The sequence below is a fragment of the Cucumis sativus genome, chromosome 5, assembly GCF_000004075.3.
Source record: "Cucumis sativus cultivar 9930 chromosome 5, Cucumber_9930_V3, whole genome shotgun sequence".
In the NCBI taxonomy this organism is placed as follows: Eukaryota; Viridiplantae; Streptophyta; class Magnoliopsida; order Cucurbitales; family Cucurbitaceae; genus Cucumis; species Cucumis sativus.
This window is the reverse complement of record NC_026659.2, coordinates 21,354,448-21,498,626: the sequence shown is the minus strand read 5'-3', so window position 1 is coordinate 21,498,626 and position 144,179 is coordinate 21,354,448. Positions and strand designations below refer to the sequence as shown.

At 29.7% G+C, this 144,179-nt stretch overlaps 9 protein-coding genes and 1 non-coding gene across 14 annotated transcripts; 6 read left to right on the top strand and 4 right to left on the bottom strand.

Moving 5' to 3' along the window:
* Nucleotides 1–12,870: 12,870 nt before the first annotated feature.
* LOC101222036 (WAT1-related protein At2g39510) lies at nt 12,871–24,405 on the top strand. Of its 2 annotated transcripts, none has more exons than XM_031885296.1 (7): nt 12,871–13,107; nt 13,851–13,916; nt 14,927–15,043; nt 16,033–16,285; nt 19,828–19,989; nt 21,114–21,265; nt 23,843–24,405. In XM_031885296.1, exons 1-7 carry the CDS (start codon nt 12,911–12,913, stop codon nt 23,967–23,969), a joined length of 1,074 nt encoding a protein of 357 aa, XP_031741156.1. In that variant the 5' UTR covers nt 12,871–12,910; the 3' UTR covers nt 23,970–24,405. The 2 variants fall into 2 exon arrangements, with proteins under 2 accessions (XP_031741156.1, XP_031741157.1); XM_031885297.1 differs by lacking the exon at nt 23,843–24,405 and adding an exon at nt 21,410–21,622.
* A 17,953-nt stretch (nt 24,406–42,358) lies between these two features.
* LOC101216519 (WAT1-related protein At2g39510) lies at nt 42,359–48,048 on the top strand. Its single transcript, XM_004150971.2, has 7 exons — nt 42,359–42,698; nt 45,006–45,071; nt 45,787–45,903; nt 46,507–46,759; nt 46,923–47,084; nt 47,460–47,611; nt 47,768–48,048. The coding sequence occupies exons 1-7, from the start codon at nt 42,502–42,504 to the stop codon at nt 47,886–47,888; spliced, it is 1,068 nt and encodes a 355-aa protein (XP_004151019.1). The 5' UTR covers nt 42,359–42,501; the 3' UTR covers nt 47,889–48,048.
* Nucleotides 48,049–87,965: 39,917 nt separating this feature from the next.
* LOC101222430 (WAT1-related protein At2g39510) lies at nt 87,966–90,847 on the top strand. Its single transcript, XM_004149775.3, has 6 exons — nt 87,966–88,276; nt 88,441–88,557; nt 89,088–89,325; nt 89,805–89,966; nt 90,067–90,218; nt 90,342–90,847. Exons 1-6 carry the CDS (start codon nt 88,020–88,022, stop codon nt 90,544–90,546), a joined length of 1,131 nt encoding a protein of 376 aa, XP_004149823.2. The 5' UTR covers nt 87,966–88,019; the 3' UTR covers nt 90,547–90,847.
* Nucleotides 89,239–92,168, bottom strand: LOC101219597. 3 transcript variants are annotated; one of them, XM_031886326.1, is made up of 3 exons: nt 91,889–92,168; nt 91,492–91,600; nt 89,239–89,370 (listed from the first exon to the last, which is right to left on the bottom strand). In XM_031886326.1, the coding sequence occupies exons 1-2, from the start codon at nt 91,964–91,966 to the stop codon at nt 91,517–91,519; spliced, it is 162 nt and encodes a 53-aa protein (XP_031742186.1). In that variant the 5' UTR covers nt 91,967–92,168; the 3' UTR covers nt 89,239–89,370; nt 91,492–91,516. The 3 variants fall into 3 exon arrangements, with proteins under 3 accessions (XP_031742186.1, XP_031742185.1, XP_031742184.1); XM_031886325.1 differs by having other exon boundaries at nt 89,251–89,388; XM_031886324.1 differs by lacking the exon at nt 89,239–89,370 and adding an exon at nt 89,632–89,920 and having other exon boundaries at nt 91,889–92,152.
* Nucleotides 92,169–95,218: 3,050 nt separating this feature from the next.
* Nucleotides 95,219–95,336, top strand: LOC116404190. The gene has a single exon (XR_004217127.1). It is a non-coding gene; the product is annotated as a U5 spliceosomal RNA (small nuclear RNA).
* Nucleotides 95,337–99,433: 4,097 nt separating this feature from the next.
* On the top strand, nt 99,434–101,385 carry LOC101222669 (F-box protein At2g39490). The gene is made up of 3 exons (XM_004149776.3): nt 99,434–100,328; nt 100,426–100,587; nt 100,867–101,385. Exons 1-3 carry the CDS (start codon nt 99,546–99,548, stop codon nt 101,218–101,220), a joined length of 1,299 nt encoding a protein of 432 aa, XP_004149824.1. The 5' UTR covers nt 99,434–99,545; the 3' UTR covers nt 101,221–101,385.
* A 2,132-nt stretch (nt 101,386–103,517) lies between these two features.
* Nucleotides 103,518–106,216, bottom strand: LOC101222909 (aquaporin TIP1-3). The gene is made up of 3 exons (XM_004149777.3): nt 105,800–106,216; nt 105,326–105,579; nt 103,518–104,149 (listed from the first exon to the last, which is right to left on the bottom strand). Exons 1-3 carry the CDS (start codon nt 105,930–105,932, stop codon nt 103,772–103,774), a joined length of 765 nt encoding a protein of 254 aa, XP_004149825.1. The 5' UTR covers nt 105,933–106,216; the 3' UTR covers nt 103,518–103,771.
* Nucleotides 106,217–111,910: 5,694 nt separating this feature from the next.
* On the top strand, nt 111,911–114,575 carry LOC101223141 (photosynthetic NDH subunit of lumenal location 1, chloroplastic). Its single transcript, XM_004149778.3, has 8 exons — nt 111,911–112,103; nt 112,176–112,275; nt 112,772–112,855; nt 112,927–113,000; nt 113,095–113,217; nt 113,295–113,366; nt 113,466–113,562; nt 114,286–114,575. Exons 1-8 carry the CDS (start codon nt 112,047–112,049, stop codon nt 114,387–114,389), a joined length of 711 nt encoding a protein of 236 aa, XP_004149826.1. The 5' UTR covers nt 111,911–112,046; the 3' UTR covers nt 114,390–114,575.
* A 405-nt stretch (nt 114,576–114,980) lies between these two features.
* Nucleotides 114,981–124,265, bottom strand: LOC101219839 (ABC transporter B family member 20). Of its 2 annotated transcripts, XM_004149764.3 has the most exons (11): nt 123,453–124,265; nt 122,596–122,650; nt 122,325–122,500; nt 122,000–122,200; nt 120,536–120,795; nt 120,146–120,456; nt 119,803–120,023; nt 119,357–119,697; nt 117,996–118,789; nt 117,628–117,869; nt 114,981–116,784 (listed from the first exon to the last, which is right to left on the bottom strand). In XM_004149764.3, exons 1-11 carry the CDS (start codon nt 123,825–123,827, stop codon nt 115,555–115,557), a joined length of 4,206 nt encoding a protein of 1,401 aa, XP_004149812.1. In that variant the 5' UTR covers nt 123,828–124,265; the 3' UTR covers nt 114,981–115,554. The 2 variants fall into 2 exon arrangements, with proteins under 2 accessions (XP_004149812.1, XP_031742191.1); XM_031886331.1 differs by lacking the exon at nt 123,453–124,265 and having other exon boundaries at nt 122,325–122,498; nt 122,596–122,652.
* Nucleotides 124,266–131,899: 7,634 nt separating this feature from the next.
* Nucleotides 131,900–143,704, bottom strand: LOC105434390 (actin-histidine N-methyltransferase). Its single transcript, XM_011657043.2, has 16 exons — nt 143,243–143,704; nt 142,993–143,125; nt 142,777–142,889; nt 142,627–142,690; nt 142,427–142,537; nt 142,238–142,297; nt 141,381–141,488; nt 140,818–140,887; nt 140,619–140,659; nt 140,385–140,465; nt 139,666–139,701; nt 138,872–138,955; nt 137,783–137,916; nt 134,727–134,815; nt 134,498–134,646; nt 131,900–132,367 (listed from the first exon to the last, which is right to left on the bottom strand). The coding sequence occupies exons 2-16, from the start codon at nt 143,104–143,106 to the stop codon at nt 132,227–132,229; spliced, it is 1,395 nt and encodes a 464-aa protein (XP_011655345.1). The 5' UTR covers nt 143,107–143,125; nt 143,243–143,704; the 3' UTR covers nt 131,900–132,226.
* Between the last annotated feature and the right edge of the window lie 475 nt (nt 143,705–144,179).

Sequence of the window (144,179 nt, the reverse complement as noted above, 5' to 3'; positions counted from 1 at the left end):
GAATAGGAAATTTGTCATACGCCCATACTTGCAACAATATTAAAGGGCCAGCAATCTCTAAATATCGTGCATTACTCGCTCGACACAATTCCCTATACAGGAAGAGGAAATTTGAAATTGGGAGGAAGAATGGGTTAGAAAGAGGAAAGATGAAGAGAGAAAAAACTAGTAAGAATTATGAGATGAAGAGAGGAAAGATGAAGGAAGAGGAAAGATGAAGAAAGAGGAAAGGAAAGATGAAGGAAGAACGAAAAAGAGGAAGAGGAAAAATTACGGGGTACACGACTTCAGTCACCTATTTTTGAAATACTTTCCCAACTACCCTACTTTTGTAAATATTTTTTAAAAACACATTATTTTTAAAAAAAAATCCTCAATTTTATTGGTATGTAATTAAAATTTCTTTAAAAAACTGAGATTTGTTTTTCAGTTTTTTCATCCAATTTATGTTCATCTTAGTTTGATTCTTCCCTATTTTTTTCCTTCCATTTTCGTGTATGCAGGTTGATTTTGTTCAATTCAATTAATTGATTTTAGTAGTATTTTATAAATAAAATGTATTTATTTTTCTTGTATTGGACTTCATCAAAATTGAACATATTAGGAATTTTTCTATCAATTTTAGGTTTTTAGGTTAAAAGAAATTGTGTTTTTTTTTCCTTTTTTTGAAAACATTGATGAATACAAATACATCACTGATAGACTATTAGTTAGACTAGTTAATATGAGCATAGTGATATTAGTTTATCAATAACATACTTAATTAATACGAGCATAGTGATATTAGTCTATTAGTAATAGAGTTAATACGAGCATAATGATATTAGTCTATGAGTGATAGTCTTAGTTAATAAGGGCATAGTGATATTAATCTATCAGTGATAGACTTAGTTAATACGAGCATATAATGATAGTAGTCTACCAATGTTAGTCTTATTTAATACGAGCATAGTGATATTAATGTATCAGTGATAGTCTTATTTAATACGAGCATAGTGATATTAGTCCATCAGTGATAGTCTTATTTAATACGAGCATAGTGATATTAGTCCATCAGTGATAGTCTTATTTAATACGGGCATAAGAAATTAGTCTATCAGTGATAGACTTAGTTAATACGAGCATATATAGTGATAGACTTGTATTAATCCTAGTTTATCACTGATATTAGTCTATCAATTATAAACTCATATCTAGTCCATCACTGATATTAGTCCATCAGTGATAGACTCTATCTTCCATCAATGTTATGAGTGTAACACTAGGATGATAATTGTTTTTTTTTTTTTTTTGCAGTAAATTCATAATTATGATTAATCAATGTTATAAGGGTAACAATACCTCTAGTTTGCAAGCCTCCAGCAGGACCACAAAAAAAAAAAAAAAAAAAATTGATTGATGAGAAGAAAAGTCACTCAAAATGTAGTCATTGTCGTCATATTGGTCACAACAGTAGAAATTGCACACTTCCACTATTTTTACAATGATGTGACATTATATTGTTGATAAGAATTATTATGCCTGAAGATAGTGACTTTATTAAGTAGTAATATAAAGTAATGTCATAATGAAGTTTAATTTTTAGTTGATAGTTTCTATCCGTTATAGAACTTACTATGAAGTTTATTGTTGATAGCTTCTATCAATGATAGACTTCAACATGTGTACACTACAACAAAACCTATCTACGACGGCGGTTATTTTATGTCGCAAATAAAATCTGTGACAGTTATTTACAATCATAGTATCATCTGTTGTGGAAAGTCCTTCTATGACAATTCTAAAAAACTGTCACAATATGTGCTTTCGTGACAAAAAATAAATGTCATTAATTAGTATTTTATGACAACAAATAACTGTCATCATTTACACATTGACGACAATTACGAAAATGTCACGAATTTATATATTATGACATTTTTTTTCCTATCACGGACATGTCAATCGTGATAGTTTTTGTAAAAGCAAATGTCATTGTTTTGATATTAACGACAGTTAAAAATATGTCACGAATTTGTATATTATGACATTTTTTATCTATCAAGGATAGACCAATCGTGACAGCTTTATAAAATTAAATTGTCATTGTTTCGATATTGACGATAGTTATAAAAATGTCACAAATTAGTATATTATGACATTTTTTCCCTTTCAAGGATAATCCAATCATTACAGTTTTTATAAAATTAAATTGTCCTTGTTTCGATATTGCGACAGTTAAAAAATGTTATGAACTCGTATATTATGACATTTTTTCCCTGTGATATATTCCTGAATGCCTGTTCTTCTTGCCGCTCTGCCATGACACTAACAATTTTCATGACAATACCATTCTAATAAATCACACCCATATAAAACACAAAGAGTCAACACTTTAATATATATACGTAATAATACACTTTGTAATATTCATACACCCATCGACTAATAACCATTTTTTTTTGTTAAAAAGTAGTTTACATAAAAAAAAAAAAAAAAAACATTGACATGTTTAGCTACCAAGAAGCCTAAAATCAGAACATTGGGAACCAAGAGTTTGCTACCAACCATACAAATGTGTTATATCAATCAATTGCTCCAAGTTGGCTTCACTTGCTCCAAGTTGGCTTCACTGCGCAAATGGATTCTTCCAAACCGGTTTTAGAGTATAACTAAAGAAAACAAAATCTTCCAAACTGGATTCTTTCAAACCGGTTTTAGGTACCTAGTAAGAAAACAAAATCTCATTTTAGAGTATAACTAAAGAACATTACCTAAAAGACGGTTCTATTTAAAGCTAATTAAGGAAGATTACTAGTGAAAATGGCACACAACAGAAGACAACAACAACCATAGCTCTAATTATAACATTTTCAATCAAGTTTGAAACAATTTACAACTAAATCAAAAACAAAAAGTATAATTCCAGCCCTTTGAAGTAGATTCAAATTATAAAAAATTGTGGAGGGATATGAATCAACACTTGGATATGAAGTTTTAAAGTATATTCAAATTAGAATCCCAAAAAATTACGCATTGCGAGATCAACAAGCTCGTGGGTGATTGAGAGGTGGGATGAATTGCGCCTAGCAATTCCTGAACAATAATATTTCACCATGTCAGCTAAGAAATGATACAGTCCAAGATGCCTATAACATGCTAATGTTTAGAATGAAATCGCTTAGGGCTCTTTTTTTCCCTTATATTATGTTTTCATACAAATTATTCTAAACAATATCTTGTGCGCACCTATTGAAAGTAAAGAGGCAGCTAGAAAAGGAAGCATACCTGAAGCTTGAATCAGATGGAAAGTAACTTAGATAGGCATCTTTTGGTAACAACAAGCTTAAAATAAGTACATGAAATATGTAGAGATAAACAATCGTCAACTACAATAATGACCTTACCCAAAATCTAGCAATCCTGAGAAATAAAAACAATTAGAACTTTACAAATTCTACCTATCATCATCTATCTATCTTGAAATCAGAGGTGAAATATATAGAAAATACCTGAATCGAAAACGTCGAAAGAGTTGGATTTTTTTAAAACTCCACCATATGTAGCAATTTGTTCTAGTTTAAATAGTGTGCATTATAGACATTAAAATGACCCAAAATAAAACATACAAAAGTAAATAAGACATTATGCATTAACACAATTTGGAGGATCGTGGAAACTTGTATATAATTAATTAGTGACATTATGAGTTAATATTCAGTACATAATTTACAAAATATCAATATCACCTTCAATAAAACTTACATTTGAAGCTCGCATTATAGGAATACAATCACCAACATACGATTTCATACTCAAAATCAAGAAGAAATCCGAAGTAGAAAGAAAATCATGATGTAAGAAGGATTCATTCAATTTCGAAAAAAGAATATGGCGGAATCTTTGCTCCTCTTCATTCCATCCCCATCTCCATTTTATTTGACAAACATACAAAATAATAATGCTTCAAACAAAGCATAAAATTTTGTTAGAAGCAAAAAGGAGGATCACAAAGGGCAGTTGTTATAGCCGCACTTTCTTATGTTCTTACAGTAGAAAAAAAAAAAAAAGCAAGAATATTGGACGGACGAGTTGAATCTCCTTAACAAGCATCTTTTATCAAATTACATCTCGAAAGGCTCCCAACCCATCCACTTGATAATTTCTTCCATATGTCAAATCCAAAAGGTCTATGAACTTTTCTCTCAAAACATGAAAAAAAACAAAAGTGTAAATTTAGTTTTTGTCCTTCAGTACATACCATTCAAAAGCTAATACCTAACAAGATTCATCATGTCCAAGCCCAAAAGATAGAGCATTTTACAAACCAAAACCAAAAGCCATGAAGTTTGGCAAAGAGTTCTTATCACAAATGGGTACCAGAAAGAATATTCAGATTGCTTTGAGGATTAAGATTGAGAAACCACCTGAGTTTTTTTTTAAGATTCAACTCCAAAGTCCCCCATTCCAAGAACTTCACTTGGTAAGTTATCATATCTATTTCATATGCCTATATGCCTATTTAGTCTATATCTATATAGTTGAAACTATGTTAGCTTAGTAGTTGGTTTGGGCAGGAGAACGAACCCACGAATGAAGAAGACGAACCCGCAGAGAACGGAGAATGGTGAATGGCGACGAACGGAGAATGGAGAATGGAGAACGAACCCACGAATGAAGAAGACGAACCCACGTGAACTCGTGTAGGAGGAAGACAAATGAAGGACGGGCGAAGGACAAAGATGAAGGGGTGTGAAAAGCAAAAACTGCAGTTTGAGGATTTAATTTAATTTCATTTTAAGTTTTTAACCTAACTAATTTACATTTGAACCCAACCGAACCGACCCAGTTCAATTCGGTTCGGTTCGATAATAATATTGTTGAAGCCCAATCCAACTCGAACCGAACCGATTCGGTTCTTCGGTTTGGGTTTCTTCACCCCTATGTTTGGGATGTAAATTCACCAGCATTGTTAAGTCAAATGTATTCTTAATTGTATAATCATGAAATTGTGCTCTTTATAACTTAATTATTTGAGCAAGTAATTTTGCAAATGCAAAATTTCGACTTGATAATAAGCACATATGTGACCAATTGCTGGATGCATCTATTAAGAGCATAAAATACTTAAATGGTCCACCTTGTGGGTTAATCGATGCACAAATATCACCATGAATTCGTTTAAAAAAATGTAAGTGCTTCGATTTCCAATTTATTAGCTGGTGATAGTCTAATTATTAATTTTCTTTGAGAGCAAGCATCACGTGATAATTTTTTAGATTGAAGAATCTTCTGGTTCTTCAATAGATGTCTGGTCATGAGAATTTTCAATAATTCTTCTCATCATTATGGATCCTGGATGACCCAATTAATTGTATCAAATTGTAAATATGTTTGGATTCATGAACTTCGAATTCATTATTGCATATGTTTCAATTACTAATATATGAGCTAGTATAATATAATCTAGAAGATAAAGTAGGCAACTTTTCTAATATACGTTTTTCACTTGAGACGGTAGATATAATATAAATATAATTTATCCTATTCTTTCTATCAGTCTCAATATGATAATCATTGCAACGTATATCTTTAAAACATAATAGATTTCTCTTTGATTGACTAGAAAACAATACATTATCAATCGTGCATTTTGTTCATCTAAAAAAATAATATTTGTTTTTTCAAACCCTTTAATTAGGTTTCAATCAGGTTTATAGAACCTGTATCGACTTTTGCTTTCAAGATTATCAGTTTGAAATTTTTTTTTTTTACTTGTTAGTATTGTGTGTATAGTTGCACTATCTGTCAAACATATAACTTTATTGCTCATTTTTAAGTTATCTAGCATAAGAAAATTATGCATATTTCTTCATTAAACGAAATAATTACAATAATAAAAAAAAACTTAGACTATATATACAAATGAGAGATAAAATAACAGTAATTATTAATTTATAAATAAAGCACTTGCTATTTTATCAAATATGATCATCTCTTCAGAACATTCAAAACTTTACCGCATCCAAATTTGTCATACTGGATGGGCCAAAATATATTATCAGTTTGATATGCAAAATCTGCTTCCACATTTTTCTCTTTTTCTTGTGGAGCTTTTCTTTTATGATAATCATTTCATGTGATTATTTGAGATTTGAATTATTATAACAACCAACCATGAAAAATAATTACTTCCTATTTTTCTGTGGTTATAACACAATTGTCAATTTAACAACATTCATTTTTGTTCCAGTTGGTCGAGATTGATTATTTTCATCCACCACTACTAAAATTTAAAACATTCACTTAAGGAAAATGTGTTTTCTTTAGTCGACTGATGATTATGATTTTTTCAATCAATAACTCGTCATCTCATTCAACCACGATAAAAAATTAAGATAAGTACACAATATTCTTCAAAATATTTCTCTTGACAGAAGCATTTCAAAATATTTCTCTTGACAGAAGCATTTCAAAATATAAAATAATTGATTTTTTATGATGTCATATTCTTAATAACATTTCATTGTATCAAACTTTCATGATTAATAACTAATATTATTAGAATCAAATAATAGGAATTTAATATACATCAAACATGCAAAATAATATTTATTTTATTAATTATAACGAGTAGAAAAAAACTGACATATCGTTAGGACGATCAGAGGAGACGACCTACCTTTGGCGGAGGAGATGATCGGAGCTCGTGATGATAATATGTTGTGAAAACGAGGCACAACCGAAATATGAAAGCCGAAAAATAGAATATTTAAATAGTACAATAATAAAATATAATGTATAATATACGTAATATAAATAAATAAGGAAAATAAAGAAAATTATAAATTAAGAAAAAATATTTATTCTCCACTTTCTTTGTGTGACCCGTTTTTAATTTGAGTATAGGAAGTAAAATTTCGGCTAAAAGTACTATATATAAATTGGCATTTGAATATATCTGCGGAAAGGATTAGGTGATAAAATCTTTTAATATTAGAATAAGTTTTGCAATTAAGAAGTTAATTCGCGACCAAATTTTGAGAAAAGAAGGATTTGCAGTAGAATCTATAAGTTTAAACGTTCTTAGAAAAAAATCCGCGTAAGTTTTTTACTAAAATGATTGGGTAGTCTTCGAGATAAGAACCAAGAGTTTCACGATGAAAAAGCTTACAAGGAAGCCTTGAAGTTTAAATTCACGACAAGTGTTCTAAGCAAATAAAAGTTGGTTAGTTCGCGAGGAAAGTTTCTTTTAAAAATCCAACTACACAAGAAGTGTTGTGGTTCAAGTTATTTGCACTATGGGGTTAGGCGAGAAGTAAGGTTTGGCTAAGAAGATGTCATATCTGATTTGATAGGGGTTAACGTGTAAGATTTAGAAAATGTCTCTTCCTCAACATGAGAAGAGAAGAAATAGGAGAATTTTCGTTAAAGTGTGGTGAGTGGTTTTCTTCTTAAATGTTTTGTGGTTCTGCTTTACTATTTTGAAAGATGATTTCAAATGAAAAAATGTTTCAAAAAAAGATTTCTACGCAAAGTTTATATGTATTTTAGCATTATAAAAATCATGTTAAAACTTGATTTGTGATTACGATTTTCATGGTATGAAATGGTTTTCAAACCATTCGTTGATTCCTTGAGATGATGCTAACTTTTATGTGCACATAAAGAGTCAAGGCCACCATGAGGTGTACGGATGACATTGTGATAATAGGCTGGCTTATGTGTTGAAAGGAGCGTATAAAGCTTAGCGATAGTCATTTTAATTAATATTTATAACGATAATAATTATGTCTATTCTAGTAGCTATAGTCATTCAAGTGATTGTGATTCCTATGGTTATATTGATGGGTGTAAGATATCGGTTTACACAAGGAGACCACAACTTCCTCATAAAAGTGATGGAGACTCAAACTCAAAGTCTCTATATATTATGTTCATTAATTCTTTTGAGCATCCTCATTTGGTTGGAATATGGTTTGTTCCTAAGTATCCTCAGGTTGGTGTTGAGACTGATGGATGGCATACTTCCAACTGTGATAGAAACTTTGAGTATAATATATGACTTGGAAATTGTTGTATTTTGTGTCATAAAACTCATAATTAGTGAATGCTAAACTTTTCGCTATTATTCAATACAGTTGTTATTGATGTATTATTCAATAAATTTTTGTGGAAAAAGAGATTTACACATTGTAAATTTATAATCGAATAAACAAGATTCCTTGACTATAATGTGAATACCTGAACTTTATGTAGTGATATAAATGTACATCAAGTTTGATCATTAAATAGTTTAAATGGTCATAGAAATAAGATTGGACGTTTTATTCTAAGAACACTATGAATAATTGTCCGCTTTCAATTTAGTACAAGCGATAAAATAGAGTATCGATAGATGTATGTATGAATCAAATATTTGGTATTTGATGTTTTTGTAATGAAAAAAGAATACTTAGACTCTCGAAAAGGTGAAAAAAACTACTTTAAGAACGAAAATTTATTTTAAATGATAAACTTTTTGAAAATATTTACAAACATAATAAAATATCATAATCTATCTTTTAATAAAACACAGTAGACTAAGATATATACTAATATATGTGTCTATCATGATACATATAAATATAGATATAGATATATTAGTCTATTTTTCATTTTATATATATATATATATATATATATATATATATATATATATATATATATATTATTTTTTGTTTTCTTGTTGGGAGTTCGGTCAATTTTAATTTTTATACCTTCCCTTCCAATTATTTTAGTTCTTGTAATAATAATAATTTTCATTAAACAAAATGCAATATGTAAATATGTTTTCAAAATTTGTGATAAGAATGTGACTTTTTTTTCTTTCATATGCAGTAGAATGTTGAACAAATTTACAAATAACTCAAAATGAAAAAAAAAATCTTAGACTATATCTCAAGTTTTATTATTTAAAATAATTTCTCTCTTTATTTAAATTAGCTGAACTAAAATTAGATAATTAAAATTAAATAGACTAAAATGTTGAGATCTATCCTACAACATTAAAAATATTAAGTTACAGATCTTATTGTTAATGTAGGACATTGTTTATTGTTAAAGATGGAACTTTATGTGGATCTAATATGGTAAAAGGGACCAAAAAAATCTATACAAATATTAATTTAAAAGAAGGACTCGATTGAAATTGATGAACTCGAGAAGACACCCTCTTTATTTGAAGACCTTATGTTAAAAGTGAAAAAAGAAAATAGTGACTTCATAATATAATATTATAAGATACAGGGAAAAAGCTTCCAAGTTCTTTACCATTTACTTTCCAATTAATGTGCTCTATGTAATATTAAGTTTTTCCATATATCCTTTATTGACAATTAAGGTTAGCTTTTAGACAGATGCATCGAATATATATATCTTTAAGTAGTGAAATGATATGAATATATATTATACCATATGTATATCTATCCCATGAACAATTTTAAAATACTGCCATTGGACATCTCTAGAGAAAATTCCAAGCATTTACTTTAATATATAGTTGACATGTTTGGAATCATGGCACATAGCTAATGGTATATATATATTATTCTCAAGTAGATGGCTCTATGACATGTTAAGCTTTGTTTTAATATGAAAGGATAATGGATGTTCATTTTTATATGTATTATCAAAATTTTAACACAAAGATCTAATGTTTTTTTAAAAATAAAATTATGAAATATCTGATGTTAATGAATCTAAAATGTCATTATCCCAAATACAAATAAGTTCATGATTTATTTAATACATATTTGAGGACTTATGTATCGTTTTTGGATGTGTATTTTGGAAAACAATAACCAAGAGAAGAAGAATAAAATTAAAATCCCCATGTGAGCAACAAATATTTTACTCATCATAGGGTTTAATATATAAGATTGATCACCTAGCTAGCCTACCCAAGTATTCAACTTCTCTATTAAATAATGGCTTGATTTGGGCCATGTTTAGTGTGTAACCACATGCATCCCTCCAAATGTATAATTAAATTTCTTCTGGAGAATACCTCGTGTAATAGATTTTGTTTCGTATCCCAACAATGTTTAAATTTTTTCTTAAAGAAGAGCCTCACAAATTTATTATCTCATTACTAGTTGATTTTGAGGGTTAATTCTCTCTTTTTTTTTCTCTCAAGATTATAAATTGAGAAGATGAAAAATTATCGAACAACATTTATAAAATAGATGAGTTTTGTATACTCGTCTGACTATCAATTAATTTATCGAAAAAAAACTTGTTGGAAAAGAAAAACTTCGACTTTACTATTACAATAAGAATAGGTGGAGAATAATAAATAAATCAAAAGAAAGTAATAAGATTGATAAAAAAATTTAAATCAACTTTCAACCTTGAAAAATCCCACGACCTACCATGTAAAAAATTGCTACAATCATACAATATAATATTCTTTCAATCTTAATCACACAAGATAGTAAACTCGCGTAAGCTTCACACCCAACTAGAAGGACAGTTCAACTTTAATGTATTTATATTTTCAAAAGTTACCCGCTCCATTTATAATGTATGAAGTTGTCATTTTTCCTTTTTAATTTTTCGAATTGTTTGAACAATTGCATTTTTAATATTTGTCAAAATCTAACGTGATTATTACTGTTCGCACGAGATTTTCGGAGAAATCTGATTCGTGGAGTTGAATTGAGTTGATGTTGTATTTTTGTTGATTTGATGTGATGTGGTTCGATCTCTAGAATTTGATTATATGATTCTCTCTCGATTGAATGCTTACATTTGATTTGAGGAAGCGGAACACACGATGTTCTTGGACTTGGAGTCTTGGAAGAAAGTTTGTATCTTTAAATAAGCTTAAATATTTGAGGAAAATTGGACTCTTGGAAGAAAGTTTGTATCTTCAAAGGAACTTCAATCTTCAAGGATGGTCAACTTTGGAAGTTAGAAAATCTTCTAGCTCTTGATAGAATTCTCTCTAGATCTTCAGGAGTAAAAAAATTTTAACCCTTAAGTCTGAAGAGAATTCTCTCAAGAGCTAGAAGACTTCTTAACTCCTGAAGTCGACCATCCTTGATCCTTGAAGATACAAGCTTTCTTTTAAGACTCCAATTTCTATAAGCTTTTCAACACTCCAACAAATAAAAAACTTCTTTTAATAAGAACTGAATTGATTAGTTTTCAAATGTTGATTTATTTTCTAAACACAAATAAAAAAAATAGATTAGATAACCAACAAACTTTAGATATAACTAGCCTTTATGGGCTTAATTTTCAAAGAGCAAGAATAAGAAATAAATAGTTACCAATAATTAGTTAGATTATTTTACAACCATTTCAATTTATTTAGTTTTTAATGCAACTTAAGAATGATAATTATGTGTATAGCAACATTTTAAAAAAAATACAAATATAGCAAAATCTATCCATAATAAACTTCTATTTCTGATGGACTCTTATGATTTATCTATCAATAATAAACTTCTATTGTTGATAGACTTTTATGATCTATAAGTGATTAAATCAATATTTTTAATATAGTTTATCAATTATAGATTTCTATTATTGATAAATGTCGACAAATTTCGTTATATTTGATTTTTTTTAAATGTCTGTTATATATTTAATTATTTTAAATCTAATTGTTATATTTGTAACTATTCCAATTTTTAAACCTACTTTTGAAGTTTTCAAATTTTAGTTTATCTTTTTTAAATCATTGATAAAAATAAAAAGACATCGAAAAAAATTTGGTGATGGAAGACGGTAAGTAATGATTATAGATTTTTTTAAAAAAAACAAAATGATTACGAAAAGTACTTCAATTTTTATTTTAGTTTTTAAAAATTAAGCTTATAGATATTATTTCTACTTGTCACTTTTTTCATCTTACATTCAACCTACACTTAGAAATCAATCCACAATTTTAAAAATAATTAGTATTTGTTTTTAGGATTTAGACAGATAATTAGAGCAATTTATCTTTCTAAATTTTTTTGAAAGCAATAATATGAAATTAGAGGGAAAATCATAAATTTAAAGAATAGAAAACTTAAAAATAAAATTGTTAACAAAATTAAGAGCCTTAATTAGTCTTTTTGCGTTTTGAAGTTTTAAAATTAATCTACAATAAACGTTAATTCTAATATTTAATTTGGTTTTTATTTTGTTACCTAAAATTTTAAGATCCCTTTCAAAATCTAAAGCCAAGCTTTTGAAAATTAGCATCTAAGTTGTTTATTTTTTATAACTTCGCCTAAGAATTCAAATACTATTTAGTAAATATATGAGAACCATGGAGAAATTATTATAGAACAAACACAATTTTTAAAAATTACAAAAAATAAAAAAATAAAATTAATAATTTGATAGATTCATTATTTTTCCAAATTAAACCTTGATTAATGTTCGTATTCAATTAACCAAATGATCTACCCCATATATAATAATAAATAAATAAATATATATATATATTTATTTAAATACATAGATCAATAAATACATGACACAATATATTAATTACATCGTCTACGTAACTTCCAATTAATATATTCATGTAGGCCACTTTAATTAAAAAGATTCTAAAACCAAGACATAAACAATGCATATAAAATAGAACGTAACATAGAAACATATGAGACCAAAACTTGCACAAGAAAAGAAAGTATATATTATTCTAAAATTAAACAAACCGACAAAGAAAAAGAAATGATTTGATTAAGCATTCCCTTAATTAAACTAATCTCCACAATTAGGTCTTCCAAATAATTAATAACCATAAATTAAAATGAATTAAAATGCAAAGAGTTAATAGTGATTAAATTAATTACATATATAATAAGAAGAAATCGGGTGGGGTTTACGAAACTTTGATTCCTTTTTCTTCCTTTGTGATTAGATATATATTTCAGTGTCTTTGTATATGAAGAAATTAAGTGAGGTTTTGAAGAAAGAGGGAAAGGCTTATTTAGGAGTTATTGTTGTAAGAATTTTTGCTTCTGGTTTGATTGTAATAGCAAAGATTGCATTGAACCATGGAATGAGTCCACAAGTTTATTCACTCTATCGTTATTTGGTTGCTTCCATTGTTGTTGCTCCATTTTGCTTCCTCTCTTATAGGTACTTCTTAACTCTCTTTCTCTCTTCGTTTTTCTTTCTTTAACTATACTATTTTAGTTCGTACGGACGTTTTGAATTTTCTTTAATTTTAGTTTCTATACTTTTAATATGTTTTTATATTTAATCTACAAGGCTAGTTTATTTTTTTATTTTTAAGAAACTTTTTGATGTTTTTGTTAGTGTTGTCGTTGAAATGTCTTTTGAATATGTGATCTAAAATGCTCCTAACAATTAAGTTTAGGGTTCTACTTGAATTTCTTTCACATATTTATGTTATCTATAATTTTAGTCTTAGGATTTAAAAATGTGTGCGCTATAAAGTTCTATAACTTTGGTATGTTGTTGATCAATCTCTATTTTGAAGAGTTCCTACTCTTTTTATAAATGTAATTAATACACTATCAGTGACCATGTAGATCTCTATATGTTGAATTTCTATTGTTTTACATTTTTTTTGTTTATATTTCTCATTCCATAATATTTATCATAAATTTTGGAAATATATTATATTCACATATAAATATTATTATTATTATTTAATTTCTATATAAAATTAATTTTGATAGGTGAAATTTAAGATTTATTAAAAGTATGAAGGCTAAAATTGGACAATTGAAAGTATAAAATCCAATTAAATAAACTTCAAAGCATGTGAAAACAAAAATATAATATTGTTTTCTTTCGGTACTCTCTTTGGAAAGACTTAACAATTTTATGAAAACACTAACTATTATAATTCACAGGAAAAGACCAAGACCGCACATGACTTGGTGCACCTTTGCAAAAATTATACTGCTCGGCTCTATAGAGTAAGCTTTTTTTAGTTTAGTGATGTTAGTTTGTACCATATTAATTAAAGTTTACATTTCGTTAAAGCACTTGAAAAGTCAATAAGAACATATTTATTTTATTTTATATGGTTAAAGAACGTGTCTACTTGGTACATATAAGTTTAAAGTCCATGTTCAAAGGCCTTCTATCTATATACTTTAAATCGTATTTTTCACACTGAAAATCGCCATTCTTACACCTTTGGAAAGCTATTTCAAAAGTTCATGGTGGGTGTTACATTCTCCTATGATATACTTAATTACGATATTTTTTTATTCCATAAATTGGAGGTTGAGTAATTGAGACGACTGCCTATCTCTAAATTAAAGTTTATATTAATTACTACTAAGTTGGGCTTATTTTGATATGGTTTGACTTTTACGTAATCAAGTTAATCAAAAAAATTATGATGATAGAGCTTATGTTAAAAAAATTTATAAGCTATTTTTATCTTAACTTTTTTTTTTTTTTTGCCATCTAATGTAATTTCTTTTATTTTTATTTATTTTAGCATCACAAAAGAAAAGACACAAAAAAATAAATAGGAAAAAGAAAAAGATGAAAATTAGAATCAAACCAAATGATTGAGAATTGATATTTGCAAGTGTGGAAAATCAAAATGAATTATTACTAAGATCCAAGCTTTAATGGCAGAAATATGTTACACTAACATATGGTTTAAATAGCGATTAAACGAACAAATTGGGGTGTATGTGTAATGTTTCACTCCCTAGTCGTAGCTCTTCGACTACTATTATTTTATTTTCACACATCCACACACAATATATATAAATTGATTGAGATTAGGTTTTTTAATATGAACATTAAATAGATATATATTCGACGTCAAAGTTTAGAAACAAATAAAACCTTATGATGTAACCTTTATTTATTATTATTGTTATATAATTTGACAGAAAATGTTTTTGTTTTTTTCTATTATTGAATTGTGAAGTTGTTTTTGTTGTGATGGGATGGGGGAACTCAGGTCTGTGGTTGTCACCAACACATATTTCACTGGCTTGAAATATGTAACTCCAACTTTTTCCATTGCTATGTCCAATGCTGTTCCTGCCCTTTCCTTCTTCTTTGCTTGGGTTTTTAGGTTTGTATTGATCTCTCTCTCCGGACTTTAAAAAAAATATCTAAATCCTATATATAACTGAGTTCCAATCAACTCTAATTTTATTAGTAGTATGAGAATTGGAGGTAAGAGATCTTTTAAATGGTATTCACGTCAATTATCGTTGAGTTCAATCACTTTGGTTTAGCTTTATCAAATCAATCGGTTTGCATATTTCTTTAGTTAAATGGTTGAATTTTTAGTCACATCTCAAAAGATGAAACTACTTTTCAAAAACTATTTTTAAATGCATGATTTCAAAACAAAGTCAAAATTTTGTTACAACAAAGTATAAACCATAAAACTTCCAAGTTAAAAACATAAAATCGTTCATATAACTCGAAAAATATAAATGTTCTCCTAAAACTTGCTTAAACTATAAATAATCAAATAAAGAAAAGAATAATATATTTTTGTAAGAACGTGTAAGTTCTATGGTTTGCAATTTTCCACTGTGTTTTTACCTTGCTTCTTTTTGTTATGATCTATATACTTAATTGAAGTAGACAACAACTTTTGAAAAGAAGAGATAAACAAAAGGTTGAAATATTTAACAAGAGAAGGAGATAGAAATGAAGAGAAAATAAAGAAGTGATTGATAAGAGGTTGAGGTAGGAAAGAGAGAGAAAATTGAAGAGGTGATGCGAAAAAAGCATAGAACTTTTTGATAGTAAAACAATTATTGTTCATTTTTACTTTTTAAAAGCAAAGGTGTAAATAGAACTTTTAAATTTTTTTTGAATAGTTTGTTAAATGTATTTTTAAAACAAAATGTGAACTATGAGATCAGTATTTTTTTAATTCACTTTAAAAGTTTAAAGATATTTGTGAAGTTTTTGAAAAGTTAAAGATGATTTTGAAATAATATTAGGTATGATTTAGGTAATATTAAAGAAATAGCTACAAAGCAGATTGAATATAGGAATAAAATTGATTGTTTTTGGATGTTTATAATTTATATATACACATAGGATGGAGAAGGTTGATGTAAGGAGGGTTTCAAGTGGAGCAAAGATATTAGGAACAGCAGTGGCAGTAGGAGGAGCAATGATAATGACCTTTGTAGAAGGACCAAAGTTGAGATTTCCTTGGACAAATAGACATTATAATTCCCATAATTACCCTTCAACTTCATCAACCAATGTTAATAATAAAGATTCTTTCAAGGGGGTCCTTTTGGTCACACTTTCTTGTCTTTGTGCTTCTGTTTCCTGCATTCTCCAGGTACACTCTAATCTCAATTCCAAAATTGTAGTAGTGATACTAAAAAATGTGTCTTCAATTTTCTCACGTACATATTATATTAGATTCAATCTCAAAATCAATTTTATAGTAAAAGATCATCGTAAGAAAATTGAGGTTCTGACGTCGATATACGTCGACATAGATTCCCAAAGGCATCAAAAAAAGGTCTCTCAACTTACGTAGTGCCATTGGGACGAAAGTCAGAGGACTCATTCTTGACGCGGAAGCAGGACAACGTCGAGACTTCCTTTCTCCCGATGCTTTTATTGTTGGTAGACAATTGACGTCAGAAAAAAGGCACTACCGATGTCCCATCCATACGTTGGGAGAAGGGCATTGTCGACGTCTCGTTTAAACATCGGGAGAGGGATTCTCACGATGCCGCGTTGGGAGAACCTTTCCCCGACGCATTGTTCAATACATCGGAGACATACATTAGTCCCGACGCTTTGCGTGCGTCGGGAGATATTTTAAAATTTTTTTTCCAATTTATTATTATTTTTTTAAAATTTTGCACAGTACTCTTTTCGGTACTGATTCGATTTAAATTGAATAAAATTGTAAAAAATAAGCAACACAAAATTAATAAATAATTATATGAAATATGAAATCAAAATTTATATTATAAATTAAATGTTCAATTGTCGAACAATTTCTAATGTTGCAAAGAAATTACATAGAAAAGAAAAAAGATACATTGACGTCCTAATGGCCACGGACGCCATATTCCCACAAGTCCACACCTACACCCTAATTAAAACAACTTAAAATGTGAAAAATATTTACCGAAGACAGATTAAACAACTTAAAAGGTGAAAAATATGTATCCTAAGTGCTCACGTTGCTCTCTGTGCTCGACTTATTTCCTCAATCATCTTCTTCATTTCTTCCATCAATCAGACATTTTTTTCTTGCATTTTTTAGATATGCATCTTTGACATTATTATTTATTCTTCAATCAAGAGTTTAGCTTCTTCAAACTCTCTTCTTTGTTGCTCAATCAAGTGTTCAGCTTCTTCAACCTTCCTAGAGTAGTGCATTCATCACATATGCTTTTGCAATAGACCCCTGAGGACGTGCTTTGTTTTGGTCAAATTGTTTCAACGTTCATAGACTTCTCTCATTGAGATAAATCCAACTATAACTAACCAGACCAAATGACTTTTGTTTTATATGGTAGGTGAATCGCAAGGTGTATCATTATGTCGGAAAAATGCAAGTGGGAATATTCTTTCCAATTTACACAGTATGGTTATGATATCTGCTTGTAGTTGGTCCAAATCACTTATTCTTATTGTTCTTGTGCACAAATCATGAAAAAATTCACACAATTTAGATACCTTCAAAACACAACTCGTTCGTTGCTAGTTAACATGTAACTTCCAATAGGCTTTACCAATCTGTTATCGACTTTTATCAGGTGTAAATCCTTTATTTCTTATTTTCAATTATTGTAGGTCCAAATGAGCATTCATGATATCTTTCGTTTTTCCTTTAATATTCAACAATGTATCGACCAAATTGTCACAAACATTCTTTTAATTTCAATATGCATTATATCTAATTTATGATGTATTAGGAGTCTTGCTCAGTAAGAAAGTTAAAAAAAAATACTTCTCTTCATCCAATTTAGAACTCACTTTCTTTTCTTATGTCGGACTGAGTGATACTTACTCATCACTGACAACTCCAACGAGCACTACAACAAGTTGGGGTTTTCCCGACTCAAGAGGGCATTGGTGAAGGTAAAGAATGGTGTCGGCAAAAATCTCCAAATGTAATCCTGCACGTCAAGATGACTGTCAGAAAACCCGTGTCAGGAGACCCATTCTCGTTGAGCAAAGATCACAGTGTCGCGAATTCCTGTCCCCCAACACTGCATGAAAGTCCTACACCTGCACGTCAAATGTTCAAAATAATCTTTCAACGGAATCACATTAGAGAAACCGCACCCTCGACGTCAACATGTGACGTCGGGTGTAGGACTTTGTCGACGTATCTCCAAACGTTGAAAGATGAGTTCTCCTGACGTTACATCATGAAACGTCTCCTCGACGTGCTCAATAATGAGTTGGGGAATGCTAATATTTCTCGACGTGCTAGCTACGTCGGAAGTTATGTTGGGTATATTTTTTTAATTTCTTTTTCCAATCATGCACTATTCTGTTCGGTTCCAATTCGATTTATATTGAACAAAATTTATAAAAACTGAACAACTAAATTACTAATTAATTATATAAAATACCAACTCAAAATTAAATATATTATAATTAAACGTTACATTGTTTGGAAAAAAAAATTACATAGAAAAATTTAACATAATATGGGTGCGATGACATAATACTACAAGTCCGCACCTACAATGACACAAAATAAACAATGGTAAAGTTAAAAAATATGTATCGCAAGTGCATGACTCACGATCCTCTCCGTGCCCGAGTCATGTCTTTAATCATCTTCTTCATTTCTTCCATTTGTTGGACCTGTAACTCGAACATCATTTTTTGCTCTTCAATCATGTGTTTAGCTTCTTCAAGCTAAGCTCGAGTCTTTGCTGCTCAATCAAGACTGCATTAGCTTGTTCGACCTCCGTACAATGCAAACATATGGTCAAAGAACTGCTAGCATAACTCTTGTAGGATTTAGCCTGGGTCCCCAACCAAGACATTTTGAGTAGCCTGATCGTTTACCCAAAACAGTCTAACAAATATCATCATCAAAGAGTGGCTGAGAACCCTTTGAGGTGGGCTAGGACTGAAGTTCCAACACTTGATTCTGCAATCAATTAAAATTTATGTAACTAAGTTATGAAGACATAAGTATAAGTACAAAATAAGACAAAATGAAGTTGAACTTACATGTGCAGTCGCAGCCGCCTGTGAAATGAATTGTCCATTTCGAGTGTGGATTTCTTTGAACAACACTGTCAACATTTGGAAGGATATGTGTAACTACATGGTCTAGTAGACATAAATTGTTTTCAAACTACAAACCAGTTACAAATTCCTTAAATTTTCGAGCCTTCATAAAATAAAGATAATGTACGAAGGGCATCCCTCTATCCCCTTGAGACACTTTTATTATGTTTACTTCTACTTGAATGAATTTTGAGATTATAGTGTTGAACCATCTCTTTTGAGATTCTTATTTGTGCTATAATACTCTATCGTTTTTCGGTAAAAAGAAAAAATTGATGGAGCACTTGTATCTAGCTAGCTAAGACTCTTATTTGTGATATAATCTATATTATTGATAGAATTTGAGAGTTTGATATAAACTTTGTGTTATTTATACATGTTTTTTTTGCATGGTACTATATTTCCTAGTCGGCTTTGAGTCTTTAGTGCTATATTTGCATCCATTTCTTTATTTATATACTGCAAACATCTTCACTAATAACCTATAATGTTTGAGATTGTTTTGCTATATGATCCCAACATCTTCTGCCAAACATTTTTTTCTTCTTTTCTAAATTGAATTTTGGGTGATGGATGATATTATGTGTTTAATCTCGTATGCAGGCAATTGTATTGAAGTCATATCCAATGGGATTGATTGTAACATTTTTGGTATGCATAGTGGGAGTTGTGGAAGGGACTGTGATAGCAGTAGTAATGGAATGGAACAACCCGTCTGTTTGGTCGATTCATTTTGATTTTCAACTCTTGGCTATCCTTTATGCTGTAAGTATAATATACCAAGAAGTTCTTATTCTTATCAAAATAATAATAATAACAATAACTTAGTTAAGATTTTTTTCCCTTGCCATTCTTGATGGTTAGTATTTCATCCCAAGCGTTAACTTGTTTGAGTCACCAACTTAAGGCTGATGGAGTCCAAACTCATTTTTTGGAGCGTGGTATTTACAAACTTATTTTAAAATTCTTTTTTTTGCTACATTATTAACTATATTTTCTACTATATTTAATTTACTATTGTTTAAGTATTATTCTCTATTTCATATTTGTTTCATTGTTTCACATTATTTATATTCTTTTTTTTTTGCTCTGGCTGAGATTAAAATAGATTGAACTCTAAATATAAACTATAACAACAAATAGACTTTATTATCAATGGTAAACTCAACTCTTATATTTTGCTAGTAATTCAAATGTACCGTCTTTCTTAATCAAGACTGTGATAAAATAAGTACCCATTTTCAGAAATCCAAATAGTTATCCAATAAAGCATATAAAAGAGTGAGAGAGAACATATTTTTTAAGATTTATTTTAAAAAAATATTTCCTCCAAACTTATTCAAATGTACGTTTTCTTAAAAATTGGCTCCAAACTATTGTAAGCAACGATCATCATCTTTCTTCTCATATCTTTTACGATAACACCTTGGTAACTTAGTTTGTAAAGGATGTTATAGCTAATAAACTGGCTATTTTGTTTTAGCTTATGTTAAATTTGATATATATATACAAATTTTTTAATTAGAATGTACTCTAGGAGAAAACTGAAGAGAAATTGTAAGAAGTACGTGCAAGACGAATGAAACTATTTAATATTAGTAAGCATCTCATTTGGTGACCTTTTAAGACATTGCATCTTGCAACTTTTGTTCATACATTGCTTTTTATAGAATTCATGCATTGCAACATTTTTGTTTAATATGTCACAAAAGAGATATTCTTCAACTTGGCTTTTAGCGTCACTAAATGGTTCTTTACAACGAAAATGTTTTTACTGTGTCGCTAAATGTTACCTATATATCTTGTAGTGTGCTTTTGAATGGCATGAAATCATTACAAAACGGTACCTTAACTATTTAGTAATTTTTATTTGTATATAATTTTGACAGGGAATAATAATCTCAGGGTTTTCCTACTACATTCAAGGAGTTGTAATGGAAGAAAAAGGACCTGTGTTTTTTACGGCATTTTTCCCTCTAAGTACCATTATGGTTGCAATCATAAGCTCTTTTGCTATCTCTGAGATTTTGTCTTCGGGAAAGTAAGTTTCTCCTTTATCCTCATATTTAACCCTTATTCTCAAACAAAGCCTTGTTTAATGTTTTATAGGATGATTAGGTTATAGTTTCTAATTCACTAATTATATATTAATACTAACACTCCTTCTCACATTTTGAAATCGAAGGAGCTTAAAGGTTATAAAAGAAATCGAAGGAGCTTAAAGGTTATAAAAGGACTGCAAGTCTTTGAGGTTTAATTTCCAAAGTGAGATTCGCTTAACATCTTATCATGTCCCTTCGAGATGGTGTCTATTTGGATTTACCAATCTTGAGCTGAAATACTCGTTTGGACTTAATGAACTCTAACATCATATTTGATAGTATAGAATTTCATCTAAAAACCAAGTGACAAATAAAACCATAGGTTAAAATATCATTTTGGTCTCTATACTTTAAAATTTTTTCAATTCAAATATCGAAATTTTTAATGGTCTAATTTTAGTCCATATACTTTGAATAAAATTTAAATTTAATCTCTCAAAATTGATATTTTACCAAAATTGATTAAATAATAATAATCATTTTCATACAAGAAAAATGCAATATGTGACTATATTTTCCAAATTTGTAGGTGTGGTTTTATTGAATATTTGTTTATTTTATTGATATTTACGAGAGATACAAGCCTAATTATACACAAAGTAATAATAACTTAATGAAATAATATGCAAAATAAATACAAGAATAATATCCCAAAAATATTCTAATTACGACAATACCATCCCTTAAACTCAAGATGGTAGAGTAGATACCATCTTAAGTTTGTAAAGTAACTGAGTGAAGCGAGGAGAATGGAGAGTTTTGGTGAAGATATTTGCTGGTTGGTCAGTGGTGGAGATGGATTGGAGATGTAGTGTGTTGCTCTGAAGATGATGGCGAACAAAAAGACAATCATTCTCAATGTGCTTTATTTGTTCATAAAATACATCATTGTGTGAAATCCTTAATAGCACTACAATTATCACAATGAAAAATGGTGGGTGATCTTTGTGGGGCCCTCATATCAGTATGAAGCCCTCATATCAGTAAGAAGCCAACAAAGTCATAGTAATGCTAAAGTGACATCAGCCAAAGCATAATATTCAGACTCTGTGCTGGAACGGAAAATGACAGATTGTTTCTTGCTACCCCAAGAGAGCATCACCTAAATAAAAGCAATAACCAGTGGTGGATCTTCTATCAGTAGGATCATCCGTCCAATTGAACATCAGAAAATCCAAATAGAATTGTGAAGAAAACTCTAGACCATGACCCAAAGTGTCTTTAAATATAGCGAAGAACATGAAGGACAATAGTGAAGTAAAAAGTATGAGGAGCAGCCATGAATTGACTAACAATGGAAACTGCATATGCAATATATGGGCGGGTCACAGTTAAATAAATCAGGCTACCAACAAGTTGTCAATATAAAGTGGGATCGTCAAGAGGAACACCATCAAAAGGAGTGAGTCACACATTTAAATCTAGAGGCGTTGAGGATGTGGTAGAATCAGTAATACCAGATCGACCGAGGAGGTTAGAGGCATATTTTGCTTGAGATAAGTTGTAGCCATTAGACAATAATGAGATCTCAAGACCAAGAAAATAGCTAAGGGTTCCTAAATCCTTCATCTCAAAGTGCTTACTCAGGTAACATTGTAAATCAGATATGACTTGAGGGTCATGAACACCTGTAATAATCATGTCATCAATATATAAAATAATGAGAACAATACCAATAGACGTCTCGTGAGTAAATAAGGCCAAAACGTGAAAGCTGGAGGTGAATCCAAATTGGATAATAGTGGAACTGAATGTTGCAAACCAAGCTTGAGGAGCCTGTTTATGAGACCGTAGAGAGCACGACGAAGAAGATACACTTTATAAGGTTGCGAAATAGTATTAGGTGGTGGTTTCATATAGACTTCCTCAAATAGGGTTCCATTGAGGAACGCGTTTTTAACATCCATTTGAAGGAGGGGTCATTTTGGAGCTACGATGACTAAAAGACTACAAACATACGTCATTCGAGCTATTAAAGCAAAAGCTTCTTTACAATCAATGTCATATTCTTGAGAATAGCCTTTGATCACAAGTCGTGCTATAGAAATTATAGTAAAATACTACGGATTGCAAAAAAAAAAGATTTATTGACAGTATATGGAGGCTAAAATTGGAGAAATAAAAGTGTGTAGACTAAAATTGAACAAATTTCAAAGTAGAGATAAAAGGTATTTTCACCAAAAACTTTTGTTTGATTTTTCTAAAAAATTGCCTCCGGATAGATTTTTTGTTGGGATATTTGACTTTTCGATAATATCAAGTTACCATTTTACCCTTATTAATTTAAATGGTAATCTATTTTCAAAATTAGTTTTTTTTCTTTCATTGTTTGATTCCAATTTAGATTGAAAACTGTGAATTGATATTACTGAATCAACTTACATCTAAGCCTCTAAAAATTTGATATTTTGCTTGAAATTCATGAATTCCAAACAAATTTAGGTTGAAATTCATCCATTTTTTTCCAATGACAATTGATGTGACTCATCAGCATTATTTGAGGCTTCTCTTTGCAGGGTCGTGGGAGCTGTGGTCATAATTATAGGCCTTTATTTATTTTTATGGGGCAAAACCAAAGATCAAGCCATGGATAAGGCAGCTAGACCCATCGATGATGCCACAACAACAAGAGAAGTTTCTTAATTTTGAATAATGATGTGTCCCATCTGATAATGATTATATATGTTTCCAAATTTTTGTTAAGATATAAGTACCTCGAAGTTCATTAATTGTCAGCTGTCGTTACAATACATTGTAATCAATATGCAAAACTTGGTCATCACGTCGGTAATAATGAAATTGAGAGACTGGGAAGACTCTTACAAAAGATCAGAAGCAAATTAGAGATGCTCGATCGACACCATTCTTTGCAACAAGTCATCAAAGAGAAGAACAAATTAGTTGGAGAACTGTTGTAGAAAAGATAATGTGATTGATTGATTCTTTTTCTCTTCTTAGATCAACAATATCTAGAGTTTTCGAGAAGAAGATTTGATCACTCCAACAATTTTAACTGGTTGAACTATATATGGTTTGGTTGTTGAACATAATCATACATAATTTGAGCTATTTTAAACTACTTGAACTATGTTTTGGTAACTCTAATCTTCCATTTAGATATTAAATGTGTTACATTTTTATAATATAAAATTTTTTAATAAATATAATTCTCGTCCATGCCCATTGCTTCTCAATAGAGAATTTGATGGCAATCATAACTTATTAAACTAGGTTTAGATTAAAGTGACCTCTAATTAGACCCTTCAAAGGTAAGATTTCATTCAAATTTATCAATATATTCAGCTTTAGTTATTTAGGAAAAAAAAAGTCAATAAATTATTTCAAGTTCTACAATTTGATTATAGATTTGTATTGTTTCAATTTTGTTTATATGTTATTTAGGTGTTGTGTGTTGGAATAAAAAAAAACTAAAATAGAAAGTTATGTACTTATGTTGCCTTTCAATTGACCTAATTTATTATTGAAAACTAAAATATATTATCATGCTATCTTAAAACATTTTTAAACAATTTGTCCATTAAAACACTACAAGGAATTGGAGGAATCGGAACGTAGACAACAACGTCGGAAAATATCGCATCAGCAATCACCTTTCACTTTCGACCCAACGTTGTTGGCGCCGACTTAGGGGAGAATTTTCGATGTCTACATTTACATGTTGGCTAACTCCATAATTTTTAATTTTTTATATTTATTAATAGATTTTTTCCGACGTTACAGATTTATACGTCGGAAAAAGTGGAAACAATTATTTAATTGATTCACTTTTTCCGACATATAGAAGAGAAATGTCGAGGAAGGATAAATATTTATTTAATTGTTACGACTTTTCCTGATATTTCTGTAAAATCGTCATAATTCGTTCTCCTCTTACTGACGTCATGTTGACCATGTTCTATCTTTTAAGACATTTATCTAAATTTAAAAAGAAAAACTTATATTCATGGAACTTCGAAATTTATTATTAATTATAATTTTTAAAATTTTATTTATTATTTGTTATTATTTAATTTAATATAAAAACATAAAATTTGGATTACCTTTTTAAATTCTCATGCGGACATATTATCTAAAGGGTCACTAACACAAATGGCATTCAAATAAAAAATACTAAAATATATAACAAAAAGAAATAAAACAATGCAAATATTGCAAAGAAAATATTAGCAAAAGACTTAAAAACAACCTACACCAAATACAGATACTGATAACTGCTATTAATTGCTTCGATGAATATTCAATCAATGGTACCTTTCAATTTGATTAATGTGTTATGATTGTAATATTTGATAATTGATATTAATAGGGTTGCTATTTAAATTATTTTGAGAAAGTTGCAATCAATTAATATCATTATACCAACTATAGATAATAGTTTTCGATTTGAAAAATGATAATATGAACCGGGAGGCCCTTTTGGGATTAATCACAATGTCCAAAGAGCCAATAAGCTACAGTCAATATTAAACTCTAGCTCACGTTCAAATGAAGGTGAACTTAATTAAGGTGATTCAAGCAACAACAATTGATTAAAACTTTATAATTGGTTTTGGTTGATGATAGGAGTTGACACCAAACCAACTTTGTAATTCATTTTATTTTTGCAAAAACATATATTTGCTTTGAGTTATTTCATTATTGGACATATATTTATTTGTGTTTTTAGTTTCTTTGAGTTAGATGTAGAATAAATTTGTTTATGCTCATTTATTGCAATAGGTTTGGGTTTAAAGCACGAAATAAAATACAACATAAAAGTTTTGATGCTTATAAGATTTTAGGATTTTCAGTCAATGAAAATTTTCTCGTAAGTGACAAAGTCTCTTAACCCCTATCTTACGATCCTTTATTCAAGGTGTTGCATGTTAAGAACATTCACGTAAGTTTTATTGAGCATCTTACTTGTAAAGTATTCAAACTTGAAGTAAGAAACTAATTGTATTTATCTCCTTGGTCTTCAATTAAAGGGGTAATCTAAACTTAATCTTTTGGGTTGTTCAAAAGAATAACAAATTATCAGTTTTACTTTGAGAAAATAGCAAAAATAATTTTAGATGGTTAGAATAGCAAAACATAAAAATTAGAAAAATAAATCAAAGAAATTAACAATCCCTCAAATGCCCTTGTCCAATATGAAAAGTACAATTATTCACCTAAACTCTCACTACACTCTAATGGAAATAATATATGCTACATAAAAATATCCCCCAAAAAACATAAAGATTAGAAAAGTTGTCGTTAATGGGTAGCTCCATCTCATGCTTGCAAAATTTATAATCTATTTCAAGGTCCAAAAGATGTTGTTCATTTGAAATGGTAGTTGCAAAATTGAGGCACATTCAATTCAAGGCTCTATACCTCTTGAATAGTCATAACCAAAAGCTTCAAGTTGAAAAGCAGAGCATTGTTGATATTATAATAAAGATGAAATCACGAAATTATATCATAGAATTCAAAACTTATATACATCTTACCAATTTACGCATAGGTGAGTTCGTCCTCCCAAATTGGTGAGTTCTTCATACATTCGAGATTCATTTGAGCTCTTCTCTCTTGGTTGCAAGAAAAAATTTCTCTCTCTCACGGTGTTTGTCTCTCTCTCAATCTCTTTTTTTTTTCTTTAATGAAACCTAAAATAAGAAGATTCAAATGGTTATTAAAAATATACATTAAAATTTAAATTCAAATTGTTATTAAAAATATATATTATGTATTGTTTAAAGTATAACTAATTTAAAAATCTTGTATATATATTTGTCGGAGGTTGTTGCAATATTTTCTAGCAACAAAATAGCAAATTTAGTTAAAATTTACCAAATTGATGTTATTTGCAAAATAGACTGTTTAATAAAAGACACAATAAATTATTTTTTTAATAAAAATCAATCAATATAAGTGTACAATTTAAAATATAAATTAAAATAACTATGTATTATCTAATAATTTTTTTAAAATAATTTAAAATATAAATCATTCGAAAATTCTAAATTAGTTATTCACTCATTCGATTTCAAAATATTATGAAATCTAATGAAATCAAACACACTAGGAAATCTAATTAATGAGGAACAATTTGAAAACCTTTTAGCAATTTTTTAGTGGAAATATTTATTAAATATAAGTTTTATGAATTAAATAAATATATATTAATTAATTTGATTTAAATACTAAAAATCCAAAATTTGTTATGAATTATAGACATATATTTAGAAGATATTGGAGAAATCTTGTCAATCGCGAAAATATTAAAAATTATTTAATATTTTCCAAAACTAATTGTAGTTTGTAAATACATTGTATCCAGAACGGTATGATATTTGGTCTCATTATTTGTATCATGCAAATACACAGTATCTGTAAAACACGTATTATTCTACATAAAGGGGTATAACACGTATTATACTTTTTGATTTAGACATGTATAACAAGGATGATTGGAAATAAAACGTCACATACAAAATAAAACGTCTAGTTAAAATAAATATGAATATTAATGTAATTAAAAAACACAACGTGAAAAAATAATATTCGATACAAGAGGCACAATATTTATGAAAAAATAAAAATAAACCAAAGTAAGTATATAATTATAATTAGCACGATTGTAAGGATGATAAAACTTTGTATTATCTGATAATTTTTTTAATTAACTTGAAATATAAATAATAATAAAATATTTAACTTACGTTTGCCATTATTTTAGGGATACGATGTAAAATTTGAAATCAAAATATTATGAAATATATTGACTTGGGAATAGTTGAAATTCTCGTTACCATTTTTTTTATTAACCACAATTACTATATTATGTAATAATTTTATTTAAAATAATATGAAATGTAAATCATGTGAAAATATTAAATTGGTGATTGACATTATTGTAGGGATTAGATTTCATAATAATTGAATTTAAAATATTATGAAATCTAATAATGAGAAATGGTTGAAAACATTTTAGTAATTTTTTTTAGGGAAAATCTTCATAAAAATAAGTTTTATGAATTAAATAAATAAATGTTAATTATTTTGATTTAAATACTAGAAATTCGAAAATTTGCTCTAATTATAGACATATATTTAGGAGATATTGGAGGAATCTTGTCAATCTCATACATATCATAAATTAGTAATATTTTTCTTGATTGTATGTAAATACAATATTTGTAAAACACGGATTATCCTATCTAAAGGTATAAACGGGTAAAAAAAATCCCAAAAATTATGTAACCAATGGATTTGCCAAAATTCTTTATTTTTTCAGTTTGTTATACTAAATTTTGTCATTCTCACTATTATATCTAACCTTTAAGGGGTTGTTCGGCCTCTTGCTTTGGTATTAGGTGGGCTTGGCATTTGATATCAAGTCCATATTTGGCCCATGGTGTAAAATCATGGACTTAACAAATGGGAGTTAAACGGAAGGATTTTTTTTTTAAAAAAAATTATTTTATAATTTTAGTTCTCAAATATAAACTACTACTTTCACTTCCAATTAAAAATGTTTATTAAAATTATTACTATAAATTTTGGATGACAAGTCAAATAAATTAAATGTTGTAATAATTGAAATTGGTTTGACTAAAAAAGATCACGCTTGTAAAAATGTGTTTATATATACTTTTATATATTAAATAAGATGGTTTTTTAGTCTAAGGTAGTTATTGAAATTTTTTATTGTTTTAAGCAAATAAATATAAATTCCTTTTTTTATATGTGTAAAAGAAAAAGAATTTTTTTAGGAACATTTTTAAAAATAGCAAAATATTTATAAATTATAGCAAAATTTTGGATTCTATCACTAATAGTCTTTTAACATTATAATATATCGATGACTATCCGTGATAAAATTTGTTATAAGTTGTAAATATTTTGGAAAATCTACTATTTTTAAAAGTTCTCCTTTTTTTATTACTCAATTAAAAAACAGAAAATGGTACAATTTGGTTCAAAGAATAAAAATAAATGAACACAGTAGAACTTTCCTTTTCTTCTTTGTTTTATTATTTTTTGTACGGAGAAAATATGAATCTTCTTTCCAGTAAAACTTGAAGAAAATAAATGATAAAAACTTAAAAATTTGAATATATTCTATACATAATTAAATTTTAAAACACACGATTATATATAATTTGAAATTTTAAGAGTATGTTATATCTAACTAACATACAAATTTTAAGATATAAATATACATTTTTCTTTTTTTTTTCTTTTTTCATTTCTCATTTTAACTATAAGACTTAGGACTTATTTGGATTGACTTAAAAAAAAAGTATTTTTTAAAATAAAATTTAAAAAAATCATTTTTATTTAAATTATTTTGATAAAAGCGGTTTAAATATTAAATTTGGATGTTCATCATAGAAAGTCAATCATAACTATAATTAAATGTAACTCTACTTAACTTTCGTTTTTGCATAACCCTTTTGCTATACTTATTTTTAAACCTAGCTATTAGATGCTTTTCAATGTTTTGCTTAACTGAAATTTTTGTAAACTTTATCCGATTACATGACTTGTTATATGTTGTGAATAGTTTGTAATATTTATAACTAGATCATTCATGTTAATGCAATTGTAATAAAAATTGTTGTTATTGAATGTTAATTTTTTTGTTTTTACATTATTATCATGAAATTAATAAACCAAAAAATTGAATTATAGGTACAAAATATTCAAAAAAATCAATGAAAAATTTAGGATATACAATTGACAAAAAAAAAAAAAAAAAAAAAAAAAAAAAAAAAAAAAAAAAAAAAAAACAGACTAGCTAAGTCTAGGAATTCAAAATCAGCGCCCCAAACACAAGCATTAGAAACATAAGCATTAAAAATACATATTACCAATTCTTGCACCCCAAACACAAGCATCTGTAATTCTAGGCATCAGAACCTCATCAAATATGCCCACAGTCATTTAACTTTCAGACATTTAATTTCGAACCTGCACTCTAAACGTCAAGGGTTTTAAGTGATATTTGGAATTCACCAATTGGGTTCTTAATTTTCAAATTCTCTAATTTTTTATTTCAAATGTGCTATTGATTGTTATTATCGATAGTTGCAAAGGAACGCGTGCACCAAAAGGTAAACTTAGAATTCAAAAAGAGCTTATAAGTTAACTAGTCAATATTTGCTATATTTACAAATATTTTAAATTAAAGCTATAGATTTTTTAATCTTTTTAATTGTGCTATTTGCTGTAATTTTCCCTATTTAAAAGATAAAAGACGTTAAAATACTAAAATCTTAGCTGCATTGATTTCTATACTTGGTGAAATTTACACTGTGACCCAAATTTTACAAACAGACACCATGTGAGCAGCACACACAGGCAGTGGCGTATCCTGAAAATTTATTAACGAGAGGTTTCAAGTTGTAACTTAGAGAAAAAATAAAAACTCTGGTTGGAAAGAGGACTAACAAGTATAATAATCACTAAACTACCTACAAAATATTGAACATTAATTAGTTTTGTTTATACATATTATATAAAGGCAATAAAGTTGAGGGGGGCTCGAGCCGCCCCTGGACCTATACTAAATCTGTCGATGTACATAGGTTATAGACTTTTCCAACTCTACATCGAAATGGGTCACTCAAGGCTCTTCACGTGACAGAGAAGACAACAACAACAACAAGATATTGCAGTTGTGTGATCTCCTAATTAATAATAAGCCTAATTCCTCAACCGAGATCCTTTATGGAAGATGTGGATGGGATTTGCATTAACATTTGAAAATTGAAATATGATATGGATACCATTGCAACTCTCTCTCTTCCCTTCATTTGGAAACTAATTGTTAGTCCGATAAAAATGAGAATTCACTTTAAAAGACAATACAATAATATTTTAACTCCAAAAATGGTCTCGTAAGCCTTGAAACAAAGTTGTCTTACTAATCCTTAATACACATTTCATCATCTAAACTTACTTAACTTCTAATCTCTCTTCCTAAATCTGCAACCTCAGAGTAAATCTACTTATCTTCATGCCACGTTTTTCTCACTTACTACCTACCACTATGCCACCAAACTTCCTGCCAATAGATTTGAACACGCCTCAAGTGTCAGCATGCACTTACCTCAAAACTAGCCGCATATGGTCCAAAACCTAATTATTTTTCTTAACTTACTCGGTTGTTTTCAGTCGTCTTGCTGCCTTCCCTTGCTATCTTCCGCCACCATGCACATTTATCCCTTCATCCATAAGGGGCCTTACTCTTTCATTTGATTTTAAACCAATTGTTCAATATTGGATAAAGGGAACTTAAGGAGCAAAACGTTGTCTCGAAGGTAAAACAAACTTTGACTCAATCGAAAGGTTACAAACAATCTGTGAAGGATTAACTTACTGACCATGATTATATTAGATGGACACAAATATATTTATGGTGAATGGAGTGCAACTACGAGACTTTAGTGGAATGACCCGTTAGTTAACGAATGTTGATTAGCTTAGTTTAAAAAAATTTAGCCAATTAATCTTGAATTCGTCGAAGCCTATAATCTATAGGTCCGTTAGATTTCCCTGTAGCTCATAAGGAATTCACTTAGAACATTTTGTTGGAATAATTCAAATTGTTCGAATAAGAAAAGAGAGAGAAACCGATGAATGTATATAAGCGTCAGTTATAAGTTTAACATAGAGCTTTTATGCTAAAATGTGATTTAAATATTAAAAATATGAATACAAATTCATATTCAAAAGCTTGAAATTGATGGAAATTGTCAAAATTGTGAAAAATTAAAATATTGACTTTTGACTTTGAAGAGTCAAACTTTGACCGATTTTATATTCAAATTAAATATGATTTGAATTTTGAAAAAATGAATATGGACTCATGCTTGGGAGGTCAAAATTTAGTCAAGATAGATAAAATAGTAAAAAGTCAAAATGTTGACTTGTTTGACTTGTTTGACTTGAACCCTAAATCCAAAATGTTGATTTTTTTTACTTGAAAAAGTTAAAGTTTGACTTTGATTTAAATGTCAAATTACCATATTACCCTTACACTAAGTTAGTGAAATATGTGACTACATGAGATGTAAACACATAGCCCACTAATAATTAGTAAAACGCTAGGTATTGACCTTAGGCAAGTTCAATTATATGCAATTTTACATGTAATTTGCTTATAAATAGACTTTATTTTAGAGGACATTTTTAAAAATAACAAAATAAATTACAATATTTACAAGTTATAACAAAATTTTGGATTCTATCACTGATAGTCTTCTATCACTACAGCATATCAATGATTATCAGTGATAGAATTTGTTATAGATCGTAAATATTTTGTAAAATTTGTTATTTTTGAAAATTCTCGTTATTTCATATGAGTGAAAAACTTTGGGTAATTAATGTAATTTGGATTGCAAAATAAACCTAATATATACTATTTTTCTCTACATAATCTCAAACCTAAGTTCTTCCTCCAAATTCCATCTCTCTCTCTCTTTTTCCTTCACCTTACGAGTCTCACAACCCATTTCTAAGTCTGGAGAATAGTGGGTCAACACTAGTGGTAGTCTTGACTTCAAGCTCATGAGGAGATTAAGAGAATTGAAAAACTTCAAAGGTGAGTTTTTTTTTTAACCCTTTTACTTTTGATTAGAGTAGTTTTGATGCATGTTAATTTCTAAATTGTTTAGATGCATGTTAATTTCTAAATTGTTTAGATGCATTTAGAGTAAATTTTGATCTTGATTCCACTGTGCATGCCTAACCTTCCATCAAACCCGAGCATTATTGCATTTCGCATTAGAAGCTTCAAGATTGCTTAAGTCGCGTTTTGTTCCACATAGCAAGGTTAAGGATACGTGTGTGGGGCGATGCTTAACATTAAATATACTTAAATGCTTCATTGATAAGTTTGATACACTTGATGCACTGCGAATACTTGTTATGCTTCATTGGTACACTCAACAAATTTGATATGTTTGATACACGTTGATATGTCGTTTGATACACTCAATATACATTTGTAAACTTCATTGATAAGTTTGATATACTTGATGCACTGCAAATACTTGTTATGCTTCATTGGTACACTCAACAAATTTGATATGTTTGATACACGTGATATGTTTGATACACTCGATATACACTTGTAAACTTGATCGATACACTTGATAATGACTCACTTTCCTAATATGTTGATATACATTTAATAATATATTGTTCATATACTTGATAATGCATGATACATTGAGTTATATCATTCATATACTTAATAATATTAAATGCACTGCATAAAATTTGAAAAATAAAAATCACCTAGTAAGTATATCAACCAACCAATACATATAATATAATACCGTCACAACACTGATATACAAACCTGATATAAAGTAAAATCAAAACCAAACCAACATAAAGAAATAAAACAAAATAATTTGAAAGATTTAACACAAAATCCACCATCAAATAAAGTAGAGAAAATTACAAACGAAATTAAATTATTCCGATCAACAACTATTATATTTCATATTACAAAAAACGTACCATTGATATCCTAAAATTAAGATTAAGATAAAATGTTTTTCTTATATAAAAAAAAGATGATTAGAACCTTAGGAAGGGGAGAAGAAGTAGGTACATTGTTAAAGAAACAAATTGATTCTCCTTTTAGAGAAAGAATGGTTAGCGCCATTAAAGGAAAAGAAGAAATAAGAATGATTGAGACATTAAAGATGAGAAACCAGAGGAGTGAATATAGATCAATTTAATAGCGACAAAAATAAAACCAATCATCAGAAATCAAAAGAATAAAATGAAATTTGCAACCACAAAAGAAAAGATAGACAATCAATTCAAGTCTCACAATGCGCCAAAAGTTAGAATCATGACAAGGCATGTAAGAGAAAAGGATAGCAACCAACAAAAACAATAACAATCAAATATATCAGTTGTCTCTCCTAATTCATAAACCAATAATTTCCTCAACCTCTTTTCTTTATGAAAGTTATGATATGGATTGGCATTCAAATTTCAAAATGGAAATATGAGATGTACACCATTTCAACTTTCTCTCCTATCATTTGGAAATTATTTTGAGTCCAATGATAATGGGAACTTACTTTAAAGGAAAAAAACAACAATCATTTTAACTCCGAAGGTCTCATCAGCCTTTTAAAAGAAAGTTGATTGTGTCTTGCATCTCTTAGCTTTAATGATCTCCTTTTCTTTTCTTTCTTGTGGGCTATATCTTGGTAATGTTCATTATGTTCATTATATCTTGGTAATGTTCATTGACATAAAACTTTTGAGGGTGTAAAACTAGAAACATAACAATGAGGGAACATGTCCAAAGTGAAAATATCATATCATTGTGGAAATGTGTGAAGATTTGCTGTTCTTATAACTAGTACTAGAGCTTCGGTCGAAGCATAATTGTGCAAATGAAATCCGTAGATTCTGAATAAAGAAATTTAGTGAGCTAGTCATGTTCGTGTTCTATTTAGGTGATAAGAACAAGTGTGATCTGTGATTGATCATGCTCATCCAATTTGTTCAACAAGGGGTGCACCTTAAGCATTTAGCGTAAACTTTCATATGGTTTTGGGTAAAATGGATTCGTTCAAGGGGAGACTCAAGGTGGTCCTTTGTTTGAGGGAAGAATTGTTAGAAATGCAAACAAAATTTTAGGTTGGTTATACGAGAAAATGATCATATTTGTATTTAAGTGACAAACTAGTAGTGATTTTGGCTTTCACCATCTTTAATTCATTTTAACACTCGTTTTCACGTCCACACACGTTGCTTAAAGGTATGATAAAGCCTAATCAAACATTATTGCTCTTCCTTTTAAATCTATTAAATAACTTTCGCCCCCACCCTTTCCCACTCTCATTTTTCTATTGAATTGTATGGTACAGATATTTTTTAGAAAAATGATATATAAAGATATTTTATAGAAAATTGACATATAAAAATGAAATACACTAGCAATGATTAGACACACTTTATACAATGAATATGTTTCAAATCAAAAGTACTAGCTAGGCTAAATGATATAACTAAGAACCCCAAGAATTAAATAATTGGGGAGATGTCAAAAGGTAGTGGAGGTACGCTTTGAAGTGTCGTCTTCGAAAATATTATATGCTTTACACGAACCCAGCTAGAAACAAAAATTATAATCATCATTTCGATATAACAACTACAAATTTGATGGAATTGCAATCTTAAAGAGTTTGAATTTTACAAAACTCTTTAATATTTGCTCTCAACATAAAATCACATAAATATAAAAAAAAATATATATATATTTGTCAAATTCAAGGAACATAATTCATTCAAATTAAAATTAAGTACATTTTTTAAAATAACAAAATATTTTAGATAATTAAATTTATTAATACAATAATTGAGGGAGGTTGAGAGATTTAAACTATCCACTCTATGATTAAAGGTTATACCCATTGCCACTAAAGTAAATTCAATTTAACTCTTTTATTATAAATAAATTATCAAAATAGCTCATTGTACAAAAATGAGATGTATTATTTTTTATTTTTCATTTGTGCTATTGGTATTAGACTTAAAATTTGAAAATTCGGACCGGAATTATAATTATAAAAAAATCACTTCTAAAATAATAACCTAACCTATTAAAGTGGGTTTTAATCAACGATCAACTCTTGCTTCAAGATCAATAATAATTCATACTCCTGTTCTACTGTTGCTGTACTAGGAAAATAAAAGATTGAGTTGAGAAAAGAGAAGTAATTAGTATGAGTTGAGTGAAGTTGAGAAAACCAAATCTTTCTTTTTACATACATATATGTGTTGTGGAAGGAAATAAAAACTGATCAATTTAATTCAAACCAACTTAGTGCTGCAATCCTAGAAGATTGAAACATATAACTCAAAAAGCTTAGCTATTGTGGGATGACACATGTATCAAATTGTCTTCATTATAGGCCACATCTACATACATACACTATCTAAAAGGGATTATTATTATAGGTGACAAATATTTCATTTTCCCTTTTACCCATTTTAGTTGAGGGTTCCAAATATATCAACTAATTTCATGTTTAAAATCATTTAACAAATTAATTTCTCTTTATTTTTAAGCATTACAAAAAAAAAAAAAAAATGCATCCAACTCCAACCAATAAATACTTTTGAATTTAAAAAAAAAAATTTAAAAAAAGCTCTTATGAATCTAATTTTTTGAGAAATAAATATTTTTCATTAATCCTTGGCTGTTTCAATTATTTTCTTTATTTTTATTAGCCAGTCAATATACCTTATTAAAAATGTGTTTTATTTATTTATTTGTATGGAAGAAGAGTGAGAAGAAAAAGAAAAGAAAAATAGAGAAGTTTTGTTGGGATCAACAGCTTGTGTTATAGATAACAACAATAATTTTCTTAATTTTTTTTAAGTCTAAGAGTATTTTAAAAACTTTTGAATATTTATGGGTATATTTTCAAAAGTTTAGTTAATAGTTAAGTGTAATTTATGTAATATTTTAAATAAAAAACTTATGAAAAATATTTACCAAATATAAGAATATATCACAATTTATGTGTGATAGAACACTCGAGATCAAGATAAACTATTGTCGTCTATGTCTATCTTTACATATATATATAGAAACCTATCTTGGCTTATAACAGTCTATCATTGAGAAGCGGTGGCATTTTGTTATATTTTGTAAATATTTTTATTTTTATTTTACTATATTTGAAAATAGTGTTTTATTATTATTATTGGATTGGTTATTCTTTTAGTATGTGTTAGAAGAGATATTTATTTTAGTTTTTTTTTTTTTTTGTGAGATTTTGATCCATTGGATGTTTTAACTTAAATTTTTAATAAGAGAATTAATGTAAAATTTGAATGAATTGAAGTTTTTTTTCTTTTTTTTAAGTATTTATGAAACTTTCAAAGGAAAAACTTTAACATTTTTTATCAAAGATAACGATCGTAAAAATAGTAAAATTGTGTTTTAGAAAATTCAATATGTGTACATGTTTTCAAAATTTGGGATGAAAATGTGGTTTTTTCAAACAGAGTAATATGATTAATTGATTTACAAATAAAGATAAATAATTATCCACTTGGCTATACTTAAAAATATTTTTAAAATTTTTTTATTTAAAATAATTTTTTTATTAAAAGTATATGAAGTAAAATTGGACTATGAAAATTAAATGGATTAAAATGTTGAGGGTCCTAGGATGAAGTTATTTGTATCATTGTTAATTGAGTTGTTTGAGATGAAACTCTATATCGATCTAATATGGTATTAGATACCGACGGATATTAAGTAAAAAAAAAAGATTCGACTAAAATTGATGAACTCAATAGGACACCCGCCTTACAAATTTATGTTGAAAATCCTAGGTTAAAAAAATAAACTTCATAATTTTATAAAATAATACATGTTTAAGTTATTAAACGGATCCTTAATCCTGCTTTCCCGGGTGCTCTTCATATACTATGCTTTTCATAAAGCCTTTATTGACAATGTAAGGTCAGCTTTTAGACAGATATGTATGGAATATCTTTAACTAGTTGAATGACAAAATAATATATTATATCTATCTATGCCATGAACAATTTTAAAATATATACTGCCATTGGATATCTCTTAAAAAAAGTCCAAGCATTTACTTTAATATATTATAGTTGCCATGTTTGGAATCATGCATATATCTAAAAGTGTATATAATATTATTCTCAAGTAGATGACTTCATGTTTAGGTTATTGTTTGAATATGAAATGATAATGTTAATTGGTTTCATTTTCATATTATTGTATATGAGATAAAACCTTTCCATTTAGACTTAATTTGAACCTAAAAGATCTAATTTAACTTCTATGTGAAACATCTAACACGTTAATGAATCGAGAGTGTTATTCAAAATACATATAAATTCATGATTTTTTAAAATATATATTTGAGGATTTGCATAGTTTTTGGGTGTATTTAAAGAAAGAAAACAAACTTTGTGTTAACCACACATGCATGCCTAAGTATTATTTTGTGTTCATCATAGGGTTTTATGTACACCTTGGGTTTATCACCTTGCCCTCCCCAATTAGTATTCAACTTCTCTATTAATAGTGCCTTTGTTTTGACCATGTTTAATGATAATTAGTGTGTTAAAGACATGCATCACTCGAAATGTATAATAAATTACTTCTAAAAAAAACTTGCATAATAGATTTTGTTTTATATACAAAAGTTGTTGATCGTGATTCTTTTGTTGAAAAGATGAGAAATCAAATCACATACATTTTAAAAAATATACAGATTATTCTTGTTATTCTTAATTGACCTTGAAATGAACCTGTCCTTCTCAATATATTATATATTAAGATCTAATATGCAAATCTAAATGGGGCAAAAATATAATCAAACTCAAAGTTGATGAATCAAAAGAAAACACCACCACTTAATGAAACATCTTTAGGATCCAACATTGAAGGAGATGCAAAAATTTTGATAGTTTAATAAAAATAATGTGAACAAAAACAATCAAAGTGAATATATTGGATGCAAAAAAATTGATATGTTGCAGAAAAAACCTCTCATATATTATTGCACGAATAAGGAAAAAAAAAAAAAACAGCGAGTGAATAGTAAAATAAGGAAATATATAGAATAAACCGGTACTCTAACTTGAAAAAAACCATAACGGCGGAAAAGAAATTCACTATGTCAGAAATAGTTACTTTTAATTAGAATCTAAGCATTTGTACCACTCATGTCGTACTACTCTTTTTCCACACTCAATTAGAATCAATGCTTAAAGTACTTTTTAACTTGGACGGTCTGGAACAAAAGTCATAGACTTCTTTTACAATGTTTGGAGTTCGTCAATTTTTATTTTTTAGGTTTTCTAATATTGGATGAATGCACTATTAATATTTCTTTTCAAAATCCAACGTGATTTGGTATAAAAAACTCCATGTATAATATATTCATATAAAGAAATTGCTACTTTGTATAACTCAAATACTAATAGTACGAGAAAATTAGAGATCATATTGTCCTACTTAATGATTGTGTTGCCACACCTTTTAGTTTGAACATGATTAGTTTCTAAACAAACAAAAAATCGTTAAGTTTTCTTTGTAATAGATATAAAACATAATCGTTTAACGAGCATTGTACTTTTGTATCATGTTCATAAACTTTAATAACTTTAATCATGAAATAGTTACGTTTGATCTCTTTCTCTTAAAATTAAACAAGACTCTTTATACTTGATTGAGGTGTTTAGGAGTTGTCTCTTTCTCTTTTTATCTTGTACTGGAAATCGAGTTGTTGAGATTTCTCTATTAACTTTTTTCCTTTTAATTGGGAAAATTTAAGGGGCTAAAGTAGGGTTTGTAATTTGTTTTTGCTGGATTCTGGATGCATTATTAACAGTGATATCTAAAGAGGAACATTTCTTTTGAGTTTAAAGAAGAAACACTTTAAAAATACATCTTATCATAATATATTTAATTTGATTTCAATCTCATTGAAAAAGATATTTCTACACCATATGTCATACCCCTCGGATAGTTTTATGTCATCCCCTCGTCTCATTGACAATTGTGGTAAGTACTTATTTAATTTTTAATACTTAGATGTATCTCAAAATACACAAATCTTTGTGCATGTTTCTCTTCTCACAATTCACATAAAAATAATTATGATATTGAAATATTTCAAAAAATAAATATAAAAAGTTTGTCATAACAAGTTATGATCGGACAATTTGATTGTCCTTTAACATTTAGAGTCATTTAGGTTTGATTAAGTAACTATTTAAAATTTAAAATTTTGTGCTTTTTTACCCCAATTTCTCACCACTAATTTTATTATTCCTTATCTAATATTAGTCACCCATATTTTTATTATTCCTTATCTAATATTAGTCACCACTATTTTTATTATTCCTTATCTAATATTAGATTGATTTGTAGTCAAATTGCAAAATCAAAAACAAATCTTTTTAAGGGTTCTTATTGGTTTCAAAATCTTGGCTTGATTTTTAAAAAAAAAAAAAGAAGTAGATTAGACAACGAAGGAACTTTTAAGCATAGTTAGTTTATAGCAAAAATTCAAATAGTTGATAAAGGAAGATATTTTCCCCTTTAATATTTACCCATGATTTATATCTATGATTGAATTTTTTAGGAAAATCCAAAAACAAATACACAAATTTTTAAAAGTGATTTTTTTTTTAACTTTTAAAACTTTGTTTGGTCTTTTAAATTCATCGGTAAAATAACATATGACAAAGGAAGATATTTGACAATGAAAGTAGTACCTATAGTCTTAATTTTTTAAAAATAAAATTGTTACCAAACGAGAATTTAGTTTTTATTTTGGTCTTTGAAAGTTACGCGTTATAAACACTATTTTAACCAATAATTTTAAAAGGTAATCCAAAATTTAAAAACTAGAAAAAGAAATAGTATTTGGTTTTAGAAATTGAATAAGAATTCAACCAATTTAAAAAAAAGTGTGAGAACAATACTAAAATATTTAAGAGGAAATGATATACATTTAAACAATATAAGACTTAAAAACAAATTCGTTAAGAAAATTGTGCCTTATTTGATCTTTTTTTTTTTTTTGTTTAGGTTTGAAAGTTTTAAAATTAAGCTTATAAACATCCATCTAATAATTGTTTATTTTATTATTATGTAACATGAATTTCAAAATGTTACTTAATTAGTAAATATGAGAATCATCCTATAGAAATCTAGAAATTATTAAGGCACCAACACATTATTTAAAAGTTAGAAACTATTAAAAAATAAAAATAGTTAGAAAATAGGATAGTTGTAATGGATGATCATTTGAGAAATAATAATTAAGGATATAGCAACATTTAAAAAAATTACGAATATAGCAAAATTATCGCTGATAAACTTGTATTACTGATAGACTCGCATGATCTATCGATGATAGACCAATTTTTACAACATGGGCTATTGGTGATAGACTCTATCATTGATAGAATTTGACAAATTTTACTATATTTGCAATTTTTTTAAAATGTTGCTATATACTTAATTATTTTAAATTTAATTGCTAAATTTATAACTATCTCTATAAGATATTATTGTCAATATTAAAAATAATTACAAAATATAGTAAACACTTAATTTTTATCAACGATAAATTCATAAACTTTTATGAGTGTCTTTCATAAAACATGATAGACTTTTACAAAAGTAAAATTTAAAAATAGTTTATGAATACTTAGTATGCATCCATGGGAGTCTATTGTTCTTTTATATCTACAATTTTGTATTTTTTTTTAATTTTTTAAAGAATCACTTTGATCTAATTTATTAGTTGTATCGTTACTTAACATTCCATTCATATTCACATGGGCCACTTTAGTTAGAAAATATTATATATCCAAGGCATAAAAAAAGTTATATAAAATCAATCTTATCGTATGAAACATATATGAGACCCCTACTGTAAACATAAATTAAAAAAAAAAAGAATCTATAATTAAACAAAAAAAAAAAAATTGTCTTTCTAATTTATAAGGAAACAAATGTGTATTTGATTTTTGGGTTTTAAAGGTGTATATTTTAGTTTCAAATTTATAAAAATAGATTTATTTGATCGAGTTTTCAAAACATATCTTTAATTCCTAATGGTTTAGAAATAAGTTTCAAAGATCTTTCAAATAACTTCGTACTTTTATTTTAAATAACTATATGCTATTTAAAATTAGAAGAATAATTTTTTTAAAAAAATCATAGATATTTTTTCTAATTTTAATATTATATAATTATTTTTAAAAGTCAAAGAAAAAAATCTTATAAGACCTCGTTTTAAACATACTTTTAAAAATTCAAAGACTAAAAAGATACGTCTTCAAAATTAGACTAAGAATCAAATGATATTCGACAAAATATTGGGGAGTAGTAGAAACGATAATCTTCCCACCAAATGTTGTTTGACTAAGCATCCACTTAATTAAAGTGGTGTCCACAATGAGGTCGTCCAAAGTATTTATATAAGCATCACAAGAAATGAATTTAAAATGCAAAAAGGTAATTTAGTGGTTAAATTAATTACGTATATAAGAAGATATTGGGTGGGGTTTTAGAAGCCTTTGCTTATTTCTTCTCATTTGTGATTAGATATACTTTTGTGTCTTTGTTAATTACATGAAGAAATTAAGTGAAGTTTGGAAGAGAGAGGGGAAGGCCTATTTAGGAGTTATCGCTATAAGAACGGCAGATTCTGGTTTGATTGTAATAGCAAAGATTGCATTGAACCATGGAATGAGTCCACAAGTTTATTCACTCTATCGTTATTTTGTTGCTTCCATTGTTGTTGCTCCATTTTGCTTCCTCTCTTATAGGTACTTTTTTATTCTCTCTATTATATTCATTGTTTTCTTTCTAACTCTATATACTTTACTTTCCATATATTATCTCATATTTACTTTTCAATGCCCTAGTTTGTTGTTTCATTTTTCATAAATGTTTTGTTATCTATATTAGTGTTTTTATCGTTGAAATGTCTTTTGAATATGTGATTCGGTGCTTTGAATGATCAAGTTTCGAGTCTTACTCGAATTTCCTTTTTACATGCATATTCATGTTACGTTATCTATGATTTTAGTCATAAGATGTAGGCAACTGGTGTTGGTAGTCAATCTGCATTTTAAACTATTCTCTAATAGTAAACTATGCTCAGTACCGGCATGAGTTTAATTCAACTGACACTTATATATACCTAAAGACAAGACGTCCTATGTTTAAATCTCCCACCCTAAGTTGTATTACAATGCTTTAAAAGAAAAACTATTCTCACTCTGTTCTTGGATGTGGTTAACTCACTATTAGTAAATTTGATTTTTTGTTTTATTTATAAATATATTTATGATAGAAGTTTATTGATTTATAAAATCTAAATTTGTGTTATAGTTTGTAAATATTTTAATTTATTTTACTATATTTAAAAATGTCTCCTTATTCTTATTCTTATTATTTAATTCAATCTATGCAATTACTTTTAAAGACTAGATTTAAGATTTATTAAATTTATAGAGACTAAAATTGGATAGTTGAAAGGATAGAGATGAGCACCATTATATTGTGACATCGTAGATTACGATGGCGATTGTAATTTGATGACAACTTGTTACGATATCAGTTTGTTACGTTTTGTCACAATGTCATTTATTAACCGTTATTGTTGTATGCTACCATATTGGTTTATAATTAACATCACATCTACTATAATATGTAACTATTATATTAGCAAAATTTGGAACCCCAATTATGCATATAATCAATATTTACAAAACAAATAATTTTCCACCATTGTTTCAATTAATTTTCACAAAAATACATCACAAACTTCTCAAGAACACACTTTGTCGTATCATTTCAATACTCATCACTTCACAATTTAATTCCAATAAAGAGCTAATATACACTTCATGTTCCAAATCTTAAAGAAAAAAAGAAATGAAGAAAAAGCCAAAGATATTCTACCAAAATCTAAGACCTCTTTAACAATTTAACAAAAGACAACCCTATACAATATGTTTCAAAACTACACAATGCAACTTTCAAAAGCAAACAAGCTTCATGTTTGGAATATCTCCCATATTTCATTTTTTATAATCAATATCTAATTTCATTTGTACCCAAGATCAAGTGAGTTGGAAAATTTGTTATAAGCGCAGCACCTAACGTTTCACTGTATAAAATTGGCACACTTTTTAAAAAGTGATTCAAATACTTTTATCTCCATCCATCTCGAGTATATCAACACAAATTTATGTTAAATCTTTATTTTCTAACTTATCCATTCTTTTGGACCTTTTTGATACATCCTCCCATATTTACATTTACTCGAATTTCTAAATTTTTAATTGATTTAACAGCAATCTTCTCAAATTTCTCCAAATTGTGTGTACTAATTAGTAGTGTGCTTTTTAAAATTTAAAATGATTTGGAAAGATACCGAATTTTTGGTGTGTAATATGAGATGTACACTAAGAAAACTCAAAAGATCGAATTAGAGAAAATAATTTTTTAACTAAATCTGGATATCAATCTTGCTCGAAATAGACCAAGAATAAAGTGTTTGAAGAACTTTTAAAAAAGGTGTGATACTTTTAACGGTGAAACTTTTGATGCGCACAATTTCCCAAGTGTGTTCTTACATCTAAAACAAAGATGGGAGATTCAAGGTAAGCTTTTCAAGTGCTCGAAGGTGCCTGAAATGCAAATCAACCTGTTCAAGTTGAATGAGACTTCAACAAAAATTAGCCATTAGAATGTAAAAACTCTACATTAATATTCAAAGAATCCAACTAACCAAAGACCCCAAATGGATTTCAAAGCATACAGATTCAAACATCCTCTCCTAAAGGTACAAACCATCCCTTAAAACAGACTACGAAGGTACATTTGACAGTGCCAACTGAAGGAAAAAAAATGAAAATAAGCATACCTGAATCTGGTAGCAACAACAAATGGTTACATTATTACAAAACAAACAAAAACCACATCTAAAGCCATAATTCTTGTATGGAAAGCTAAGCAACTTCTAAATTATTATAACCAAAATAGAATATTTTAATCTTACTTCTTTCACTCTTTTGAAAAGTTTTAAAAATTTTATGAAAGACACTAACTATTATAATGCACAGAAAAGGACCAAGACCGCGCATGACTTGGTGCATCCTTGCAAAGATCCTATTGCTCGGCACTATGGAGTAAGGCTTTTTTTTTTATTTATTTATTTAAGCTTGATGATATGAGTTCATACCTATTTAGAGTTTGTAGTTTCTTAAGCACTTAAAAATTCAAGTAAAAAATATTTTAGTTTAAACGAATAAAGATGTGTTTAATTAGTTGAGATAAATTTAAAGTCCATATGAAATGCCTTCTAACTAAGTATACATAAAAAGGTACTTTTGACACTTAAATCATTTTTTTATTTTAAAAGCTATTCCAAAATAGGATGGTGGGCATTCTTTTATGGTATCTTTATAATAAGTTTTTTCCTCCTACGTTAATGATCGAATGTCATATTAATTACTGACAACTAAGCTCGTTTTAATATATATGCTTATGGTATTTTTTTTAAAGCATTACTATCAAATTAGTTTTTGACATGTTTTAGACTTCATTTGTTTTACTTTTATTCTTTTTGGTATAACAATAGAAAAGACAAATCAAATAAGAATCGAGCCAAATTGTTGAGAATTGATATTTACAAGTATGGAAAATCAACTCACATGAGCAAAATGAATTCTTACTGTGATTTGTATAAGAATTTCAATGTGTCTAAGCGTTTAGTGGCATAAATGTTACAATAACATATTGGTTTAAATATTTGTTTATTTCTTTTTGAAGTGTCAAGTTGTTTTTTATGATTGACTTATTTTGTTTATTTTTTGTTGTGATGTGGTGGGGGAATATATGCAGGTCTGTGGTTATCACCAACACATATTTCACTGGTTTGAAATATGTAACTCCAACTTTTTCCACTGCGATGTCCAATTGCATTCCTGCCCTTTCCTTCTTCTTTGCTTGGATTTTTGGGTTTGTATTAACATCTCTCCCTCAACTTTAAATTCTTTTTAAGTAAATTCTCTCTCTCTATATATATACATACATCTACCAAGTTAATTCAAATCAAGCTCTAACTTTATCAATTTTGGTTAACATCCTTCTTAAATAAAAAATTTCTAAAATAAAATTACTTTTTACCTTCTTTTGATAACCATTTAATCTTTTATTTTTGAAAACTAATCCAACAAATTCCACCTTTATTCACTGGTTTTCAATTTTGTTTACTACATTATATATGTGTTTTTTAAAACCAAGAAAAATTTGACGAAAAACTAAACTCTTTTACTGAATCATTATAAAAACTTGAAAGAAAATAAATTTAATTTCCAACAAGGTCTTAGCTTTCAAAGCCTTTTACAATTTTTGAAAGACAATAAATTAGAAGAGAGAACAGAAATTTTAGATGAAAGAAGTGTTTAAATTCTTAATTTTCTTTTTAAAAAAATAAAAAAACCAAATAGTTATCCAACAACCTATAAAACTATCCAATTTAATTTGTTAAAAGTTTCTGATTTGATTGAATAACATGAAATGGATTATTTTTGGCTTGTCTTTAAATTTATATATGAATAGGATGGAGAAGGTTGATATAAGGAGATTTTCAAGTCAAGTAAAGATAATAGGAACAGCAGTGACAGTGGGGGGAGCAATGATAATGACCTTCGTAGAAGGACCAAAGTTCAGATTTCCTTGGACAAACGAACACAATAGTCTCCATAATCACTCTTCAACTCCACCCTCCAATGTTAACAATCAAGATTCTTTCAAGGGTGTCATTTTGGTCACAATTGCCATTCTTGGCGCTTCTGTTTCATGCATCATCCAGGTATACATATATATATATATATATACTAACATCAAATATAATCTAACCCCCAACATCAACTTGACAATATATAAGAGAATCAAACCTATATCATAATTATGTGAGATTGTTAAAATAATCATTTGATTTTAAGTGAATTACTAAATTGTGACATATATTGCAGGCAATTGTATTGAAATCATACCCACTGGGGTTGGTTGTAACATTTATGGTATGCATAGTGGGAGTCGTGGAAGGAACTGTGGTAGCCTTAGCAAAGGAATGGAACAACCCACCTGTCTGGTCTATTCATTTTGATTTTCAACTTTTGGCTTTCCTTTATGCTGTAAGTATATATATATATATTTATATATGTTAAAATCTATCCTGATTAAAATTATACAAAATAAAAAATTGTAACGTTTTATATTTTTCCTAAGTTTGTTCACTTTTTTTTAATCATCCCAAGCTAAGTTTCTTAACGAAATTTTGATGGAAGGTGTTTTGAACCATTAACTTGAAGTTGGTAGCTAGAGTTGTGGTTATAGTTTACTCCAGGATTAGAGCTCTAAATATATAAAGTGGTATTTATAACTATTTACAAACTACAACATATTATTTCATAATCCGTTGTTTACTACACTTGTAGCTACTATATGTTATTTATTAACGTGTTTAGATAAATTATTTAATAAATTCTATTTGTATATAATTTTGGCAGGGAATAATGATGTCAGGGTTTTCATACTTCATTCAAGGAGTTGTACTGGAAGCAAAGGGACCTGTGTTTTTGACAATATTCTTTCCTCTAAGTACCATTATAGTTGCAATCATAAGCTCTTTTGCTATCTCTGAGGTTTTGTCTTTGGGAAAGTAAGTTTCTCTTTTATATCTTCATATTTAATTAACCCTTATTTTAATTAAAACAAAGCCTCTTTAATGTTTCTTTTACTTTATTTAATGGATTCCAATTTATAAGAATCAAAACTGTGAACTATTACATTATCTGAGGCTTCTCGATCTTTGCAGGGTTATGGGAGCCTTGGTCATAATTATAGGTCTTTATTTAGTTTTATGGGGCAAAACCAAAGACCATGCCATTGAGAATAAGGCAGCCAGACCGATTGATGATGCAACACCAAGAGAGTAATTTTCAACTTTGCATAATAATGTTTTGTTTAGTAATATATGTGTGTAGCCACATAAGGGCTACGGTATGTGCCCTCCTTAATTTATCCCTCTTTTGTATTTTTAATATAAATTCTCAAGTAATATATATTAATAGAATAAAACATTTCACTTCAAGTAAATGAAGGACTATGTTTGTATAAAATAATAGAATAGATAGCAAACCTATAAAATAATTGCATACATAACACAAAAATTGGTCAAACAGTAAAAAGCTCACTCACTGCTAGTATTTCAAAATTTTCTTTCTAGTTTCTCAAATTGAAAGCGATAGTTAAATATTTCTCTTCCATTTCTCCATTTTTCTACCTCCGATTTTCTTTGGCTTCCCAGATTCTTTCATCTCTAATGGGCTTTTAACCTCAACTCATGTAAATTCTAATAAAGTAAAATAGCAAACAACTCATGTAATTGTAATCGATGGTTATTTTAGGAATAATAACTAAGAATATAGCAACATTTTTTAAAAATTACAAATATAACAAAACTATCACTGATAGACTCGTATGGTCTATCACTGTAGACCAATATTTACCACATGATCTATGAGTGATGGAATTCTATCATTGATAGAATTTGACAAATTTTGTTATATTTGTAATTTTTTTAAAATGTTGTTATATACTTAATTATTTTGAATCTAATTACTAAATTTGCAACTATCCCAGTAATCAAATAACACATTTTTTTTTATAGGTAAAACACACTTTCGGTCCTAATTTTAAAAAGGAGGGGTGATTGGTCGTAAGCTGATTTAAAAAGTCCCTCAACTAATAAATCAATTAAAATTTTTAAAGAAGAAAAAGAGAGAAATAAAGCTCAAACAAGAAATGAAATAAAAATATTTTAAGGAAGAAAAAAAGAAAAATAAACCAAAAGAGAATGAAATCAAATATTTGAAGGAAGAAAAAGAGAGAAATAAACGTCAGAAATGAAAGAAAGGGAGAGATAAACTTTAAAATATTTGATTTCATTCCCATTTTGTTTATTTCTTTCTTTTTCGTCTTTAAAATATTTGATTTCATTCCATTTTGTAGGTTTATTTCTCATTTTCTTCTTTAAAATATTTCATTTCATTCCCTTTTCCAGGTTTATCTCTCTTTTTCGTCCTTAAAATATTTAATTTTATTCCCTTTTTATAGTTTTATTTCTCTCATTTTCTTCCTTAAAATATTTGATTTCATTCCCTTTTGAGGTTTATTTCTCTCTTTTTCTTCCTAAGATTTTATTCCCTTTCTTAGGTTTATTTCTCTCATTTTGTTCCTTAAAATATTTTGATTTCATTCCCTCTTTTAGGTTTATTTCTCTCTTTTTCTTGCTTAAAATATTTGATTTTATTCCCTTTTCGAGGTTTCTTTCTTTCTTTTTCTTCCTTAAAATAAATCAATTAAAAATACACAAAATTGGGCAAATACATATATGACGTAGAGAAATGACTTAGGAATTTTTTTATTTAAAAAATGTGTCACCTCCCTCTCTTCTTTCTCTCTCGTCCCATCCATCTTCTCTTCACTTCTTTACAATATTTTGTTTGTTTGTTTAACAACTTATTATTACTGTATCCATATTCAGTAGCCCTCAAATACCAAACAGTTCTTCAAATCAAAGGAGATGTGCAAAACTTGGTTGGAAAATTCGTGAGAAAATAAACTTCAGATCCCAAAGCTAGAAAACACCATTTCTTTGAATTGTGAAAAGAGATCCAAACCTTACTGTTTGTGCAATAGAGAGAGCTAGGAAGAGTTTATAGAGAAAAAGAAAAAAGTGATGTTATTTCCACATGGGATTAAGATAGGGAAGTAGTTCAAAATTGCAATAAGGAAATGCAACGACTTCCTTATTGTTTATTATACTAGGACGTTTCCAATTATGATATGAGTCCCGTCGAAGCGCAACAGAAATGGAGAAGAGGACAATGGCAACGATTCATGAGATGTTTTTGTCTTTTACTGTAGAGAAGAAGAGGATCTGAAGAGGGGATGAGACAGAATCAGAGTAGAGAGAGAGAAAGAAGAGAGAGATCAGGTGACACATATTAAAAAACGGAAAATTGTATTAGTAGCACTTTCCAAAATATGATATAGAAAATATAGTTTTAGTATTTCGTAAATATGGCAAATTCTCCCTTTTTAAAATACTCTCCACCTTATTTCTTCTCTCCATTTTAATGTCTTACATCTTTTATCTTGCCTTTCAACCAAAAAACAATTTGTTTATTCAATAACGAACGTATTTCTTCTCTTTTTCAAGGCCCTAATCATCTTTTCTTATATGGAAAAATTGATTTATGTCTTAATATTGGTTTTAGGATATCAATGGTTATGGAAAATAAGACATGCGTAGCGAAAATAGAATCAAAAATTTACCCTAATAACGTTAATATGAATAGTTCTAAACCCTAAATTAATTAGAAAATAGGGTTTAGGGTAAATTTACCTTTGTAGCTTCTAAATTAACCATCTACTCCTCGATCACAAACTCAGACTAATAGTTATCTACTATCCTCCGACTCTGAACCTAGTCGTGGGATCTATTGGACGAAGAAATGGGAAGGGAAAAAGTGATGAAAATGGAATTATGGAATAGGGTAATTGGGAAAAACAAAAAAAAACTTAATTTTTACAAAGAAAAAATCAGCAGTCCAATTTTATTCTTCAAAAAATTTCAATCATTTCTAAAAAAAAAACCCAAGAGCCCAAATTTATAATAAAATTACATGGAAAGTTACGTGTAGAAAGCAAGCTCATGGCCAATAACACATAACCCAGTGGCTTTAAGTGGGCTTAATATCTTCATAAGTGTGGCAACTCCTAGCTCTTTAGATCTTTCAATATAATTGTGAAAATGGCAAAATAATTGATTACAATTTGAAAAATAACAATTTTAAAAATAATTTGATTTTTAGTAAATTTGAATGAGGTAGATTTTTTTTTGACAATTTTTCAATCGATTTTACCCCTTGGTTGTCTAAAACTCTTTTTCTTTTTAAGTTAGTGCACCGTAAAATAATGGAATATAACACAGAATTATTATTGCATTGTATTTGCATATAATTCAATTTTATAATAATATTAAATAAATATTTATGTTTTGGATTAATCTTATTCAACCAATATATATATTAGATTCATGCTTACAATTTATAACAGATTATCTGATTTGTAGACTTCAAATCAAATGCTTAACAAATTATTTTTAATAATATCTATTTATTTCACACTATTTAATTCACATCATACAATTATTGATAATATTATTCGTTCAGGGGTACGTTTCATAATCTTAGCTTAATTCTTAAAAACATGTTATTATATCTTATAAATACATAAATTTTCATATTCGTTTGGTTAGTTCTTACTAATATCTAAAGATATCCTATAAATTCACAATTTTTTAAATTTATCCTTAATTGTTTTCAGATTATATATATTGTAATAAATATTTATTTTATCAATTAATTTTAGAAGTTTAGTTGGAAAATCTCCAAAACTTGAATCTAAAGTTATAAATTTCTCTAAAATTATGCATTTGATATAATAACGACTTCATATTAAAAGTATATCCTCCCTATAATTATGCATCCTCCCTATAATTATCTATAATTATGCATGTAAAAAATATTTCATAAACGAATTGATCATATTAATAATAAGAAATTGACACTATTTAACATGAATAAATGTTAATATAACCATATATATGGATGAAAAAAAATTCATTAAATTAATGATACAGATGTTAAATGCATCGAAATTAGGGAGAATAAAATCCTTCTATGGAACTATCGTTAAATAAGATATATTTTCCATGGATATTATTTTACTATTATTTAATATTTCATTTTAAAGTTTGATTTAAAACCACCAAAACACTAAAATATATTATTCAAATGTCAATATCCCAAAAAATCTATGAGAATAATATGATGTTTATCTAAAATTATTTAATTGTACCATTTACGCTACATAGTTTTTTAATCAGACTTTTATTTTGAGGTACAACAGTATTCAAATAAATTTATTTTCAGTTCGGTGAATAATTTTGCATTTATCATACGCATATTTTGGAATTCTTTCACTACAGCTGTCGACTTTATTGTTCGTTTGTATTTTAATTCATTTACCTTTATCTTCTATCGTTTCTTCTCACGACAATGCAATGTGTGAAGACTCTTTTTAATGGTAGATGGATGAATTTTTTCCGATATATTAACTACCATGTAGTTGATGTATTCGTTTCATACTCATCTTCATTTCAAGTATTCTTACAGTGCATTCAAGATAGACTTTTTTCATCTTTAGATCTTTTTATGTGTTGCATTACTCTTTATTGGGATGAATGTAATAGTTCAAACCTTTTTGGATTGTTGAAGGCAAATACGTTTATTGGCTTATGTTGATTATGTCGAAATTCCCTGACAATGATTTTGTTGTGGTTGTTGATTCTGCACCTGCTGGGTCAGTAAAAAATACTTTGTGTTTGAACAATGAAGTAAATGCACATCAACCTACACACAATATATCAAGATTTTTTTACCCGTTTATACCATTTATGTAGGATAATACATGTTTTACAAATACAGTATAGTTGCATGCAAATAATGAGGCCAAATATCACATATAGTGTATTTGCAAACTACGATCAGTTTTAGAAAATATTAACTATGATATTTTCGAGATTGACAAGATTTTTTCAATATCCCGTAAATATATGTCTATAATTTATAATACATTTTTGGATTTTTAATCTTTAAATTAAATTAATTAACATTTATTTATTTAATTCATAAAATGTTTAATAAAGATTTTTCTAAAAATTGCTAAAAGATTTTCAATGGTTCTTTATTTGCTAGATATCATGTGACACTAATTCAATATTTTTGTTATGATTTATATTTCAAATGATTAGATAATAAATAGTATGTATTATTAATATAAAAAATGGTTATGAGAATTTCAACCCTTCCGGAGTCATTATATTTCACTAATTATTTGATACATTTATTTTGGTTGATTTTTATTTAAGAAATTAATTTATTGTGCCTCTTGTATCGAATAATTATTTTTCCACTTTGTACTTTTTAATTATGTTAATACTCATATTTATTTTAATTAGACGTTTTATTTTTAATCATCCTTGCTATGCATGTGTAAATCAAGAAGTATAATACGTGTTTATACCTTTTTAGGTAGAATAATACGCATTTTACAGATACGGTGTATTTGCATGATACAAATAATGAGACCAAATATCATATAGTCACAGATACAGTATATTTGCAAACTGCAACCAGTTATGAAAAATATTAACTAATTTGTGATATTTTCGGGATTGACAACATTTTTCCAATATCTCCTAAATATATGTCTATAATTCATAACCAACTTTCAGATTTTTAGTATTTAAATAAAATTAATTAACATTTATTTATTTAATTCATAAAACTTATGTTAAATAAATATTTCTCCTAAAAAATCGGGAGATTTTCAACCATTCCTCAATCTAATCTAAAAAATAATGGTAATCACTAATTTGAATTAAATTTGTTATATTTTAGGCAATTTATTATGTTTTATTATATACAATAATTTCAAATGTGTTATATTTTAAACCATTTATTAGCGATCATTAAATAATACATAATATATATTTTTAATCACAATTTGAATTTAAATTTTAATATATATTTTTAATAACAATTTGAATTTAAATTTTATAATTTAATTATGCCTCAATGGAAATTTTACAATTATTTGAATTTTCATCTTTTAGGTTTTATTAGAGAAAAGAAAAGGAGAGGGGGCAGCCGACCGGAGACAAACACAACGAGGGAGATATATTTTTTCTTACAAACAAGAGAGGAGAAGAGCTCAAATCAATCTCAAATGTATGAAGAACTTGAAGAAATCACTTATTTGAGTGGACGAACTCACCGATGCATATCTTGCTAAGATGTATATAAGTTTTGAATTCTATGGTATAATTTCATGATTTTATCTTTATTATAATATCAACAATGCGCCCCTTTTGAATTCTTTGATGAATTAATGGTTTCAAATGGTTTTCAAACTTTCTTTAGGGTTTCGAATGAAATAATTAGGAAGTAAGCGGTCGAAATCCAAGGAAAAAAATGATCACTTGCAGAGATTTTAAATTTTGAGCTTCCCATTAATGACAACTTTTTTCTAATCTTTTTGTTTTTTGGGGGGAAATTTTTATGTAGCGTATATGTTATTTCAATTACAATGTATTTAAGGTTTAGGTGAACAATTGTATTTTACATATTGGTTAGGGGAACTTGAGAGATTGTTTCATTTATTTATTTTTCTAATTTTTATGTTTTGCTATTTTAACAATTTAAATTTATTTTTCCTATTTTTCCAAAATAAAAGTTATAATTTGTTGTTCTTCTCTACAACCCTTGAATATATCACTAGAGATAGTGGGATTATCATACAAAATGTTGGATTTTTTCACTAACTTCGATCATAGAGCAAAATGATCATTTGGTCAGAGTCAAACTTTGATTTTTCAAACCAAACTGTCAATTTTTTGATTTTTTTACAATTTTTTTCGTCTTGACTAATTTCAATTTTTCGAGCATGAAACATTATTCATTTACTCAAGATTCAAACTATGTTTGAATATATCAACGATCAAAGCTTGACTTTTCAAAGTCAAAAGTCAATATTTTGATTTTTTGCAACTTTGACTATTTTCATCATTTTCGAGATTTCAAGTATGAATGTGCATTCATACTTTTAATATTTAAATTTCATTCATACATAAAACTCTATCTCTAATTTGATAATAGACGGTTATGTAACATATACTTGTCATTTTCTCTATGATTTTCACCTAATTCAAACAATTCGACTTATTTCATCATACTATTCTAAGTTTATTCCATATGAGCTAGCAGGAGGACTTAATGGACCTGTAGACCATGGGCGCCAACGATTCAAGATTAAATGACAAAACCTTTTAGACCGAGCTAAGCAACATTCGTTAACTAACGGGTCATTTCACTAAATTTTCGTAGTTGCATTTCTCTCACTAGAGATATATTTGTGTCCATCTAAGATAACCATAAGTGGACCCATTTCACTAAATTCTCGTAGTTGCATTTCCCTCACTAGAGATATATTTGTGTCCATCTAATATATTTTTGTCCCTAACTATCCACTCGATCTTACTCCTGAAATGAAAGACTTATTGGGCGAGCGTTGATGAATTCTAAGGGTAGTCTCGTATGAACATGAGTTCATAGTTAGATTAGGATTAAGATTAAGGTAATTACCTAGGTTATCAATAATTGAAATAGTAAGTTTTTAACCAGTAAACGACATTTATAATATATAAAAGTAATTATTTCATGGTTCAGTCTTATGTAAACTCTTTACATATAATGCCTCCACTTTCATGTCTCTTCATGATTTAGGATTACTTTGTTTGTACTAACTACAAATTAAAGCGAGTCGCATCCATAGTGTTTCCAAAATATGGTGTCTAACTTTATTCGTATACTATAGACTATTTAGGTTATATACTCAAACTTGATCTAGGTTTATACCTCTACATAAAGTTCAAGTTTACTAGAAAAAATAGCCCTGAGACCTTAACTTAATTTATTGGATTTTAGATTATAGTATTCAATTTCACTAATAATTTCTCAATAACAACTTTATTCAATCGAATATGATTACAAACTACAAGTTTTAGGACATGAATTCCAAGAAATGGTACATTAATTACAATATGAAATATAATGGTTGTTGATCAAAGTAATTTAACTATGTTTGTGATTTTTCTTTACTTTCTTCGATGAGTATTTTGAGTTGAATCTGATTTCAAATGATTTTGTTTTATTTTTTACGTTGTTTTATTTTTTATTTTTTTATCATTTTATATATGAGTGTTGTGATTTATTTATGTTACATGTATTAGTTGGTTGATATATTTAATACGTGATTTTCAATTTTTTAAAATCTTATAAAGTTCATTGTAGTATTACTAAGTATATGAACGATATAACTCAACGTATTATTATCAAGTATATCAAAAATATATTATTGAAGTATATGAGCATATCATTAAAGTGAATTCACTACAAAAAAAAAATTAAATTATGGATCTTCCGAGGCAACTTACTTAACACCGTTAAGGAACATAGAGTATCTTGGGATATATACTATCTCTTAATGCATCTCATGCTGCATCAGAAGTTTGCTTTTTGAAATCCCTCCCATGATCTGAATTTCACAGATTTGCGAACATTAAAAATTTTTAGGGCTAGAAGAAGATTTGTATCACAGATCTTCTTCTACTTACCATCTCTCGAACCACTTTTTCTTCCCTCAATATGGAGATTTTTAGAGCTATAGCTTTTTTTTGTATATGAGCAAATCTTGTTTCAAATCTTTTTCAGTTGGGAGTGAGACACCTTCTATTCATAGATTCTTCTCTGTTGATGCATTGGCTTCATTCCAGGCGAGCGCTTTTCATCTTTCACTTGGTTCTCTTATTCTATTTTGTTGTTGACAATAATGGGATGATCTTAGTCAAATTCTAATAGATAAAAATGAGCTTAATTAACTTAATAGTAATTAACATGTACTCTTTTTTCTTTTTTTCTTATTCTAAATTTAGAGGTGGTTTCATCAATCTTTCGAACAACCATTTGTACTTCAGAAAATTGAAATTGTGTCCATATTTCTCTGTAAATCAAAATGCTTGGGTCTTGATTTGGTATAATAACATTACTCAAATATTTTTTGTTTATATTAGATATGAATTATATTTAAACTAGAAAACTCATTCCCAAACACCTTATTCATGCATCTAGATTAAAATTAAATAAAATTTGTTCAAGTAATAAGTCAATACCTTATCAAAACTATTCTCAAATTGGCTATTAAATAAGTTTTGGTTGTTTAATGCATTTTTTAATATCCTAGGTTAAAAGAAATTATGGTGTTCTTTTTTCTTTTTTTTTCCTTCAAAGTATATGATGAGATGGATGTCAATTTGCAATTGTTGTCTCCTAATCAGCACCCCTTTCATTATTTCATGGAAACATGAGATGGATGCCATTTCTAAATAATCCATTTCTCTCTCCTAATTCTTGTCTAATTCTTTGCTTTAACAAATACCAAATGAGACTATTGGATATATATTCAACCTAATATCTTGGGTTGAAGTTGACAATATTTTAATAGCTAATTGGTCAAATATTGATAAAAGATTTGATTTATTGTAATCTGTTAGGTTGAGCTTCGTTTCCTTTTTTTTTTCTTTTTTCTTTTTTGCTTTTTAATGATAGAATAATATCAATGATAAAACGTCACCTTTCGTTTGAAACTTTGTAATGTAATATCAATGACTCCCTTTATAAATAAAGTAATTACGGTTTTCAATAATAAAGTTGTTAAATTTTTTACAATATAGTAAAATATCATTGATAAATGTTAGATATTGATGGACAAGATATATGTTCTTTATTGATAGACATTAAATTTTACTACTTTTTTGTTAATAATTTGTCCCATTTTGCCATATTTAAAAATAAATTTTATAGATAAAATTAAATTTTAATTGAATCTTAATAAATAAAATGGTCTCACCTCGCTACATTCGCATCTTTATCCTCTAAGTTTAGTAATTTAACGTTAAAACAACATCTTCGTAAAAAGAAAAAAAAAAAAAAAGTAAACACTTCATCTTTTATTGAGGAGGCTAAAAATGAAGGTGGGGAGGTGGGTGTGATTTTATTTTTTCATGCAATATATTAGTTGATCACTCAATCTCGTAGATAGCTTCAGAGAATCGAGAGTCAACGTTAGAGAATCGAGAGTCTTCAATCCTTTTCTTTTTCTTACCCTAAATGGATATGATAGTCTTATCTCGTGAATTGAGAGTTTATTTAATTTTGTTTTAAGTTACTTTTATCTATCAATAAAATAACTTTTAATTGAAGAAGTACTTAGTATAGATTCATTGCTTATTATTAGTCATTTTGCTTTCTCTAGTCTCAATTAATTGAATGACACATACACTTCCATAACCTAATTTTAAATTCTATTGGAGAGTTTATTCAAGGTGAGTAATTATTAGTTGATATATTGCCTACCCCCAATTGATTTTATTTTTTTTCAATATTGCATACACACATTCCATCTATGATTAAATTATAATGAAAATATGGGGTCTAACAAGTTGTCAAATTTCTCAGAGCCACAAAGTTTATGGCTATGGTTGAGTTTTTTTTTTTTTTTTTTTTTTCTTTTTCTACAAATTAAGGCTGCTTCAATTTCACTCTGCTGGCAAAAAATTGGGTGGGTTTAAATTTCTTCTCTCTTTCTAGGTTACTTTTGGCCACAAAATTGAGTGGTGGGTTTAGTTTTTCCATTGTTGGAGAAAAGTTATTCAAAATAGATACTCTTTAACCTAAAATGAAATAAAAAAAAAAACCAATATAATTATTTTGATAACTTATGTTTGGACTCTAACTCCAATTAATAAAAGTATTAGAGCTCATTCCATGTTTTGAATATTATTAGAATCAACACTCTATTAAAATATTTTTATTAATACTTTTCTTCTATGATACAATATTTACCATTTCTTACTTCTACGATTACAATGTTTTACATAAAAAAAACTATAAAATCACAAACTATAATAGTTTAATCTTAAAACACAAGCTATTTAGTTTAGAGTAATTTCGCACAAAGTATAATAACTAAGTTATGTATTTGATAGGAAAATGTTTGGTAGGGTCAAAATAATAGTAATAACAATAATAAATATTTTATTGAAATATAAAAGATAAACCATCACATCCTGCCAACTCTATTTAATAATTGCACATCTCTATCCATTTCATGCAAAGAAAAAGGAAAGAAAAAAAACATAGAGTCAAACTTTGAAAATGATTTAATAAAAAAGGATAGAAAATGATTTATACATATATATATAGTAGGACAAATATAATTGATGGAAGTGGGTTTGATTAGAAACTAAAACAGTTTATATATAAAGGTGGAAGTAGTCATTGTTAAATGTACATCCATCACTTATTGTTTGCCAATACACCAACACTTCATTGTTAATCCACACCTTAAACACACCAACCCTTTTCTTTAATATATATAATCCACAACCTACCACCATTATATATTAGTTTCCTTGTCCAAATGGATCTTCTCATCCTCTCTCCCAAAGGCGTAAACCCATTAGCATAATTAAATATGAATTGTTAACACTAATGATTGTGTTTGTTCGAGTGTGAATCTTCTTCTTCTTGGTGTATGATTGTAGAATTCTCAACATCTCAATATTCATTTTGTTGATTATTTTTCTAAGTCTTGACAAAATCAACTAAAATTTTCATAAGCACGTCAATATTTTGTTTCTATTGAAGATTTGATATTTGATAGAAATATATATACGTGGAATTCATTAAATTATAGATATTTGTGTATAAATATCATTAATATAACAGAAATATTGCTAGGTTTTGAATTAAAAGACATCATGAACTTTAAGCAAGTTTCTGCAGACTACCTAGCTCAAGAAAATTAAGGATGAAGTTCTTGAGCCAAAAATTACACTATAGGGTCTAATTATACGTGACCTTAGAGAGTCTGAGTTGAAGGACAAAACAAACTAGTTGCTCGATCTCAATCTTGGTGCTTGAGAAAGAGATCAAGCCTAAACGGTTTTACTTGGCCTATTGCAATCTTGATCTCTCAGTAAAAGGGTTTGCGTTAATCTGTTTTCTAATCCATTTGAAACTAGAGAGAGAAGAAAGGTCCAAACTAACCTAATCAGCCTGAAGAAAATTGAGACTAAGCCTCTCTATTTGATAAATTGGACCAAGGAAAATGCATACCTGACTGTTGATTGGACTCTAGAATTAACCTAATTTTTTTGTTAAACTCTAATTTAGCATCCAAGTTACAATTTACGTGTAAAATACATCATAATAACTTTTTCAAGAAAAGTAATCTAGTCCATTTATGATCGTTCCTGAAACTTTGGCCATGACCAAAAGTCTCAAAATAACTTTAGACATTAGAGGTACTGTGACAGGTACTACATCAGTATTAAAATTCTCACAGTTTTTCAGGTCACATATTTCTAATTACAAATTTATCATTGTTGTAACTTCTGAAAGGTTAGATGTGCTTTCCTCTCTTCAAATTTTGAGATCAATACAGATACACTTACCTTTATATTTATTTTTCTTGTAAATTATTGATTAACAATATATATCAAAATTTTCTCTATAAACTCAAAATATTTCACATAAGGAAAAGCACTTCATTTGATTTGGTATATGTTGTTATATTAGGGGCATATATTCAAACTTTCATATGCTATGTTTTATTCTAATTAATTCCAAACATATTTATTTGTTTTGTGTGTACTTTTGTCTCTGGTATGTGATTCTATATTTGTGTGTGTGACTTTTAGGTTGTTAGACATGTTCGAAATATACAACATTTTTTTGTCCATTGCATTGCATGTCATTTTACACATGTGCATGTGTGAGATTATAAATGTGGTGAAGAAGATCGAAAAATCGTTGTTTTTAGTATTTTGTAAAGATTTTTACAAATATTCATCAGTAGAAACATGACAAAGAGTAACGAGTGTTTACCCCAAATAGCATTACAAACATAATGACAATCTACCTCCAACAGTTTCGTGTGTTCATGAAAAACAAGGTTCAAGCAATAAGCAATGTTGGCTGACGATAGCAAAATAAAATTATGTCACAAAAATGATCCACCTACGACTTTCAAGTAACATTTTGAGTCACTTACATTCGAAAATATCGATTGACGAATTGAGAGTACATTGTTTGTTGCTTCTTGGTTTTCGAAGTTAATTATAAGGGAAACACAAAAAAAAAACAAGCCAACCGGAGAGAGGGTGATGAGTTAAAGGATAAATCATTCATCCTTGAGTCAAACCACCTTTATAGATAGAGATCACAAGTAGAGCGTAGAAGGATTCCTTGAGTCGTACAGTTTTTTGAAAAACAAATTGTACAAATTGTAGCATTTCAAGTTCTTATCATATTATATGGTCAAGTGGCATGAATGAGACATCTATTTAAGAAATTTGTAGTTCGAATCCCACTTTAAAATTGGAATGAGAGTTATATTATGTTTTTTATTAATTATTTTTTAATTTTTTTGTACAAACTTGTTTTTTCACTATTTCTAATAATGTTTCTTCAACTTTTTTGTGATAGTATTCGAATCTATAACTATATTTCAAAAGCAAAAAAAAAGGTGTTATTAAAAACTAATCCTTTTGGTATTCAAACTAATTTTTTTTAAAAAGTAGACAACGAAATAAATACTCATGAAAGGAAATGGGAGAGTTACTTTTATTAATTTGTTTCATTTTCAAAAGTTAGAAATCAGAATTCAAATGATCATTCACATTTGTGGTTTTTAGGTTCTTTTAAATTTAGTCTTATAAATATTACTATTGTGTTGATTTTTTTCTTTTGTAATCTACTTTATTTTTAAAAATGTCTACATAATATAAGTCATGTCTTAATATTTAAAAGAACCCATTGTACTTTTTCTTTTTTCTTTTTAGTTTGACTAAAGATTCGAATATTTATTCTTAACAATAAAAATTATTGCCAAGATGAAAATACAAGTATAATTTTCACAAAGCATCAAACTTGTTGTGAGATCAGTTATATCTAAAAAAGAATGAAGAGCACAAAACACATCTAAAATTATTTTTTGATACAATTTCAAAGATGTCAGTGTCTAATTGATTCAATATAATATATGAGTTATGTTTTTAGTTGATCTCAAAAAATAATTCACAAAAAACTGTATAAACTACAAAAAAGAAATTATGAAGTAATAAAATATTATGTTTGTGTGTGTGGCCTTTAGAGATTTTTAAATAATTTTTGGGCATATTATTGCTAAGAATTTGATGTTTGGTATGACATATATATATACACTCAAAACATATTCTTAAGAATATTCACTAACAATCAATATTATCATTGTATCACAACATATTCTTGAGAATATCCATTAACAGTCAACATCAACATCTTTTGTGATGATATAATTTTTTTTTTCTTTTCAAAAAAAAGAATAAAAGCCCTTTTTTGCTTTTAAACTAGGGTTTTTTTTCTTTTCTTTTGTTAGCATTTCTTCAAATAAATAAATTAACAAAGTTATTCTAGTTATATAAATTACTAAATTTCATTGATTTTCAATTTAATTTTGTGGTTACATTTCATGAAAGGAATATTAGTAGAAAAAGAGTTAAATTCATAATCTATAATCCATTTACTTTGTAAGCTTTATTCTAAATCAATATTATTTTTAATATCCAATGTCCAAAAAAGCCGTGTGTATTTAAGGGATATGTAAACATAATTATTGTAAATAATAATACTGTTGAAAATACTTACAAAAGAAAGAAAAATTTTAGATTATACCATCAATAGATACTAATGACTAATTATCTAGAACTGATAGATACTTTCAGTATCTCATATAGTCTCAAATTTTGTTATATTCGTAAATATTTTAGTTTACTTTGTTATATTTATAAAAATGTTCGCTGTTATAGGTGTTGCGACGTGGCCGACCTCTCCGTTTATTTAATTTTAATAAATAAATAGTTTTGGAGTCGCCACCAATCATATTAAGGTGTGATTGGTCACCCAAAAAAAAAAATGGTTTACGTAAATTCAGAGATTTAAGTTCGGGAGTCAGTTGTGTGTAGAGAAGGTGTTAGCACCCCTACAACACCCACAAAATGGTTAGTCAATTTTATCTTTTACATTAAATATAAGGGTTCACAAAACAAAGATTTTATTTAGGTTTTGTTTAAATGTCTCATGTTTATCAATTCATATCGAAGAAAGTAAAACCTAAGCATGAATTGATAATTATGGGTGACATAGGAGCCATTAGAAAAATGAAGTTTATTTTTGTTTTAAAAGATTTTTATTCACCTTAAAAATATTAAGATACCAAAACTTGATATTTTAATCTCTATCATAGGTGTTTAATGAGAAATTTCATGTATCTAGAATTAATAAATTAATAGAAAAGACTACTCAGTCTCATTTAAAATATGAAATATGTTTATTTAAAAATAATCTATTAATTAAATTTCAAACGGAAAAATTTCATGTATTCATGAAATTTAAATTATAAAATCCATAAAAAAACAATCCTTTTTCTCCGATTTACATTTTTATATTTCAATTGGAAAATGAATAATAACAATAATAAAACATTATGAAATTTGAAAAATACTTGAAGGGTAATATGCTGAGATAAAATGCAAGATAATTAATTAATACAACACATACAAGATAATTAATTAATACAACATATACAAGATAATTAATTCATTCAGAAATATGCAAAATAATTAATCAGGTCAGATCAGAGTAATGAATAATTAAACAAATGAGTGATAATAATTAACTGCAGAGTGTCAAAGTAGGTTTAATGCAAGATGCCAATAAATAATCACACTAGCCAACACTAGCCAAATGAATGTCAAATAATTAATACATAATGCAAATAATTCGAATAAGTAATTGACATAAGAGGCCAAATGAGTGCCAAAATAATTAACGATGTGCAAATAATTAGCCTTCAAAATTAAAACTGTCAAATCCATGGTGGTGAGTAACTAACAATGTATAATTAAGAGATTATGTCAAATGAATGATTATTTTCAAATGCATAATTAACACATATGTCAAATGGATAATTATTAACGCAAGATACCAAATGGATACACTCAATTAACACAGAATGTAAAATGAGTGCCTAGATAATTAAAAAGATAGCAAATAATTAAATCAGTGTGTCAAATGGGTGTCAAATTGGTGCTAAATAATTAAGACAGCAGCCAAATAATTAACACATCATTTAATTAATTAACCAAATGAAAATTAACATAGCACCCAAATGGATGCCAAATAATTAATCCAGAACACACTAATTAAGGTAGTAACCAAATGGATGCCAAATAATTAAATAGATGCAAAATAGCTGATTATCAGCGCACCAATCAAATAATCAAATGGGTGTCAAATTAACTAACCAGATGCAAAACTCAGCAATAAAAATAGTCAAATGGTCAAATGGATGTCAAATAATTAACTCAAGATGTCAAAAATTAAAAACGTCATATAGGCCAAATGGAAAATGGATATTGCCAAATACAGGATGCTAATTAATTAATCATGCATAATTATTAATGCAAAAATAGGTGTAAGTAATTTATGCAGAATGAATGTGAGATAGGTGCCAAATAATTAAAAGAGATCAAATGGATACCAAATGATTAAAAAAATACAAATAATTAAAAAATGTCAAATGAGTGCTAAATGATTAACAGAACAAGTAATTAATGAGTGATTTAAATGAATAATTAAGACAACACCCAAATAGGTGTCAAATAATTAAGCAGTGTTATCAAGCATGAATAAAAAAGAACTAGCAAGTCTGCCTTAAATGCAAAAAGTTATGTGTTGATCTTCTTCACCTCTTTCAAAAAAACTTTCTTTTACATGTCCCTCTTCTCTATCAAATAATCCTCCGAGCAAAAAATCCTCCTCCAATTGAATCTTCTCATTTCTCTTTTTATAGGGAAATGTCTTATTTTTTAGATAATGAAGTGAAGTAGTTTTAGATTGTGAAGTGAAATGCAGACAGAAGGGGGAGAATGTGGAAGAGTGGGAGAATGTGAGAGGTTGGGAGAAAGTGGGAACGTGGTGACCAAGAAAAACAGGGAATGATTAAGAGAAATAAGGAGAAGGAAAAAAAAACTTTTACTTTTAAATTTTAAATATGTTTTTATTTTTATTTTTGTTTTAAAACATAAATTTAAAATTTAAAAATTAAGAATTTAAATTTAAAATTTAAATTTAAATTCAAATTCATATTCTTTTAAAAAATAATAAATAAATAAATAAAATAAAAAAGACAGGACAAAATACGGTATTGTAAGCTCAAGGGCAGATTCATTAGCGGGCCACGGGGGCACGTGCCCCCTTACATTATCAGATTTTGTATTTTAATATTAAATTTGAAGTGTTAGATTACAATATATATTAAATTTAACTTCATTTTGTCTAATTTTTGCTTCTGCGGTAGTGGTTGTGCCCCTCCTGCAAATCTCACATGCTACAATTATTTGTTTGAAATACTTCTTATCCTAAATATCAATAATTTTCTTTGCTCAAATATCAAATTTCTTCATAAATTGCCACGAAATAGTTTTTATTCCAAACATCAATAATTTTCTTTCTTCAAATTTCTCAAATATCATTAACTTTATTTTTCCAAATATCAAATTTCTTCCTAGATTTCAATGATTTCCTAAAAGGAAGATAATTTGATCTTCTAAGAGAAAGATATTTAAAAAAAAAAAAAATAATAATCTAAGATCAAACCCTAACTTATTTCCTAGCCATTATTTGTTATCTAATCAAAAATTTTAAAAAATGAATAAAGTCGTGATCCAAACTTCCACTCTCTCAACAACATTCCGAGCAATAGGTATTAATCTTTATTTTTCCTTTTCTTTTTTTATGATAATTTTAAATTCACATATTTCCATTACAAAAAATCATATGAAAATTGTCGGTATTTCTTTATTGCTACAAATATAGTGAATGTTAACAGAGCATCAGTTAAACGTCATGATATTTTTTAAAATATTTTTTAGTGTGTTTATTATATAGTGCCTAGTGCCTCTTATATAAAATTTTTGGATCGGTCATTGGGTAAGTTGGTAGTTTAATATGGCATATTCGATTCTCTTACTTACATACTATGACAGATTTGGTGAGTTAGCTTCCCTAGCTATCTTAGAGTAACATGTCCTAGAAGTTAGATGATAAACAAACTATATATTCCGCAAAATATTTATTTTCCTTTTATCTGTCAAGTGTATTTATGCATCTTTGATGCTCTTTTTTGTCTTTTTTTTCTTTTTCGTAGGGAGATATTTTATTCCTTCCTTCAAGGTTTTAAAGCCACCGATATGCATCTTGTAGGTGTGTTTTTTTAACTTTAGGGTTTACTCCTTAGTTATTAACAAAAATACATGTGTGCATTGTAATTTTTTATTGGTGAGATAAATATTTAAAGGGACATTTTTAAAAATATAGCAAAATAAACTAAAATATTTACAAGTTATAGCAAAATTTTGGATTCTATCACTATAGCATATCAATGAATATCAGTGATAGAATTTGCTATAGGTTGTAAGTATTTTGTAAAATTTTCTATTTTTGAAAATCTCCTATTTTAAATCTATATAATAGATTTAATCCAAGATCATTCATGTTAAAATTGTCGAGAATAAGTTACATATTGAATTCCATTGATGATGGTTGTAAAATGGCTCTTGTCTAATGGCTATAAAATGACTATTATCTTCCACAACCAAAACCCTGAATGCTTTTAGTGAGATCTTTCTCTTGATGGGATACAAGAAAGACGGGATGCTTATTGCTTTGGTATATTGGGGACCATAGTCCTAAGTCTCTTTATATATATACTAGTTCAATTAGGATTCTCATTATATCCTAATCAATCTAGGAATAGACTTCTACCCATTTAACTCATATTCAATTAGAAATCTCGGGCCTCTTAAAAAGATCACATAATAAGCCTAATTTAATAAAATAACCCAATGTAATAAATTATTAATTCACTTCACACTCTAATTAGACGTCTTATTTAAATATGTCTAATAATATCCCACTTGGACTATGTTTGCATTCGTGATATAATTGGACCAGATAAACCTTAAGCGCGCATAAACACATTATTTTAATAATAGAATTCCTCTTTAGTTCAATCTGGTCCATCTCTTGCATCAGCATGGAACCAAGGTGGCATTTGTCACTATCCTTGTAACTAAACCTTCCTTGATCATCAATTCTTATACATTCAATGACATAGATCAAGTATGGATGAATAGCATGGAAACTACATGCAAAGTGATCTAAATCATGCATGTTTCCAACTGATCCAAATTTTTTAGTGAGATCATTCTTAAAAAAACTTTATATTAAACCGCATTTGCAAAACTGCATGCATAACAAACAAGTTCAGATAATAAAACATAAACCATTAACTTTATTCAATATAGAAAACAAACAAATTAAGGCCAAAGAACATCCTTAATAACAAACTTCCACTAAACCATGGATTCAGAAAATTGACTAACATCCCTATGAACAACATGCTCATGAAAAACTTTAGTGGTGTACTTTTAGTCAATTAATTTGTCATTATTGAGTTTGTTCTTTACGTGTTCTATGAAAATTTGACCACTTTAAACTCTTTCTTTCACAAATAGGGAGTTTTCCGTCTACATGCTTTGACTTTGTATTGCTTTTCTTTTTATTGGAATATATTACTATTGAGTTTGTTTAACACTTTTCCAAGATATAACTCCTTCAACCAACATGAAGTTATAGCCTAAAGTGGATCACAAAGTGTATTGACATCTAACATAAACCGAATCCGAATACCAAATGACCTCTAAAATTTCTGATCTTCGATAGGTGAGCATATAATCTTTTGTTCTTTATAAATACCTTATAACTCGTTTGGCTGCTCTCTAATGATCCATCCCCGAATTGCTCAAATATCTACCTAACACTTCAACTATGAACGCAATATCTATTTATAGATGTGACCTAAACGCTTGTGCCACAACATAGAAAAATTCTCATTTAATTTATGCTTTGTACCACATGATTTAGACAACAAAACCTTGTTAGACATGAAGCAATAGAATCAAGCATGTATAGGTTATCAATTAAAGAACCAATACCAATAAGATTAGAGTTTTGAAAGAGACTAACTTTATTATTTCCAAGAGAACAAGAAAAGCCAAAATTTTTCAAACTGGAAATAGAAACTAAGTTTTGTCTAAATGACGGAACAATAAAAGTATCATTCAAATCATAAAAACAACTAGTTTCTAAAAGTAATCTAAAATTATTGCTAATAGCTTCAATTGCAGCTACTTTGCCATCACCCACATAGATGAGTTTTTCTGCATCATTTGGCTGTTAGCTTCACAGGGTACCAAGCATGAATATACTTATGTGAGTAGTAGCACCATAATCTACCCACCAAGTATTTGTAGGTACATAATGCTAAATTAACTCCAGAACAAACCAAGTATTTCGACAATGAACTTTTTAGGAATTTTCACTTTTAGTGATAGAACCTCGAAAATACTCTTGAATGGAGTGCCTAACAATAATGAGACACATGCAATTTTGATCGTTTTCACTTCTCAATATTTGTCGTATTTGACTGTAACTTAGTAGAAGCAGGCTTATCGATCCTTAATGCAACACCCGAGAAGTATCTGTAGGCTTTCCTTCTAAATCTTGAAATTCGATCCATTCAACTTAGGGATTGAATTTAGATTTCCAGATATTTGAGTAAGACCAACTAAAGAAAGAATGGAAAAATAAATGATATACTCATAATTAATGGGTCTCATAAAATAAAATATGAGAGAATAATTTCACATAAATGGTGGGCTCCTTTTACAAGATATACCTAGCACAACATTGATGTCCAACCTTTGGGTAGAGACATCAATTGTAAGCGATACTCTCAACATAGTAATCAAAGTACTGACAGTAAACTCTGTCAAAAAACTTAGTCTTTCTTTGGACTGACTATTTTTCACATGACCAATCCTTATAATTGTCACCTACTCATCACCAAACGTTTAGATTTTGCTATTTTTAAAAAATGTCCCTTAAATTTTCTCTACTCCTCGTTCTTTCTCTTTATATTTTAGATAAAAGAAAATCAGGGCCAAAAGTTTAGATTTAAAAAGTAATGAAATAACGAAAAATACAAAAAAAACCAAACATTTTTCTAATGTCTTTTTGTTTTTTCCTTTTTTTAGAGAGGAGAAAAATACTAAAGGATTTTGTTTATAAAAAAAATAGTAGCAAGAAAATAATAAAAAATTCTACATTTTTTTTTCTGTGTGTCTTTTAGAAAAGAGAAGAAAAATAAATAGTGATGCAAATCCCAAAGAAAATTACTTGTTATATGAGATGTGAATCCTTGAGAGTAAATCTCTATCTAATAAGAATAAAATCAAAATTAGATATTACGAATAAATTAAATTTTATTTTTCCCTAAAATAACATAAATGAGATATTATGAGACTTTGTAAAAAAAATGATTCTTTTTTCTTAAAATAAATATAAATAAGTTTTAAAATATTTTATTTCAAACCAAATTAATTTCTTTTTTTTCCTAAAATGAGTAGAAATAAGTTTTCAAAATATATTTTATTTAAAACTAAATAATTTCACTTTTTTTTCTAAAATGAGTAGATATGTTTAAAAGAATAAAAAAACTATAACAAAAAACATCTTAGTCATTACCAATATTCATTTTAAAAAGAAAATAATAAAACATGTAGTATAAAATTAGTTGGCTACATTAAAAAAAAAACCCCACAAACCCATAATAAAAAATACCAAAAATGTCCATGTCAACATTTGATTAATTGGTATTCAACACACATAATATAGTTGGTACACGATCTTGTACCAAGATCGTTTAGATTTGGCTGCACGATTGTTTAGATTTGAGTAGTCATTTTTCAAGTTTTTTTGGTACACGATCATTTAGATTTGACTATTTTTCGTATACTATCATTTAAATTTGGCCTACCCAATATCTTAATGACTTTTTTTCAAGATCTTTTATATTTGGCACACGGTCTTGTACACCAAAATAACAGTTTGAAAAAAATAAAAATAAAATAAATCTTTTATATTTAGTACACGATATTGAACCAAAAAACAATTTAAAAATAAAATAAAATAAAAATTACAAAAATAATAGAAAAAGACAATGGAAATAAAAGAAAAATGGCAGGAAAAAAAAAGATTGAAAGGAAAGTCAAACCTAGAATTAAAAAAATAGCCGGCTTCATAGACCTTTTTATTTTGTTACACGCGTAGTAGATATTTTGATATTTTGTTATATTTATGAAATTTTTCTTAACATAAATATGTTTTAATAAACTAATAATAGTCTATTAAAATATCTACTTAACTTATTTTTATACTCAAAAAATTATTACTGAATTCAATTACTTACTTAATTATTTACATAATTATTAATTAATAATTAGCTAATAATACTTTTATTATGTTTAATTAGTAGATTAGGATTAGATGGGGGATTTTTTAAAATGGAATAATTAGGCAAAATATTTACATCCTCGTAGCAAATTTTTAACCGATTATGTAGAAAGTCTAAAACAGATGGTGAAATACCAAAAAAGCCCAAGAAAACCTAAATCATCAAAATTAATCGTGATTTTTTTTCTTTCTATACTCGACACACAAAACATTAGAATAATCTCGATGTTTTCCGATCGAGATGAAGGACAAAAATCTTTAGCGATTGAATTCTCGGGCTAATCTCGGTGCTTGTGTGCCCGGGATGGAATGCAGAGAAGTTAAGAAAGTGAAATTGAAGAAGGAAATGAAATATAATCTCAGGGCTAATCATGGTATTTCTCGGCCGAGACGAAGAACAAAAGGCTTTAGAGATTGAGTTCTTTGGCTAATCTTGGTGTTTGTCATATTATCATGAAATCTTGGGGCTAATCTCAATGTTTCTTGATCGAGATGAAGGACAGAAAGCTTTAGAGATTGAGTTCTCGAACTAATCATAGTGCTTGTCTGGTCGGGACGAAAGACAGAGAAGTTAAGAAGCTTAGAACTCAGGGCATCTCTCAGTCGAGTTCGGTCGAGATTGGAAACACATGAAGATTCTTTCTATATATTGGTTTCTATATGTGATAGACACTAATAAGAACTGGTATCATAACACTCATAAATTTCAATATAGATCCATTTGGTGATGCAACATCAAAATGAAACTATAATGATTACATCATTGATTAATTTAACAAAGTTTGTAAGTCCTAAAATTATGACCCTTGCCATAACAACTACTACATCTTGTTGAATAATTACTATTAACTTCACCGATTGATGAGATTCTTAATTTTTTTAGCTCTTCTGATTGAATTCTTAAGTTGACGAGGGATGTGGGAACATCTCCTCTGGAAATACTTGTCGCTGGTGAGGGATGAGTCACGTCACTGAAAAAATAAATGAAGAACAATCAAGTCACGGTTTCTTGATATATTTGTAAATAAGTTTACATTTTTCTATATTCAAAACAATCTTAAATTATAATCAATGACATTCGCTCAAATTTGAATATTTATAACTAATTAAATAATTAATTAAGTAATTTTAATCAATATATATATATATATATTGAATGATATTTTTCGGTTTAATTAATTCATCTATTAATTTGTATATGGTTGTTGTGCATAATTTTATAAATTAAACATAAATATATTTTTTTTGTCCATAAAATTCAAATGCACAACCAAACATATTTATTTTTAACTTTTAGATATCTTATTCTTAAACATTCATATTATCATGTCATCATTTATTCCAAAATATCGTTTAGGGCAGAGTAAGTAAGAAGTGCATAATGAGTTTTTATGTTACATGTGGAAGGGAGCTAATTAATTAAAGTTGAGAAAAAACTTGTGTATGAAGATGAGAAAATCTCGAATAAGAATATAAGTTGTAGCGAGAGAATCTCTCATTTAGGGAATACTATAGGTTTAAAAATATTACATTTTATCTCTAATTAGTATCTATTACATCTTAAATACATAATTTAAAAAAAAAAATCAATCTTAACCAATATCATAAATTAAGAGAATTTTAGATAAAATGCAAAGAAAATTTTAAAAATCACATCTTCTTTGTAACTAATATCTACTTTTTTTTAGTGGAAAAACATATTTTTGGAAAATCACATTTGATGTTTAATCAATGTCTACTTCATTTATAAATGAAGCATTTAAAAAAAAAATCACATTTACGTTATCTCTTTTATTTTTTTCCTAATCATTTAAAGTAAATTCAACTTAGATTGAGAATTATAATTAGAATGAAAAATAATATTCTCCATCTCCATAATTCCAACAAAAGTGAAAAAATGAATAGATTTTTTAAAAAAATAGAAAAAATTGACAAACTATTTATTACAAAATCAAAAAAATTTATTACACTGTCAAATGTTCTATTATTGATAATTTCTCAAAAAATATTTTATTTTTAATAAATAACACAATCATCTTTTTCATGATTTAAATAGATGTATGATGAACTCACAAATACATATATTTTTTAAAAAAATTAGATTTAAATAAATATCTGTTAACTTTATACGATATTTTGATGGGTTCTACTTTCATTAAATTTATTTTAGTGTACCTAAAATTTTGAAATTTGCCTCAAATTTAGACAAAAGGCAAATATCTAAAAGAAAAGAAAAGAAAAGAAAAGAAAAAAGAGAAAGAGGAAAAAAGAGAAAAGAAAAATCCAAAGATTTAGATGTGTGTTAGGTATTCTCTCCTTTTTAGGGAGAACGATAGTCACCTAAATTTTTTTAAAAAAATCATTACAAGTTTTTGTTCCTTTTTAAAAAAATCATTCATATTAAAAAAGATTAATAATTATTTAAAATTTTGAAATCTTTCTAAAATTACTTATTTTCAAAATTAGATGGTGAAACATATGTTTAAGTAAATTATTGGCCTCTAAAAATAGATATTGAATTTGGAATGGACTCTGGAAAGAGAAAAAGTGCTTTTATTAACTTATTAAAAGCGTTTTTATTAATTCTTTTAATATCAATATCCCCATTAATTAAAATTTAAAAGTTTAGTCCATGGCAGTCTAAAGTGGTTATAAAATTTAAAAACAAATAAAACAAAATAAAACGTGTAGAAAAGGCTACATATATATATATATGTATGTATGAAGATGAAAATATAAATGATTTAGATTCAAGCAACCAGGATTAAAAGAATCTATGAATCACTATAGGATCCTATACCTTAGGATGGCTAGCTACTTAGACTATCTACTCACCCCACTTCGACCCACTTTTTTAAGGTGGTAAATTAGCTACATATTATGATCCAATATGATTTCTTGTCCTCCTAGTTTAATTCAATAGTAATCTGACATGACTTTATATTCTACAAATCCAAAGTTTGATCATCATTGTACTCACAATTGCTATATATATGAATACTATGATGTGTAAGACATTTGAGTTATGTTTAGGTCGTTTACCCTTTCACTTTTCTTTTTAAAAAATATCTATATCATCTACATGTCATTTAATTATTAAGAGAATTGAGAAAGTATAGATACCACGCCACTTTAAATTATAAATGATATGGTTACATATAAATCTCATGAATATGAGGCGGAAAAGTGACATTATCATAAATATTTTTTAAATTAAATTACTATAATATTGGTTTTTTAGGTATTTTAAATAGGTTAATTTTCATAAATGTAATAAAGTACCAAAATATTTACGGTCTGTGTAACAAAAACAAAAAAATCATTGAAGTCGGTAAAATATTTTCACAAATTTCAAATTTGTCTATGATATTGTGGACGAATCATCACTCCTTTTTCTTTTTCTTTTTTGTGATTCATTCATCTCTTCTAGATTTCTTCGGCTTCTCTCTTCCAGATTTTCTTTCTTTTATTTTTCTTCATTTTCTTTTTCTTTCTTCCCCCCGCTTCTCTTTCAGAATATCAAGATCGTTTAAATATCATTTTGATATGATCTAAATGATCGCTTACCATAGTCAACACAAACTATTTAGATTTGAAGGCATTTTTTTATAGTTTAAAAAGAACTACACGATTGTGTGGATATGATCTACACGATCGCTTACCATAGTCGACATAACCATTTAAATTTGAAGCATTTTTTCATCGTTAAAAGATCTACACAATCATGTTGATACTACCTACACAATCGTATATCATTTTCTACATGATCGCGTATCATGATTGTTTAGAAGAAGAATTACAGGTGCGCATGTGGTCAATTAATCACGTATGTTGATTGGGGTATTTTTGGAATTTTATATTGTGGGCTTGCGGGCTTTTTTCGTTTTCAAAAGGGTTCTACACAGTCTAAATATTTTATCGATTTGTTATACTTTTGTACAAATACTCTTTTAAATATTTGACATTTTGTTTATTTATTGAAGAATATTATTGTTTGAACTTTATTTATTTTTATCAATTTAACATATATATTTGAAAATCCTCCATTGCCATATGATTTTGCATGAAATTCCAAAAATGGTTTGGAAAGGAATATATATATATTTTTTATTCTCATTATATTATTATTTTAACATATATTCAATATAGTGCTATGTAATTTCTCTTTCACTTCCAAGTTAAAATTTTGAAAGTAATTAAAATAAAATTAACGTATGTCCTTAACTAATGATTTTCAATATGCAATTAGCTTATATTGGTTAAATCACTCCAAAATTAGCCTTACTTTGATCCTTTTTAACGGTCAAATATTTAATTATTTGATGCTTTTAAATGGGCAAAGTAATATCAAGTGTCAACAATAAGAACTTTTTTTTTTTTTGAAAATTATTAAAGATCAAAATAAAATGTACTTGACATTTTATTTTATAAACGTCAAGTGTATGAGATCAGTTGACATTTTTTACGTGTCAAGAATTTGTTTATTCTTGACATGTATTATTCGTTAAGAATATTTAATCTTGACACTTATTATCTATCACATAATCCAATATCAAGAACAAGAATATTTAATTCTTGACACGTTGCATGTTAAATTTATTTTTTTTTAAATGAAAAATTGTACAATTTGAAATACCCATATAACTAGCGTACTTGTTTTGAAGTCCATATTAATTGAACAATTAAATCAACCCAAACTTTCCATTAAAGAACTAATATTTAACCAACACTACAAGAAATCGGGATTTTCCCTACACATATTATGGTGTCGGCATAACAAACATCGGAGAATAGCACCTCCGTCAACGCCATAACGTGTGTCGGTAGATGCAATCTATCCAGACCTTGAATTCACGACGTCGAGAATGGCCACCCCATTCCTGGCGTCGTCACATGTACCGTCAAGGAAAAGAAAAGATTTAAATAATAATTTATCTTTTTCTCGACGTATCTCGACTCCATGCATACATACGTCGAGAAATATGTGGCTATTCCCGACGTGGACGTCTACGTCGTAGGGGAAAAGGGAAATTACTATTTAATTATTTCCTTTTCCCCGACACCATGCATACATACGTTAAGAAATAAGTTGTCATTCCCGACATTTACATTAACCGCATCAGGAAAAAGGGAACAATTAAATAAGAATTTCTCTTTTTCCCGATGACATGCATACAACGTCAGAACTAGTGCCCTTACAGCATCAGAGAGCACTAGTCTTGACGTTTTACTTACAACGCCGGAACTAGTGGAGATCTTCCGACGTTTTTGTTGTGCATTGGGAGATCTCCTATAAACTTCAGATTTGTGTTCACACAACACATATCCAAAATGAGAGAAGAGAAAGAGTGAAGGAAACCTAGAGAGAGAGAGGTCTATTGGTCGTCCATCGTTAGCCGTCTACCATTCGTTTGTCATCGTCGCCATCAAGTTGCTCCACTGGCCGCTTATCGTCCCCCGCTCATCGTTCTACTCCACCATTGTCGTTGTACATTTCGATAATTTCTTTGTTTTTTTTGTTTTTTTTGTTTTTTAAGTTAAATAAATGCATGTATAAAATGTATATTGAAATTGTTTGCATGTATATGGTTGAAATTGTTGAAATGTATGTTTAAAACGTATTGAAACTGTTAGAGGTTTGGAGTTGAAATTGTTGAAATACTTGAAATACTTGAATTGGTTTCCTTGAAGAATTAAAAGACAAGGGCATTGGAGGTATTTTATTTTTCATTCCAATCATTGAATTGAAAGAAATAAAGTGAGCCACCAACCTTTATCAATCAAAAATCAATTGTGAATTCAAGGTTTTTGGTTAATTAATTTCCGGAAGTCAAAAGCTTTATTTAACTCAAGACTTAACTACACCAATTCATAATACTCATGCTTCCATCATCGCATCTTTCACACAAATTTATGTAATGCATTAAGTTCAAGGGTTTTCAACCAAGACTTAAAATAGTACTGTGACTGCCGCTAACCTATTTCAAGATTCATGTACAATGATTTCAATATCAACTATGGCAAGCATTCAATACAAAAGAAGGAATTAAGCAACAATTGATAACTTCGAATTCTCGAGAATGTGTACTGCACAACCTAAAGAGGAATTCATATAATTAATTCGATCAAGATTAATAACAAGAATTCAATATGCAACAAAATCAAAGAATCATGCATCACAGCCAAGAATTATGCAATTGGAAGAACAAAAATTCTCATGGAATTGAAAAATTAAACTCAATACCATTTTTCTTACCTAAGCTTACAAGAACCATTGCAATTTCAGCCAAATTTGGGTAATAAAAATGACAGAATCTTGAGCAGAAGTTGAAATTTTATTAATTTGGGAAAGAATTTGTACAAAATTAAAGTGAAGATGTAAAAAATGAATGAATTTAATATGTAAAATTGATGGGGAAAGAAGTATTTTAAAAAAAAAAATCGAAATCACCACCGTTGGGATTCGAACACGTGAACTGTGAGACACGGTGCACAAAAGAATGACAGGAATGACCAAAGATTTTGGATAGTTGCAAAAGAGTTTACGAAAATGTCACTCAGTATTAATTTTTGAAGTCTTTTGCAGGCATGGGCGGAAGGGGCATGTGTCCCCTCACATTCTCGATTTTTGTATTTTAATATTAATTTTAAAGTGTTAAATTACAATATATCTCAAAATAATATTTTCTTTTTACTATATCATGTCGTTGATATAGTGGTTGTGCCCTCCTTTAAAACCCCAAGGTCTTGAATTCAAATCCTTAGACTTTGATTTGTTCGTTCTTGTTCGTTTGAACTCTGTTTTAAGTGATAAGTTGCGTTGTTCTCATAGCAGAGTCTATTTTTATAATCCTCTAAAGAAATATGAAAATAATGAATATATGCATACATGGAAATAATGTTGAGTAGTAAATGCATGGTCCATTCTAGTCCCAACAAGTCAGTTTATTGTTTGTCTCCTTGGCTCGGTAGCTTCTTCTTCTTAGTTATTATGTTGTGTTCACCTTTAAGCCAAAAAACACCCATAACTTATACAAACTTAAAAGTTCTATGACTAAATTTATAATTAGCATCTGTGTGTGCATGTATACATATTGTTTGAGAAATATTACCAAAGGTCATAAAATATAAAACCTTGTATGCACGAGAGAGAATCTAAGTCAAGGAATTCATCTTGTTTCCTTAAGAAAATTCTACTCACTCTCTATTGTATGAGTTTCAAGAGCACTTGTCCCTCATGATAGAATAGATATGTTAATCTCATTCCAAATCCTTTACTCTAAGCCTAAGAGGCGGGGTGAAGCCGACAAATCTCACCTCTAACTACTTGACGACACCTTTCAACCCTAACTACTGAACACCAAAGTTATTAATGCAACTTAACAAATTTAAAACTTACTTAGTGGGCCAACAAAACTCATTACAATACTTCATGTATGAAACAGAATACTAATACATAACCATGTTTTAAGGTTAAGACCATATATCGTTAATTACTAACTAACTCTATGAAACCAAAACATAAACAAGTTGACCAACCAACAAGTTTAACACTTACACGTAAAGACATATTTACAAGAAATAATTTAAACTTGAACAACTAACTACTAGGTATACAAAAGTTTAAAGACAAAAGTGGCACAATAGACTAGCAATTGCAGGTCAAGCTCGAGAATCACGATCTCTTCCTTGAAGTGGAAAACATTTGAAAAAGGTGAGCAAAATAGCCTAGTGAGTTATGATTTGTAAAACATGTTTTTGAACAATTAAGTTCAAGTTTAGCTTTTAACATAAATATTCTATAAAAACCTCTTAAATAAATCAGCTTGGTAAATTTCCTTCTTCTCTATAAATAATTCTCTATTTTCGAAAACAAGTCTTTGCTCATTCTACTCCCTGAAACTCGGTCATGTGGTTAAGATATTAGAGTAAAATCAATATTATCCTATTTGAACTCGGTGGTAGCTAGTTAAGTGGTCAGCAAAGCCCCATTGTCATGCCTCGCCTCAAGATTACTTCATGCGACCAGATGGAGGCATGACCGCCTAGACATTCAACGTGAATTTCTCCGCAAGATAGCATGCAGAAGCCCTAGTAAGAGAAATAAACACAAACAAACTTAACGTGAGTTGAGATCTCATTTGAAATAACAAGACTTCATTGATACTTGATAAAATAGTACATTTAAAACAAGTACAAGAGTTTCTTCAAACTGAAAGTATGCAAGTTCCAAAAACAATAATCTTGATCATCTCGCCTAAGACACTTCATGTTATGCAAACTGACTAGGAATATTAACAAGTTGATGCAACGCAATTATGGCAAGACAGACATTCTATTTGACAAGTCTAACACTGGGTGTCCTTCGCTACCTGGAGGATAAAACAAAACATTTGAATTAGACAAAAGTATCTAGTGAGTGAAATTTTCACCAACACAATTAATAAGTAAGTTTCCACTAATGCGTTACAACTCATTTTGAAAAACCATGCAATAGAATAGTTATGTGTTTGAATAGTAAAACTTGAGTTCAAATCAAATCATCTGAACGCATTAGGCGATTTGCACAATTCAAATCTCGTTAACAAATATTTATAATTCATATGGAAATCATTTCCTTTTAAATCATTCATCATAAAATATGTTGCATAGGACAACAATTCGAATAACGCATTATATGAATCATATCGCATAATCATTCTCTATGTTTAATTACATATTTGTACCCTTATCATATCAAGTGTTTACCACACTCTTTTCTGATTTGAGGTTGTGCAGAATAATCTTAACACAACAATTTCTTCATCAATTTCATCACGCATAACGTATATTCCAATGTTAGAACACATAGCATGCAAATGGCATCTCATATTAGATCACACAGCAAGTGTGACACACTATATTCCAGATCACACAGCAAGAATATAGAACATTTTATCCCAGATCACACAACAAGGTAAGGCATCTCACACTAGAACAAGCAGAAAGTGTGAGGTATCACATCGGTAAGGTACCAAAGATCATTTCATCACAATATCAAACTCATTTTCAAATTCAATTCATTTATAAATCAAATCCATTTTAAGAATTTATGAACACGAGAGAAATCATGGAACTCAATAATATCAATAGAGATAAATTTAAGAATTTAAATACAATGAAATTTTTTTTAAGCTTGAAAATATTTTTAAAAGAAACAATTCACAATCAAGCCTAAGTCCTTAGTCGAAGTTTTCTTGCAATTTCTTGTAATTTCTTGTCAAAAATTCAAGCTCGGGAGACTTTCTTCAACTCTTTAGGTAATTATCGGGTAAAATAAGCTCTTACTCTTATTGGATTTCTTTTATTTATAAAATTTTTGGTAAGATTATCAATGCCAAAATGATTACCTCTGTTTGATGGTGAGCTTCATTCAATGCCAACTTGTCACGTAGCTTCCGCCACTCCTTTATCATGAATTCAATTAAGCAATCTTATCGTGTAGTTTAGAACGCGACCAGTGTCCCACACCCATACCTCTAATACTTTGTGCACATTGACCATAGATAACTCGGTATATAGAATAAACATGGTTTAAAAACTTTATTCGTACTTAAATATGCAGTAGCTCAGATCTCTTTTACAATTAGCAAAACTATATTAGAAATATAGCTCTTCATATCTCATGCTTGCAATTGACATAAATACATATTTCTTCATTCATCTTTCATTGCATATTTTCTTAATTCATGCTTAAAATAGATTATAAATCTTGTTTTTAAAGGTTCATGTTTCAAATCCTTTATCTTTTAAAATTATACTGAAATTCATACTTTAAAATTTCATAATAAATCTGTAAATCTCAAACATTCATCACAAAACATATCTTAAACATTTCTTAATGAAACATGTTTAGAAACAGTTAGAAATTTATTTTGTCTCTCACAAATGGTAGCTAGACCATTGGCTTGTAAATTTGCCAAATTCTCTCTTCTCTTCAAATAATCTCATTTAAACTTGAATTAAACTTTTATCCTTAGAAAAATCCAAACTTTTCTTAAAAATAGCAAAAACACAAAAAAAGAAAAAAAGGGGTCCAAAATTGACCATTTTGGCATGGTAGCGTGCAGAGCACGAACGTCAAATGGCTGGCGCGCCTGCAGGGCTTAGGTAGGCCTTCCCACATGCTAATCCCCCACACTTGACATGTTGCCTCGTTGCACGCTTCATGCCGCTTGGTTGTGCACTATTATGTGCCATGTGCGCTCTAGAGCCCAAACTAACTTCGTTTAACCTTAAATGCATGCCCAGCTCGCCATACCCTTCTTGACACTCGACAAATCTTTAAACTTGCCCATAAAGGCTTTTTTTGTCCAGAGCCTAAGGCCAACTTTGAAGGTCAATATCTCAAAATCCATAACTCAAATAAGACAACATCTTTCCTACAAAGTTGTTTAGAATTGTCTTAAGTATCTTACCTCTAAATTGCAGCTTAAAACTCAAGAAAATCCATCATGTAGCCTTCATGAATCCAAGACTACTCAAATTCATCCATAAAATAACTTTTCTCTCTTCCTTTAGTCCAACTTAATCTTTCTCACTAAAACTCTAGCCGATAGCTCTAATATGAAACTAGATTAAAAATGTGAATTTTTGCAAGTGGTTTGAGGTAAAATGCACTATTGATTTGAAAGCTCTTCTCTTATGAAGTTACCTGTTTATAATGAGCCTTACATGCTAACTTCTTGAAATCTCATGCTTGTCGTAATGTAACCTTTGCATGCAGAGGGCACCTGAGAACCACTTGACCGACCTACCTTGAATGCCTACCAGCTTCACTACCTCGCCTAGCTTAAGACTTCACGCCCAAGTTCCCAATCAAAACGCCTAAAGAACCTCTATTGGTCGAGCAAGCCTTCCTTGTTCCTAAGGCCTCCTCGCCCAACCACAAGGCCGCATGGCCACAACGCCTAACCCCTCCTTCAGTAGCACTTAGCCTCAATAACCTCTTAAAACTTGTCCCTTCTTGTAAGTGCAAGTTGCTTGCCTATAACACTTTGTGTAGAGGCTTTTATGCCCAAAACAACCCAATGCCACGTTCATGCCTTGGCCGCCTAGCTAACTCATTAGAGTTTCTTAGCTTCCCCTTTTTGCCGCCTATCTATGTCCATCTCACCTAACCTTGTCTGCTTTAAAGGTTATTTTGGCAACTATACAACTCTCGAACACACACCCCACAAAACCTTGGCCATCCAACACCTTGTTTTTAGAGGTTTTCTCAACATCTTACTGCTCATTCTTACCTCCAAACACCTAACATCATGTAACACACTTAGCTTCTTTTCCAAACTTTTCCCCTTCCTCAAATCATGACGCACATTCACTGACACAACAATTCCAACACACTAATAATGACATTCAAACTATGTCACTTGGCTATGAACCAATTTTCCATAGAATTTTCTTCCATTTTTTCTAACAACCTCAACTTCCTTTTTCTTTACTAAATTCTTGCAAATTTAAAAGGTCCTTAGACCTAGGGTTTACAAGATATATATTAACTTTCATATGGAACAAAAAAATTGTAAACTAAACTAAACTTCTAACAGACTTAAGTGGAACAAAAGTATTGTGAGAGAAAAATTTTATTAAAAAAAAGTAAAATTTCAAGTTGGAGAAAAAACATATTCATAGACTAGTTCATGATCATTCGAGTAGATATATCTCTTCTTCAAATTGTTTAATATAGGTAAAAGAAAATTACATTTTATTTATGAAAGAATGTGATTCATGGAAATGAAAGACACCAACTCTAAATGGAAAGTCACATGCTATTTATTCCAACCTACATTTACAGAGCTTGCTTGTAAAATTAGTTAAGTTACATATATACCCGTAAACATTTCAAATTAGTAAAGTCTTATTATTAAACTAATTATAATCATACATGTGAGAATCAAATTTAATTAAACAAAATAATCTAGGGGTTTTTTTATGCATATCAAGGGTAGTAATTAGGATTTTTTTCTTGGAGTTTGCAAGATTTTATGTTAAAACTTCTTTTTTGATATAAATATAATCTTTTAGATCTAATTAAAGAGCAAAACTAGACAAAAGAACTTTAAAAGTAATAAATTAACTTTTTTATATGATAAGACAACTCAACCGGGACCCTATTTTGATCTTGGTTCCACCATAATACATTAGGATCTTAATTCACTTTTTAAAAAATCAAATATATTTACGTAAGCTAAAATATATGGAGAGAAAAACTACAAATATATATAAACTCTTTTGAATCATCGACAATCGTATGGATAATGCAATCAAAACTATAATCCAAGTAGTACACAACAACAAAAGTAAACAACTAACAAAACAAAATCTCGTAAGAAGATGTTGAATCGTAAATCACTGGCTCTATTCCATATGCAAACTTAAAGTTGTCATAGATATTTAAGATAAAACAACTCATATAGTATATGTCTCATTCCAAACTGTACCAAAAGTTGATTGGAATGCTAACACATTTGTGATTGTGCCCAAGAATCAATGTAAAAGGAGACTAGAAGATCAAAATGTATTTCTTTCCATATCAAATTTCAATAGTGAGGGAGGCGTCAAATCTGTCAACAGCTAAAGAAAAGTATAATATTGTTAGTTTATTCTTCACCTCGCCATGAAAAACTCATTAAATGCGAGTTGTGAGTTTATAAATTTAATTTAAAAATAAATAATATATATATATAGCATGCTCCTTTATTAATTATTTAAATTTTTTTAGGATTAAGAATATTTCCTCTCAATTTCTTACCATAAATAGTTGAATTCTTAAAGTTGCAAAAACAAAAGCATATTTTAACTTTCAAATTTTGATTTAGTTAAAACATTAATAAAAAATAAACAAGAGTAAAAAAAATTTATGGCGTGTTTAGATTATCTTTTCAAGTGATCAAATTACTAATACATTGTTTTCAAAAACAATTTGTGTTATTTGACATGCATCTAAAATAGATTTTTAAAAATTAGTTTATAAAACAAGTTGGTTTAGAACAAATATTTAAAACCAATTTTTGGAAATTTGAATTTTAAGTGATTAATGGTTAATATATTATATATTGTATGAAAAAAATATGAACACCACCTCTAATAACTGTCATCGGCCAACCTCCAACCACTATTTCGGGGGTTGCTACTAGAAAAAATTTGACCATTATCATCAGCGATCGTTTCGATGATCACTGCCAACCACTGTCTCCGACAACCACTATGGGCAACAACTATATGAAATTTTGTCACTGATGACAATTTCTTTTAGCTATGTAACAAAAAATGTCTGTAAAGATATATTGTGTCCACGCATTTTCATTGTTTGAACACATCACCACTTCTGCCGACGAAAATATATATGTGGACAAAAAGTTGTGTAGTAACAAAAAAAATTATTAGAATTTTTACAAAAAACTTATTTGAGTTATTTTAGTTTTTGTCGATGTATCGTGTGAGCAGAAATTTTAAGTATTTGCACATGTACCTTTTGAAGGGTTTTGATAGGATTGAAGTAGGATCTCTAACTTATAGGACTTGAAACTCATGTATAATATGAATTTTGATTTAAAATCTATTTTCTCAAAATTTAGTTTGGAGTGTTTTCTTTAAAATAGATCATTTTCAATCTTATTTCTTAAAAGTGCATTTTGAAAAAATTACCAAACAGCTCAAATTTTTTTCAAATGATTTTTTTTCAAATTTAAACATTTTAGAGTAAGACTAAAATTGAAAGACCAATTAAAATTAAACATATAACCCATTTGACAACTATTTTAAAAATAATTAAAAAACATTACTTTCACCCCACATTTCTTTCTATATTATCTACATCCTACCAATAATTTAAAAAACCAAACCAAATTTTGAAAACTAAAATGTATTTTAAAGTATTTGTACATTGTTTTTTAAATTGTATTTAAGAAATATAAAAATTATTGTAAGACGTGAAAAGAAAATATAATATTTAATTTTTTTAAAAAAATAGAAATGGTTACCAAACAGTACCTAAATTATTGTCTCCTCTTGAGCGTTTTCTCGACTTTCAGTAGTCATGTTGATTATGCCTTGATCCTAGATTGTGCAGTCCTCCTTTATTTACCGTTAATATTATTACCTTCTCAAAAGACAAAATGTCGAGTTTTTTCAAATAAAAGTAACAGATGAATTTAAACACAACAATTTTAGAGCAATAATTACATCATTTGAAAATCTAAAATATAGAATTCTAGCTATTGATCAAAGACAAGGTCCTTAGACGAACTCCATTGTTTTATATAATTATTATAGTTGGGCCATTGTTTTTCTTTCTTCTTTTTTTTTAAAAAAATTTTCTTTAATTTATAGAAGATAGATTAAAATATAGAAATATCTGAGCATATAAGAAAATGGGGTTTTGGTGGTTTGTCCAACATGCATCTTTATAGAAATCAAGAAAATAATTGAAAAATGAGTGCATGTAAAGATCAGCAAATTAAAGATATAAAAATAAAGGTAGAGTTAGTAGTGTGTGTGTGTGTGTGTGATATAATGGATTTGATTAAAGTTTGTAAAAACACAATGTTTTTGTAAAGTGCTTTTCCAAGCATTATGCCTTTCTATATTTATTTAATCATTTAAATCATCTACTAAAGTATACCCACACCAAATGGCTTATTTTTCTCTAAATTATCTCTCTTTCCAACCCTAAATTTTCATAAATCTTCCCTTTTAGTTTTGGAATTTTTAACCCAAAAAAAAAAAGAAAAAAAAAACTTGGAGAAGTCTTTAGAGTCCTTTTATAAACAAATTTTTTTTTATCTCTTCTCTTATTTTTTATTAACGAATGAAATGACTTTAATTTTCAAAACATAATCATCTCTAAACCTATAAAACCAAGACTTCTTTTTCAGGAGAATAGGTTTAAGTAAATTAATTTTTATTTAATTTAAATATAATAGTTATGCTCTTTTAATTTCTTTTATAAAAAATACAAGAGAAAGAAGTAAAAAAAATGAAGTATAACTCTTCGTTATATTATGAACCTAATTGATAAAAGTTTAATTAACTTTATTACGTTAGATGTGCATGAAAAAATAATGACAGAGGGAGGAGAGAAATTGAAACAGAAAGATTGGGAGAGATAATTCACCCAATTAATTTTCTAATTTAAAGTTTTTATATAACTATTAAAAAAATAGTTTAGAAAATCTTTAAACTAAAATAAATTATAAAAATAGGGAACTTAAGAAAAACTTTAGGACCCAAATACGTAAGGTAATTTTTCTCAATCCTTTTACTAAAATGGTACGTAAAATTTTGATATAGAGAGAAAAATGGAAATTGACTTGAAGTATACGCAAGCAATAGGTCTAATGACCATCTCTCTCCTCTATATGTTGATAATGATTTCAATTTTTTATATCCAAAAATCATACTTAAGAATAGCACTAACGTTTCATTGTGGAATTATAGATATCGTTTACGTCTTTTATTCTAATCCACTTGATTATTTAAAAATAACAAGATACACAAGGATCGAAATAATCTTTAGAGAAACTTCTTTCGTTTAACTTTACTTAGTAGTTGTATTAACATTAAATTTGTATAGATTCATTTTTTCACTCACTGGGGTGAAAGAAGAAGAAGAAAAAACAAGTAACTTAATTGTATTAATTATTAGTGGGATTAAGTTAGTAAATTGAAAATGTACATAATTAATAAAAAAGAACCAATAAATATGAAGGGAAATTGGAGGGATAAATGAAAGCAACAATAGAAAAATTTAAAGTGAATTAATCACCTAGAAATTAGATATCAAAACTCAAATCAAAATAATTCAAGTAAGAGAGAGGCATTATATTGTAATTTGGTAAAAGTTAAATATTTTTGGTGGTCTGACTTTTTGGATGATGTGGTATATATATGTTGCTTAAAGAATTTTTGTTAGTGGAGTCCATTGTTTAGTATAAATTTAATAGAAAATAAAGACTAATAAATATTTGCCACATCTAAAGTTAGAAGAAGAGCTTAAGTATTGATGTAATTAAATTTACCCTTTAAATGCTATTTTAGTTATTAGTTATGTAATCTTCATTTTGGCCCATTTTCCGCTTCTTTTCAAATCTTTGTTATATATATATATATATGTTTGGTTTAGGTTTTCGTTCTTGAAGTTAAAAAAAAAAAATAACTGTATTGATCTAAAAAATGAATCAAAGTTAAAAGTACACGACCAAAGTAAATTTAAATTTGAATTTAAATAATCAAACTTGATATCTAGAGAAGAAAGTAACGTATTATTATTTATGTAATCTATTCAAATAATATTGAGTTTCACTTTTAACGATTAGCTATTTTATTTTTAAATCTTTATTTTTTTTATTTGTGTTTGTGTACTATAAATAATGTGGAAAAAATATATATTTAAAATGATTATTTTCACATATAACAAGATGGGTGGAAAATTATTTACAAATATATAGTAATACTTTTTATTTAGTGATAGAACGTATGATCAATCCATTCTCCTATAGTACTAGGTCTATTAATACAATCTATCACCAAGAGAAAGTATCGTGTTGTTATATTTGTAAATAATTTCAACAGCTTTTTTGATTGAAAATAATCCTCATATTTGAAAACGTTGATCTCCTTTCTTAAATTGTAGGGTTTTAGGTATTAAAAACGAAGTTTCTAAATGTTTTGCTATCTATTTTTTTAAATTGTTTCGAAAATTTAAAGTCAAAATTTTAAAAACTAAAAATAGTTTTCAAAAAGTGACATTTTTTAAAATAACGAAATAAATTAAAATATTTACGAGATATAACAAAATTTTGAATTCTATTAATGTGATTGATAGAAGCTGATTATCAAAGTTTATTATTGATAAAACCGGAAAAAAATTTGTTATATATATATTTTGTCAAATTTGCTATTTTTTTACGATTCTTCATTTAAAAAAAGGATATTTTTAAATATAGTGAAAAAAATTAAAACTATTTACAAAATACGGATTCTTTAGAGTTTTTTTTTTTATATATATATATTTTATAAATAGTTTTTATTTTATTTTATTCAGAACAATTCTCAACCACACCTTTCTTTATCTAGAAATTAAGAACTGGAAATGTATTTATTCTAGGAAAGAAACCATATTAAATATCGGGAGAAAAAACAAACATAAATTAAACAATAACTAAAATAAAACTACTGTCAACGAGACATTTAAGATTTTTAATATTCAAAACTAAGCCAAAAAAAAAAAAAAAAACAGAAAAAATCAAAAGTAAGAGCAGCTTTCTATTTTCAAAAATCATAAATTGTATATAGACGCATTAAAAAGTGTTTTGATTGGCTAAACAAAAAATATATTTTTTGAAAAAAAACAAAATTAATTTTTTTTTAATTTACACTTCTTTGATAAAAATTGTGTGAAATAAATATTGAAAAGTTCAAAAACTATTTTTAAAAAATTAAAATAACTTATTTTTAAAATTAAACATTAAGAAGAATTAAAAAATGAAGTAAAAAAAAAAAGTTAAGAATTTAAATAATTAGGTAAGGAGAAGAATGGTTTTGAGCCACGAATCCACATACACCTGAAAAAGAAAAAATTTCTATGCTATTCTATTTGTTATGTTCCCCTTACGTATTTATGTGTGTTTAGTGGACATGTTTTTGTAATCTTCATGGACAAATATATATATGTATATATGTTTATTTAAATTTAAAAATATATACTTATATATTAAAAAAAGTTCTCTATATAAAGGAGTTTCATGAAGCTGCAGATGGATCTCATTACTACTTCATACATTATTATTGCAGAGAACTGTCTCCGGCGCCGGCAGCATGGAGCAACCCGCCGGATTGTTGAGTCAAGCAAAGCCATATATTGCAGTCATTCTTCAGCAGTTCATCACTGCCGGAATGGTGATCATTTCCAAGTTTGCTCTCAACCAAGGGCTCAATCAACACGTTTTAGTCGTCTACCGATACACCATAGCTACCATTGTTGTCGCTCCCTTTGCTTTCGTCTTTGAGAGGAAAGTGAGACCCAAGATGACTTGGTCCATTTTTGGGAAGGTTGTGTTACTTGGACTACTAGAGTAAGAACCATTAACCGTTATTCTCTATCGTCATTGTTTCATCGTTATAATATCTTAACACTTAACCGTCATTGTTTCATTGCTTCATCATTCTAATACATGATGGAGAAAGCATTAAATTTTGTATAAACCTATCAACTTTAATTTTTGTGTTCACATGACAGACCTGCACTTGACCAGAACTTGTATTATACGGGCATGAAGTACACTACGGCAACGTTTGCATCCGCTATGACTAATATGGCCCCTGGCCTAGTATTTCTCATGGCTTGGGTTGCTCGGTAATTTAGTCAACTGCTTCGATTTTTATTATTACTGTTTTAAATCTTTTGGTTGTTAGTAAATGATATTGAAAAGGGATCCTTTGGATAATTTATGTGACTTCTAATTATTAGTATGATAGTAAGTTACTAACCAATCATTTTGAATCAGACGTAATGTAAATATGTCCATCTTATCAAATTAAAACAGTGAGTTATTTTCCATCCAAATAAATAAAACGAACTTTATATGTCACCTCATCAGTTTGATTGCAAGAATGCACTCATAGAAAAGATAAATATATATTAAAGATACAATTTATTAAAAGTATTTGCAAATGACGAAATATTTTCTAACCAATCAACTTTAGTGGACAACTTTAGCTATAGCTTGATATGACATTAGAGTAACAGTCCCATCCAAAATTCTCCAATATAATTCTAGTCAATTGATATCAATAGTTTACGTGTTGAATTCAACGAAACAAATTAATATATGAACTCGCTCACCAGGGATAGTGCTCTAACACAATGTATCCTCCTCTGTTTAGGCTCGAGAAAGTTGATGTAAGACAGTTGTCAAGCCAGGCAAAGATATTAGGGACAGTGGTGGCAGTGGGAGGGGCAATGATAATGACGGCAGTGAGAGGACCAATCTTGAATCTGCCATGGACAAATCACAACCTCCATGACCATTCCACAACTGCAGCTAACCAGCAAGATCTTCTCAAGGGTTCTCTCATGATCCTTATTGGTTGTATTTTTTGGTCTGTTTTCAATGTTCTTCAGGTAAATCTACCTTCCATGACTTTTTATCCATCAAAACGGCATATGCTAGGTTGCAAAGGACACCTTTAGAATATGATGGTAGTTGCATTTACACTCTCATATTTTCAATTATAAAATTGAATCCTCAATGTTAAAATTGGATCCTCAAGCTTATAGTGGCAGTGAAAATTGAACTCTTGAATAGAAAAATTGAACCCTCAAACTTGTACAATTACCATAATTTTTATGATAATGTAATTTTAAGGGTTGAATTTTAAAAACATAATTGCAACTACCAGCATGAGAGTTCTTGCAACAATGATCAAATAAAAAAGAATTGACAAGAAACTGATAAGGTCATAAAAATGACAGTGATGAGTAAACACATGACTTGTTTCTTTTCCAAAGTGATAAGGTCATAAAAATAACAGTGATGAGTAAACAAAATATAAAAGCATTATCAAATTACTCTTCATTTCTTATTTCCTTCAATCGTCCAGGCAATTACAATAAAAGTATACCCAGCACAACTGTCCTTAACAGCTTGGATATGCTTCACCGGTGCCGTACAAGCCTCAGTGATAGCTTTTGCAATGGAAGGCCACAAACCTGCTGCCTGGTCATTACATTTAGATTCAACCCTCTTAGCTCCTTTGTACAGTGTAAGAAATGAGAATTGAAACATAACCCAGTTTCCAAAATTTTAATGATGTTCATACTTTCTGTTTCTGAGTAGAAACTCATAACTGGTGTTTATTGTAGGGAATCATGTCTTCAGGAGTTTCATATACCATCCAAGCAGCAGTAATGAAAACGAAAGGGCCAGTTTTCTCAAGTACATTTAGTCCACTGAGCATGGTTATTGTAGCAATCATTAGTTCATTCGCATTATCTGAGATATTATATTTCGGAAGGTTATTAACCTGTCTATTCCACTCCCCACAAATGCAGAATTCTAGTGAGAGTAGCTTTAGAGAGAGTGAGTTAGAGATTAGAGTTTTTTAACAATGAACTAAATGATACTAAATATTTTGCAGGGTTATTGGAGCGGCTGTGATTATTACAGGTCTTTATTTGGTTCTTTGGGGTAAAATCAAGGATCAAGCTCTATACAAGTTAGATAGTGAGAAGATGGCCCCATCAGATCAGAAACTGACTGCCATAACCGAAAAACCTAAGACTTCAGATAAAGAACTAGGAGTTGATCTTGCTAGGATAAAAACAGTGGATGATTCAGTTTGATGAGAACAACAAAGAAAGACCGATCAACAAAACTTCTTTCCAGTAATGATGGGGATAGGAAATGGTTCATGCAGCCAATTCTCTTTGCTTATCTTTTATTTGGGTGAAAGAATATCTATTATGCTAGTGTATAAATTAGTCAAATTGTAAGGTAGACCCAGGGTCCAACAATTCTGAAGTGGACAACTCCTGATTCTAATTGATAATGTATTTGAGCTAAACCCCAAAAGTGCACTCATATGCCACCTAATTTCTGACTACAAGAAGACTCTAATAATGATATTTTCAGTTTCAGCACAAATTTGTAACTAAAACAAGGACATGAGCTATTTTCAATAGTCAGGGACTGTCTAATGCAGAAATCAGTAGACATTCTGCTTAAACACAGAGAGAATGAGTAAGAGAGAATCATTGAAGTCTAAACTTCATCCAAAATATCAGCCGGAAGACTATGTGAGGCAGGTATAAGCAAGCTGAATTAAAATAGTTTGGAAGAAGCAAATGAATTAGCTTCTTTACCCTGACTCTATCTCTCACACATTATAATAGAAATTCTGGAAGATGTGAACGAAGTTTGAATTTTCCAACCACTTAAAGTGGGCTTATGATCTGCCAACAGACACAATAATTGACTTATAGCACCAAATACCTGCAGTTGCTACAATTCCTATCATCATTTGGTACACACAAAATTTTAATTGCTAATTTTCTGATAATCCAGAGAAGCCTGAATATCAGGATGTATGCTCCACAAAACAGCCTAATTATTAAAGCCACTGAAGAAGGATCATCAAATGTTCTCATTCATAGAGATCAAAATGACCAGAGGTAATTCCACTTTCAGGAAAAATTTATTACTAAATTTACAAATGGATCCACCCAAAAAAATTCATTATGAGGAATTAACCCCACCAATAAAGCCCCTTTAATTGTAAAAGAACTTACAGGTTAGTGATATGAAAATTGTGCCTCATTTTTCATTATCATTTTCTTGATTGGGAGTCCCAAACTTCTGCTTGAAAGAATCCTGCTTCTGCAAATACATCATATGCCCCTGTTCCAAAAGTTCCCCCACATTCAACATTGAAGTTCGAGTCAATCCAAGAATCCAAAATCAGCTAACGGCATGCTCAGGAGTGAATTAGAAATAGTGATTTTCATACCATCAAAATTGATTTTGACTGATTAAAGTTATGGTTTGGTGAATTTAACCATTCCAAAATAATTCCCAAAACACGAATTAGAAGTTGAACAAATTTCAGCCCCTTTACAAGAACAGATAGTAGGAATGGAAAAAGAAAAGCGGTGAAGTTAAAATTAGAACTAAAAACAGGGACTGCACCTGGAGAGCTGCGGCCCAAGCAATGAGGAAGGAGGCGAACCAGAATTTCTTGTCCTTGAGAAGATTCTTGAATTCCATATCCCTAAGACAGAAACCCTAACCCTAAACCAATGGAGATTTTGAAACTTTCTTCCCTGTAAAGTTCAATCAACCAGAGATTTGAGCGCCCAGGTGCCTCAAAATCTGAACATCGATTTGTCGACTCAGCTTCGTGATTTTACAATGCAGCCGACATGTCGTTTTTTTTCACTGAAGCACAAGATTAAGAACACCTCAATTTTCTCACTTACTTATTTTTTCTTATAGGACTTGCAAATTTTTTGGACTAAACAACTTCACATTTTACAATACTTCAACTCAAACCATAAATTGAATATTTATCTCAATCAAAATCAAAATATTGAAATCTAGGTTTAAGTTAGACGTAAACTCAGGACCTCTTATCTACAGAAAGATACATGTGTCAATTGAGCTAAGCTCATGTTGGCTGTAACGAGAGATATTGATAGAAGGTCTATCATTAATAAAATATGAAGTTTCTCTTTAATTTGTAAATATTTTAGTTTATTTTGAAAATGATCCATCAAAAACTTCATCCTTTGTAAAAATAAATGACATTAGTGCATCGAACTAATAAATGACATTAGTGCATGAAACTATATTATTTTACACTAATCCTCTTGAGTATAAAAAACCAATTAAAAAAATACTTATCTTTTATTTTCTTTTAGTTTCACTCTATTATTTTTCATCTTATGCTTTCTCTCGACACCTGCCACTATCTTATCATGCATGCATCATGATATCAATGTTGATTATTGGTATATCAAAGCCAATTATCAATAGAGGAAATATTGTATTAGTTCTTTTAATTTAACATCAAGGTAAATTAGTTTTGTTATAATGATATTCTAAGTATCGTTTGTGATAATAATCAAGTAGTGCTCTTTAAATTCTACTGAATAGCACTTTGGTAAACCTTATATTTTCGATAGTAAAATTGTAAGACCATTGGTAAGCTTAGTGTTCCAGTGTTGTAAAATTTTAGCAATCATGTTTATTCTTACACTAGAAAATTAGAATCTTATTAAGATAAAACTCTTAAGTTTTTAATGTCGAAATTGATTGAAAAAATAGTCTCTAAGACCCATATAGCCAAAACTACAAAAATAACATATGATTATTCTCATGATTCTCAGTTTTCTGTAGTTAATAATCAAGAACTTCAAATAGCAAGTATAGAAAAGAGCTTCCATAATTGGACCATACCAAAGATAGATGTCAAAACTATATATCAAATAGGAAAATTTAATTTTCTTCAAGATTATCGAATCAAAACTACGGAACATTTAGTTCCAATAAATAAATTTTATGAAACTCTTTCTTTGTTTTCTAGACAATCAATTTTTCATCTTATCAAGAAAAATACAAGTTTCTCCACATGGGCTTAGTTCAAGTTGATATAAAACATCTATATAGGATTGAGTTAGATACTTTTGTTCTTTTAATTTTACAAGATAAAAGACATAGAAACTTTTCAAACTCAATACTTTCAATAGTTGAATCAAATCTGGATAATGTACTAGTTTACTTCAATTGTTATCCAAGTTTTATTCTTTCTTTAAGTGATCCAAATATACTTCGTTCTTTAATGATTGATATTAAAATCCTAAATATGGATTGGGAACCCTAAACCGAATCCATTGTGGGATTTTTCGAATACATTATAAATTAATGCACACAAATTTATCCCCTAAAGCACTTAGAACTTCTCCTAAATATCAAACTCTTCTTACGGAAGCTAATACAGAATATTCAAATACATTCACTCCAAAAATGTTATCTTGAAATCAAATTACTCATAATCCTAGATGAAATCTGGAAGGTGCTTTTAAACCATCAATTGAAAATCCAAAATTAACTCAAATTGTAGAAAATGAGGATAAAAGTGTAGAAATACAATTCCAATCTCAAACTGCAAGATTAGAACTTCCTAGGATTTTCTACCTATGAACGTGCTAGTTTAAGTAATTCTTTAAACCTTCTAGGAGTACGATTTAATAATACAATATCACAACCCTTTTATGCAAAAGAAAAGGACCCAACCTTATCTTCTACTCATTTCGATATGCAAAATATTAATCAATTAAATGTTATCTCTAAACCTTTTTCAATAAATAAAATAGATCTATACAGTGAATTTTGGTCAAATAATAATACACTTTTAAGAAATAATTTTTTTGAATCTTTTAACAAAATTAAGCAAAATGAAATAGGTGAACAATACTACAAAACAATGGAAAAGTTAAAAACAAATATATATTTTTTTCCAATGGATGAAGCATAGGACCTTTTATGAAAGTCTTACATTTCCAATACATCAAACTATATTAATACAAACTCATATTTACCCACTTGGAAAACTACAAATTCAAAAAGACAAATAACTTCCTTCCATTCCCCTTTAGAAGAAATCAAGTTTCAAAGTAGTAAAAGACCAAAAAGTTATAGCTTCTACTTTTGAAATGATAGAGTCTCCTGAAATTGAAATAAAATCCCCAACTTTAAAAGATGTAAAAAACGTACAATTACAAAATAATTATTCCAATAAAATTTTATACACAATATTCAATCAAATAGAAAGAGTAGAATCTAAACTTGAACCTTATCATTACTATATGAAATCACAACCTCAATCAATAGATAAAATAAAACCTTTATTCAAACTTTTTGATATTTCTAATAGAAATTTAGGGTTTAGAATTGAACAAAGTGGTACAGACATCAATCAAACCCAAGATGCTGTAGCAACCTTAATTTACACCATTACAAAAAACTTTATAGGAGAACCCGTTCAATTCCAAGAATGAAGTTCTAAGATTCTTTTGAATCTTACCTGTCCAAAACTTCAAGATTTTCGATGGTACAAAATGTTTTTCTAAACAAAGTTTTTACTTGAACAGATTGCAATAATCAATATTAGAAGGAAAAATTTCTTTCAAAATTATCAAAATTATTTACTAAAAAGGTACGTAAGACAATTAGACAAACCTTTCAAGTAACAATCCCATTCCATAATTTAACCTAGGGTGAACTAATTAAATTTATCAATAATAAAGGATTAACTTTATTTATATATAAAGTTTTAAAACAATTTTATTTTAATACATTATTGTGACTCTTTTTAAATAGTTTCTTTTTCATATACAAAAGCATTTCCCTCGTAAGGAGAGGACAACTCGCAACAAAACTGTCCCACATCGAAAGCATATGACATGCTGCAAGAGGAGCTCCCATACAAAGTTCATCCAAGCACCTTGTTGGAGTATGGAGCCGTGCGGTGAGTACAGAGCGAACTATTCTTTCGCCTTTTACTAAAGAATACCGTGTACTCGCCGTTGACATCGGCATACGCCTATTTTTGGAGGGGGCTTATTTTATGGGTCTCCTACATTTCAGTCCAAATGATTAAACTGCGTATTTCGTTTTCTTACGGAAAATATATGTATTATGTATTAGTATGATTTATTTATATTATATTTATTTTAGTGTCGTCAAGGAAAAAGATAAAATCATAAAAATCAAAAGATAAAAGGGACCCGCACTCAGTTTCATCGCCATCATCAATCATAATACCCCCCTCTTAGAGGAGAAACTCGTTATTCGTTTTTGTCTATTACTTTTGTCTTCGTCTATATAATTTAACGAAAAAATCTTTTTAATCTGTTTGAAAGTTTTGATCATTTCTTAAACTTTTTTAAAGTTTACAGCTTCGTTTTTTATCAAAACCATCAAATTGAAGGATTTTTTTTACCTTTTCTATATTTTGCAAATTTGGTCCAATTAAAAAATATGATTCTCTTCTTAAACAAATTATTTAAACCAGGATTAAGATTATTAAGATTTCGAATTAATTGAATTAATTAATTAAAGTAGGATTAAGATTATTAAGATTCCGAATTAAGAAAAAAATATTTTTTAAGAACTCATTTTTTGTTTAAACTATTTTTCTTAAAAAATTATTTAAAATACACTTAATTCTTTTTTTAAATAAAAATAATTTATTTTCTTTTTTTTAAATAAAAATAATTTATTTTCTAGATTAAACACTTTAAAATGTAATCCATAAATATCCAAACATACCCTAAATGTATTGATTCTTTTTTTATTTATAGATCATTTTTTAAAATCATTTATTCATTAGTTTTTAAGTTTTTCTAATGGTAGGTGTGATTTTGAATGTGAGTCACTTACAATCATGACAAAACTTAGAATTAACAAGTTCATCCCAATTGAAATTATCAAGTGACTAAAATATCTTCATAGCTAAACATGTGACATTGCATTTGGTTATCGTTTAACTGTCATCCGGTTATCACTAATTATCAATAATATCTATTGTTATTTGGTTGTTGTCTATTTACTTTCTAATTGTTATTTGATGTTCATTGTTATCTGTTTGTTAATGATATCGATTTCTGATATCAGTTGTAATTAGAAATGATATTTATAACTTGGACCACCTATCCATAAAACTCATTAAAAAAAAAAGAAAAAAAGTTGGAAGGATAAATAAATAAAAAGTCCCCCACAAACTTTTGAAACCCATAAAGAAGTAAGAAAAAAGAAAAAGTTAGAAGGATATGATGACTTCTTTTGAAGACTAAAGCTTTTTAGTGAGTCTTCTCCTTCTCTTTTACTATCTTTAATTCACTTTCTCATTTTCCGCTTAAAAGTATTTTGGACAAAAGTTAATTCAACGTCTCATCAATTATTTTCCCAAAATTACATCATCTTTATGTTTATATAAAAACAAAAAACAAAAAAAGTAAGTTTGTAGGTCCAAAATATTAGAGTAAATATACGATATAAAATAATTCGTATATATAACCAAATTTACATTTAGTTATTTGAATTTACCTGTACTACCTTGCTAGTATGTAAAAATTTTAGTCGTTAAACTCCATATAACATAAACAAGATAAACGAGTTACTCCGTTCATTATCAATTATTTTTTAAATAAATATCTTGTAATCTAATAATTTAATTTTTTTAAAATTTTTTATTATATTTACGATGCATTAAATTAACTTTTTAAGTGTTTATAAACAAATTTGAATTTGTAATTATTATTTTTTTTTGCAAATTTTCAAAAGATTTATCAAATTTGAATTTTGTTTGCAAAATATATTGTCTCATCTTTTGAGCTATGCAAATATACTATGTTTGGAATATATGAATTGTTCTATACCTAGGGAATGATACTATATCTTAATGACCAATTTTTGTACGCATGTGTCCCAAATCTATTGTTTATAACATCATTCATACGATACTTAGAAAATCTTAATTCTATTGGTTATTATAAAGTTTAGTTAATTAAACAACTGTGATTATGATTTAATGAAACTATTTAGGAAATTGTTCTTATCGTTGGTTTTGTAACAAATTCATTTTAATGTTAAGTTTTTTGGATTAGAAAAGTATATGATTATATGAGCAAATAAATATTAATATTTGAATATGTGATCATGTTATAAAACAGATAGTTTATCACATTGTTTAAAAGCATAAATTACAACGTAATTGTGTCAACAACATGTGTTATACATTCTATCAAATAACTCTAAACTAATTTGGAAAGAATAATATTATCATGTAGTATGTACAACTACATTGTAGCCCTATAGAAAATCAACTAAATCAAACCTAGCCAATTTAATAAATAAGTATTTTTTTTTTGTTAAATTAAGGAAAAAAAAGAACAAATGGAACAAATTAAATATATTCAAATTGACACTTTCCTTAAATTTTTCAAACAAATATTTTTATGTAGGTTAAAGAGGTCAATGAAATATTTTCGATAAAGTTGAATTTATTAATTTCTTTTTGTTAATAAATAAATAAATTTGGAAATTGTGAAAACAAATTAAAACTAATAAAATATTTTTCTAGATCAAAGCATGGTTGTTATGAAAAAATAACAAAAACTAATAAAATTTCAATTTCAAATTTTAAATTATTATTTACCATTATTTTAGAGATATCAACTAAATAGCACGATTTTAGAAAATGATAAAAATTTTAATAAAATATGTGGATAATCTTAGCACCATTTTAGAGATTATGAAATTTTAAATTCAAATTATTATTAACAATACACATGGTTACAAATTTTTAAAGCAAATAAATAATTCTTAAATTTTGAATTTATGTTTGCTATGGGATATAATCGTCTAAAAGAATTCAAAATTATTATAGAATCTAAATTCAAATTCTTATTAGAATTAAAATATATATATGTATTATGTATTATATAATAAAATATTAATAACTATTATGCACAACTTTATGAAATGGAGAGATGAAATTATATTAGCCATAATTTATAGAGATAACAAAAAGAAAAAAAAATCAAATAGTTATTAATAGATATATATTATAAATTATAGAAAGAAATTGTTAATCAATTGATTTGAAACTCGAAAATAAAAGAATCTGCCACTAGACATAAATCTAATCTTATAAAAAAAAAATTAGTTAAGATTTTTCAAAACTAAATGTTTGAAAATAGACTGTACTCGTAAATCTATGATATCCTGCATCATCATTTTTAATCTATATGAAAAAGAATTTTTCTCTATAAAAGAGTATAATTGGTAAAAAAAAAAGTCAAAAAACGTTCATAGCCAACGATTTTGCCATTAATCTTAATATTTTGAAAATTTGCTATTTTTCAGTTTGTTGTCTAATATTTTGTCATTCTCACGGTTATCTCTTCAAAAGATTAGTTAATTCTTAACAAATTTTTAATTAATTAGGGCCAATTAGGCACAAACTTAACAGCCTATGTCTTTGGACATGTTAGACACAAATCTTATTTAGTATTAGAGACTTTTGAAAGTTTAAATTTCAGCGTAACGTAAACTTTTAAACTTCAAAAACTAATTCTGAATATTTTTTTAATACAATAATTGCGGAAGCCGACTAAGTCAAGCTGATTGATTTTGCCAAATGAATTTACATTTTAAGCTTTTAGCCAATTAAACCATGACATATGTGTTAGCATTGAGTTCTACACTTTATCTATCTAAATATAATTACAACATGTGAGACCCACAAACAAAAGAAAGCTTTCACTTAAAAGATATAATAAAAACCTAACCTCAACCACTATGTCTCCTTAACAACCAAGATTATTGCTTCTCATTATTAAATGTTGAAATGTTTAAAATAACATTGTAGTTTCGTCTCCCTAACAACCAAAATTAGTTTTCATTAAACGAATACAAATCTATTAAATATTAGTTTTCTATATCTATAAAATAAAAATGACTAAACTAAATTAGGTATTTAAAAGTATAAAAATATAAATTAATGTTTACAAATATAGGAAAATAAGTTATAAATAGCGAAAGACACAAATATATGTTCATGTATTTATAGCTAACATCGATGAATATTTATCAATGATAAACGGTAACATTTTGCTTAAAATAATTACAACAAAAGAAAAAAGAGAACGCATAGGGACGATGAAATAGTATTTTTTTTACAAAAAGGGTTGTTTTCCTATAAAAATAATTCATGGGTGAGAACTCAATCTATATGTTTTTAGATATCAATTGAGAGATTAAAGCTGTTAGCTAGAAGGAAATGGATGGAAATGGAGAAGATTTGATCAGCTTTTTACCAGATGAAATACTTAGACTCATAATTTCCTTTCTTCCTCTTGAATCATCTCTTCAAACTACTTTACTTTCTTCTACATGGAGAAACCTATGGAATTCACCTCTACTCTACTTTGGACCCGTTGAAGGTATTGCCAATCAAGTTTCTTCTTTTTTCAATCATTTCAATAACCTTCATCCAATTACCAAACTTCAATATAACTTTGGCAAAAATCATTTCCTCTTAGCTTCCATTGCACCTCATAATAAGCTTCACTTGGATTTCTCCGCTCCAAAATCAGAGTTCCCATATCATTTTGATTGGGAACTTAAGTTTGATACACAAAAAAATCCATCTCCATCTTCCTTTTACGTTAAATCTTTGTGTCTTAAGTCTGTCACTTACCTTACCAATGAAGCTGTTTCCTCCCTTGTTTTGAATATTCGTTTTCTTGAGAATTTAAGGATCGAACGGTGCAACGGATTTCGATCCTTATGTATCGGTTCAACTCCGAAGCTTCAAAGCCTGACTGTTTTGGAATGTCCGGATTTGAGGTTTCTCCATATCAAGTGTTCGAAGCTTCGGTCCTTTCGGTATCGAGGACAACTTCCACGGATTCGTCTCGAGAGTCATTTCAACTTGCAGGATGCAATGCTTGATATCAGACAAGGCCCTGGATGCAACAATTTGAAGATTAGTGATTTTGATCCATGTCTCTTAACTATAAAAAATGCTAATACTCTTACACTATGTAGATGGAATTATGAGGTAAATTCTTGCTTTTATGTGTGTATGATATATATCTCTTTTATCATATAGTATAAAAATAAAAATAAAAATGAGGATTTTCTTTTTTCTGTTGCAGGTGTTGATACGGCCTTCTTTAGCTTCTTTACAAGGGAACTTCATATTTTATAATATTAAAGAGCTGTGGTGGATTGGTTCTAATTCAAATGGAGGATATAACAATAATGCATTGCTCACCTTCCTCCAAATCTGTCCCACCTTAGAGCGACTTTTTGTCACGGTATGTCTTTTTGTTTCTCCACTTCTTTAATCTTTTATATACTGCTTCAAACAGCCAAGTACGGAATCTTACTGACTAAGTTTAGAGAAGTGCACTATATGAACTTTTTGTAATTTTTTAAAATTCTCTTAACCGTATGGACATAGTTAACACATCGTTAGTGAACTACATAAAACTGCATGTGTCGATTCTTATCTATTGTACATTTTTGACAACAATCAATTCTAAAAGTTTCCTGGACTGTATTTAAATTGATGTCCTGGTTTCTCTCCAATACAGATTGATCCTAAAGGCTACGGCACACCGAGCAAGGAAACGTACATGAATAACGTCAGGAGGAAAACGAAATTAGAACATCTACAACTTGTAAGTTTAAAGGGGTTTGTGGATCAGAATGAAGAAATGGAATTGATTAGGCTGATAAAAGAGCTAGTTGCTGTGAATCCAGTGTTCATGTCAGTAATTGATAAGAACAAGTTGGAGAGTTTGGCAGGAGTTCCTTACAATCAAATCAAATCACAGAGTTTTATCAACATCAAAACAGAGAAAAATGGATCAAATGAAAAATACTTATTCTCTAAGTTGGATGATGCAGAACAAACGTGGCCTAAACATCCTCATATGAATCTTTAGACTTTAGTTACCAAAATCTTACAGTTCATCATTAACCTTGTTTGAGTTTTTGTTAAAATAGTCTTTGGAATCTATATGAAAGTTTCAAACTAATACTTTCTTTGTTAGAACAAACTAAACTGATACGACCTACATAGTTCAATATACAATATACTCCATTGAACAGTGATGTAGTAATATAGCTTCCTAAACTAATCCTATTTGGAACTCTCATTCAATACAATTTACAAACGTTCCAAATCCTGAGTTTAAATCTTGTTTAAAAATAACCTTCAAAAGTTTTTTAAAAGTCATTCCAAACTGATTGTGAGTTGAATTAGAGGCAAATTGGAGAAAGATTCTAAAATGGTTTAAATTGTTTTTTTTTTTTTTTTGGTTAGTTTTCAAAATCACTATTAAATAATCCTTTAAAAACTAATTTTGATGGTATGAGAATTACATTAAAATGTATAAAATTAATTAATCAATTTAAGTGGTTTTAACCTTTCCGAAATTACTCCCAAACATGCACTTATATGAACTTTAACGGTCATTTGAAATACACATGTATCAGGACATATTTCATGAATAATAATATTTTACTAAACGTAATGATAAAATTAGGGTAGCTAGAAAAGAAAATACATAAATAGGGTTGGAATACAAAGGAGGAAATCGAATACCTAGTACACGACTTTCATTAATACAATCACATAGAAAGAATGCAAGTGGACATGAGTTACAAACCAAGCATTATTCTAATCTCCCATGCAACATCCTCTCCCAGTCGTCGTCTATGTCGAATGCATAGTTAATCCGTGTCTACAACATAACATTGAGTTGTCTTGGCAGCTGAATAATATGTTTTATATTTTTCAAGGTTTGATCACACATCCAACTCAAATCTTGTAAATTGTGTTCCACCGAGTAACTATGTACGTCTTGAATAAAATTATTTTGAACATTTACAAATAACATAATTAAATAATATGTATATTATAAAATTATAAAACAAATAATATTAAAATTCTTACCATACAATAATAGTAAGCGTCATCAGATGTGATAAGTTGTCTTCTAATTGATGTGTACTAGAAAAAATAGTCATCTTGATACAGTTGGCTCGTGTGTTGCTTCTACTTGTACACAACAATAAGCCTGTAAATGCCACATTGTGATACACGCACCTCACGGATCTTACGCCAATCTTGATTGCGTTTGCCTCTTAAATTAATTTGGTGTAGTGTCGGGTCTGTAAAGTACAATGATTGTATGATTTGCAGCATATCAAACTATCTAAGCACATAATATGGAAGCATATTGTAGGGCCCAAGTAAGTCCAGACATGTTCACCATTATGACATGGATCAAGCAATAATGTCACAATATCGACCGTGTATGGTGTTCAATTAATCGGTTAAAAACAAACAAACATGAGTAGTGGACAACAAGAAAAATAAGCAGTATTCATTAATTGGTATAATACTTTACTACCTGAGGATGCATCAATCGGTCAAATATTTGTCGATATGTTAATAACATATATGCTTATTGTTCATATGCAGATAAGACACTACTCCATCATTATAAAAAGTACAAACATCTAATTACTGGATATTATAAAAAATATATATGAGTAGAAAAAGTAATACATGAAAGTCAGTGGTCTAGCAACGGGAGCTTGTAATGCAATCAGTGGTGCTACAATAGAAAATCTATTATATGCCCATACCTGTAATAGCATTAGTGGCCCAACTAATTCCAAGAATAATACACTATTAGCTCGACACAATTTCCTACAAAGCCATGTAGGCATATAGCGCCCCAATAGTACATACTAACTTTTCATATCTATCGAATAACTTCACATTTATCGAGCATTTCATTATCTCCTCTATTTCAAATTTTCACATTCATCGAATAATTTCACACATTTTCCTTTTAATCTACTTTTCACAATTACCCAAAATCTCCACCTTACAACTCTATACTTCAAATGCAAACTCATGAATTCCAACATATTAACCCGACTTACTTACTCCATTTACTTAGTGGTTCAACGCCGGCTAAAATAGTTAAAATATTTAGGTAGAGATTTTGAGTTCATATTCAGGACTTCCATTCATGATAAAGAAAAGCAAGTAATGATTAAAAGAATAAAAAGGCTTCCCCTAGCTGTTTGAATATTAAAAGGGATAAGATGTGTTGCATCAATCAATCACTGTGACCCAAAGTCAGCTCCCAGCAGTTTCTCATCTATGTTTTTTTTCATTTAATGGAATTCTGATTCTGAGATATTAAATACTTCAAAAAATGTCTTTGATAACAAAATAATAAGCTCTATCCATATATTCTCTTCCTCATTCTTAGCTTTGTCGTCAATCAAAATCTTCAACGTGTGGAATCAACCCATACAATATAAATAAAAAAATCTACTCTGCTTCTGAATTTATAATTCAAGAAAAACAAAACATTAACAAAAAAAAAAATCACTCTTGATCAAAAAAACGTGTCCAAAAATTGCGGCTGAAACTTCAAATCTTTGTTCTAGTTTTAGAGGGAATAAATGGTTCTAGAAATCATTATACTGAGTAAGAGGATCATGCATGGAGTCAGAGATAAAGAGTGTATCATAAACAATGGCAGCAATGGCTGCACCAGTCATAGGACCAAGCCAGTAAACCCAGTGATGGGTCCAAGACCAAGTGAGAACAGCAGGGCCAAAGGTGACTGCAGGGTTCATGGAAGCACCATCAAAAGCACCACCAACTAAAATGTTGGCACCAACAATGAAACCAATGGAAATTGGGGCAATGATATCTAAATTCTCCCTCTTTGGATCTATTGCTGTTGCATATACTGTATATACTAATCCAAATGTCATCACTGCCTCAAATATAAATCCATTCCATACAGAAACTCCTGATGATAGACCAAATGCTGGCGTTACCTGCATTATTTTGTTGCAGGTGAAAGATGAAAAGGGAAATTCTAAACTTTTAAACCATAAAGACTATGCTGCTAAGTGCTAAATATTTTATAATCATGGGTAGCTTTTTTATTTTTCTATTTTAGTTTTTTGAAGTATGAAAAATGGCATTATGGTCTCTATATACTTTTCACTTTTATTATTTTAATTTGGGTATTTTACTAGTCCTTTGTCTTTATTTTGTATTTAACAAATAATAAATGTAGCTTTGGAAAAGTGTTAAAGACTGGAGATGTAGTAGAGCCAAATGGGTTGGTAGAAATAAATATGAAAGGGCAAAATAACAACAAAGATTGAAATGGGTTTTGCTCTCAATTCAAAGTTTAAGGAATATAATATTAATTTTCATAAAAGTTTGAGATTAGAATGATTTGTTTTATTCATCAGTTTCATTGATGGAAGATTTGACCACTAGTTGAATGTAACTCATGAGTGCAAAATGATGCAACTATGTGCCAAAAGCCACTTACCATTTATTTCAATATACAGATACAAATCCATAATCTCATATATTGCACCACTAACAAAACAGCTATATCAGCCAAATACATTCTTACTCATTATTTATGGTTATAAAAAAAAATTATTCAGTGTTAGGTATTATATATTAATAACATTCATTCATTATTTGACACGTCACTAAATGATTTATTAATTTATTAAATATTTTTTTTGGTGTGAACTCTCCTCATTTTTTACTCTCTCATATGACAAACAATAAACTATAATAGCTAACATTTTTCACACTACATTAATACTAAAAATTTCCTTCAAAGTAACTCAATTACATTTAATTACTAATTGATCTTAAATAAAGAAGGCTCGTTACCTACCCCTTCATTATTTGTTTTTTATTTTTTACAAATCAATAATATTTTCAAGCCAAATTTGTTTGATTGAATTCTTTAGTCAAATTGTAAAAGCAAAAAAATATATTCTTTTAGTTTTTAAAAGAAAAAATTATAATAACAAAAACTGCAAAATATATATATATATTAGAAAATGTTATTTTTGATAGCTTGAATTTTGGAAAGTATAGGAAAAAGTAGATAACAAATTAGAAAAAATTAGTAGTGGGAGGCTTAATTTTAAAATTATATATATGAAGTAAATTTAGGAAGATAATAAGAATCATACCTTTCCACCGGTGGCAAACTTAAGAAGGAAGCAGGCAACAACAGAGCCAAGCAATTGAGCAATCCAATACATTATACTTCTAAACAACGATATGTTTCCACCAACAAGCGCACCAAATGTAACTGCCGGATTCACATGCCCGCCGGAGATATTCGCTCCCACCGAAACCGCCACAAACAACGCAAAAGCATGACCCAGAGATGCAATTATCAGCCCCGACGCTGTCGTAGATCCACCGCCGTCCGCTACCTTATCTGCCAAACATTATAAACCTACACATCAATACCTTAATTTCAACTTAAGCATCCTTCAAATTCGATCCCAGAAATTGCTCAGAGTATAACTCATTCTAATCCTAATTCAGTACTATTGCTATTCTAGAATCGAACAAATCCACAAGTAATAATCAAAATTCAAACGAAATGCAGAGCAAAGAACATGGACGATCTAAACACACAAATTAGAGAAACTTACCAAAAGCTAATCCGGATCCTTGTCCGGCGAAAACAAAGATGATCATGGAGAAGAACTCGGCGAATGAGGCCTTTATCGCGTCCGGTTGGCTCGCCTCTCCCGGTGATCCGAGTGTAAACTTATGGATTGGCATTATTATTATTATTTATTTATTTTCAGTTCTAAGAGATCAATGAATAATATTTCACTCTATCCTTTTGGTTTGTGATTTGAATTTTGTTCCTTGTGCTTTCACTGGGCCTTTTATAGACCGCAACCAACCGCTTCGTTACCGGTAAAACAAGCTGAGGTCCAGTAAGCTGGGCCTGCGGGTGACACACCAACTTGTGGATGGGAAGCATTGGCAAGCCGCCACGCGTGTGGCGGTGATGAAACATAGGTGGTGCCGTTGAATTGGCGTCGAGGGGATTTAGGATCCCATCCCCATCCCTCCAAGCTTAACACAGGCCACTTAAATCCTATTTTGATACTCTTAATTCTTTTATGTTAAAAGCTTTATGTCAATTGGTTTTTCCAAATTTTTAGACTAAATTTTACTTTTGTTTTCATCATATTGAGATTTAAAGTTCAATATGTATTCGATTAATGAAGTTTTGGGTTTTCTTTTTCTTTTTCAGTATTCAATTTCCATTACCTGTCTCGGTCTCTTCCAATTTCTCTTCTTTTCTCTTCTTCTCTTAGTTAATCTGTGATTGATTTGATTTAGGCAGCACTGAAACAAAAAGAGTATTATGGGCTGTGGGAACGATGATGGGAGGCCGTCGGATTTAGATGGAACGGTGAGTGACCGTTGGCGTTGGAGTACGTCCGTGAAATATGACCGTTGGAAAATTTGGAAGAGAGAATGTCTATTTTTTTTTTCTTCCTTTCGTTCGTGTGAAATAGGTCACGATGGAGAAGAAAGATAACCATGGGAGGGAGTGCATGAAAATAGTGAAAAGTAAAAACAATGATTTTTAACTTTAGGGATGTTTGGCGTGTGGGTTTAAAATTAGGTCGTTTGGCATTTGAAACCAAAACCATTCTGAATTAATGGGATTGAAATATGTGTTTTTTTTTATCATTATTGAATGACCAATCGACAGTCACAACAGCCGATCGTTTTAATCATCGACTCTAGATCATCTTGACTGTTGATTAAAAAATAGTCTTGATCGTCAGTAACCAGTCATCTTGATTGTTTGACCTACAACTTTGGATGTCATGGGTGAACATCTTGATCGACGACAACCAATCGTTATCGTTAATTATCGATCTCATGCCTATTAACAAGCAATCGTTCTGATGGTATTAACAAGCAATCAATAGTCATAACTCTTAACAACTGATTGTCATGAAGGTCGACAACCAACCAATCGTCTTAAAATTGGCGATCGTTGATCATCTTCACCATTGATCAACGACCGTTTTCATCAAGGCTTCCTACACTCTTTCCCATGGGATTGAAAAGTAAACACTATTCAAGTCAATTACATTTTTTTTCTAATTCAAGAAAATTCATCGATCAACTCCAAACATGACCCATAGTGACCATTATGACAAACTCAGTTGACAAACTTTTCAAACACCACTTTTACAACTATTGGAAACCTTGAAAATTTAATAAAAATAAATTTTTGAAAAACTTTTTTTTAGTCATTCCATATACGCCTCGACTTAATCACAACATTTTTTAAAATAACCCATTTTATATTCTTCTATTTTTTTTTTTTTGGAGTGTTTTATAACTATTATTATTAGATCATTTTTTTTCATTATATTCTTTCTATTCTTTATTTAAAATTAATTTTTTTCTCATCTTTAAGAGATTTTGTTTATTTTATTATATTTTTCCAAGGTGAAAATTGATAATATATATATTACAATCACGAGTATAAATCAAATATTAATATATTAGTAATATAGTGGAAATTGTAATTATATATATATATATCACATATATACCATGGTTTATTTTTAGTTTAATAACATTTTTCATTTTTTTTCGTTAGTCAATTTAACTAGAAGATTTAAGACGTATTTGAATTTACTTAAAAAAAAGTGTTTTTTTATATTATAAAAAAATTCATTTTTATTTAGACCTCTTTTGTAAAAAATATTGTCTAAAATACATTGCATGTGTGTCGTACGAAAACAATCATAACTATGGCTAAATGTAACTCTACTTCACTTTCGTTTTTGCATAACTCTTCTGGTTATGCTTATTTTGAAACTTATTAGACTATTTTTAATGTTGTTTAACTAAAACTTTCACAAACTCCATCTAATTACATTAACTTTTGTGTTTTGTGAATGGTTTGTAATATTTCCAACTTAGATCATTTTCATGTTAAGGCAGCTGTAATCAAAATTATTATTATATAATATTAAAATTTATCATTTTTACATTATTGTCATTAAAATCAATAGAGTCAAGAAATTGAATTAGAGGTACAATATATATATATATAATCAATTAAAAATTTGATACAAAATAAATTTTTGATGTACAGTTAAGAAAAAGAACTAAACAAATTAACTAAATCCAAAAATTTAAAATCAGCACTCCAAACAAGGCATTTATAATACCATGTATCAAAACTCCATCAAATAAGTTTAGATGCATTTAATTTTGAGACATTTAATTATGAACAAACTTGCTAAATGCCCCTAAAATTTTAAATTGAAATTGATATTTTATAATATTTTATTTTTTTTATTTGTCTAACTCATTTTTTTCAAATTTAATGAGAGGACCATTTTTTAAAAGTTTTATTAAATATAGGAACCAAAATTAGACCTTTTAAGGTAGAAGGACTAAAATAGAGCAGTTAAAATAATGCATCTAAAATGATATTTTAATCTTAAAAATTTATTTTAAATACACCTTTTTAATTAAAAACACAAAAAATATATTCCAAACAGATCTTTAGATTGGGTCTCTCAATTCCACACTAATTAGAGTGTATGTATTATATATTTTTAAAAAAAAAAACTAAACTTTTTTTGTAAAATTTATAATAGACTAAAAAACTTGTTAAATTAAACTTAATAAATATAGAGATAGTCGTAAATATAGCAATTAGATTCAAAATATCACCATATATAGCAACATTTGGACCCTGGCAAAGGGAGAAGAATACACATTTGGGGCTATCGGAAAGAGCTAGTGGGGCATTTCATTCATTCTTTTCCTATTTTGTTTCTTAAAATGGCAGTTTTGATCACAGATGTTCTGGCTGAAAAGTTACTTATGTTGTTGCGACTCTTTCAGATTGAGTTGTTCTTTAAGTTGCCACTGTGTTTGTCACTTTTGTTGTTAGTTGAGTATGCGTCATTATAGATCGACGACCGGATTGTAATCCATTCTCTAAGGGGAATTGGTTGATTTACAAGTAGAAACAAGCATTAACACGCCAAGATTTCTCCTTTCTTTTTGTTCATTTCATCTATCAATTTATCGAGGTAGAAAAGGATGAGAAAACATATACTTAACCATATGTTTTTTTGAACAAATCCTCTTGAAATCAGGTCATGGAAAGCTCCCATCAACTCTTTGGTCATCAACTTCTCATATCAATCCCCTGTCAGTAAAAAGAGGTGTGCACAAAGGTACATACATCCGCATCAAGTGGCTTAATAAGTAACGCATATTTGCATGACACGCTAAGTCGAGTTAGGAGATCGAACAACGAAGAAAGAATTTTGTAATTAAAGAAAATTCCTAAAAGATTCAAAATCGTCTAGTTCTTATTAATTCTCTTAAGAATGTTGCCATTGTCGAGGGAGACTGGAACTATAAATCGCCGAGTTAGGATTAGAATTTGTATATGTGGCTAAGGTGGGGTTGGTGCAAAACGAGTATCTTGTACGAATGGTTTTCGCCAATGCCAGTTAGGGCTACACACTGATACCAAAGAAGACAAGGCGGGTCTGACTGTTCAATTGAATACCAAAAATATATATCCAAGTCTGGGATCGAGAGGATGTTTCCAAAGATCAATCTACAAGATGTGAGATCAATGGTAAAGCCAAGGGAGTGCTCAAAAGTTAGCAACTCATTCTGATATCTATTATTAATTCAACAATTCAACTTCCTTGTTCCACTTTGAATGCTAAGCTATGGTTTAATGGAAGAAGTAACTCTCTTTAGAACTCATAACTAAATAGGAAGCACGAACTCAAAAGGTATAGAGGCAGCTAGAACCAAGACAGAGAGGGATAAAGGTCATATCCCAAACAAGGATCAAGGGGAAGTAAGAGAGTTAGCTAGACCGAGTAGAAGCACGCAGTTGAGTTAAGATGCGGGTTCATCATAGATTTTTACTTTTATGGAGGGAAGATTAAGAAAGGGAATGTATTACTCAAAGTCTATCAATGATAGAAATATATCTATCACGCTTTGCCCCCCACGCGTCCTAAATCTTACTATGCAGTACAAGACGCGACTTAAGTAGTCTTAGCGCTTTAAGTGAAACGCCAGAATGCTCACTTAAGTCCTTATACTTAAACTTAGACTTTAATAAGTAGCGGAAAATTTATAAAATTTTAAATATAATTGATAAACAACTCATTTCTTATTACTTGAACCAAATGTTCTTCAATACACTTTCCATAGTACAAGAGTTAAAACAATTAAACTTAAACATCTTGCCTAACTCTCACAAAATTGATATGCAGCTCCTTTCGTACAACGACGCTTCTATAAGCAAAATAATTTTCTAGTTACAAGAAATACAAAGTAAAAGAACTTAGATTACTTGCTCAACTTCCACGCGTAGTAGCAGCTCATTTTATCCTTCCTTACTTAACTGAAACGCTTGATCACCTGGAGATCAGAGGGAAAACATAAAATGTAAGTCAAAACTTAGTGAGTAATACTTTTCGAAAACCTTTTAGATATATAAAGCATTTAAATCTTTCATCAAATAAACTTCAACGCCTTTTTTATAAATCATAAACACACATTTAGTTTTCACATTTCTTTCACCAAGAACATGAACCATTCTCACTCATAGACTACTCTAATGTCATTTTCATCAATAGAAGAATTTTTTGGTTCATTTCTCATTGCTTAGGTCGCTACGCTCCTTTTACGCATTGGTCAACTTTACTTCACCATACAGTCCTTTTCCTACATGCTTGCCTTTACTCTTTATGTGCACATAATATTTAGCTTCATTGATAGGAATAAAACTAATGGTTTACAAATAAACATAGTGTAAATACGAAAGCTTTCTTTAGAAATCATTTCATCCTTAAACATTATCATAAGAAACAATCATTACAATCAGAAGGAAGCTTTTAAAATCTTTAGACGATATTTGAAAATCACTCACTACACTAAATTTTCCTTCAAAACACCTAGCTTCAGGTTTCTTCTCGCTTAATATTTCTTCTTTTCAGCCGACTAATGTTAAATGACTATTGCATGATAATTCTTTCACTCTCCATTTTCTTCTATTTATACTAACCTTTAAAATAGATTAGTCTTCCTTAAGTCCTTAATAAATTATCAACTCCTACTTGAAACTTTACATGTGTAAGCTTAATGTTTATCTTAAGCTTAATTAACATTACACGTAAACAGCTATCAAATCAAGATTAGACGTTTTCTCACCTAGCTTCGTCTCGCGTTGGAATATTTAGAATGTCTAACACTTTGTGTTGAATGCGTACTTCTTCAGCCGTGTCATCTTGCTTCAACGCTAAATTCAAAACGCATCTTCCTTGATCCTCACATCGTCTAGTTCTACACAATTTAACAAAACACTTTCTTTTCGAAGTTTCTTCAAAATTCATACTAAAATACTTATTTTCAAAATTGACCCTTCTATTCAGACATGAGTCTCACACTTATCACTTGAAATTGGTACCCATTATATTTGGGTGAAAATATATGTATGTATATATATATGAGAAAGAAAAAATCATTTGGAAATAGAGATTTTGAGTTGGTGGGTTTTCATAAATAAAATTTAAAAATAGAACAAATAAATGAAAAGGGCATGCCACATAAGCAACAAATATGTCTAATTAATGGAAGAGTACATTTTAAATCAATTCTGTAAAATTTTGGACTAAAGAAAAAGACAAATTTCCCCATTCATTTTATCCAATTGAACATAAGAAAATTTCCCAAAAGTATAGGGAGAAAGAACGAAGAGCAGAAAGAAAGAGTGTGGGATATGACCACAAAAACCCAACCCAATTAGATATACCATTCTCAGCTTCCATTTTCCATTTTCCATTTTCCATTTTATCAGATATGGCCGTTTCAACCTCTTGCCTCAGTTGGGTTCCCGCCACTGCATCCAATTGGAAGGTTAGTCTATTTATTTTCATTCACCAATCTTGCAGGACCCAGTTCTTCCTTCTCATTCTATTTTAATTCCAGCTGAAGTTGCTTCCTTTCAATGAGCCTTCAACAGCTACTTCTTCATTTTCTTCCTCTAGTACCATCAATTGCTCAATTGAGAGAATTTCCCGTGATGAAGGTACGATTTGCAATCTTGAGTTTAATGCTTTGAATCCATGAGCTGTGTTACAGATTTGTAGTTTCAGAATGACTGCCATGCTGATTTTTTAAGAATGTGGTTTTTCCTTGCTTTTGTTACTTGTGGGATGGAAATGTTTGTATCGTACTTATTTGGATTGCTTACTCTTGGAATTCGTGAGTAAATTTAGAGTTCTTGTGTGGAGTTATATGAACTTTGTAGCTTGCATGCAAGATATTTGCACCAAAATTGCTTAGAAGAAATGGGTTCAAAATCATTATGGTAACCTTTCTGGGGATTACTTGGCAACCAAATGTAGTACGACTTAGGTAGTTTTTGTTTGAGAAAGCAAAACAATGACTTCAGGTACTACGCCTTTTATACTAGGATTTTGATTCAGTTCTACTTGGAGCTTTTCTTTTCCTTCCTTGTAGTTGTTTCTTGAGCCTGGATATCCTTAATGATCCGTGGTAATATGATGATAATTAACCTTTAGGCATTTACAATAGAAGGCCGCTTTTGTTGGGAGTTGGAGCTCTAGCTACAAGTTTACTGGGTGCGAGTCCCCTCTTTGCTGAAGGTATAAATTTTCAACTTTCTCCAATGATCTAGTGTTGGATTCTAAGCTAATACTGTGATTGTTGTGTGCAGAAATCCCAAAGAATTATCGAGCATTTGTAGACTCTACAGATGGGTATTCCTATTATTACCCCTCTGATTGGAGGGTGAGATAATTTCAATTTGCAGAAACATGAGATGCATGTATAGTAACCCAAAAAATATACTAAAACAAACAGTTTCTAAACGCTCCCTGTCTAGGAATTTGATTTTCGAGCCCATGATTCGGCATTCAAGGATCGATACCTGCAACTACAAAATGTTAGAGTGAAGTTCATACCAACAGAGAAAAAGGACATCCATGAAGAAGGTCCATTAGATGAGGTAAAAGAATCCTCCATTTAGATCACATTTCATAATCTGATAAAAGAAGTATGAACAGTTTAACATGACTGAAGCAGGTTGTCAACTTTTTGGTAAAACATCGATATGCTGCACCAAATCAAAAGACTACCATATATGACATGAAGGAGGTTTGCATTTTTCCTGCCTCTCAAATCAACTGGTCTATGTAATATTATCTTGAAATTTGTTTCTGGACATCTTATTTATCTTTTATTCCTCTATTTCAGCGAACGATTGATGGGAAAATTTATTACACCTTTGAGTATAAACTTAGTTCTAGAGCATTCTCCCGCACCTCCTTTGCAACCATAGCCATTGCCAACGGTAAGCTCATATTTTATTAGAATTTTGGACCCTTCCATTTTTTTATTTATCAGCTCTAAATCCCATGTTTTTCTAACCATACGATAGTTTACCTAAAACAGTAATAAAGAATATCAAATTGAGCTATTCAGTTTAGAAAGAGAGAACTGGAAAATTTTCAAACAACAGGATCGAAGTTAACCAAACTTATTTTATCAATTTGTATAATGCAATCCCGAACTAACTCATATCTAACCTATACTTTTAGTTTTTGGATTGAATATAATTTGTTTCATGTCAAGTTCCCAAGTTCTAGCTGATGAATTAAAACCCACATTTGTATATTCAAAGTGCGGATGTTTGTGCTCCGTACTTGCCTTGGGTGGATAGGCCATTTGAAATTTAGTCTGCCATGATAATAGTTAAAGTTTCCCATTATTATAATCCACGCTTGGCTACAATGAAACAATTTGAAAACTCTTCATTGTTTACAATATTTACTATTTTTCATAATCATCCTCTCTCCTGATTTGTAACTCAGATTAAAATCCTATGTACTCAAAAGTCAAAACACGTGGTATAATAACCAACTTAATATCTCAAAAACCCCTGAATGTCTTTTAAGTACATGACTTTGAATCATCAACCTCAACAGAAAGAGTACATGTCATTATCATTGGTCTATGTTGGCCGATGGTCAGTAACATAACAAGCGTTATAAGCAGCTATATTTGTAATATGCAGGTAGGTACTACACATTGGTAGTTGGGGCAAATGACAGAAGGTGGAGAAGGTATCGCGATATGCTTAAAGTGGTTGCTGATTCATTCAGGGTGTTAGATATCTGAACTGTTTATGAAGGGATGTGAATCTCACCCCGTTTCTCCATTTAAAATTTTCCCTCTTCGTTTAATATCTATTGGAAATTGTTGTATATAGTTGGTAATATACCAATGTTCTTGTAAGATAATATATACATTTGCTATAAATTGCTACAAAAATACCCAAGTTCTATTGGACTTCCCATTTGTCCACAGGTGTAATGCAGTTTGTTTATTAGATAAAAACAATAGAATTTCAGTATAAAAGATCGTAGTTTATTTCAAAATCATATAAATTAGTAAAAGAGTAATTGTTGAAAGGGGAAAAAGAAAATCTCAATGCTGAACAATAGAACAGTACATCAATAAAAAGAAAATTTATTCATTTAGAAAACTACCTATGTAATTACACAATTGCACAATCAAATATTCAATTATAAAAATTGAGTCCTTAAACTTGTACCAATATTAAAATAAATTACACCCAGTGATAAAAATTGAACCTCAAACTTGTATGATTATTACAATTTCTATTTTCTATCATTTGTATAAATTGAGGGCTCAAGGATTTGCAATCTGCGGGAGAAATAAAATGAAAGGAAATGGATTTGTTGGGGATAAACACAACCAAAAATGAACACAGCTATTGATTAATTGTAACAACATATTTACAAAAGTTACAAACGTATTCTTCCTCTTTTAGCTTCCCAAGATGCTTTACATCGATTCATCATACAAAGAGAGGGAGTCTTTTGAAGTGAAAAATAAAGTTTAGAAAATGAAAAATCACACCTAGAAATTTGAACCCACCCTCTAATTCTAATCATCAATAAACAAATCAATATACCATGAAGACAAACCTCAATCAAATTGTTGCTTGCCTCCTAAAGAATATGGATTTGGCCCTCAATAGGGAAGGCCTCTTTTGGTCAAACTTCAAAAACCTCCTACTTCTGTACCCCTACCATCTCACCAAACAAACTACTGCTCCTGCCACAACATCCTCTCTCTTGTTACATGTGTAAACTCTTTTTCCAACTTCTGCCCCGACCCCAAGCCCCTAGCTATTATCGAGCTACAAAATTCTCTCCAAGGAGTTCTCTTTATCACAAACTCAAATCAAGCCAGAGGGAGCTATAGCTAACAAAGGCAGGCCAAAACTGACGTGTTTAGAACAATCAGATTCCAAAGCTTAAACAAGTCGATGCTGTCGCAAACCCTTACCGAAATGTGGCTGCATCAAACGGACGTATAGACCATTTTTGGCCACCAAGGAATCATGAGTACCTTCCTCTACAATTCGTCCTCCGTTTAGTACCACAATATTGTCAACGTGCCTCATCATTGCAGCTCTGTGGGCAATCAGGATAGTCGTTTTATTTCCCATGATCAAAGTGTCGAGAGCTTCTTGCACGACTCGACTCGACTCAGATTCGATTGAGGAACTTGCCTCGTCCAACAAGAGGATGGGTGCGTTCTTCAATACTACCCGAGCAATTGCAATTCTCTGTTTTTGCCCTGGGGTTAGATCAACACCCCTCATTCCTACATGTGTGTCATAACCATGAGGCAAGCTACTAATGAAATGGTGAGCATTTGCTATTCTAGCAGCCTCTTTCATTTCAGCTTCACTAGCATTGTGCCTTGCATATATAATGTTTTCCCTAATGGTTGTTGAAAAGATTATAGGTTCCTGCTGAACAAGACCTAAATGATTCCTCAACCATCTCAGGTTATAGGTTTTCAGATCTCGACTGTCCAACATAACCTGCCCGGCAACGGGGTCATAGAATCTCTCAATCAACGATATTATTGTGCTCTTTCCTGACCCAGAAACACCCACCACAGCCACGGTTTGCCCACCATTGACTTTTAGACTGAAATTACTCAATACCAAAACTTCTGGACGAGTAGGATAACAAAAATCTACATTTTTTAGCTCAATGCTTCCATAGACATTAGGCGGCTTCAATGCAGAGTTATCGTCTGGATCAATTTTCGGTAAACGATCAATGATTTCAAATACTGAAATGAGTGATTTTCGCCGTTTAAGTATATACGGAGCCAACCCAAAAGGCTCCACCAAAGCAAACGTTGCAAAAGAGAATACCATGTAGACTTTAAGAGCAGAAGACAGATCCATTATCTTATTTTTGACGGAATATGCAGTGTACCAAAGAAGAAGGGCATTACAGGCAAAAAGCAGAAATTGTGAAAAGCCGAACGCAAAACCAATGGCCATCCCATGAAGAAAGCTCTGCTTAAAAATTTTCTTCAGTTGCAATCTGTAGAGTTCCACAACCTTGTTTCCAGCACAGAATGCTACTACGGTGTATATGTTTCTAACTGCATCTTCAAGAACCAAAGATGCTTTCCGGTGCATCTCCTGTATGCCTCTTGAAAATCCAGCAAGCCATAACTTCTGCAATATTTCATTACAGTTTATGCACCAGAGAGAGAGAGAGAGAGATCAGAGATCTTATGTGGAAAATGTAAATGTTTTGTTCAATTATTGAATGTCTTGACACTATGAAGAGACGAGAGAAAACCGCCAAATAGAAGGAATTCTTATAAGCTAATACATAGAAAAACCCTCTGGTTATGGGGAAAGCTTTCTCAATTAACCTCAATTGCCACACATCTAAAAGAAAAGCCAGCTTGCCTAACTAAAGGCCATGCCAAAACAATACCCATGGATGGAGCGGAAGAGGGAGGGAGAAAGAAGAAATATGAAAAATTAATTTTAGTTTCATTTTTCAAAAAAATCAAAAAGAAAATTATTAATAAAAAGCTGTCACCACAGCTTTTTGCTAGTATTTAATAGAAAAAGTAATTGTGTGAATATGCTACCAAAATCAAACGTCGAAGTCATTTTGGTAACCTATTTGATTTTCGAAAATTAAGTCTATTTCCTCTAAATCTATTGCTATGGTTTTCATCTTCCCCAAGTAAAAGAATTCATAGCTAAATTCCAAAAAAACAAAATCAAGTTTTTAAAAAACTACTTTTTTTTAGTTTTCAAAACATTGCTTGGTTTTTAAAAACATTGTTCGAAAGTAGATATCAAATCAAGAAATTTAGAGGTAAAATTAGTGTTTATAGGCTTAATTTTCAAAAAGTAAAAAATAAAAACCTTTTTTATTTCTAAGCACAGATGGATGGCGGATAGAGTGCATGTGCATTCACTTAAGAGTGTCTTAGCATGAGACTTTTGGAAAATAATTAGGAAAACGAAAAACTTAACTACAAAGTAGAGCATACACACCTGTGCAACGGCAGAAATAGTTAAAACTGGCAACGTTGCCAATGCCACAAGTGCCAATCGCCACTGTAGCAGCATCCCAATAAGAAGTGCTACAATCACAGCAGCACTATCTTGGATAAATATGGAAAGTCGGTTGCTAAAAGTAGCTCGCACAAATGTAGCATCATTTGCCAAACGCATGGATAGAGTGTCTGCACTGTTCTCCTCTTCGTCAAACCATCCAACTTCATTTCGTAGCATTGCTGTTATTTTTGGGGACAGAAATATGAAAAAGACAAGAATCAACGTTAAATGAAATAGTGGAACACATAAACAATTATATTTGAAGTATTAAAAATAATAAATACACTATAGTACAAAACACTAACCTGAAAACATCATTCTCCTAACTCGCTCAGTCATTTTCTCCCCCATTATTCCAAAGTAAAAATGTTGGAGAAAATTGGCAATCACTGTGACAAAACCCATGCAAGCAATGATCAAGCACCATTTGTCTACCTCATGCCGTATGCTATGGCCTTCATCCCTTTTGTAATATGCTGTAATTATCAGAGCAATTACATATGCAAGAAGAGGGTTGAAAGATCCAAAGATGGCAGCACCAAGACTTCCTAAGACGGCATAAAGCCACTCTGCAAAACTAAGCTCAGCAAGCCTCCAAAAGGATGGTGACTTTTTATGCTTTGTATCCTTTTCTTCCTTCGTCTTCATCCGAAAGTCATCAGATTGACTGTGTATTCTACTAAAAGTCTGTGAATGGGAGCGCTCACTTTTGGGATCAGATGTCAAGAGAGGTGAAACAGGTGACTCAGGGTCTGAGCCATTTGACGTCTGACGATGTGCAGCTTGAACATCAATTTTGGGTAACTCCGGGAGTCTCATTTCAAAACTATCCTGCCGCCTAATTGATGGTTCCTTGTCCACCGAAGTGTCCAACATCTGGCCATTTTCCAACATTTTTTCAGGAGGGGGGCTTGGAGCTTTAGGCGATTCATGAGAATTGTTATAAACACCATCTGTCGGACGAATAACACCAGAAACTCTTTGTAGAGAAGGTGACTTCATCATTTTAGGGGATGATGGTTCTTGAACACTGTGGCTTGCAGAAGAATCCTTCTCAATTTGGAAAGTTGAAGAATCCTTGTAGTTTCTTACTGGCATCCTGAACAGAGTCGTAATATATAAGAAGTTCAGAGGAAGTAATCAGAAATTTCAATTATCAAGAGATATACAACGCAATACGAATTCCAATTTTCTTTTTCCCATAAGAAAACAACCAGCAGTCAAAGATGAAGGCGGAAGTATGGAAAGGGAAGATAAGAAATCCAACCATAGCCAAAGATTGCTAAAAGTTGACCACTAAATGGAATTTTAAGGAAACAGAAGTACATTTACAATTAACAATTACTTTGATTCATCTCCATGTAAGCTCGGATTCCATCAAAATAACCAAAAAAAACAAACAATTAACATTCTTATTCATGTAAATGGAAATCTGGGAGAACCCTGCTAAAATTTCATTTTCAATCCATATAAGGTGAGGGAGGGGATTTAAACCCAGGATGGATTGCCTTGAAGTAGGGAATCTTCCCAGTTGAACCATCAAAGGAATAAAAAATTGCTGAAGTTCACCAGAAGAAAAAACCTCTAACAGCAGAAACTAACAAACTGGATTTCAAAAGAATATACACCACATAGAAAATTTACAGTGCAAAACTCTTAACTATACCTTCTGGGAAGCTTTGCGGCTTCTTCACATTTAAGAAGTTCTGTGTAAAGGCCATCGAGGCTTAACAATTCATCATGCGTGCCCATTTCAACAAGTTGACCCTCCTCCATCACAGCAATGTAGTCCGCATTCCGTATCAGACTAAGCCGCCGAGCTATAATTATTGTTGAGCGTCCCAGCATGAGAAGATCAAGAGCAGCTTGCACTGTTTTTTCAGCCTCAAAATCAAGACCACCAGTTACCTCATCAAGCAGCAGAATAGATGGATTTAAAAGCACCGCCCGGGCAATTGAGAGTTTTATTTTCTGTTCCTCCATCAGCTCAATTCCAGCCCTACCTACCTGATAATTGGAAGTTTTAAAAATAATAAACAAAAGGGGGATGTTGGTACTCATTGAACAATAAATGAAATAACTCAACCATAACCTTCACGACTTTTGAATTACCTGTGTGTCATATCCTTTCTCAAGAGAGCTAATAAACGTATGTGCATGAGCTATTTTAGCAGCTTCTTCAATTTGATCAAGAGTAGCATTCCGCCCGTATGCAATATTATCTCGTATACTCAAACTTAGCAAGGCAGGTTCTTGTGTCACTAATCCTATCTGACTTCGTAGCCACTCTAATTTTAGGTTCTTTATATTTTCTCCATCCAAAAGAACTTCTCCTGAAGCAAAAAAATAGGCAGACAGTTTGAGGTGCTAAGAAACATCTAGAGTAGAACATTTGTTAAAGCCCCAAGGAGAGGATTATGAGGAATCAAGAGAAGCAAAAATACAAATTTTGTACCTAATGTGGGATCATAAAACCGCTCCATGAGTGGGATTATACTGCTTTTTCCAGATCCATTTCTCCCCACAAGTGCCACAGCTTTTTTTGCAGGCACCGTTAGGTAAAATCCACTCAAGATGGGAATTTCAGGGCGGGATAGGTAGCTAAAATATACATTACGAAATTCAATATTTCCTTGAATGGAAGATGGGGTGACTCCATCCTGATTACTTGAAGATGACGACCGACTTATCATCTCAAAAAGTCTATAAGCAGCTATCCGTCCTTGGTCAAATGAATAGAAGTTTGTAGCAGCTTGGTTTAACCCACTACAGAAAAATAATATATATAAGTAGGAAGGAAAAACAAGAATTTAAACTTTGTAGCAAACTTGAAAAATACACTTACAGGCCACTTAAAATTACAGCGAATAGTGCTGTTATAATCTCTCCTCCATGAGCTTTCTGATGTGTGACCAAGAACCTTCCAACCCAAAGTTGCAAAGCACAGGAACATATTGCCAGCCCATACGTGAATCCAAGCCCGAGTCCTTGCACAAGGCTTATCAATATACCATATCTAAGAGTTGCTTGTAACGATGTTGCATAAGAATACTTGGCTAATGTTTCATTAGTGAATGCATACAGTGTCCTGACATAAGAAACTGCCTGCATAATAAGTTCAATACAGATTTCAAAACAATGAAAATCACACATTTTCTTTTCCTTCTAAGCAATATTTACATAAAGAAAAAGTTGACCATTTCACAGAACATGGTTTTTTTATCTCACACACCGTACTCCTTCCAGTCCTCAAGGATGTATTTGCCACTCATGGAGCAACTCTCAAAAAAAAAATTATTTGCTTTATTGCAGTTCTCAAGGATGTATATTTCTCACATGATGCAGAAAAGGAGAATCTAGAGCTCCTTGTCACCCAATATCCTCTTCCTAGATGGAGTTTGGCATAAAATTATTGAACTCGGTCTCTTCCAATTGTATAGCATGTCTTTGGCTCTAATAAGTGTGCTGCCTTTGTTTATAGAAAAACCTTGGTTTGGGCTGTTAATCTGATACTCTAATATGTCTATCTTATATGTGACTTGGAGAGAAGAATAAAAGGTTATGGGGGAATGCAACAATGTTTTTTGCATCCCCTGATTGAAAAGCTTTTTTTTTTTTCTATCTATGCTACTTAAAAGATATGGATGGTCATCATAATTCTCTGATTTCACTGTTTTCATATGTTCACATCCTAATAATACATTTCTCCCCGCACTCCTAACATTGGTCATTCTCGCTCATAAACCCAATTCCCCCCCTAACTCCTCTCTTCTCCTCATCCCTGGCTCTCCTTTCCATCACTCTCTCTCTCTCTATGCCTCCACCCCCCCCCCCCCAACCCATCTTATACTCCTTTTGTCCATCCATATATCATCCTGCTTCTCCCTGCCTCCCTCCCACCTTCACATAATGCCAAAAGTATTCATCTTGACCAGATGACCCTGTCCATCCTTTGATATATGCTATAGACTGAACACCCCAATCAATAAATTTCAGTGGCATTCTATGCACATTACAAAAGGCAGAGTTGTGGCTATGACTTTGTAGTGCTATGGATCCACTAAACTAACAAACGACACATGGAATGGTAGGTATCGTAGCAATATTAGCAGTGTAAAATACCAAAAGTCTCATGATGTCGTAGGGGGTAGTAGTGTTTCAAAGATGCAGCCCTAGGCCTTTTCTCATAGAGAGGTGAGGCATTGCAAGGCTGCCTTGCCTCAAGGCTTACACCTCAAACAATTTTAAAACCATTGGGGAGTAGAAACTATGGTCCACTGAAAGAAAGAAGTAAAAGAAAAATAACGACCTGCTCTGCAATGCTAGCAGCTTCAGCATATGCATCTTGAATATTTTCAGCAAGCCTATGAAGAAATATATTTGATATTCCTCCAGCAGCAACTATGAAAGGACCAGTCGCCAAAGTTATGAGAGCAATCTGCCAACAGTTGATAAATCCAATGACAAGGCCACTAAAGAATGTAGCCATGTTGTGTATATAGTTTCCAACCTGAAAAGAGTGCAAAAATAACAAGCAAGCATGGTCAGGGAAAATCCCAATGAATATATAGAAGATGAACAAAATAACAGAGATTGAATTTTATTCCCAATCCCCAGTGGAGTTCAAGACATACTTTTTCACTAAGAGCAGACTGAATTAGCAGCACATCACTCAATACTTGGCTCACAATGTCCCCGTTGTTGCCATATGTATCGAAGAAACTCATATCCTGATTAAGTAAAACTTGAACGTATCTGGATCTAATGACAGCAGTTTGCCTTTCACCGGTCAGAATCCAGCATGAAACCTCTATCACACAGACAAGTTAGTTGATTGCCAATAAAACCAACTTAAGTATGAACAAGGAATTTAGTAAACTAGCATCAAATAATATTAGATCTTACCAATCCAACCGGCAATGAAAACACCAATAGCAATATAAACAACGCTTAAAGCAAGCTGCAACAGAAATGAAATCCAAACAAAAAATTTAGAACTTCTCACTAATTCTGGTACAATGCATAAATCATCTTAAGAGAATTTGTGTGTTAAGAATACAGAATAATGCATAAATCAACTTCTCACTAGGTCATTTCCTAAGCATACAGAATAATAATTAAGAGAACTGATGTGTTAAGAATGTAACTTCAGACTGGAAAAAATCAAATTAAAACAATGCATAAATCATCTATAGAATAGACTCAACTAAAACCTCCAATCTCAAAACAATACTCAAAGGGAATTAAATTAACTTAAGAAAAGTGGAAAACGAATACAACCAAAAGACACGTTTCTAACACAAGCTACAAACCCCATGTCTTTTCAAAGTCAAGCATCTAGGAGACAAGTTCGTTAATTTATACATCAGGAATTAAGCTTGCTGGTAATATTATATATGCTCGTGAATATTCGGACGAGACCACCAAACTAGTCAGTCATATGAGTGACGAGAAAAGTAAATGGCATGTCCAGAAAAAAGGAAACTATTATTTTTACTAAAGGAAAAAGGTTTCCGAATAAAAGATTCTCTTAGTCCGATTACCAAAGAAACCAAACAGGAAGAAAAAGAGAATGATTCCAGAACCTATATTCTAAGCTCACCCACCTTGACCAATAAAATTAGCTCAGTAAAAGCCCAGTTCCACCATTTCAAACTTCAATTATAGTAATTACCTAAGAAACAAGCACAGAAATCACCAGTAGCACACAAAAAAAAAAAATCCCCAGAAGGAGGGATGGTTACCCAGAATCAATCACTAACCTCCCTAAATCTCTGATACTGCTCATCAACGCCGGTTGGAACCCTCAGCACATGGACAATCTTAGCAAAGTAATGGAGATAAACAACCAAAGCAGTACCGTGTGCAGCAGCAGCAATGGATCCAACAACCATTAAAGTCCAATCAAGGCGGTCAGCACACGCAAAGAGCCGCGAAAACGGCACAGCAGCAGGAGGCGGCTCAATCTCTTCGGGCTCCTCGATCTCTTCGGGCTCCTCAAGCCGCTCACCGGTAGGGTCGTTACCGGGGTCAAGATAGGGAGACGGAGATTCGGGCGGCTCGGATACCTCAGAGACAGGAGTCAAGGGTTGTATATGAGGTGGAGACCACCCAAACAACCCCCGAGAGATCATCATCTTGAAGAAGAAGAAGAAGAAGAGGAAGAAGAAGAAGAGGAAGAAGAAGAAGAAGAAGAAGAAGAAGGAGAAGAAGAAACCCTAATCCCCTAGCTTCCTCACCTGTCCGTCAATCAAGAAAAAGAAAGAGAAGAAATTGAAAAACCCTAATTCCCCCTAAATTTAGCGACAGATCTGCTAAATTTAGAGGAAATTTAAAAGAAACGAAAGAAATAAAGGAAGAAATGATACTGTTTGAAGGGTTTGAAAATCTGCGTATGAAGTTCCTTGACGATGTTGTTGTTGTTGTTGTTGTTGGAGAAGGAGAAGGAGAAGGAGAAGGAGAAGGAGAAAGAGAAAGAAAGAAAAATGGAGGTTGGTTTGAAGGTGAGAGAGTGAGTCAAAAATGGCGGAGACACCAGGCAATTTTTTGACTCACCCCAAAGTATCATTCACCCCCTCCAACAAAAAAAAATTAAAAATATATCATCATTTCTTTTTAATATTTATTTATTTTAAGAAAAATAAGAAAACTAATATTATTATTATTATTTATTTATTTATTATTTCGGTTTTGCCTTTTCTTTTTAATTTTAACTTTTATAACGGTCAAATGCAGGCGAGAAGCGTTGTTCAACATTTGGAGTAATTTGGCGATTGCCTATTCCCTATTGCCATTAACCAAATAACTATTAACAACTTAACCAAATAACTCTTCTTATTTTCATGCTTTCTTCCCTTTCTCTTCGTTTTACAAATATCATTTTAATCACCTTGTATTACAAACTTCTTTATTCCCTCAACACAAATATCCATCCTCCTCATTTACCCTACTATTAAACAAAATGTTAATAATAACACAAATAAACAAACACTAAACGTTATCACATGAGATCCACCTTTTAAATTATCGTTGACTCATTCACATTGCATTTGGGTAAAATATGGCATACTAATGTTTAAAGGCTCAATTTTAATCTTTATACTTTCAATAAAACATAAATTTAATCTAATTTAATAATAAATTTTAATTTTGTAGGAAAGGAAAAATAATTTATATTCATATTTTTAAATTTGACTGTAAATATAGTAATAGAAAAAAAGACAACTAACTCGTAAAATAAAATTAAGATTGGTTAAAAATATAATAACTAAAATTTGATTTTTGAAAGTATAATGATCCCGAATTTAACGAACTTAAAAGTACGTATACCAAAAATGATATTTTAGTAAAAATAATAACAATAATAATAATTAGTTAGACAATTTTGTAGCGGAAGATTTAAACTTTTAACCTTCTTAATCGATGGTTCATATTTTACATGTTGGGATTTAGTTACAACTCGAGTGCAAGGTTGTTAAATTTCTCTAAATGTTAATCACTCAAAATCAAACTAATGTTTAGTTTCATATCTTAAACGCAAATTCCATACCAATCAAATCGATCTTGAACTATTAGAAGTATTTTCTTATTGATTTTACAAATGAGAAAAGTAAGTTTAATTGTTTTAAAATAACTCACACGTACTATATAAGTCATGTAATTAACTTAATTAATTGAGTTGTGTTGCTAATATAAACATGTTTAAGTAGATAAAAATAATCAAATAATCTAATCACCTAATAAAATGGTCGAACTAAGAAAATAATTATTTGAGTTATACTTACGGAAGATGTGTTTTCAACGCGACTAATTTATTACTAATGTATAATAAAGGTCAATTGATTTGTGACTTTCCTTTTGTCAACTATCGTAGTTTTCTTATTCGTGTCTTAGCTTCTCATTTTCATAGTTCTAAATGTTTGAAAATTTGGTCGAAAGATCATTCTCGATTATGAATTATATTTTACTTTCTAATTTGTTTGGCTAGTAGATTTAATTGGATCTTCTCACCGCTTCGTGATTAAAATACTAAATAAATGAAAAAAAAATTGACCAACTATTTACGGAAACAAAACGAAATATTATACTTTTTTATTATTTGCCAAATAAAAAAAATAACGTAAATTCACAAACATTATAAGTGCAACAACACTATTTAAGATAATATAGTATTAAAGTTCTTAATTAGGAACGCTTTGAATTAATGCAAAAACATTTTTCCCTTAAAAAGCACTTTTCAACACATTTTAAGAAAGTGATTCCAAAGAGTCAATATCAAATTTAATTATACCAATAATTATTTTCAGAAAGCCTCATACTAACAACTATCCAACTTATTCACAACTTATTCATAACCTAATATATATATATATATTAAATATTCATGGACATGTTAATATTTGTATATCATGATAGACAAAAATACGTAATAAAATTTGAATATATAGTAAAATTAAAAAAAAAAAATTCCAAAAAATTGATGAAAGTAATGCAAAGGGATACTTATTTATGAATTAAAAAGGATGGGAAGGGGGAATTGAAGAACTAAATGTTGGGTGTATCACCGTCAAATTGTCGATATGAAATCCAAAGAACTTGTAAAGTGATGACATGTGGCAGCGTTGAGTGAAAGCAAGGGTGAGATTAACAAAGAAAATAGAATTGAAGTTGTATGTATATATTATATATAAATGAAATGACAGAGCATTTCATCTGTGATTTGGTGTTTTATTGTTGAGTGATGATGTTCACTTTTTAGAGTGTTATTATGGCTTTGCTTTTTTGGGCTTTGTGGGTTCAACCAAGTTGCTAATATGGGTTGTATTTTCTTTTCTTTTCAACCTTTTTTTAATTTTGGGAAATCACTTTTTTTTAGCCTCTTTCTTTTTAAATAATAATAATAATAATAGCCTCCCGAAACAAAACTAAACTTCTATTATATCATACAATTAACTACATTATTATAATCATAAATCTCTTAATCCTCAACGTACACAGTATGAGTTGTTGTGTTTTAAATCATAGATCATAGTGTTAACACTTACATTAACAAAAAGATTATTCATTACCTTGTAAGCATATACCTGGAAAATTAAAGCAGTAGAAAGATACATCAATCCAACTTTTGTATCTTAAAATTTATTTGTTTTTTTTTCTTCTCAAATAAAAGCATTAAATATTTTTGAAGGGGAGGGGAAAAGTGATTTTCTTTTTTCTTTTTTCCTTTTCTCGTTTTCAAAAAAAAAATAAAGACAAGTGGATAGAGACATGTCATTTTCTCACATTTCCTTTCTTTTCTTCTTCCTTACCTTTTCTGCATTATATATATATACATGTATATAAATAAATGAGTAGGAAATACTTTATTTTTGGAACATTTTTTAAAATAGATTGAAACTATTTGTATATTTAATTGGATTTTTTAAAGGGTTTATCTCATTGGATTAAAGTATGGAAGTAGTTTGTTATGTTTTGAGCATAGTTTAATCGTTTTAATGATTATAATAATCAAAGATACAAATTTAATGATTTTTTCAATACTTAGTATCAACGTCTAATTTATTTATTTTTAATATATGATTGTGTTATTGATCATTTGATTGAAGTTATCTTTCATCAAGTAAATATTATAAATTAATAAGAATCTTATATTAATATAAAAAAAAAAAAACAGTTAACTTATTTATTAAAAAGAAGAAGAAGAAGAAATCAACCCTACAAAAGGAATATATTATAAATGATTTAGATTACAAGGTTGCTAGATTCTTTATTATTACTATTATTCTCTAAAAACAAACTTATTTAGTCTTAATTATACAATGAAAGCATCATCATTTAATTGATTGAGTATAATTTTATCTCCCCTTATGATTAGTATTTGGTATACTTTCATCATCTATAGTTTTGTTCATACAGTTTAGAAAAATGTGTTACATAGACTAACACCTGATAATAATAAAACAAAACAGCTCTCCCTCTGCAAAGCTAACACACTGGTAAATCTCTATGTTAATCTTTGATTGCTTTATGTTTTTATATATATATATATTTTCTTTAATTGTCAATTTCATAAGAATGGTTAGTTTTTCTTTCTTAATGTTGAACCTTGATTTGTTTGGAAATAAAGACAGATTGAAGTGATATAGATTCTTAATAAGAGTTATCCATGTTGATTAATCTCTATCAATTGAATGGTTTATATAAAATGAAGACAAACAATCAACGTCATGGGAACACGCAATAATGATATGAAATTATCGTTTATATTTTATAAATTAATTACTAGCTTTGAATATAATTGAATAGTGTGTTAGCCAATAAATGGATAATAACAAATAATCAAAGATATCAATCAAACAAATACTATTGACTTTAGAATAATAATAAACAATAGCTATGACTAAGATACAAGAATTTACATCCAACACAAAGTTTCATTTCTACTCAAACTAATGGAAAATTGGAGAGTTTGGAACATGGTAAGGTTTGGACACGACTTGACCAACATCAACTCGTGTTCGATCATGCTGAGGTCGAGCCTCATGAGACAAATTAGGCCAATAAGTGTAATGTAAGATATCCATGATTTATTATTTGAAAAAATGAACCATACAGGAAATTAAATATAGCTAAAAAAAAATTTAATTTAGTACTTTCGTTAGGAGTAATTACGAGATTTTATTGAAAAATAGGAACGAAACTAAATCATAGAACACATAGGTAAATTCAAATAATTTTTCCTTCAAATCGTTGACCTATTGTTACAACAACATTCAAATTTATTGTGTTATAAACGGATTTTCAACACTAAAATTCTAACTTTTTGAAAATCATTTGAGTCAAATCAACAATTGATTCATTCATTATAAATGAATATTAAAATAGGATTGGATTGGTGATTTTAAAAAGTAAAAATGTTTATTTATTAAATTTATTGGACTTTGGCTTTGTGTTGGTGTGTTGACAGTCCTACAACGTTAGTGTATAATTAATTCTATAGGGAATTGAAACTAAAAGAAAACAGTTTGTTTCGACTTTGAATGGATCCGATAATTTGACCATTCTCCTTTTTCCTATATAACTTTTTCTTTTCTCTCCTTTCCTTTCCTTATCTTTGGGGAGGAAGGAGGGCCGAGGGCCTTTGCTTGAAAGTGATTTGAGCTTCACCTACAAACACTTATTCCATTTTAAATATCTTTCTTTCGATAATTGTCCCAATCACCTCCAAATACACCTTTAACGATCCTAATTAAGTTTATTATCTAAAAAAATCCCAGGACAAATGTAGGAGAGACTGACAAACTATTGTAAAAATTAGAGTGATTTTTGTGGAAAAGAAAGTCGAGGACATCGTACTAGGTAGGTTAAGCGTATGATTTTGTATACATATGGCGGAGAAAAAGTGTTTGATTTTATGACTTAAATTCATAGTATTGTAGATATGTAAATTGTATAATTCGATTTTGTGATTTTACATTTTTGTTTCATAAATTGAACATTGCATTGTTGTATGTATTGATATGTAAATTTTTAAACTTAAAAATGTGCATATGTTGGAATGAAACTTAGATTGTTTAAATTTGAGATTTTTACTCATCAGTCAAGTAAACTTTTTGTATTACAGTATTGTTAAAATAAATGGTGTCTTACCATTTTTTGAACTTTAATAGCTAATTAAATATATCGATACGACCTAAGGATCTAGTTATTCTTGAAGTTGGTAATATCAGAGATAGTGATATAGATATAGGCTAATGGATTATTTAGAAAGGAAGACCATTCATTTCAACAATATTATAATCAAACAAAGCCTAAAAGCCTAATAAATAAGATCCCAAATTTAAACAATCTAAGATTTCATTCCAATACATGCACAATTTTAAGTTTAAAAATTTACATATCAATCCATACTTCTGTAAAACAATCCAATGTTCAACTTATGAAACAAAAATACAAAATCATGAAATCAAACAATTAAACAATTTACATAACAATAACATTATGATTTAATTCTTAAAATTTACATATCAATATACTAAAATTTAAGCCCTAAAATATACATCAAGACATAAATCAAACAATTAGATTTCCAAAGCACACTTAACCTAGTCCATGACTTGATACACAATTTCACTATATTATTTTTTACAATGTTTTACAAAATAATTATATTAAAACAAATTATTTATGAATAAACAAAAATATATGTTAATAAGTAGAAAGTAATTATACCTTGGAACTCCTAAGCAAATAATGATCAAACGGCGGGACGGTGACAACCACAAAAAGGAGAATTGATGCAACGACCGAAGAGATGGGAATGAAAAGAAAAGAGACAGAAATCTTCTGTGGTTCTTTAAGTGAGGAAATTGTGTACCTCATCCACGACTTCTATTTAAAGTCGTGGATCTGATTCACAACTTTGTGCGCACTAAACACATGTCAGCATTGACTACTAGTGAGAACAAACAACTCATCGAAGTCGTGGAGAGTCCACGACTTTAATGTCTTGTCGTGTACCCAGTCGATGACTTCAACGAATTGTCACAGATCGAGTCCACGACTTTGCTACTCTATCCTAGTTTCCTTCCTACCCTATTTTTAACATTATTTTTTAAAAAAATCAATTGCTAGTTATTAACTCTATGAGTGTTACCCATACTCAATTAATATGCATGTATTAGTCACACAAGTTTTGTGATTCGAATCTTTCAATCACAACTGTGTTTAAAAACAAAAAAAAAAAAAAGAAAAAATTCATCTTCCATCAAACCAGACTATCACAAGCTTGTGGTATAGTTTGCTACAAAAGGTAATAGTGAAAGTTGAATGTATGTCATGGCAACCTCCAATATAAATATGTAAGGTTTTTTCTTTTTAGGTTCAACCCTCAATGTTGTCTAGACCCTTAGGAAATGAGCAATAATAGATTTTAGCCTTGATTAAATATGAAGTCTTCCCCTTAAAAGTTGTCCCTATCAAAAATATCATTTAAACAATCTACCAACCAACACTCATTCCATTCTTGGACTCTACCAATTAATAGTGGAAATGAAAGGAAGAACATCCCAGCCCCAGCGCCAAAGCCCACCAAACCACATTTTAATACCTCATAAACAAAGTAAAAAAGATGAGACCCCCAGGGCCGTGTTACAGGTCTATTCGGAAATTGTCAATACAAGTGTAGGAATGACCATGACATTGACAATGTGTTCTATTCTTAATTCTTATGGCCCTCCTCTCACTCTCTTAGGCAGACATCGAGCTTGAATAGGAAAGAGAGAATCTTATTTGGAGCCCCAGTCCTTCAAACGGGGTGTTTGGCCCGTAACTTCAAGTTGGTGGAGTGAGTATTATAGGTTACTTCATGCTTGTGGTTTCAATCATAATATTTGTTCTTTTTAGTTATTATAACCTACTATTAACTACAATATTATTATTATTAACTACAATATTACTATTATTTCAAGTCTCTTTGTAACCGTGTTTACTCTATTTTATCTATTTTTATTTTCTTATTTGTTGCAATGTTTACTATTTTCTACACAGACTAAATTAGTCTACACTCTAAATTTAGACTATTAAAATCTACAAAATACTACAACCTAAAAACTATAATAACCAAACTAACTCAACACCTCAAACACCCTTGAATGGTTTTTTTAAAAAAAATTTATGGACCACTAAAACCCAAAGACTAACAACCAAACCAACTCACCACCCCAAACACCTTCAAAGGGTCTTTCTTGAAAATTTATCTTCCGTTATTGAGTGGATCGATCACCTTTCACAGAGTCTATCTTTTTGCCTCTTAGAAAGTGAAAATCCCAAATGACTGAAATTTTTTGTTTGTCATGTTATTCATGAAACATTCAATAACTTGGAGAGGCTCTCAAGGAAGTTGCCATTCCTTATTGGACCTTTTTATTGTATTCTTTCTCGGAGGATGAAAGAAGATCTGGATTATTTGTTTCGAAATTGGATTTGTAATTATGTTTACACAGATTGAAACTTTCTTCTTTGGTGTGTTCGACATCCAGTTGCCCTGACACATAGCCTAGAGGGATAGAGGGTTCGAATGTGAAAATGCTCATTCATGAAGTATAGTGTTTCTCTTTGGACTTCGGTGGCGAGTGAGCCTATTTTGTAGTTTAGATTATATTTTGTTAGATTCAAGACCCTTCCTCTAGGAAGCCTTTGGGTCATTTAATTTTTGCAATTCCTTATATTTTTTCATTTTCCATTTTTCATTAATGATGGTCTTCAATATAAATACACACTCAAAATATCAAATCAATCTAAACTATTTCCTAAATTACAAATGCAGCAGCCCTTACAGTAGAGAACAATAGCAACCAAAGCACATTAAAACGAATAAAGCTCAAGAGAAGTAAATTTAGTACAACCAACCTCAAAAAGAAGATTACATACCAGGCCATGGTGCTATTGAAGCATGAATTGCCAAAGGCCTAAAGTTACATGGATATGTTGGGAATTGGAGATGATCCGCACTATCCAATTTATATAAGAGGTGAATCTAAATGGCCTCACAATAGTTCTCCAGCCAAGCAATAGCAGACTTGAGGACGCGAACCTCACCGGTGAGAAGATGTTGGGCCAATAGTCTTCGCCGTGCCAACTTTCTGCCCAGACAAGGAGAATCAACCGGCTCTATTGCCTGCATGACCAGTACAAGAAGACTTAGTTTGTCCAAGTAGTACACCATATACACACACACACACATGCAAAGACATCACTTTTCATTGATGAGACCAATTCTCATATTGAGATGACTTTTCTTCGATGAAATGAAAAGAGACCAATACTCATATTATAATGATACATAATAAGCAATAGGAATCATAGGACAATTAGATCAACAAGTGCCTCACAACATATCAACTAGGTTTACACATCCATAACACCCTCATCACATCCCAAAATGAAGTTCTAATGATAGATGAAGTACAAGTTCCCAAAAGCGACAAATACAAAGCAACAAGATAACGAAAGACATAATTAAATTGAAAAAATGAAAGCATTCCAATCTAAGCAAATGTCCTGTATAAAGTAATCTTTGAAGACTTTGGATTGGATGCACCAAAAATATACAAACCCATTATCCATATCAGTATCACAAAATCTCATTATACAACACAAAGCAATGCAAGGAATTGAGCAACATAAGAAAGGTTAACTTTTCCAATATTGGATGTCTGACATTGCCTTCATCCCCCAGTAATATGACATATATTGTTCAGTCTAGAGTGATGGAGTTTGAAATATATATGTGTGTGTACGTACACACATATGTTCAAAAAGATATTTAGCTCCCAATCTTTGAGGCAAAGGTTTGACTTGAAAGTTTGCGTTTGTTAAGTGTTAGAATTAGGAGGACTTGGCCCAAGGAAGGATTTACCCTAATTTCCTTTCCTTTTTTATCATAAGCATGTTGCCTATTTATCTTCCCTCCTGTATCTTTTGTTAATATGAGAAATTAATAAAAGTCAATCGTGATTTTCCTTCCCGTACTCGGGTTTTCACGTAACTCGGTGTCTATTTTACTTCACCGCTTTTTAACACTAAGTTTGGAGGTTTGAGAGGATTTGGGAAGTTTGAAAGGAACCTGAATTTTTAAACCTAGGTTTGGCAACTTCTCCCCCAAATGTAGGTTAGAGCTAGGAAGTTGTGAGAGTACTAGTGAGGGATATATTTGGAATATTTGTAGAATAGTAGTAAGAACATAGTAGTAATTAGTAAGTGGTGTTTTGGTTATAATAAAGGAAGTTGAACATTTTAGAGGAAGCAACGATTTTGGGTTTTGTTATTGTGGAACTTTGGCAGAGACATAGCCCCTTTTGAAGGGCTATCAATATTGTAATTTATTTAGTCATTGCAATATATTTCTATCTATTTGTTTGCAATTGTGTTTCCTAAACCCTAGTTAGGAGAATCTAAAGCCAAACTCACCAGTCTCCCAAGCCTAACCTCAGGCCAAATGCAACTACTAAAGGTAAGCAGAACAAGTGGACATATAATGTGTCAGCATTCAAAACAGTAATACATTAGGAAAGAAATGGAATAACGGGAAAAATGTCAGAAAGATGGCTCTGACTTAAGTCAATAACCAAAACTCTTCAAACATCTACCTATAAATATTACAGAATTTCACCAATAGTCACAACCAGAAAATCAAAATCTAGTACAATACATGCATCGCATACTGCATAACTTATTTATAAAAAGATTTGCGAAAAGTATCTTCTTGGTCCCTAAGTTTTGAGTTTAGTTTTCATTTGGTTCTTAAGTTTCAATAATTTACACTCAACCCCTTCAGTTTTGAGTTTAAATTCCATTTGGTCTATGGGTTCAATAATCTTACATCTTTTTCTCGGAGTTTTGAGTTTAATTTCATTTGGTCTCTAGGTTTCAATAGTTTATATATTTTTCCTTGAGTTTTCCTTGGTACACACTTTGGCCTTTGAGGTTAACTTTCAATTAATTAATTTAAAATAATTGTGACGTGAATTTCTTAATTAATTTTAACAGTGATGGAAAATTAGTGAAAACCAATCTCACTATTTTATATTAATGTATAGACATTAACACCAAAGATTAAATGCTGAGTCTTTGGTGAAAAATCAAGGTTGATAGTGTAAATCTTGAGCCTAGGGAACAAATGGAAACAAGGGTAGAAATATAACATTTTGAAAACTAGAAACCAAACCAAATGAAAACTAGAACCATACAGTAATTTTCTTTCCCAAACAACTTTTTGTCAAACAAATTGATTTTGGAGTGTGATTACCTCAATAGATGCATTATACTCTTCAACTAATTGTTTGAATTGAGAAAGCAAAATCCGATGTGCTTCAACTTCTTTATAGACATTCTTCAGTGGAATTCGAGCCAATCGACCATCACCATTAACAGCTTCAGAACTTAAGTCATTTAACTCTATACAATCAAGAATCAAGATATCAAACTTGAGTCACGCCAATGCAGAAATGACAGCCAATAAATCGAGAGATGCAAACCCTGAGGATTAGTGCAAGACAAAATACGAGCAAATGCACGAAGTGATTGGGGAAGACCTCTCCCTTTCCCTGTGGCAGATCTCACTTCTCTGATGGTGTATAAAAATTACAAAAGCTGTAATAGTTTGGTCAAGATAACGTAATATGATATAATTTTTGAGATAAAGTAATACGTACTCTATCCACGTTTGATTATCTAAATTTTGTTATAATCAGTATTCTATTACTCGAACTCCTGCAAATTCTATTGAATATATTTGCCCTCGAAAAGTTTATATAGGTGGGTGACAGACCAAGCAAAAAAATTCTTCTCACTCAGACGCTCATTACTTTTACTTGACTGCATTTATATACAAACATAAATTTCCAATATAAGTAAATATTCAATTCATACAATATTTTCAGCATGGCATCCATTACCGCATGGGAAGCAACTCAGAACAACAAATCATTAAACTCAAAACTGGACTCTTGTCTCCATAAAGCAGATACTACATGCTAAGAAGCAAGCACGAACACGGACATGGGACATGGATACAGATACAACAAGACACGGTGATAAGCCAATTTCTAAAATAATAGAATATGGACACGTTGGGGATACACTTTTTTTCAAAATTAATTTTTTTATACTATGTAAATTTGTCCCAAAATACTGAAGGTTCTTCATTTCCTCAACAAAAAAGAAACACTAAATGTTCTTCACAAAAAAAAAAAAACATAAAATGTCATTGTGTCATTGTCAATTATCAAGTTAATAATTAACTATTGTAGTTTGTAGGAGTACAAAACATATTATATATATTCAAACATTCAACCTATACCTAAGTTAGCAATTTAACCTAAACTGGAAAGTGGTTTTCCATACAAAAGAATAAAATATTAAAAACTATACTCTCAAATCTATGATATCTTGATCCTTATCAACACCATCCTCCTTAATAATTTCAACCTCCAACTCTGAATCATCTAAAGATAAATTAGCTACTTCAAGTGAATCAAAAGCATCTCCCGAATATCCCATGACCTGGTTTCTCCTTTTGAATATTCTGGAGTTTTTCTAGACAAAAGACGAAGGTTACTGTAGATAAATACAAAATCATCTGCACGTTGAGACGTCATTTTGTTCCTATTAATGGAGTTAATAAAAGAATATGTGCTCCAATTTCTTTCCAACATAAAGAGGATCAGGTTGTCCTAAAACTTTAAAAACAATCTTTTGAAGTATTGGTAAATAAGCCCCATGAATTGCCCACCAACTTCTAGAATCTATAGTGTATCTCTTGCACATGGAATCATATTTATCAAAATCTCCAGTTTTTGTAGAAAATTGAGCAAATTCTATGTTCACTTTTGCACAATCCTCGGGCTACTAAAATACCTAATTCAAACACGTCATAGAAAGAAGAATAGTACTCCATGACTTGGTTTAGCAATTTGAGAGTAAAGTGATGTGATGTGCTAAACAGTGAAGTGGAGTGCTATTCTTGTTCCAATGTCCTGTTTAGCACATTGGAATACTATTCATGGAGTACTATTCTTCTTTCTATGACGTGTATGAATAGGTATTTTAGTAGCCCCGAGGATCGTGCAAGAAGTAAACATAGAATTTGCTCAATTTTCTACAAAAAAAAAAAATGGAGAGTTTGTTGATTATTCTATATGCGAGAGATACACTACAAATCCTATAAGTTGGTGGGCAACTCATGGGACTTATGCACCAATGCTTCAAAAGTTTGTTTTTAAAGCTTTAGGACAATCATCATCCTCTTCATGTTGTGAAAGAAATTGAAGCACATATTCTTTTATGAGCTCCATTAAGAGGAACAAAATGATGCATCCACGTGCATAAGATTTGGTATTTATCCACACTAACCTTCATCTTTTGTCTAGAAAAAGACCAGAATATTCAAAAGGAGAAACCAAGTCATGGGATATTGCAGGAGATGCTTTTGATTCGCATGAAGATGTGGGCATGCTTGAAGTAGCTAATTTATCTTTAGATGATCCAGAGTTGGAGGCTGAAATTACTAAAAGGAGGATGGTGTTGATAAGGATGAAGTTGTCATTGAGATTTGAGAGGATAGTTTTTTATTAGTCTTTAATATTTTTTTCTTTTGTATGGAAAATCACTTTCCATGTTGAATATACCTAATTTGTTTTGTACTCCTACAAACTACCATGGTTAAATATTAACTTGACAATTGACAATGACATTTTATGCTTTTTTTTAGTGAAGAACATATATTTATTTATTTTGTTAAGGAAATGAAAAACATTTAGTATTTTGTGTCTATGTCCTATTATTTTAGAAATTTGCGTATCACCGTGTCCATGTCCATGCTTCTTTGGAGGGAGCTCTCTATGCAAGAAGGAACTCCAACTAAGAGAAATTGTGATTAGAATTTGATTCGGATAATTGATCCATACCTAGCAGCACATAAATTTCTTAGAAATTTAAACTTGGGAGTTGTATCTTTATTTTACACAAAATCACCTGAAACTTATATAAGAGAATAATAATAAATTTCAAAAGCGAAATTTTTTGTGACTTGTTAGTGTTTGCTGCTTAGTGGGAGTTTTTGGGAGGGTGTATACAGTCTTAAGAGAACTTCGGAGGTCATTAATTGATGTGTGTGCCTTTATTAGGTCCAAATTCAACATATCCTTGCGCTCCAGTGGCCGTGGCTAAGCCTTTTTGTAAATAGTTGTTGAACTTGTTTTAGTTGATTGGAGATTCTTTCTAGTTTGTCTCTTTCTTTTTTTTCTTTTTACTCGTTTACTCTATGCAGGCACTTTTTTTTCCATTTTCTTCCAATTAAAGTTAGTTTTTATTTTAAATTGAATCTTCCCCCTTCGACAGGAAAAAGACCCATGGATAATTTGGAATTTACAAATAAAGAGGAATTCCATCTAAATGAAGTTACAAAAACTGAAGAGGCTTGTTTCCTTTAGAGAAAAAAAAATGAAGTTACAAAAAGCTTCTCCAAGGGAATAATAGAGAGTTGAAGGCTTAAGCTAAAAATATTAAACTACTTTTTGACAAAGATAATAACCTGATGGTGAAAGAATTCCCAGTGGAGTAAACACCTTTCACATAGTCGGTACCTGATGTGCAACTTCTTCCCCAAAGTTCCAACTTTATTCTCGCCAAAGGATCATCTTTAACAGTTTTAACTGGGACCTGTACCTGAGTATGCCATATTTCCATGTAGACATATACAATTCAACATTCAAATGAGTATCCATAAAAAAAAAATATAAAGAGCATCATCTTCAAAACAGAATTTTAAAAGTAAAAGAAGCGAATTCAAATGATAAATAGCATTACCAAAATATACAAGTATCATCCTACACATCCACTTCTTTTCCTAAAGATTAAGAGAAAAAAATAGTTATTATCCTAAATGTGAAAAGATCTGAGAGCAAGGAGAGGTGGCCGTAGTCAAGCACGGGGGAGATTGGCCAAATAGGAGAAGGTTGATGATTGAAGAGGAGGATCAGCTGTTTGTCCATCCAAGAGCCATGCACTTACATAACTACTTCATGCAAGATTGAGAGAATTAGAAAAACCAAAGAAGATTGTTTGCGTTTGTTGGTTTTAAGATGCCAAAATGGATCAAACCTATGAGGAGTGGACACTGCATTTTGGATAGTGTCGATGTCGGACATGCTCACCTGACATGTGTCAGACACGCCTGACAGACACAAAACTGTGTCATCTTTTTTCTTTTGCTTTTTTTTATTATTCTGACAAACGCCAACACGTGAGGACATCACTGGATGACACATTGGGGGACGCTAACATCATTTTATTATTATTCTTATATTATATTATTAAAAGTTATTTTTAAAATATAAAATATTTTTTAACAAATAAACCCCGGCCTCTCTAAAAGTCTTCCAAGTTCAGCCCTCTCTCCAATCGATTGGTATTGTGTCGTGTCACATGTTGGTGTCGTGCTTCCTGAGATCAAACTAAGAAGACCACTTTAAATCCTAAAAGGGAGTCCTAATTGATTGAAACTATCATCACAGTGGAATTATAATAATGCTTAAACTTTTTTTTAGAGGAACAGCTATACAATAACCATAGTTCTCCATTGCGTCAATAATTTCCTTCAATCTAAATTTCCATAACTTACCTGATCATGAATGTTGTATGGAAGCGCAAACCCAAAATCCAACATCAACGTAGCATTTGAATATTTTCCATACCTTATTAGTACCTGTAAAATAGCCCTAGTAAATTTAAGGGTAAAAAAATCAAATGTATTACATCAATTAAAATGAATTATATTGGCTTGCGATTGCTTGCAATATAATCACAGAAGTAACCAATAAAGCATGTACATAAAACAATATCATGTATGAGTCATATATACAGAAACAATATCCAAACCATGAAACAGCTCAACCCGAAACTTTCAAGAGAAGAAATCTGTAGATCCATGGGAAATCTTGATTCCAACTTCTCCCGTGCAAGTAGATTTCACAAATCATGTAATTAAAAATGATAAGCTTCTTCACGTATCAAAGGTTCAGAAAAGATTGAAATATGTTAAGACTTCATATCATACAAGTAGTTTGTACACATCCATGGTTCAGACAAAATTACAGTTTTGTTTCAAATGAACGAAATATAAGCATATAACCATAACTTGAGAATTAATATTAGAAAGGTATTCAAAAGAAATCAATGTAAAACTTCCCCGAGCAATCAGGTCCCCACAGGAATGGAGACACCAAAAAGAAGAAAGAATGAAAAGAAATTGTATCACTCAGTTCAAAGATCATACGCAAAAAAACATGGAGAGCCATTGAACGGAAGTTCGTTTGCTATGTTGATAGAGCAAAATTGAAGGTGAACCAATAAATAAATCACTCCACCTGAACCTTGTATATTTAGTTGAAGTTAAAAATCAAAATGAAAACTTACATGTTCACCAGGGGCAAAATCACGATCAGCAACAACCTAGACATATATATTCAGAAACTTGAAAGTCAAAAAAGAAAGTTTAGTTGGGGAGAAAAAAAGTATAATAGCAAATAAGCAATAAAACAAACTAATGACATCAATTACAAAAGGAATTGTTGGTTTGAAGACAGAGGTAACTATGAAGCTAGAACATCCATGTCAAGATAATGCCAGGTCAACTAAGATTGTAAGAAAAATATCATGATGGACAGCAAAAGAATGCTAGGCCAACAATCACCAAAGTATACACAAGGAAGGGTACAAAGGGAATTTGAACCAAGGCAATATGGTTGTTAGGTTTGCAAGTGGTCCTAACAACACATGGCAACAGAAGGGAAGGAATATATATCTAGGTGTTTTGTGCTACGATTCTTTATGTGGAATTGAACGTTTGTTTGGTTCATTAGGAGAGAACAGCCCTCTTACTTTGCTGGAAAAACTAGCTTGAAGTCCTTTTGTGGTATTGTGATTCATACAGAACACATAGTACCAATCCTCCCAATATCACTCTGTTGTGTGTGTGCTGTTGTGTATTCTGCATTGTGTGTGTGTGCTGGTTTGAGCCTTCTGTAGGCACACTGGGAGCTTAGCAAAGAACTTCCACAGATGGAGTAAATTTCAAGTAACAATATGTTAACTTCCAGAAAATAGGATTTATAACCAGAGAGAGAGGAAGAGACCTCAGAGAGCTGTTTGTCATCATCATTTAGTAACATTGCTTCTGAAGCACCATCGTGATTTAAAAAATCTGCAAATGGAATCTGTCAAAAATATTAAATTATACAAATATAACTGAAGTAAAGCTTCTTTTGTACTAAGAAATCTGCTCGAGCTCACAAAAAATGTATGCAACCAAATCAAAGCTTTTGTTGTACAATAGAAAAGAAATGTCATTTCGTCTAATAAAAGAATACCAGAGAGACACCCTCTGTGCTTCTCCATGCTCTAGAAGTAACTGTCAATCAATAGTAAAGTAATGAAAATGTATAACAAAAAATTTCAAGGAATTGCAAACTGATAGTAACTCAAACTGTTTGGCTTCACTACATATGCACATCAGAAGAGGAAAACATCACAACTGACATACCAACCTTCTTGACAGAATTTACCTACCAAGGGCATATGCATGCATGAAATCATCGCAACTGATCCTATCAATAATTTCAGGAAAGGCTTCCAGTGCCTGAAATCATATGATGTATGCATAACATTAAGAAAATGAATCAAACTTCAAAAGTAACCTCAAGTCAAAAATAGATTGAAAAAAAATTGATAGACATGATCTAATAAAATACTATTTTGTATGTAATTTGTAAATATTTACAACATATATAGCATATACAAACATAAAAAAGACATTAGTGCTAACAAAAAAGAATTGCACAAGACATATAATACCTAGATGCAAAGCTAGGATGCCATTTTGCAACTCTGTATCTTAAAATCGACCAAAAAAGTTCATATTACAAAATAAATATATTTTAACTTTATGATGTAGTATACCTGATTTTATCGAGACATATTAAAAGTTGATCAAGTTCAGAGTTCATTTAAAACTTAATCATTGAACTAGGGGATAGAAACTTTGAATATGAAGATACTAATATAGAATCAGCAAGGCACCCTCTAAATGTCAAGCTATAAAAAGAATTATTTAGCTAAAGCAAAGCACTTACTTTCCTGATTGCCAGAAATTCCCTTTTGATCTGTGATCTTTGATTAAGTGATTCCTCATATAAAGAGCTTTTACGAATCATCTCCAACTCGCTTTCTTTCCAAAATATCTGCAATAACTCAAAAGGGCAAGAAGCAGAGCCAACTTGTTCTCTATGAGCTTTTCAAATTAGTGTCGAACATCGTAATATTGAAAGCTTAGAAATTTCGGCAGCTCATTAATAAAATAGAAATTGATTCAGATTGAAAAAAACAAAAAATCATTCAGGGGAAATAAAAACAAATATGAATGAAAAAGAAGAAAAATAAGGACCCCTACAACCAAATTGCTGCCAAAAAAAGCCATGATGAAACTAGCTGATGAACTTTTTTCCTTGTTTTTGGTAAAAACAATTGATGAGATGTTATGCAACCTTTTATGGCATGCAGTAGAATAAAATATTAATGACTTGGTGTGCTTGCTATAAACGGACAGACATACACACACACACATATATTAATAAGAGAAAGATAAGGAAGATCAAACAAAACAGAGAGAATTACTATAATTTTATAACATGTAGTTTCTAGGCCACAACATGTCAACATCCATGGAATAACTGCAAAAACTTTATCCACATAATTTATAGTCCTGCCACATCTTGAGAATGCTGGATTATGCATGGAATTTATTCCATAAGTCATTCTTGTTTGGTTTAGGATTAATAGAAACCCACACACATACACACACAAAAATTGCTCAACCTATATATGGTTGCTCATATTTGCCAAGCTGAGCTAACACGTATATTGTTTCCACATATCAGCTCCTTCAGTATGATATTGTTTCAAACATAACGGTAAAAGGCAGAATATTAACTGTGTTATGCATCTCCCATGGTTGAGGAAGTCGAATGATGTAAGGTGCCCACTCAGAACCCTAGCATGAAGAAAATAAATCATTCATCAAAATAGAAAATCTCAATTGGTTTCTTGTTCAAGTTAATAGCACAGATGAATACAAATATAGCTCTCATCTTTGAAATAACCAACCTAACCATGTCCTTACCAGGCCTAATTTATGTTCAAGAAGAACTACAACAGCGAGCTTGGCAACATTTCCAATCTCATTGCCTAAAAGATCTCTAATGGGTAAAGGAAGACTATCAGGTGAAATTTGCTGCAAAGAAAAAAAATATCTTACAACAATATTTTAAATACATTCTCTTAAGTATTATAAAATTCATCACAAAGTTGTTTACACTATACCACATTGAAAGGAACCTTTAAAATACAATCTCCAGCCCGTATAGTCTCAGAAGCAAACAGAAACCTACAGTTAGCAAAACGTATGCTATTGGTTTAAATTGTTTAAACCTCATAAGAATGTAATGACGGAAGTCAAAGAAGTGTGAGTACCTTCCAATGGAAGATTTCCCAATAGAAAGCACTGACGAGATCTTTGTCTCTGCTTTTCGTTCCAACCATGGTAGAAATGTGTCATCGTTACTCTCAGCCAAGGAATATAGTTCCTGGTAAGTGCAGAATGATTAGCACCTAATTTTGGATTGAGGTGGTGTCATTAACACGAGTATACTATTCAACTACAACATATTGGAAGAATTGGCAATATACCTTACGAAGAGAAGAGGTTGAGAAGTGGCTATTGAAGTAGAAAGCATTAGAAGTACAGAGTACTGGAGATGTCTGCCATCGCCATATATTGTTTAATCGAATTCCCAAAAACATTTAAGACTCTCAAAGTTCTCTGTTGAGTTCACATTAGGACGAATATCCCCAAAGTTTACATCAGTAATATATGCCTCAAACTCTACACATTTCGTCAAAAATTAAAGCGCAGTTAAAAACAGTGAACTTACATTACCTTGTATTTTATGCAAAACATGCAATGCCCATAATACTCCAATGAGTCCAAAATGATTGACGAGTAAGAGAAGCTCTGCAACTTACAGTTCTAACAACTGCCTTCCAATTCCATATTTTAAGGATTTCCTTCTCCAACGCCTTTACACTTTCATATAATGCTTAATACAACAATGTGGTGAAAGAATAACGATGCAATGAAAGCATTTTAAACGAACTGGAAGTAACAAAGCAGTGATTATGACGATAGGAAAGAGTTAGGGTTGGGGCTTGAATTTACATCAGAAATTGAATTACTCTGGAACGGTGGGTTTAAGGTTAGGTTTTATGCAATCTAATCGTTCTGGATATTGATCTGCTGTATGATTTACTTCAGAGTGCAACAATGGTGGAGGAAATCAGTGAGAAACCGAGTCGGCACTCGGCAGCTGAAGAAGAGTAAGAAGGAGTTAGAAAAAAATTGAAGGGGAAAGCCGCCCTTTTATAGTAAATGTAAATGGCGCGTAAAATAAAACCAAAACCGATATTACTAATCACTTTTTGACAAAAAAGAAAAAAAAGGCAAAAGGGAAAAAGGTATAACTGGCGAGATATAATAAATTATCGGACGTTTGGGAGAAGGATTATAATAATTCCACTATTATAATAATATGCATTTAGAAAAAAAAATTATGATAAGTAGTGTTTATTATAGTATACGTTTGGAAAATGATTAATGATAGTATACGTTTGAAGGATGATTGAAGAATGAGTGAAAAAGACTGAAAAATGAGCACATTTTTTAAAATACCATTCATTTCCTTCCTTTGCTTGGGCATACTAACTTATTGATGTTAAAAGTGTAGGTTAAAACTACTATAAATATTAGTATTGTACATATCAATGATGCATGCAAGGATAAAGATACAATTACTAGATTTGAGATGGTAAATAGTTCA

Excerpts from the sequence above, each read along its gene's own strand:
- LOC101222036 (XM_031885296.1), top strand. The coding sequence starts at position 12,911 with ATGAAGAAATTAAGTGAGGTTTTGAAGAAAGAGGGAAAGGCTTATTTA. Across the intron at positions 13,917-14,926 it reads ATACTGCTCGGCTCTATAGA|GTCTGTGGTTGTCACCAACA; the intron begins GTAAGCTTTTTT and ends GGGGGAACTCAG. Across the intron at positions 19,990-21,113 it reads TCTTGGCTATCCTTTATGCT|GGAATAATAATCTCAGGGTT; the intron begins GTAAGTATAATA and ends TAATTTTGACAG.
- LOC101216519 (XM_004150971.2), top strand. The coding sequence starts at position 42,502 with ATGAAGAAATTAAGTGAAGTTTGGAAGAGAGAGGGGAAGGCCTATTTA. Across the intron at positions 46,760-46,922 it reads CTGTTTCATGCATCATCCAG|GCAATTGTATTGAAATCATA; the intron begins GTATACATATAT and ends CATATATTGCAG. Across the intron at positions 47,612-47,767 it reads GAGGTTTTGTCTTTGGGAAA|GGTTATGGGAGCCTTGGTCA; the intron begins GTAAGTTTCTCT and ends CGATCTTTGCAG.
- LOC101222430 (XM_004149775.3), top strand. The coding sequence starts at position 88,020 with ATGGAGCAACCCGCCGGATTGTTGAGTCAAGCAAAGCCATATATTGCA. Across the intron at positions 89,326-89,804 it reads CTGTTTTCAATGTTCTTCAG|GCAATTACAATAAAAGTATA; the intron begins GTAAATCTACCT and ends TCAATCGTCCAG. Across the intron at positions 90,219-90,341 it reads GAGATATTATATTTCGGAAG|GGTTATTGGAGCGGCTGTGA; the intron begins GTTATTAACCTG and ends AATATTTTGCAG.
- LOC101219597 (XM_031886326.1), bottom strand. The coding sequence starts at position 91,966 with ATGGAATTCAAGAATCTTCTCAAGGACAAGAAATTCTGGTTCGCCTCC. Across the intron at positions 91,601-91,888 it reads CTTGGGCCGCAGCTCTCCAG|GGGCATATGATGTATTTGCA; the intron begins GTGCAGTCCCTG and ends CTTTTGGAACAG.
- LOC101222669 (XM_004149776.3), top strand. The coding sequence starts at position 99,546 with ATGGATGGAAATGGAGAAGATTTGATCAGCTTTTTACCAGATGAAATA. Across the intron at positions 100,329-100,425 it reads TATGTAGATGGAATTATGAG|GTGTTGATACGGCCTTCTTT; the intron begins GTAAATTCTTGC and ends TTTCTGTTGCAG. Across the intron at positions 100,588-100,866 it reads TAGAGCGACTTTTTGTCACG|ATTGATCCTAAAGGCTACGG; the intron begins GTATGTCTTTTT and ends TCTCCAATACAG.
- LOC101222909 (XM_004149777.3), bottom strand. The coding sequence starts at position 105,932 with ATGCCAATCCATAAGTTTACACTCGGATCACCGGGAGAGGCGAGCCAA. Across the intron at positions 105,580-105,799 it reads AGGATCCGGATTAGCTTTTG|ATAAGGTAGCGGACGGCGGT; the intron begins GTAAGTTTCTCT and ends AATGTTTGGCAG. Across the intron at positions 104,150-105,325 it reads AGTTTGCCACCGGTGGAAAG|GTAACGCCAGCATTTGGTCT; the intron begins GTATGATTCTTA and ends AAAATAATGCAG.
- LOC101223141 (XM_004149778.3), top strand. The coding sequence starts at position 112,047 with ATGGCCGTTTCAACCTCTTGCCTCAGTTGGGTTCCCGCCACTGCATCC. Across the intron at positions 112,104-112,175 it reads CCACTGCATCCAATTGGAAG|CTGAAGTTGCTTCCTTTCAA; the intron begins GTTAGTCTATTT and ends TTTTAATTCCAG. Across the intron at positions 113,367-113,465 it reads CCATATATGACATGAAGGAG|CGAACGATTGATGGGAAAAT; the intron begins GTTTGCATTTTT and ends CCTCTATTTCAG.
- LOC101219839 (XM_004149764.3), bottom strand. The coding sequence starts at position 123,827 with ATGATGATCTCTCGGGGGTTGTTTGGGTGGTCTCCACCTCATATACAA. Across the intron at positions 122,651-123,452 it reads AGTATCAGAGATTTAGGGAG|CTTGCTTTAAGCGTTGTTTA; the intron begins GTTAGTGATTGA and ends TTTCTGTTGCAG. Across the intron at positions 120,024-120,145 it reads GTTTTATGATCCCACATTAG|GAGAAGTTCTTTTGGATGGA; the intron begins GTACAAAATTTG and ends TTTTTGCTTCAG.
- LOC105434390 (XM_011657043.2), bottom strand. The coding sequence starts at position 143,106 with ATGTTTTTGGGAATTCGATTAAACAATATATGGCGATGGCAGACATCT. Across the intron at positions 140,660-140,817 it reads CATGCATGCATATGCCCTTG|TTACTTCTAGAGCATGGAGA; the intron begins GTAGGTAAATTC and ends ATTGATTGACAG. Across the intron at positions 132,368-134,497 it reads AGTATAATGCATCTATTGAG|GCAATAGAGCCGGTTGATTC; the intron begins GTAATCACACTC and ends CTGGTCATGCAG.